Source organism: Colletotrichum phormii (assembly GCF_030913505.1).
Source record: "Colletotrichum phormii strain CBS 102054 chromosome Unknown BDP81scaffold_4, whole genome shotgun sequence".
NCBI lineage: Eukaryota > Fungi > Ascomycota > Sordariomycetes > Glomerellales > Glomerellaceae > Colletotrichum > Colletotrichum phormii.
This window is the reverse complement of record NW_026851446.1, coordinates 2,106,625-2,239,209: the sequence shown is the minus strand read 5'-3', so window position 1 is coordinate 2,239,209 and position 132,585 is coordinate 2,106,625. Positions and strand designations below refer to the sequence as shown.

At 53.2% G+C, this 132,585-nt stretch overlaps 32 protein-coding genes across 32 annotated transcripts in view; 15 read left to right on the top strand and 17 right to left on the bottom strand.

Moving 5' to 3' along the window:
* BDP81DRAFT_312136 (cytochrome P450) overlaps positions 1-1,690 on the top strand; it is a gene marked incomplete at both ends in the record, with an annotated part of 3,575 nt that extends 1,885 nt beyond the window's left edge. The window contains 2 exons of the mRNA XM_060583777.1: positions 1-907; positions 970-1,690. The exon at positions 1-907 is cut by the window's left edge and continues 685 nt beyond it. Of these exons, the coding sequence (XP_060449270.1) occupies positions 1-907; positions 970-1,690 (1,628 nt within the window). The remainder of the gene's footprint in view (positions 908-969) is intronic.
* A 501-nt stretch (positions 1,691-2,191) lies between these two features.
* BDP81DRAFT_404015 (uncharacterized protein) lies at positions 2,192-4,519 on the bottom strand (the record flags this gene model as incomplete). Its single annotated transcript, XM_060588898.1, has 3 exons — positions 4,388-4,519; positions 4,159-4,272; positions 2,192-3,998 (listed from the first exon to the last, which is right to left on the bottom strand). The coding sequence occupies exons 1-3, from the start codon at positions 4,492-4,494 to the stop codon at positions 2,192-2,194; spliced, it is 2,028 nt and encodes a 675-aa protein (XP_060449269.1). The 5' UTR covers positions 4,495-4,519.
* A 3,025-nt stretch (positions 4,520-7,544) lies between these two features.
* BDP81DRAFT_343019 (amino acid permease) lies at positions 7,545-10,135 on the bottom strand. The gene is made up of 4 exons (XM_060586049.1): positions 9,532-10,135; positions 8,999-9,454; positions 8,176-8,937; positions 7,545-8,119 (listed from the first exon to the last, which is right to left on the bottom strand). Exons 1-4 carry the CDS (start codon positions 9,871-9,873, stop codon positions 8,003-8,005), a joined length of 1,677 nt encoding a protein of 558 aa, XP_060449268.1. The 5' UTR covers positions 9,874-10,135; the 3' UTR covers positions 7,545-8,002.
* A 772-nt stretch (positions 10,136-10,907) lies between these two features.
* BDP81DRAFT_420486 (cytochrome P450) lies at positions 10,908-12,917 on the bottom strand. Its single transcript, XM_060589855.1, has 4 exons — positions 12,852-12,917; positions 12,211-12,744; positions 11,491-12,137; positions 10,908-11,406 (listed from the first exon to the last, which is right to left on the bottom strand). Exons 2-4 carry the CDS (start codon positions 12,706-12,708, stop codon positions 11,229-11,231), a joined length of 1,323 nt encoding a protein of 440 aa, XP_060449267.1. The 5' UTR covers positions 12,709-12,744; positions 12,852-12,917; the 3' UTR covers positions 10,908-11,228.
* A 1,049-nt stretch (positions 12,918-13,966) lies between these two features.
* BDP81DRAFT_458728 (uncharacterized protein) lies at positions 13,967-14,600 on the bottom strand (the record flags this gene model as incomplete). Its single annotated transcript, XM_060593450.1, has 2 exons — positions 13,967-14,168; positions 14,236-14,600. 2 exons carry the CDS (start codon positions 14,598-14,600, stop codon positions 13,967-13,969), a joined length of 567 nt encoding a protein of 188 aa, XP_060449266.1.
* Positions 14,601-15,649: 1,049 nt separating this feature from the next.
* Positions 15,650-16,481, bottom strand: BDP81DRAFT_420483 (uncharacterized protein). The gene has a single exon (XM_060589854.1). It carries the CDS (start codon positions 16,349-16,351, stop codon positions 15,713-15,715), a length of 639 nt encoding a protein of 212 aa, XP_060449265.1. The 5' UTR covers positions 16,352-16,481; the 3' UTR covers positions 15,650-15,712.
* Positions 16,482-23,910: 7,429 nt separating this feature from the next.
* BDP81DRAFT_420474 (uncharacterized protein) lies at positions 23,911-24,744 on the bottom strand. Its single transcript, XM_060589853.1, has 2 exons — positions 24,228-24,744; positions 23,911-24,075 (listed from the first exon to the last, which is right to left on the bottom strand). The coding sequence occupies exons 1-2, from the start codon at positions 24,711-24,713 to the stop codon at positions 24,007-24,009; spliced, it is 555 nt and encodes a 184-aa protein (XP_060449264.1). The 5' UTR covers positions 24,714-24,744; the 3' UTR covers positions 23,911-24,006.
* Positions 24,745-25,229: 485 nt separating this feature from the next.
* On the top strand, positions 25,230-26,214 carry BDP81DRAFT_458727 (phosphotransferase enzyme family protein; the record flags this gene model as incomplete). Its single annotated transcript, XM_060593449.1, has 2 exons — positions 25,230-25,740; positions 25,802-26,214. 2 exons carry the CDS (start codon positions 25,230-25,232, stop codon positions 26,212-26,214), a joined length of 924 nt encoding a protein of 307 aa, XP_060449263.1.
* A 3,664-nt stretch (positions 26,215-29,878) lies between these two features.
* BDP81DRAFT_311927 (uncharacterized protein) lies at positions 29,879-30,537 on the top strand (the record flags this gene model as incomplete). Its single annotated transcript, XM_060583764.1, has 2 exons — positions 29,879-29,938; positions 30,067-30,537. Coding segments are annotated over 2 exons (531 nt in total), but the record flags the coding sequence as incomplete, so codon positions are not given.
* Positions 30,538-37,946: 7,409 nt separating this feature from the next.
* On the bottom strand, positions 37,947-39,311 carry BDP81DRAFT_311305 (P-loop containing nucleoside triphosphate hydrolase protein; the record flags this gene model as incomplete). The annotated part of the gene is made up of 2 exons (XM_060583713.1): positions 37,947-39,028; positions 39,116-39,311. The coding sequence occupies 2 exons, from the start codon at positions 39,309-39,311 to the stop codon at positions 37,947-37,949; spliced, it is 1,278 nt and encodes a 425-aa protein (XP_060449261.1).
* Positions 39,312-40,590: 1,279 nt separating this feature from the next.
* BDP81DRAFT_420469 (uncharacterized protein) lies at positions 40,591-43,313 on the bottom strand. Its single transcript, XM_060589852.1, has 8 exons — positions 43,117-43,313; positions 42,436-43,037; positions 42,332-42,376; positions 41,893-42,254; positions 41,307-41,814; positions 41,080-41,209; positions 40,882-40,998; positions 40,591-40,817 (listed from the first exon to the last, which is right to left on the bottom strand). The coding sequence occupies exons 1-8, from the start codon at positions 43,223-43,225 to the stop codon at positions 40,732-40,734; spliced, it is 1,959 nt and encodes a 652-aa protein (XP_060449260.1). The 5' UTR covers positions 43,226-43,313; the 3' UTR covers positions 40,591-40,731.
* Positions 43,314-44,677: 1,364 nt separating this feature from the next.
* On the top strand, positions 44,678-45,578 carry BDP81DRAFT_391313 (uncharacterized protein; the record flags this gene model as incomplete). The annotated part of the gene is made up of 2 exons (XM_060587536.1): positions 44,678-45,071; positions 45,160-45,578. The coding sequence occupies 2 exons, from the start codon at positions 44,678-44,680 to the stop codon at positions 45,576-45,578; spliced, it is 813 nt and encodes a 270-aa protein (XP_060449259.1).
* A 239-nt stretch (positions 45,579-45,817) lies between these two features.
* BDP81DRAFT_166473 (uncharacterized protein) lies at positions 45,818-46,612 on the bottom strand. Its single transcript, XM_060582115.1, has one exon. It carries the CDS (start codon positions 46,539-46,541, stop codon positions 46,056-46,058), a length of 486 nt encoding a protein of 161 aa, XP_060449258.1. The 5' UTR covers positions 46,542-46,612; the 3' UTR covers positions 45,818-46,055.
* Positions 46,613-48,073: 1,461 nt separating this feature from the next.
* BDP81DRAFT_458726 (uncharacterized protein) lies at positions 48,074-49,329 on the top strand (the record flags this gene model as incomplete). Its single annotated transcript, XM_060593448.1, has 2 exons — positions 48,074-48,161; positions 48,278-49,329. 2 exons carry the CDS (start codon positions 48,074-48,076, stop codon positions 49,327-49,329), a joined length of 1,140 nt encoding a protein of 379 aa, XP_060449257.1.
* Positions 49,330-55,286: 5,957 nt separating this feature from the next.
* On the top strand, positions 55,287-55,727 carry BDP81DRAFT_166445 (uncharacterized protein). The gene has a single exon (XM_060582114.1). It carries the CDS (start codon positions 55,373-55,375, stop codon positions 55,670-55,672), a length of 300 nt encoding a protein of 99 aa, XP_060449256.1. The 5' UTR covers positions 55,287-55,372; the 3' UTR covers positions 55,673-55,727.
* Positions 55,728-55,783: 56 nt separating this feature from the next.
* On the bottom strand, positions 55,784-59,161 carry BDP81DRAFT_446908 (plasma-membrane proton-efflux P-type ATPase; the record flags this gene model as incomplete). Its single annotated transcript, XM_060592118.1, has 5 exons — positions 55,784-56,410; positions 56,466-58,187; positions 58,260-58,483; positions 58,573-58,868; positions 58,995-59,161. 5 exons carry the CDS (start codon positions 59,159-59,161, stop codon positions 55,784-55,786), a joined length of 3,036 nt encoding a protein of 1,011 aa, XP_060449255.1.
* A 13,605-nt stretch (positions 59,162-72,766) lies between these two features.
* BDP81DRAFT_342998 (RecF/RecN/SMC N terminal domain-containing protein) lies at positions 72,767-76,965 on the bottom strand. The gene is made up of 3 exons (XM_060586048.1): positions 76,770-76,965; positions 73,449-76,714; positions 72,767-73,391 (listed from the first exon to the last, which is right to left on the bottom strand). Exons 1-3 carry the CDS (start codon positions 76,805-76,807, stop codon positions 73,093-73,095), a joined length of 3,603 nt encoding a protein of 1,200 aa, XP_060449254.1. The 5' UTR covers positions 76,808-76,965; the 3' UTR covers positions 72,767-73,092.
* Positions 76,966-81,440: 4,475 nt separating this feature from the next.
* On the top strand, positions 81,441-87,381 carry BDP81DRAFT_446906 (SNF2 family domain-containing protein; the record flags this gene model as incomplete). Its single annotated transcript, XM_060592117.1, has 3 exons — positions 81,441-81,451; positions 81,530-81,547; positions 81,732-87,381. The coding sequence occupies 3 exons, from the start codon at positions 81,441-81,443 to the stop codon at positions 87,379-87,381; spliced, it is 5,679 nt and encodes a 1,892-aa protein (XP_060449253.1).
* A 481-nt stretch (positions 87,382-87,862) lies between these two features.
* BDP81DRAFT_420455 (Metallo-dependent phosphatase-like protein) lies at positions 87,863-88,950 on the top strand. The gene has a single exon (XM_060589851.1). It carries the CDS (start codon positions 87,992-87,994, stop codon positions 88,700-88,702), a length of 711 nt encoding a protein of 236 aa, XP_060449252.1. The 5' UTR covers positions 87,863-87,991; the 3' UTR covers positions 88,703-88,950.
* A 139-nt stretch (positions 88,951-89,089) lies between these two features.
* Positions 89,090-91,008, top strand: BDP81DRAFT_469367 (uncharacterized protein). Its single transcript, XM_060594522.1, has 3 exons — positions 89,090-89,227; positions 89,309-90,592; positions 90,660-91,008. Exons 1-3 carry the CDS (start codon positions 89,204-89,206, stop codon positions 90,783-90,785), a joined length of 1,434 nt encoding a protein of 477 aa, XP_060449251.1. The 5' UTR covers positions 89,090-89,203; the 3' UTR covers positions 90,786-91,008.
* Positions 91,009-95,375: 4,367 nt separating this feature from the next.
* On the top strand, positions 95,376-96,527 carry BDP81DRAFT_391305 (PLC-like phosphodiesterase; the record flags this gene model as incomplete). The annotated part of the gene is made up of 1 exon (XM_060587535.1): positions 95,376-96,527. One exon carries the CDS (start codon positions 95,376-95,378, stop codon positions 96,525-96,527), a length of 1,152 nt encoding a protein of 383 aa, XP_060449250.1.
* Positions 96,528-97,526: 999 nt separating this feature from the next.
* BDP81DRAFT_446903 (YkoF-like protein) lies at positions 97,527-98,185 on the top strand (the record flags this gene model as incomplete). The annotated part of the gene is made up of 3 exons (XM_060592116.1): positions 97,527-97,701; positions 97,905-98,007; positions 98,116-98,185. The coding sequence occupies 3 exons, from the start codon at positions 97,527-97,529 to the stop codon at positions 98,183-98,185; spliced, it is 348 nt and encodes a 115-aa protein (XP_060449249.1).
* A 324-nt stretch (positions 98,186-98,509) lies between these two features.
* Positions 98,510-100,006, bottom strand: BDP81DRAFT_391303 (uncharacterized protein; the record flags this gene model as incomplete). The annotated part of the gene is made up of 3 exons (XM_060587534.1): positions 98,510-98,882; positions 98,937-99,801; positions 99,934-100,006. The coding sequence occupies 3 exons, from the start codon at positions 100,004-100,006 to the stop codon at positions 98,510-98,512; spliced, it is 1,311 nt and encodes a 436-aa protein (XP_060449248.1).
* Positions 100,007-100,435: 429 nt separating this feature from the next.
* On the top strand, positions 100,436-102,296 carry BDP81DRAFT_368592 (uncharacterized protein). The gene is made up of 2 exons (XM_060586563.1): positions 100,436-101,410; positions 101,467-102,296. The coding sequence occupies exons 1-2, from the start codon at positions 100,454-100,456 to the stop codon at positions 102,133-102,135; spliced, it is 1,626 nt and encodes a 541-aa protein (XP_060449247.1). The 5' UTR covers positions 100,436-100,453; the 3' UTR covers positions 102,136-102,296.
* A 1,579-nt stretch (positions 102,297-103,875) lies between these two features.
* On the bottom strand, positions 103,876-104,364 carry BDP81DRAFT_296806 (uncharacterized protein; the record flags this gene model as incomplete). Its single annotated transcript, XM_060583103.1, has 1 exon — positions 103,876-104,364. A coding segment is annotated over one exon (489 nt), but the record flags the coding sequence as incomplete, so codon positions are not given.
* Positions 104,365-107,001: 2,637 nt separating this feature from the next.
* On the bottom strand, positions 107,002-109,120 carry BDP81DRAFT_342974 (uncharacterized protein). Its single transcript, XM_060586047.1, has 2 exons — positions 108,774-109,120; positions 107,002-108,678 (listed from the first exon to the last, which is right to left on the bottom strand). Exons 1-2 carry the CDS (start codon positions 108,924-108,926, stop codon positions 107,110-107,112), a joined length of 1,722 nt encoding a protein of 573 aa, XP_060449245.1. The 5' UTR covers positions 108,927-109,120; the 3' UTR covers positions 107,002-107,109.
* A 1,106-nt stretch (positions 109,121-110,226) lies between these two features.
* Positions 110,227-112,801, bottom strand: BDP81DRAFT_312589 (uncharacterized protein; the record flags this gene model as incomplete). Its single annotated transcript, XM_060583819.1, has 3 exons — positions 110,227-110,274; positions 110,330-111,700; positions 111,839-112,801. 3 exons carry the CDS (start codon positions 112,799-112,801, stop codon positions 110,227-110,229), a joined length of 2,382 nt encoding a protein of 793 aa, XP_060449244.1.
* Positions 112,802-117,811: 5,010 nt separating this feature from the next.
* On the bottom strand, positions 117,812-118,331 carry BDP81DRAFT_420435 (uncharacterized protein). Its single transcript, XM_060589850.1, has one exon. It carries the CDS (start codon positions 118,309-118,311, stop codon positions 117,829-117,831), a length of 483 nt encoding a protein of 160 aa, XP_060449243.1. The 5' UTR covers positions 118,312-118,331; the 3' UTR covers positions 117,812-117,828.
* A 2,670-nt stretch (positions 118,332-121,001) lies between these two features.
* Positions 121,002-121,693, top strand: BDP81DRAFT_166256 (uncharacterized protein). The gene has a single exon (XM_060582112.1). The coding sequence runs from the start codon at positions 121,156-121,158 to the stop codon at positions 121,621-121,623; it is 468 nt and encodes a 155-aa protein (XP_060449242.1). The 5' UTR covers positions 121,002-121,155; the 3' UTR covers positions 121,624-121,693.
* Positions 121,694-128,810: 7,117 nt separating this feature from the next.
* Positions 128,811-129,898, top strand: BDP81DRAFT_391298 (carbonic anhydrase; the record flags this gene model as incomplete). The annotated part of the gene is made up of 2 exons (XM_060587533.1): positions 128,811-129,297; positions 129,510-129,898. The coding sequence occupies 2 exons, from the start codon at positions 128,811-128,813 to the stop codon at positions 129,896-129,898; spliced, it is 876 nt and encodes a 291-aa protein (XP_060449241.1).
* Positions 129,899-130,351: 453 nt separating this feature from the next.
* On the top strand, positions 130,352-130,925 carry BDP81DRAFT_166229 (uncharacterized protein). The gene has a single exon (XM_060582111.1). The coding sequence runs from the start codon at positions 130,489-130,491 to the stop codon at positions 130,840-130,842; it is 354 nt and encodes a 117-aa protein (XP_060449240.1). The 5' UTR covers positions 130,352-130,488; the 3' UTR covers positions 130,843-130,925.
* A 488-nt stretch (positions 130,926-131,413) lies between these two features.
* BDP81DRAFT_420423 (uncharacterized protein) lies at positions 131,414-132,076 on the bottom strand. Its single transcript, XM_060589849.1, has one exon. It carries the CDS (start codon positions 131,976-131,978, stop codon positions 131,712-131,714), a length of 267 nt encoding a protein of 88 aa, XP_060449239.1. The 5' UTR covers positions 131,979-132,076; the 3' UTR covers positions 131,414-131,711.
* Between the last annotated feature and the right edge of the window lie 509 nt (positions 132,077-132,585).

The following is a 132,585-nucleotide window of genomic DNA, read 5'->3' as shown; positions in this document are numbered from 1 at the left end:
CCAAGGACCAGCCCGTGGTTATCATCACTGCCTCATACGAGGGCCAACCGCCGGACAACGCAGCCCACTTTGTCGCCTGGCTCGAGAGCCTAAAGGGCCAGGAGCTGCAAGATGTTCCGTATGCTATCTTTGGCTGTGGACACCACGACTGGGTGCAGACCTTCCACCGCATTCCGAAGCTGGTTGATAACACCTTGGAGGAACGTGGAGGCAGCAGACTTGTGCCCATGGGTCTCACTGACGCAGCCGAGCGAGACATGTTCTCCGACTTTGAAGTCTGGGAGGACGAGATCCTTTGGCCGGCTCTAGCGGATAAGTACGACGTGGCCGAGGCGCAGGATGGGGGCGGTCTGCAATCTGGTCTCGCCGTGCAAATATCCAACCCGCGGACGTCGACGCTGCGTTCTGATGTCCAGGAGGCCATCGTCTCCGAGGAGAAGACACTAACCTCGCCCGGCGAGCCGGAGAAGAGGCACATGGACATCCAGCTTCCATCAAACATGACGTATCGAGCTGGCGACTACCTCGCAGTGCTGCCTCTCAACCCGCGCAGCAACGTCGAGAGGGTGTTTCGGAGGTTCCAGCTGGCGTGGGATGCGTGCCTGACCATCTCTGGCGACAAGCGAACTGCCTTGCCGGTCAACCAGGCCATATCGGCACTGGATATCCTTAGCGCGTACGTGGAACTCGCGCAGCCGGCGACAAAGCGGAATATCCTGTCCCTGATGGAGGCGACGCGGGACGAGGACGCCATCAAGATGCTTGAGCAGCTCGCCGGGGATGAGTACCAGGAGGAAATTACGCAGAAACGCGTCACGGTGCTGGATCTCCTGGAGAGGTTCCCGTCCATCGCGCTGCCCATTGGTGCCTTTCTCGCCATGCTCCCGCCCATGCGCGTACGACAATAGTAAGTACTACTACTCTGGGGGTTTAAAGTATCTCTAGAATAAGTCGCTGACTCTCGCCTAGCTCAATCTCATCCTCCCCCCTCCGCAGCCCCTCCCAGGCAACCCTTACCTACTCCGTCCTCGACTCTCCCTCGCTATCAGGCCAAGGCCGCCACGTCGGCGTAGCAACAAGCTATCTCGCTGCCCTGAAAGCGGGCGACAAACTTCACGTCGCTGTGCGGCCCTCGCACGCCGCTTTTCACCTACCGCGCGACCCGGAAAAGACGCCGCTGATTATTGTGGCTGCTGGGTCCGGCATCGCGCCCTTCCGCGGTTTTATCCAGGAGCGTGCTGCGATGCTGGCTGCGGGACGAACGCTCGCGCCCGCGTTGTTGTTTTTCGGGTGTCGGAGACCGGGCGCGGATGATTTGTACCGCGATGAATTTGATGCGTGGGAGGAGATGGGTGCTGTCTCTGTTAGGAGGGCGTATTCTCGCGCTGGTGCTGAAGGGGAAAAGCAAGGCAAAGAGGAGAGTGGAGGGTGTCGGTACGTACAGGACAAGATGTACCACGATAAAAAGGATATATCGGAGCTGTGGGCTAGGGGAGCCAAGTTGTTTGTGTGCGGTACGAGGAATGTGGGAAAGGCTGTTGAGGAGGCTTGTGTGAGGGTGATTTTGGAGTCTGCGAAGGAGGACGGGGGTGAGGGGCTTCCTGAGTTGAGGGATCTGGATTATGAAGGGGCGAGGAAGTGGTTTGAGGGGATTCGGAATGAGAGGTATGCTACGGATGTGTTTGATTAAAGGGGTTCCTTAAACTAGTAGGGACAAGGGTTGGATGAGTTGGATTTGAGAAGATTTACGCTGCGTTCAGGATACCACTCCCCTCTGAGTGTTTGAAATCACATTTACGTGTTAGCATTGACAACTTGAACTGACGGGACATATCACGATCCTCAGGGAGCCAACAATCGCTGATGTCAACATTGCCTGATATTTCGCGATGATTCCATGTAGGGAAATAGGCCATTGGATACTAATAGTCATCAGGGATAACAGAATCTAATCTAGCCCGATGATTCAAATCACAATGGCCACCCAGAATCCCATGAATCTGAAGACGTTCGCGGTCTGCCAGATCCCTTCCAATTCCTTCTCAAGTCTGGGAACCGACACTCCAACAGGGATATGCCCGTGTCCAATGCCATGATGGAGAGACAACCAAGTTGTCTACCACTCACCCTCACGCCCTCACCAGGAAGAACTACAAGACCATCCTCTTCCCCTCGAGAATCAACCCAAAGTTCAATCAAACAGAAACCGCCTCACATTATCCTCCCCCAGATCCCACGTCCCCGTCAACGGGTTCTTATCCATCGCCTTGGCAATCAACGCCCCCTGCTCATCAACACACGCAGACCGATGCTGCAAACGCCACCACTGCTCCTCCGGCGTCCCCTCCCTCGAATTCGAAATCTCCAACATCTTATTCCGCATCATCAGCGCGTAAAAGAACCGGCTATCCCACAGCCCATCCCGCCGCGGGTTCTCCCGCAGCAGCCGAATCGCCTCGTTGCGCAGCTCGGGCACGCGGCACCGCGTCCCCGCGAGGAAGAGAGGCCACGTGGGACCCATGTCCATCGTGAAGATCTCGCCGGGTAAGGAAGAGCGCTTTTGGTAGGCCAGCAGGCCGGCGGACAGCTGGATGACCTCGCGGAAGCGCGGGGTGAGGCGGGCTACGCGCTCGTAGCTGCAGCCGAGCGGGGACTCGAGGCAGTTGGAGAGGGTGAGGTATTGGGCGCGGAGGTGCGCTGCTTGGCTGTAGGATCTCTCGTCTGTGGGGTTCAGCTTGCGGGCTGCGGTCCAGAGGGGCGCGAAGCCGGATTCCCAGCGTGCTAGGGCGTCTCTGAAGTCTTGCCAGTGCGAGGCGGTCTCTTTGGCGGCACTTGCGGCGGCAGACGAGGACGACGGCTTGTTGATGGCGGCGCCGGTCCGCGCTCGCTCGCTTTCTTCTAGTTGTCTTCGGATGCGCTCGTTGCATTCGGAGAGGAAGTCCTCGTCGAGTCCTAGCTGGGTGACGCGGCAGACAATGTCGGAGGAGTGTGTCACGTAGTGCTGTGTCACATCCCACCACCGACGAGCTTCCTGGAGACTGCCAAAGGTCGCGGGCATCTTGTGAATCGCGCACTTCCTCCCCGGACCACCCTGGCAGCACCACGACTCGGAGGAGTATGAGTCCTTCTTCTCTTCAACAGGAAGATCCCCACCCTCGACGAAGCGCCGTTCCCGCCGCCGGAGCACGCCGCAGGACCAAGACTGCTGGATAAGCCGCTGGAACACATGCAGCGCCTCCGTCTCGACGGCCTCGGCGCCAATGATACTCTGATCCCGACTCTTTTCCTCCTCGCATCGGCGCAGCAGCTCGTCCATCATCGTCTGCCCGCTGTTGATGAGGGCGAAAGCGGCCTTTCGATCGCCGTGGAGCACCTCGAAGCAGACAAAGAGCAGGCAGCAGACGATGGCGGCCCGGAGACTGCCGGTTTCTTCGCGGGTAGCTTTGCGGACCTCGCGGATCGCGCGGCCGTAGTAGGAGAGGGCGAGGGCGTAGTGCGGCCCGTTTGCGCCCAGCTGGGCGGGCGTGGTGGGCTTCAGGCTGTGCAGGAGGGCTTTGCCGATGCCGCCGACGGCCATGGCGGCGTACCGGACGGAGGCGTGCTGGTGGCTCATTTGCGGGATGGTCTCGGCCCATAGCTGCTCGTCGAAGAAGCCGCCGCCGAGGCGGTCGCGGCGGGAGAGCCAGTAGTCAAAGTACTGGCGTTCAAAGACATTTCCAAAGAGGTTCTCGGTGGGTTCGACTGGTAGGCTGATGTCGATCAAGTGAGATTGCGATCTGGGGCGGGTGTTGGCGACGAGCGGCTTCCTTTTGGATACGCGGACGACGGATGATGATGATGATGATGTTGTTGTTGTCTTGTTGGTGGTGTCTGCGTCGTCTGAGCCGGGAGTGGAGGCTGATGAGCCGTTGGAAGAATCGTATCCTTCACAGAATCCTTGCCATTTCATGCATCGCTGGCATGAGGGCGTCACTTCATCGCACTTTAGGTGTCGGCGCCTGGGACCACAATGCGTGAGAAGCTATTCCTGCTTTCTCTCTCTCTCTCTCTCTCTCTCACTCCGGGAAGGAATACTCACTTGCCTGTGACGATGTTCTGATTAGCTACCATGAAGACATTCAAGAGAAGCTCAAGAGATGAACAGTGGTGGAACCCGGCTTACAAGTAATGCATCCCGTCCGGACCTTGTTGGCACTCGCCCGAGTAGCCCGTGGTCTTTTCTGTAAAGCAAACGTGAGCATCCGCGGCCTGTCATTGTTGCCACCATTCCTACTACGAATCACATTGTCAGCGCGCCGCCGTCCTGTTGTTCTCTCTCTCTCCGTTTGCCACCAACCAGATCTGTGTGTTCGCTGCCATGCATGTCGGGATGGAGGTGGGATCATACTTGGGGGCCATTGCGTGTCCCGCGGGTTCGGTCCATGCCACACCAGGTGTCCGGGGCATCAAGAAGTTGATTTGGCTGCCGCCGTAGGTGCACGCAGAAGAAGTCATTGTTCGTTTTCGCTCCTATTTTAGAGAATAGAGAAGAGGAGATTTGAAAATCTTGGAAATTTGCTTCTAGTAGGGCGAATCTCCCGTCTTTAAGAGTGAAAACCATACTATTAACAAGAGCTTTCCAAGGGGAAAAGAAGAAGTTTGGGGGCCGGAAATGGCCCCCAACACATATTACAACAAGGTTGAATGAATATTGTCCCTCCTCCTATGTACCACAAGGACGCTACCTACCACCACCACCACCACCCCCCATTCCTTCGCGTCTTTCGATTTGATCAGCCTTCTCGGCGTCAGATTCCCAAAGAAGAGAAACGCCCGTTAAGGCGGCACGATCAGAGACGTTGGATTGGGTGTAACCGGCGCTGCTTCTGACGCCAGGGGGACTCAAAGGGACCACCAAGGGGGGGAGAAGGGGGGCACCGCAGCCGTGTAACTGGCACACGGGATACACCCGGGATCCCGTCCAGAAGCCAACTGCCAGCCTTACCCGCCGTGCCCCATCCATACATACCCACTTAGTCCGAGGTTCTAGTGACGTGCCTGTCCAACGTCCTTCCGAAGGAGTGCGAGGACTGGACCGGGGGAAGAGACACTGTATGCAAGTTGTCTATGTCTGCCTGGGGATGTGTGTGTCTCTGAGGTAGCCGTCGTGGACTCTTTCACTGGTTCGCCCGTCAGCATGGAGGTGTGCTGTATGTGTGTCAAGCCCACGACCACGCCCACACCCTCCCTCCCTGCGTCAAGCCAAAAGGTTTGATGCGAGTTTACCACGATCTTGGGTGTTCGATGGCGACCGTGAGGCCTCTGGGGATGTGGATGTGCCACGATGAATCACTCAGCCCTAAAGTACGGGCTCTATGATGTCCGCTGCGGGCGGTGCGTGTAGTGTCTCTTATGCAGAAGCCCAGGAGAAGCACCGCCGTTGCGAACCAATCTCAAGAGCGCATCATGACTCTCATCATCTTAGTGCCTACTACGCCTTCATTCTTCGTCACATCTAGGCAGCGTGGTTGTCGCGACTACCAATAGACGTTCCAAGAAGAAATGGATGAGTCGACATGACGGAGGCTCATGATACTTCCATCTGCCGTGTTGGTCATAGGTCATCAGCAATCAATTTACGGCCGAAGAACATTGGACAGAATCTCTCTTCTGATTCCAAAGAAAGAAGACCAATGTCATTTCATACGTCTCAGCCACTCATTACCTCTCCAGCGGGGCGTTTTTGGCGAAAACAACACCGACCCGGGGACCTGCCTGGTCTGCCACGCATTCGCGATCTTGGCGACGCTGTTCGCAGAGGCTTTGTGCAAAATCAGACCTGATGTACCCTGAGAATCTGGGATCTTGGCGACTGATCGACAGGCGACTATCGATTGAAGACAGATATCTCAACGGCTGCCAGTCGCTCGATGAGGATACTCTTCCAACCTCGCCTAGGTTATCGCACCCTCCAGTCTCCCACACATTATTCACCATCCCAATCAACAATGATCCAAGACCGCCGGATAGTAACTTGGCAAGAGGGAACGCAGCCTACATATGTGGGATCGGGTAACACATTCAACAATTCAATGCAAAGGCCTCCTTGGCCTCACTCACAAAGTTCCCAGAATCTCAAGACCAACATGGCGGGCCAGGGTAATCTGCGAAACAGCGACCCCTTGCAATGCCACCATGCGTGTAAGGTAAGTCAATCGCTACACCCACCACGACCACCACCAACACCACCCGAACGATAATAAGCTCTAGCAGGGGAGGGGGTTCAGATGTAGGGGAAAAGCAAATCAGCAACTGCGCAAAAGTGCGTTGTACCGGAACGGCCGAGACTCGTGCAGGAGGAGACCAAACCTATTTGAGCCAGCCGATCTGCCGTCCTACGGGCCTGCTTACGCCAAGCCCTTGACGTCCCCCAATTCCAACCAAAGAGTGAGTATCCGTAGACAGTACGCTTCTTGTGAGAAAAGGTCCATAGGGCGGCTGAGCTGTTCACTCTCAGAAAGTCTTTTTCGGTTGACTTTTGGATGTTCTCGTGTTGACGACATGGCTAAGAGCGAGTGAGTTGGGGGTTTTTTTTCTTGCAAGGCTTTGACACCATTCAAATTCACATGAGGTGACTTTCAGGCGTACCCGCGAACTTCACGACGGGAAAGAAGTTGACGCGTCAACATGCCCGGAACGGCGGGCACCATTGCCGCCATCCCTCACGCCTTGAGCCCCGAAGTCCCATTTCGTTGTTCCTTCGCTAATATCTCCTGGACCCTGGTGCGCCCCATGTCGCAAACACACCGTGGAATGCAAATGCATGGGCGGATTGCGGCGTAGTACAGCGGCGACTCCGTTATCGGTACGTGGACACGAAGAAACGCGGGGGATAAGGGCTGTGTGTGTACAGGTTACACGGATATGCGTCGTGTGTGTGTTTGTGTGTGGATGTGGATGTATGGTGTATGGTCTGACTACTAACCTTACCGATGTACGGCTGACAAGCCTCACTTCCCGGCTTACCAACACCGCGAAAGGTGGATACACTTACGTGCAGGGGGGCCCAACGAGCGCCCAAAGATGGAAGTTATTGAGCGAGACTGCACTTAGTCAAGCGGTATCAAAATTGGCAACGATCTTGGTCATGGCCGGAACCTGGGGTTCTGACCGTTCGAACCCAGCGGGGGTAGCGATAACAAGGGGGTGGGATCGACTGCTCGAGACCATGTAGTCGGGGTGGTCAGCTTATCGAAGTCTGGGAATCTTTCCCTTGACGTCGGTCAAAGCTCAGGCTGGCTCATTTTCATCACTTGAGCTCTGCTTTGCGTTTCTTGGATGGGCTGACCGGGGGCCAACTTTAGAATGACGTCCTTGCATCGGGCCCGACCTCCCGAGATGGCAACGATGTGAGCATCGCCTGATGAAGGGCGTTGGGTCCGTCGGGTAAACAACGCTCTTTTTCAAGATGCCGTAGTGCGACGGTGGTGACGAGTGCCGCTCGAGAGACCTCGCATAGGAAGTAACAGCACCTCGTGGTGATTTAACTGGAAGGTCTATGAGAGAACCCCAACTTGCGTGACCGCCTACCTCTCCCCGACTTGCTCTTCATGGCATCCCATGATAGTTCTCTTCACCATCTCCCAGATTCGGTGACCCAGGTCCGATGGTGGCCTCGTTCAGTTGCAGGTAGTCAACATGCTCGTGGAGGGAAACTCGGCGGAAGACTTACCCCTTGGTATTTGGATGATCGAATTAGGTTGAGTTTGATATGTTGCGATAAAAGATGCCGCCCCAGGTGGCCTTGATGACGGACTGGCAGGTCTACTCTGGGCGAAATAACATCGATTGGGTTATATGGCAAGACCAGTTTCACACACATTATGTCGAGCTCAATGACTGAGTCTTCAACGGAGATGTTTCCGTAGTTCCATTACTAAGACTAATGCTACACAATGTTCATCTTCATGCGCAAATGACAGCAATGATGATGAGGTACATCCGACTCCAACATCTGTGTTGATCACGAGAACCAGTCCTTGACCCTCTCGCCCACAGTCGTGGGCTTGGGCTTCTCGGGGGCCCACTCTGACTCGTGAAGGCGACCAGACCAGAGATCAATCTCATGAGCGCGAACGAACTAAAGGCAAGTCAGCAAGATATCCTCGGCCTTCTAGGGAAGAAAATAAAACATACCTTGGTCTTGTGAACAATCTTCCAGACGATGATGGGCACAATGAAGATGGGGATTCCGATATACGACGAGACAAAGTCCGAAGTCGACCAGTTACCCGCAAGGAAGACGGAGAATCCAGCAACAAAGACAATAATGGTCGAGCCAATGAAGCCGAACCAGGCCGCGAACGGCTGGAAGGGCGCCTTCCAGGGCAAAGTGTCACGGCTGACGCCCTGCACCTTCATGGCCTTGTGGAAGCGGATGTAGCAGAAGCAAAGCGTCGCCCACGCAATCAACCCAGCAACGGTACTCAGACTCAGCAACCAGTTAAACGCGGCCGCGGCACCTCCAGAGCCGAGACTAAGATACGCCAACGGCCCAAACAACCAAGAGGTAATGACAGCAACGTACGGCACGCCGTGCTTCGTCGTGCGGCCAAAGAACTGCGGCAGCTGGCGGTCCGTCGTCATGGCGACGATCATGCGGGAGCCGACCCAGCAGTACGAGTTACCGGCGCTCCAGGCGCTGACGAGGATGCAGGCGTTGACGATGGAGGGGAGGATGTTGATGCCGGCTTGGCGGATGGCGATGACCCAGGGGGAGGAGTTTGCGTTTCCGGAGCCGGAGACGAGGCCTTCTTCGCGGGGGTCGACGACGAGGGAGATGAGGAGGGCGCCGAGGACGTAGAAGAAGCCGATGCGCCATGTTACGCGGCGGGCGGCGTTGGGGATTGCTTTGTGGGGGTTGATCGATTCTGCGGCGCTGATGACGACTGTTTCAACCTGTTTTTGATGTCAGTTTTCTTCACGAATTCTTGGTTCTAGTGAAGCATGGAGAACATACACCAATGAAGGAGAAGGACGCGTTCACAAAGGCAGCGAGGAAGCCCAGGAAGTGGCCAGTCGAACCAGTGATGCCGTTGTAATCAACCCACGCGCCGGGGTTATTCCAGTACTTGAACCCAATGGCCTCGTGGTTGGGACCCCCACCGGCGGTGATGATAATGGAGGTGAAGACGAGGCCGATGAAGCAGAGGACCTTGATGGAGCCGCCCACGACCTCGGTCTCACCGTACCAGCGCACGCTGAGCAGGTTGCAGAAGAGGATGAGAATGAGGGATATCGTGATGACGACGGCGGGCGTTATGTCTGTCCAGTATGACACTAAGATCGCGGCTGCCGAGGCTTCTGCGCCGATGGAGATTGTGTAGCAGTAGCCGTAGGAGATTGCGAGTGAGAAGCCGACGGCCGGGTCGATGAAGCGGGTTGCCCAATGGGGGAATGAACCGGCGGTGGGAATCTATTTTGAAGAGTTAGTTTTCCTCTTGCCCATGATAACTGTAGGAAGTCTCCTGCAGCGGTTATTAAGTCACATACCAAAGTCGCAAGCTCTCCGATACTCTGCATCACACACCACAGAACGGCACCGACAATGATGTAGGCGAGCAGCAGACCGGCCGGGCCGGCCTTGGCATAGGCCGAGCCCGTTCCGATGAAGAGACCGGTTCCGATACCACTGCAGAAACCAATCATAGTGACCTGGTAGTTGCGCAGGCGGCGCTGGGTGCGGCCGTGGCCGCCGACATTGAGCTGAGGCTCGAGGATGGCGGCCTTGTCGTCGTGGTGTTCGTCGGCGCCGGACTTTTCAATGTCTCGAACCGCATCGTCATCGGCGGCGGGCCCGATGGACCGGGGCCGGGTGGAATCGTACGCCGTCATGGCTGTATATCCTGTTTCTCAAGGACAGTGACTGAAGCCGGTGTTTGTTCCGTTTGGGGGCTAGGTGCCTGTGTTGTTGGAACGAAAGTCGAGTGTGAACAGTCGAGGGGGCTATCCAAAAGGAAGGGAACACAGGGAGGGTCAGGGAGGGCGTGGAGGGGGCCCATATCGAGATTATATGAAATACCTACCGGCAGTCAATCCCATCTGCAAGATTTTCGCATCCCTAGGGCAAGACCGGAGGACTGGACACTAGACAATGGCATCATCGAGTTAGTCGCGGGGCGTTCCTGGGTAGCGTGGGGACATGAGGGGCGAGGATGATAGCTTGCAGCAGATCGTGAAGCTGGGCGCGTTCACCGAGCTTGGCCGCGCTTCACCTCGGTCTGCTTCGGTCTGGATGTAGACCTCTGCTACGGTGACTCGAGTACCTCCTGCAGTGAGAGTCTTGAAGGCATCTCAAATGTCTTCGGTTTGACACAACGCATCAAGAAGCACAGTCACGAAGCTTCACACGCTATCCAACCTCCGGTTTCGCAGAAAAAGCTGTGAGAAATGGAGCGATGGCGATTCCAGGTACGTAAGAACTTCTCCCAAGTTGGCCGAGGCGGGCGGGTCCGGGGTCGCGGAGGACGGGATGCTGTGGGTCCATCCCATTTGCGCCGGCGGGTACGGAGGTATAAAGCGCTGTAGCGCGGTGTGGGCGGATCCGACAGAGATTTGTGAGTGGCCAGAACGCGCCGGTTGCAATCTGGGAACAGGGAGGCGAACGCATGAGTCGTTCATCTGAAAATCTTCTAAAGATCTTCTGGAAGAATGGCAATAAAAAACTTGCGCCGAGCTAGTAATGTCCGTGACAAAAGGGCGGAAATGGGAGACTTGAAAGAAAGGGTCCATCCCCACGTGCTCCCAAAGGTCTTGGCCAAGACGGGATCTTGCCTCCAAGACCGGGAGAGGGACGAGGGGGTTCTTGATGATGTTACGGACTGGTAGCATCTTGATAGGGATCTGCGTCACACAGATCGATCTTAGTAGAGGTTCAAATGGATCAACATCTTGAAGATCTACCAAACGGTTCAAAACCTGTCAAACACCGCATCGCGGCAACTGATCGTGGCATGACATTCTGAAAACCTAATCGCCATGAGTCAAATCTCCCAAAATTCTGCCCATTGTCCAATGCCGATCTCAAATTGCGCGATCCGGAAACCCCGAGCCACGTTCTACGCAACTACAAGCCACCACCGATTTTTCTTTTTTGATCTTCAGCGGGTTATGGCAGAGTCACTTCGCACTTGTGCCCAACAGGGCTGATCATGAAGAAGTTCTCCATCTCCATCATCTCATCCGTCATATCAAGGCGCCATTCTCAACCCCCTGCACTCCCGAAAGAGCACGGCCACGGCCAATCTAAGTTCCATTCTGGCGAGCTCGACGCCGAGGCAGATTCGTGAGCCGGCGCCCCAGGGCGAAAAAAGGCGTTTCTGGTTTGGAGTGAGTTTGCTTTGGTCTCGGAATCGCGTCTCGTCAAAGCTTTTGTCTCGTCAGTTGGGTGCTTCTTTGCGATGACCTTCCCAGCGCACCACCACATCTGTAAAGCCAGTGAGAGAACCTTACCGTAGGGGATCCGGCCATACCTCCGGATCCCGATGAAGTGTATACGCTTGCGTCTCCACCGTGGCTCCGTCGGGTACAAAACATCCCCCGAGCGTAGCGCCGCCCGCTGGCACCGACCTCGACAGCTGGCCCGGAACGGCGCCGTACAGCCTCAACGTCTCATCAATCACAGCGTTGAGCAACGGAAGCTTTTCCAGCGCATTATCGTCGAAGTCAGGGCTCAATCCCGCGACCTCGTCTTCCAACTTTAGTCTGAGGTCAGGTCGCTTTACAACCGCCCAGACTAGATACGCCGGCGTGATTGACGTCGTGTCCGAGCCGCCGATAATCATGCTTCGACTTTCTCTCTGCACCATTTCCTCGGTGAGCTTCATGTTTGTGTCGGCGTTCTTTTCACCGTCGCCGGTGTTGTCCGCGTCGAGGGCGTCCAACAAGGTCGCGAATAGCGTCCTGCCGCGATCACTGTTCTGGCGTAGACTCTCCAGAGCTCGGTTACCGTAGCTGCCGAGGACAGCTTGTGCGTCGACGAGGTCTATCGACGATTTTAGGAATGGTATGTGGGAGCGGATGAAGTGCAGCCAGGGCAGCTCGTAGCGCATGATGTTTTGGACCGAGATAAGTTCCAGCATCTTCATATAGTCGTTTTTCTTTCGTCTTGTCGTCAGTACGCGTATGCTACACCGGAGCGTGTAGTGTAAGATGGAATTGAGAACGACCTACCTCGCCCAGTTCCAGCATATTAAAAGACTCCCCGAAGCACAAGTGAGCCACGACATCAGTCGCCATCATGGTGAACCACTTCAACACATCCGAGCACCCCCCTCCCTCCGCCTCTCCACGTATCTTACCCACAACCATCTCAACCTTTTCTCTAACGACGCCCTCCCATTCTTTCCTGAGCGAAGTTTTTGTGAAGACCCTGCCCAGTAGTTTCCTGCGAATAACATGTTTCCGAGGATCCCGCATCGCAAAGATGCTCGGCTCGCCCCCGTCAGGCGCGTTGGACTCCTCGTACCACGGCGCCTTGAGGAACCCACCCCCGATGCGATGGATTGCGGTGAAGCCTGCTGGGTCTGCGACGGCTACTTCGTGGGGAGAGATGCGGACCACGAATCCGTAAGAGGCGTGCAGCGCGTGGATGTAGTACATTCGCCGACCAGTGAGGACGTGGTATTTCAAGGGGAGATGGGTGAGGAGAGTGTGCCAGGGGCCTGGCATGTGTCGAAGAGTATTTGTATAAGCTGTGTGAATCGTCTGGAAGAATTGGTTACTGAATACCAATTGAATACAGAACAGCTTTCCATGCAACATAGCCACAAGACAGAGGCTTATCTCGACTATAGCTTGACGACAACACTTACATAGGTGTTGGTTCCACGGGGTCGTATACGACAAATAGTGGTAGCAATTATCACTCGTCTGTTGGTGATCCTATTGCTTGTTCTTCTTGTTTTTTTATCTTACATTGTAGGCAGGAGTCGGTCGAAGTAGGTAGTGACGGCCTGGGTGGTTGCCCCACCTTTATCCGGCCGCGATGACTAAGCCAGTTGTCCCACTTCGCCCAGGGCAGGTGCCAGCCAGCCCATGGTACCTGCCTATTACTCCTTATCAGCCTTTGCTGTTCCAACAATAGGTAACCAGAATCAGGATCAAACCTATGTCAGTATAAGCCAACCCAACTGGGCTCGTGAGGTCTGGGGATAGCATCATGGTAGTCTGTGCAGAGCTCTTCTTAGCCCTGCCCAAGTTTAGAGGAGGTAGATGGAGTTGAGGTGATGGCGGATCTTGGGTTCCCACGCCAATGTCATCCCAAAACCTAGCAGGAGACGAGGACGCGGTTGGGGGAATTTTAAAGGCGCCGCCTCTCAAGTTTTGACTTCTTTGAACATCGTTCTCGCTCGCCTTTCCGCCGAACTTTTGCCTCAAGAAAGGAGAAAGAACCAAGCAGGATTGGGTGAAGTACTCTTCCCCTCACTTTCTGATCTTGGTAAAAGTATGAAGCACGTAAGAAAGCGGGATATCATTCAAGGTTTCAACCTTGTCATCATCATCCAATCTGCTGTTGGGGCCTCAACATTTGAGTTGAAGGAACTAGTCTGGATACTTCAGTATCACTAATCACGTCATCTTCAAGCTATGCATCGAGAGATTGAAGATGGGCTGTCGACTACTTGGCCGTCAGCGCTAGATTCATTGTCTGCCTATCATGGCCCTCGTTAGGACTTTGGGTAGGTAAGTACGCGATCTGCAGGAGGGGTGAATGATTTTCTGCAATCGCATTCTAAAAGTCGAATGTCTCATCAGTGGACAATTATTCCGAAACTTTGGGGATATCTATTATCGATCGTAATGTTTATCCATGTCAAGTGGAAAGAGGCGCAGATGTGTTGTCCCACCAGGCTGTCATGGAGTCTGATCATTTTTTACTCCTAGAGAGCGAAATGAAGATCCGACTTTGTTCCTGTAGGAAAGCGCCTCAAATGCGGTTGGCCCCGTTGCCCTCTTCAAGATCTCGGGCTACGATCTCTGGCTCATCGCCGTCGCTAAGTGGCGTGTACTCGGACACGGTGGACGAGAAGTATCCCGTCTTGGTGACGCTGCGGCAGTGGGGGCAGTCACAGCTGCGGCTGACAAGAAAATGCATAGCCTGCGGCAGAACAATGTACAGATGAACGCCCCTAAGGAAGAGTGTTAGCCTTCAAAGTTGAAACGTCCACTCGACTCCGGATCAAGGAGGATACTTACAAGTCAAACATCATAAATACCGTGCAATATGTCCCCAACACAATGAGGGACTCTTCCCATCTCATACTATCCGTCAACAGAATCCAACTCGGGATCAGGAACGAGAGGTGGAAGACCGCGAGAAGGCAGTCAGCCCAAAATATGTTGGATTCGGAGAGGGCTTGTATCGGGGAGCCGATGGCGGCAACGGCATCGCGGTTCAAGACGAAGAGGCCGAGGACCGCGGAGGCGGCTAGTGGGAGGAGACCTAGGGCCGGGAAGGCTCGCTCGGATGCAATTCCGTGGGCGAGGAGGAGGATGAAGGCTGGCGGGAAGGCGATGATTTCGAGGCGTCGGAGGGTGACGGTTCTGGCTGCTGAAGACATTGTGGTTTGTGGTGATGAATGTGTTTGATTGCTTTTGGTTGATTTGGTTGCGTTATGAAAGGCGTTTGAAGATACTCAATCAACATGTGAAAGATGTCTTGAATCTTGAGGTTGGAAGCAAACTTATATGAAGACGAGCTCGTTAAGATGGTGCCTAAACCATGGCATCATCCAAAGTGACAGAGTGGAAGTACATGTCTTACATGCACGTACACAGCCAAGAGCAAAGCCACTAACAGCCAACAGTCTGAAATAGGTATTCCAGTGTACTCCTTAGTACGGTCACATGCCCAGAAGAGCGTCAAGCCACAGGGCTGGAAAACGTCCCGAAATCCTAAAAATGGGAAGATGGCATGCCTGGACTTACTGCCGATCTGCATGGGTTCGAATCCTTCTTAGGCACGCATCTGTACTCTGTACTTTGCGTAGTGCCAGTTGGCCACAACAAGCCAATTGAGGACGAGGTCGCTAGTGGGTAGCTCTCTTTTCCTGGGACACAGTTTGTGGCTGCGTGGAGATGTCAGGCAGACTTGAGAGCTGCGCCCGCCATTTGAAAGGGACTTTGGTGATGGTTTGGGGCTCGTGGGGCTACGCTAGTCCGGAGGTTTTGGCCAAGTAATAGCCACACGCATCCGTTTTGGACTCGATCGACAGGTGAGGAGAAGGCTATGTGATACTTGGTTGGATGACAACCCCAATGCATTGGCTTATTTCGAAGTGGCTCTTTCACATCGCGGCAACCGTGTTATTTTCTCTCTTACAGCCTCGGGAAGAGAACTTCATCGTGCGACAGCTCTCTGCAAGCTGCCGTGTAATTGGAGACATGGGCCAAGAATTTCAAAGTACATTGCAAGCAAATGCCTGCTGGCTGCGTGGATCACATTACATAAACCATAGGAAATAGATTGCTGCCTACTTATTTACTCAGGAGGCCTGAAATTTTGATTACAAGTATCCTTGCGATATTAAGAGAGGAACTTACAAGAGTAGTCACATTGATCCACGCGTTGCTAAAGGTCTGCCTTTAGCTGCATTCCTGAACCAAACTTGTCAAGAGACTCTCCAGAAACGCCCTTGAAATCAGTGAAGTGTCAGATCCAGTACGTAAACAATTACGCGAAGGTAAAGTCCTTATCAAGTTCCCTCTTCAACTCCTTGGATTCAGCGTCGACAGCATCCAAGTTTCTACCCAACCAAGCACAGTCCCAAAATGTGAAGAGTGCCCAAACCTTGATGATCGAGTGAGCGTAAGCAAAGAGAATCTGGCATGGTATCAAGGGGATATCGGAGGGGTGGCGGAGGATGTGCGGCCAGAGCTTGATGGTCTTGGTCCACAAGACCCAAAGCGCAAGCAGGCCCATTTCATTCGTGAAGAGCCCCCTGGTATGCCATGAAAGGTACAGAGACACAAACAGCGTTGCGTCCCAAAAAAGAGCAAAGTTGAAGAGAGCAGCTGCGTATACCGCGAAATAGGTGTATGGCATACGCCAGGTGTAGACGTCGCTTACCTGCCTCAACATGCACGGGTTGCTCCGGAACGTCGTCCTCGCCCAGCGGACCAGCTGGCCCCGGAACTTGACGGCATTCTCGTCACCCAGCGACGTCTCAACCACGCTGTCTTCGGTCTGCTGGAACTTGATTTTCCAGCCATGTTGGTACGCCTCGCGGGTGAGAAAGTTGTCGTCGTCGGGACCAAGACCCTTGCCGCCAAAAAGACCAAAGAAGAAACGCTCCCTGCAGAACCTGTCCATGAACCCCGGTGACTTAAGGAGCTTGGTCCGGTAGGCGGCGGTGCGACCAGAGACGACAAAGACGCCTCCGTCAATGGCATTGGAGGCACGCAGCTCCCAGTTGTGGCGGAGGAGATAGAAGCACCCGATTAGGTTCTGTTGGTTTGCGTGTACCACAGGTTAGTCACACAGGTATTCCTGGTATCGCGATCGGTAGCAATATCGTTGGGTTAATCTGGTGTTCTGTTGTTGTTCTTAAGGAGAGTATCTAAACGCGAAGGCTCGTGATATGGAAGGAGGGAGCTGAGGTGTGTCACGTGCCGAAGACACGTGACATAGCTCGGCTCCGTGTATACCTAGCGATTGCCGTTTGTTCCCACACTGGCAATCTTTTCTTTTGTGGAAGAAAAGGGTCTGTAGATATCTAGGCGACAATAAGACGTATTGATCGCGCACATGCGGTTCCTCCCAACCCCCATATCTCTAGCGCGTTCACTATGCTCTCTATCTTCCAGATACCCTCACCTTGCCTAGGTGCGTGTCACCCATCCCTCCATTTTGATCGTAATGGTATTTGTGGAAATAAGTCTCTCCAGGGCTTTGTTTGGCGACGCCTTGGTAAGTCCGTCTGCTGGATTATCACTGCCACGTATCCATCGTATCTCTGTAAGTTCTCGTCGCTCGTACGATTGCCGAAGCGCCATGATATCGACCATCAACCGCTTCTCCTGGGTGGTTCCGAGCTTGACAAGGCACTCGTATAGTGAGTATGAGTCGGTACATGCCACCGTGTGTATCTTTGGGTGGCCCAGTTTGTCCATGATCATCGCCAGTGTCGACGAGAGCGCGTATGCCATATCCACGCCCGCGACCATGCCGTAAACCTCGGAGGCAAGCACGCTGCGAGTCACACGCTTTGATTTGGTTGACGAGAAGTGGATAATGTTGGCGTCCAACGTAAAGTGGTCGTTGTCCAGGTCAGGGGTAGAGGTCTCGTTGCCTAATACAATAAGGAAGCCGAGTTGCGAAGTGAGGTCTTGGTTGTTGGCAAATGATCCATCAACAAAGACGAAGAGCTTGGACGTTGAGAGATCCAATGGGATAAAGGTGAGACCACGGTCAAGGGAATTCATCTGCCATTGTAGGCGCCGATTGAGATTCTCGATATCACCCTCGGTTGGGTCTTTGTGTTGAGCGGCTGCTGACATATCATAGCAGGCCTCTGGTTGGCAGATGGAGGCAATGTATGCTCCTCGAGCACGTTGTTGGACGTAGTCTTGCTGGGCCGTCGGCGACTTGCTGTCTATAAGTTGCAGCTTGCTGCCTTGTCCCTTTTGTCGAAGAACGAGGGATGTGCCTGTCATTGTGATGATGCCGCCATTAAAGATGAGGGGGTTATCATGAGTCAAGTGCTGCTTTGGTTTGGCAGTGAACTCTGCCTCCTGCAGCTCAGTATCCTCTCTAATGGAAAAGGGTTGAGTTGTGAGACCAATTGTGTCGTCAGTTTGCATTCCAATGAGAGCAAAGTCTGGATTAGTTGGCGATGAAAGGAGAAGACAAGGGTCGTATGTGGACGTATCCATCTGGAGAGCTTCTCTGTGGTGATGATGGTAGGTGGACCACCAATGGGTTCCTGCCTCTGCAATTCCATACAGGGGCTTTACAACCCTCATGATGGTGCCATTGGGGTATTGGTGGCGAATTTGCTGCGGCAAGTGCGCGTATATAGCGCGGTTAAGAGGTGAAGTCGATTGTACGTAGGCCTGAGTGATATCGCGGAGCCAGAGTACGTGGCGGTCGTTATGGAGCAAAGACGGCGCCAATGCGAGAATGAGACGCTGGCTAGCGCGTTGAATAGTGGGCGACTGTGTAAGTATCGTCAACTTTTCGTCGTCAGCGTAGCCCTGGACTACAAGTCGGGACTTCTCATAGGGCTGATCGGTGCCCTTGCCCTTGACTTCGTTGACCAGGCGCGATTTGAATATTCGGCTGGTATGTGCGATGGAATTGCGAGGTATGAATTCGAATACGCCGCGGCTGACCAGAGATTCGATCTCGGCTTTTGCCGAAGCTTCGAATGGCTCGCCGGGCGTAGTCAGCACGCCTTCCCTGCGTAGTTTGATCGCAAGGTCAAGGTCAGACTTCTCTTTAGCGGAGATAAAAGCAGTATCAGGGTCTTCATCGATATGGGCGTCGGTTTCTTGTAGAAAGGTACGTTCAGCAGATACGTAGTGCTTATAGGGGCGGCCGCGTTTACGCGGTAGCGGTAACGTAGTAGCTAGGAGTGACTTCCGTGGACCAATAGCTACGACGATGGTATCTTCTGTATGGTCTTCAGCGTTAGCGACATCGTCAGAGGGCTCTTCTCCAGGGGACGTATCGACGGGGGATTCGCCAGAGGGGTGGGGGGGACCAGTGGTGAGCTCAGCGACGGCGCCGGCGTCAGGTTCTGGCCCGTCGGTGACCTCCTCGTGATGGTATGGTTTAACCACTGTAGACCGGAAGGTCCGAGGTCCGTTGACATCAACCGTGAGGTCTTCGCCGTTGACAGTGAGCAGTGTGAACGGTCCAGTCCAGCCATCCCTTTCGCGCCAGACGCGGACTTGTGAGCCGATTGGAAGCGCCTTCTGCGCAGCCGTATCGGGGCCGTTGCGTGTCGCCAGTGCCTCGTTGACCTGCCTGGTCGCGTGGTATTTGCGAATAGCTTCGCTGGCCTTGCGCACTGCGGCAGCGCGTTGGACGATGTCTGGCGATGGGGGTGAGTCATCAGCCATACGCGGGTAAGCGCCAAGACAAGTAAGGTTGGGACAATGCCCTGGGGACCGGCTGTGTCATTGATTGCCTTGAATGCTGCCTGCAAAGCTACGTCCTTTGGTAGCAACGGACAGTCTTTTGTGATGACTTCGTACGCTCGTCGGAGTACTGCATGGTATCTTTCCACTTTGCCAATGCTGTGGTGTGACTCCACGGGTACGATTTTGATTTCAATTGACATTGCGCGAGCCTCGCGGCGGAACTCTGCGGACGTAAAGTTGCGCCCAGCGTCTGCCACAATCCAGTCGGGAGGTCCTTGGTAGACATCGATCCAGCAAAGGCGCAAGGCTTCCCATGTTGTTTTGGCAGAGATGTCCTTCAGCCATCGGCCGGCGTTGAAGGCGGTTGCAGAGTCAATAATGTGGAGCACTGGTTTGCTGTCAAGGTACACGATGTCGGCGATGATTTCGTAGTTGAAGGCACCGTTGTCATGGTCGCAGAGGGAGAATCTGAAGCGGTTGGGCGACTTCCCGTTCATTTGACATTGGTGGCAGTACTTGACTAGGTGCTCAAGAGCTGACATTTCCACGTCATGGCCGGCTTCATGGAGAACTTTGTAGAGTCGCAGAACAGATGGGTGACCAAAACGGCGGTGAAGGCGCCGCAGCTCGATGCCGGTCAGGTGACAATGGGCGATGGTCTGCTCGGCGGCAGAAGGGCCAAGTAGCATAAATGGATGCCCCCATTTGCGAACAACAGGTACGACGACGTTACCCTGGATGAGTTGGTTAGTAAGGTTATTGAAATGGACGAAAAGCCGGTCCATATCTCTCAAGCAGAGGAGAAAAGGGGTGTTGACGGGCACCACGTGGAAGTCGATGGGTCCGAATGGTGTAGGGACCATGATAGTACCACTCGAGGCGATGGGATCACCACTACCGAAGCGAATGTTTGCTTCACCGGCCCGTGATGGGTCAATTCGTACGCTTGGGTATATGCGACGAAGGGCCAAGACTTGGAGGTGACCAGCCGTGGAGTGGCCGGCTGCTCCAGTATCCGGCAAGATACCTTGAAAGATGTCAGAGGAGTATCGGTCGAGTGTGAATTGATGGGCTGCCTCTCTAGCAGGTTCGCAAGGGTCGGCTTTGATCAATTGGTGACGGAACGACTGGTTCGCAAGGAAATAAATAATGGTCTTTCCATTGAAGTCCGATTCGCCGAAGAATGTGGTACTGATGTGGAAGGTATCGTGGGTTGTGTGGTCTTCGTCAATAGTCGTGGTCTGGAGGTATTGACGAAGGTCCTCGTCTTCACTGTGATAAGGTTGATCATCATCGTCGTCAAAGGGCTCGTTGCCCTCATATTGCGTAAGGAAGCTGCTGTACGCAGCCAAGGAGTTGTCAGTTACGTATTGACTGTTCTCGAACTTGCCATATGCAACTTTTCGTTCCTCCTTTGTGTGCTTTGTCGACCAGCAACCGGGTTTCTTGCATATATAGCACTTGCGGTCAGAGGTGTATTTGCCTCGTGGAGGGCCGCTGCTGCCACGGCCGAATCTGTTGCTCCTGCCGTTGCCTTGGTAGGTACGGTCGACCCAATGCTGGTTATCGGTCTGGTTAGCAGCGTATTGTTGGTCGGGTCGTTGTTGGATCCTCAGTTCAGTGCTGATTGCAGCACGAAGCTGATGGACGACTCCTTCGAGCGTCAATGATGGGTTATACAAGCACAGCTTGCATTCGGGGACGTCTGCGCACGCGTTGAGAAGGGTAAGACGTAGAGCCTCGTCAGTATGGTACTCCCGGGGAAGGGCGTACTGAATTGTCGTCAGGCGGGTTATGAGGGCTTCCAACACTTGAAGCTTGGTCTTGCCTATGTTAGTTTGCTCCATGCGGTGAAAAGTGGTCGACTGCCACTCCATGAGGTAATTCTGGTGGCTTTCCTGCCCCTCGAAGTGCTGCCGGACCTTGTCGACCATGACAGTAAAGTCACGGGGGCCGTTGTTGCAAATTCGATGGAAGTAGAATGTTGCGGCCTTTCCGCGAAGCATCGTCGAGAAGGCAAGGCTAAGGTCGTGATGGGTCGATATACCCACTTTATCGCAGTTATCGCGGAAGATATTCAACTTCAGGTCAAATACATCGTACATTTCGCCGCTGAATTTCATGTCGTCAGTGGTTATCTTTGTGAGGTTAGCAAGTAGCTGTGGAAGCTGATTCTGGGCAGGGCGGGACGGGGGTTTCTCATGTAACCATTGCCGCTCCCGATGGAAGTCGTCGCTATGGGATTGCGGTTGGAAAGGGGTGCGCTGTGTGTGTTTCGGTTCTTTGGGAAGCTCGTGAGTCGGTAGGAAGCCGGTAATGGGCGGAAGGTCGTTCTGAAAGCCGGTTCGGCCTTGCTGGAAGCGAGGCTGTTGTGATGAAGATGGACGAGGTATCGTTTGGTGAAGCAGTGATTGACGGGGAGAAAGATGAGGTGACGAACAGCGGCTCTTGCTCTTTTCTGTAAGCTCTCTGATACGGTCGTTCCTGGCAAGTTGCTTCTGGACCATCTGTTGGAGTTGTAAATCCAGTTCAGGGTCGAATTCCGGCTCCTTCTTGATATGTTGTCTTTGCTGCTCTTCGCGCATCTGGCGGCGTTGTTCAGGAGTGATATATCCTCGCTGGATATCTTTGAGGAACTCGTCATTGTTGTCAACTAGCTTGTCGAAGTATGAGGACTTGGCTCTCAGGCTCTCGACTTCATCGTCGGTCCAGGGATGGAAGTGTTCTTCTTCCAGGATCCCCACGAGGTTGGGAGCAATCTTCTGGTCCCTGTGTCCCTTGCTGATGTAGACGCCGTGATGGAGAAGGTGATCGCGGAGGATTCCCAAAGGTCTGGTATCAACGGCGTTGAAGAGGGCTTCGTCCCAGTCCGCGAAGTCCTTCTGGAACGCCTCCCAGAGCTCATGGCCCAAGAGGCCATCGTGGAGCCAAGTGGCGATCTTGTAGGCCATGTAGGAGCATATTGTTTTGCTGTCGCGCTCGTCAAGGAGGAGGGAGTTTTCTTGGTCGTAGATGCCCCAGTTGGCGTCATCGATGAAGCGGTAGAATCCATCGGGGACTGGAAGAACATCTGGTGATGACGATAATGGTGGTCGTTGCGCCATCTTGGTTGCTTATACTTTGGCGATAGTAATGTAATATGAGGCTTGTTGGATTCGGAGATAAAAACAAATAGACGCGTACTTCGCGTCTCGAGGTAGTAGGTGAAAGGAATACCACGTTGGGCGAGGCCTCTTCCAAAGGCGCACTGGCGCGTAAGAAAGAGCTTTTTCGCGAGGCCAACGATGGCAGCGTTGAGGACGCCTTTTCCGACGGACCGCTGGGTCGGAAGGAAAAGTGAAGGTCTCGTGGGCCAAGGGGCCGACGATGCCTTGATTAGCACGTAAAGGACCTAGGGGTCGTAAACGTCTCTTCTGTAGGTAATGCAAATACCTGGCTAATCTGTGATTGAAAAAACCACTGATCAGTGTTGGTTTGCGTGTACCACAGGTTAGTCACACAGGTATTCCTGGTATCGCGATCGGTAGCAATATCGTTGGGTTAATCTGGTGTTCTTGTTGTTGTTATTGTTGTTGTTAAGGAGAGTATCTGATGATGATGATGATGATGTATTTAACGTCTGGTAACAAAAGGACGTGCCGGGCGCTATGCCGACATGGTCTATACTAATCTAAACTATATTACAGGCTACCGTCTTCACCTAACGTTCCTGTTCAATGACTCGGGCAAATTTCGGAAAAGAAATTGGTCTCCTCTATTTAAGGAGAGTATCTAAACGCGAAGGCTCGTGATATGGAAGGAGGGAGCTGAGGTGTGTCACGTGCCGAAGACACGTGACATAGCTCGGCTCCGTGTATACCTAGCGATTGCCGTTTGTTCCCACATTCTCATTAAGGTTACGATGCCTTCGAGTGAATCCGACGCTTCCGGGGCCTCCGGAACCTCCGGAGCTTCGGCCGGCTCGGTACGGAGCACTATTATTGTTGAAGTCCTTCCGGAAGACCTTGCTGTTGCTTGTGCCGACGACTGTACGCCGGAGCGGTGCGATAACAGCACTGTCCGGCCCAACGAACCTCCGGCTCTTGACCGGGGCCGGCCAGGATCCTTTTGCCCGTTCGACGTGCCGGCCCGGCCTCCGGAGATACAGCAGCTTCCGGATACTCCGCTTGATCTTTTCCTCCGGTATATACCCTCAGATCTTGTTGACCGGTGGGCTTCTTGGACGAATACCGGAGTACCGTCTGGAGAAGGCACCCAATTACCAAGCTCTCGGATGCATCATTGGAGGGATACTTCTACAGCTGAGATGTACCTCTTCTTAGGGATTCTTATTTATATAGGGTTACACCCTGAATATCAAATCTCAAGATATTGGTCAACTCAGCAGGAGAAAGAAAACCCAACTCATCCATTTACTCGCTTTATATCCCGGAACCGGTTCCAGATACTGCTCCGTCGGCTCCGTATCTTTGACCCTTCGGCCAACCAACAGAGCCAGCCCGGAGAAAGCCCGATGCCGGCCGTATACCGGAAGGTCAACGAGTGGTCGGTCTACATTCAGGAAACCTGAGACTTCTTCTTTACGGCCGGCTCCGATCTTACCGTTGATGAGGCTATGGTCCGGTTTACAGGCCGGTCTCTAGAGACAACAACAATACCAACAAAGCCGATCCCGACCGGCTTTAAGGTATGTGTTGGAATAGGCCTACATTAGGCAGCAGGAGGTTGCTGCCGCGGTCCGTTCCAGCCACGGTGGTCCGTGTGGCTCAGCCACACGAGGGTGGTATACCCCAGACTTCCTGCCGCCGCTGGCACCTGGTTAGACTTCCACTGAAGAACAACAAGAACAAGCAATATCACCACTACAGTCGGTGATCGTTGCTACCCACGATACTCGAGTATTTTCCTTTTCCACCTGTGAATCCAACAGATTTTCTTGCCTGTTTTGGTCTTGAAAGCCTGTTAGTGATGGTGCTAGGGGTAATATGATAGAGAGGTTTAGTTGCAACGAAACAACTTCGAGATGTCTGTGATGAAGCAGTCACAAGACAATCTATTGTAAATCGTTGTGATTATGAGAAGAGAGCAAGGAAAGCTCTTACCATGTCATCGACCGAATTTAGAGTCTTCCCAGGAGCCTTCGCTTTGTTTACACTGGCCTCAAAACCACAGACAGGCACGGTATCGATTTTGTGCCTTCCATGGTTGAGCATTGCCTTCTCATCAAAATGCTGTGCATTCACCCATTGTAGCGGAATCCTTGTCGTAGGATAGTTCCCGGTCGCGTCGAAGTCATGGCTTCGCTTAATTTCGAATTTAAAGCCGTTTCTTACGTCGCCAGTCGCGTGAATCAGAACACCGATGTCACGATTTCTGTGCGAGCACACAAAATACGCCCAGTGGTCTTTAAAGGGCGAACCGTTGTACACCAGCAATTCGACGAAAAAGGCTCCGGGAGGGCCTTTCGAGGCCACAGTTGGCGGCTTTGGGGCTGGAGGTGGAGTGGGGGCTTTCTTGACAACCGGTGGAGGCGGAGGAGGCGGCGGAGCGCCGCCGGTCTTGGAAGTAATGGAAAAAGAAGAAGGCATGACGATTGAGGGTAGAATTTCTTGAAGATTGCGGTATGTGTTTCTGCATTGCAATCAAATTCCAATCACTGATTCTTGATTCTTTCTTCATCTTTATATGCGTGCGTTTTGCTCTCCAAACTGCTTCCAAAGCCAGTGCTTGGTATTGCCTCAAAGCGCGCGCTAGATCATCGATCCAATAATTGAGCCTTAGGGCCGCAGGGCTTATCGTTTTTTTCCGGTAGTCGGCGGCTGCGTAACAAAGAACATCGACTTGCTGTTGCAAACGCTTACTTACTCATTGTGCCCATTAACGGTAGCGCTCACGGGCATATTCGGACCCATAATTCGATTCAGAGATTAGCTTGCTAGCCTGAACAAATAGAAATCGCGTGTCCACGCGACGCACTGACCAAATCAATTTCAGTGTATATATATGTGGGGCATGGTGGCCCACAAAGTTGTGTCGATGTACGCAAACTCACTTCACCAACTACAGACGTCCAACGCAGTCGCGGATATCCTTGACCACCACTTATGCCATCACATGCGATGTCGACTGTAGATACCTCTCCTCCAATCATCAGCTTCGATGGATTATCCGTCCCTGGTCAGATGAAAATCTTTCCTGAATCGAGCTTTTTCGGACAGAGACGCGCGCTTACGCTTCCTGCGCCAGCTGAGGTCAGAGCCCGCAACAAGGAGTCGGATGATATTCGTGCTACGAGCTTCGATCGCCCACCACCTGTCACATTCTCATCGCTGGGATTGCTTGTCAAGTACGGCAGCAACGTCACAATTCTTGAGGCTCAGACCCAGAAGATGGTGCACGAGCAACTGCAAGGCAAAGTCCCCGTGCCAGAGATCTTTGGCTGGACAGAGGATGGCGGGCAGAGGTTTATTTATATGTCCTTGATAGAGGGTGCGACTTTGCAAGAAAGATGGTGCGACATGAACGAGGACGAGAAGCGTGCCGTTTGTGAAGAACTCCAAGAAATGGTAAAGGCGCTGCGAGCCTTAGAGCAAGACAGTCACGATCGATTTATTGGTGAGTGGGTTATCTCGTTTCTACTTTACAAGCAATTCTAATATGACGTCTTATTCTTTAGGTAGCCTAGGCAAGCAACCACTAAACGAGATATTCCTGGCATCCCACCCAGATCTCAGAGGGCCGTTCGTAGGCTCAAATGCCGTTCAGCAGTTTCAAGATGCTTGCGGAATCGAGATTGATAGCGAAGCGCCAATTGTACTGACACACGATGATCTCGTCCCGCCCAACGTCGTCTTGTCGCTGGGGCTCAATCCGAAAGTGGCAGCTATCATTGATTGGGGCCAGGCGGGGTGGCTTCCCGCGTACTGGGAATATTGCAAGGCGAGACGGGTGAGGCTCAATCCGAAATTTTTCAGTGATGCTGCTCAAGAAGAGTGGCGTACAAAATATCTCCCAACAATTCTAGACCCGGTAGATGACGAGGCATACTACCATCCTTGGCTCTATTTCGTCCTATCGAAGGGCATCTAATTGATACTCTTCACTGGATGAGCATTCCCTCACAAACGCGAACACAGTTTTTGGGTAAAGTAGAACATAGTACATCGACCATTGTGGTTCAAGTAATATGGTGGTCTGACTTACCACCCTTGATTCCTGTAGTACCAATGAACCCATCGCTCATGGCAGATATGATGCCAGTGATGGTGATGAACGTGAACATTGAGGCCAAAAAGATGATGTACTAGTTGATGCCCCCATTAACAGTCTTAGACGCAGAAATCCCCCTCCATGCCCAATAACGAAAGTACCTTCGCACTCTTTCCGTACATGATCTCGGCGAACCACATGCTCTTCATGGCCTTGAAAAGTGAGGTGTGGCAGAGTAATCATGCGCACAAGCTTCTAACAATCATGGTAATCCCTTATCGCCCATCAGGACTATCCACCCAAGGCCCTGCATCAGCTGCATCACCTCAGGGATCGGTCTGTCATGATAATACCTGACAATAGTTTTTTTCAGAGAGGGAATAGCCTTCAACTGTGCGCCAACTTGCGATAAAGCCTGACGACAGGACTGTGAATCGCTAGGGGCTTCTCCAGCAAGACCGAAGGCATTTTCCTTGTGCACGTAAAATTCCAACGTCGTAAGATTGACACAGTAGTCTTGGAGAAGCTTCAAGGTGCGCGTCCCATCCTGTGTAAGCCCCAGCGCTTCGGACCGTCTCTCTACCGCCTCAAGTGTAGGAAAGCTGAGGGACAAATGGGATAGCAGATGCGCATGGGCTGACGTGGGCGAGACCAAAAAGGCTTGTAGGATCGAAGTTTCGCGTCGGGTTGTGGTATCGACTAGGTTGAAATGGTTCGAGCCGTAAAAAACCGTGTTAGTCTCTTGTTCATTGTTGTTGGTTTGCGTGTACCACAGGTTAGTCACACAGGTATTCCTGATATCGCGATCGGTAGCAATATCGTTGGGTTAATCTGGTGTTCTTGTTATTGTTGTTGTTGTTGTTGAGGAGAGTATCTAAACGCGAAGGCTCGTGATATGGAAGGAGGGAGCTGAGATGTGTCACGTGCCGAAGACACGTGACATACAAGTTGAGTCCGAAAACTTAGCCAATCATGCATGCATCACAGAGGGTTGGCGGTAATGGTCGCAGAACGGGTCGCTTACGTCTCACCCTCAATGGAGAGCTCAAAAAGTGCTTCTTGAAAGTTGGAACTTGGAAGCAGGTTGCGGGCGGGCTGGGTACTTGTGGTGGTGGGGTGTCTAGGTGTTCGATTAGTGCTGGCCGTCGGACGACGGAGCTGCTCAGACTAAAACGGTACCTAACCGTTTAAAATATGCATAATCCTTGTTCCGTATTCTGGGACATCCATCGTCACCCGGTGATGGTAACCTACACCAACTTCATGATGCTGAGTGTCCATAGATAAGCCCAATGAGGGCCGGATTAGTAGTTGGGTCGGTGACGACCAGCGAATACCTGGTGTTGTATGTTTGGCTACACCGCGCTACCTCCGCCAACGTATGGCCAAAGCAAGCATTGATTTCTTGTTAGGTTCTGCTAAGGGAGCCTCTCTTCTATGCGAATGGATAGAGGAGACCAATTTCTTTTCCGAAATTTGCCCGAGTCATTGAACAGGAACGTTAGGTGAAGACGGTAGCCTGTAACATAATTTAGATTAGCATAGACCATGTCGGCATAGCGCCCGGCACGTCCTTTTGTTACCAGACGTTAAATACATCATCATCATCATCATCATCATCATCATTTCAAGATACGGACCCCGTATGTTCAGAATACGGAACCCGTTGAGAAAACTTACGGACAAAGGATATGTTCAGAAACAGGACTTGTATATAGTATGAACTTGAGCCGGGCTCAAAGACAGACTTCCCATAGCTCTTCAGCAATTAACTTCGTATCAGGATTAACATCCTCTTTCAGCTATCACCTTGACAAGACTACGATTGATCACCGAAGCCTTACTGTCGGAACGGCAAGGCTGATAAGGAGCAATGGGCAGGTATCGTGGGCTGGCTGGCGCCTGCCCTAGGCGAAGTGGGACAACTGGCTTAGTCACCACGGCCGGTTAAGGTGGGGCAACCACCCAGGCCGTCACCACCTACTTCGACCGACCCCTGCCCACAATGTAAATAGGAACAAGAACAACAACAGCAATTATCACGGACATCGACGTGATTGTTGCCGAAGATACACCCTCATGAGGAAATGTATCACGCCTGTGATACCAACACTTACCTTACCTTACGATTGACAGATATAGCTTCTAGGAAGCTATCCACCCGCGATGTGTAATAATCATTGATTATTACATCTGGTTATTACATCACGAGAACGAACAACACTGTTACTGAGTATCGCAGCCTCAACTTCTGCAAACATACCCCTACGACTAGCTGGCCGTAACACAGAGTTCTAGTATATAATAAGTATACTTTAAGAACTTAATAATGCACTAACGTATAACTATATAGAATTAATATAGATAATATATAAGTGTTACGCCCGCCGCAACTTGTCACTGTGGGCGCGTAGCTATATATGCAGAACAAGGGACAATGATGACCGGAGTCATCATTATCGAAGCTTTTGCTTTGTGCCACAGTTGGTTGCCTTGTCCAGCTCGTAACAATAAGTTTATAATTAAGAAGTAGTTTAATAATAGGTTGGTAGCTTATAGGCTTTACTATACTATAAGAACGCTATAAGTGTTACGGCCAGCTAGTCGTAGGGGTAGTTTGCAGAAGTTGAGGCTGCGGAACTGGTAACAGTAATCGTAGTCGTGGAATAGTTTCAAGGAAACTATGTCTGTCAATCGTAAGGGTAGGTAAGGCTTCGGTGATCAATCGTAGTCTTGTCAAGGTAGTAGCTGAAAGCGGATGTTAATCCTGATACGAAGTTAATTGCTGAAGAGCTATGGAAAGTCTGTCCTAGAGCCCAGCTCGAGTCCATCCTTATATACAAGTCCGATCCTAACTGAACAGTGCTGTACAGTCCACTTTGTCTGGATATGTTGGATATGCCGAATATCCAACATATCCTTGACTCGGTTGGATATGTCGCATATCCAACATATCCTTATCCCTTATCATATCTCTTATCATCACGTGACTTGTACCATAGTTCTTCCGTTCCTGGGGTTTCCCCAATGTTCCGTCCCGTCCTGCATATATGATGCGCCGTAGCCGCTAGGCGTCAGCGGGGCACGCCCTGGTCTTCATGTTGGGTCGTAACAATAAGACTAATAGATTAAGAAGGTAGAAAGTTCGGGGGTGAAGCAGAAACGGGATGCGGTCTTAACCACGGATACAGTGCAGGGCACGCTAACATGGGTTCCCTATGTTCATTACGGCGTTTGAGTTGGTTTTGAAGGCTCAACGCGTGTTTCTTCTCCATTTTTGTAATATCCGGTATACAGATTACTTACTGCCATTTTCGGTCTGTCTCGCAATGCCCTGTTCTTGTCATCACCTATGTCTGTACTTCTGTGAGCCCCAGGCGTGTATCCCAAACCCTGTGAACGTTTTGTTGAATCAATACTTTCTCAAAACAAAATCCAATATCTTTGCTCCCCTCTATGCCTTTTCTCCGTTGATCTTGCAACTGAAAGCAAAATAGTTAAAGGCTTTCACATTGTTCAATGTCTCGACTGACGAGGAGACTAAATCACTATCACTAGGGAGGTGGTGAAGGCTGCAGCGGGGAACAGGGGGAATGGCGAGGAAGTGATGTTCAGCTGCTGGAGGGCTTCCTAAAGAAGTGATTGAACTACTTCTCGACCAACAGGGAGACCAGATCACCATGACCAAGGAGGTTATACATAAAGGCTGCAGCGAACCGGCAGAATTGCGAGAAAGTAACAGGATTACTTCTCGACCGACGAGGAGACGAGATCAGCATCATTGAACAGGTGGTTAAGGCTGCAGAATTGTGTGGTCAAACCCAAGTTCTGGACTTCTCATCTCAGAAGACCGTCCGCATTGAGGAGAAATGGCGTACCATCGCGCACGTTTACACCGCAGCAAAAGCAGGAGATGTTCAGGCTATCGAACAGCTGATTCAGGAAGGCGTCAAACCTTTGACGAACAGAACAAATGTCGATGTGAACTCCCGGTCAATCGCGGGTAGATCGCCTCTGTTCTGGCCAGTTAGCCGTGGCGATGAACTTATTGTGGTTACTCTAATGGATGCTGGTGCAGATCCGACCATCATGGATTGCAATGGGAACACGGCGATCACCATGGCAAGAAAGAATCGTCATGAGAGTATTGCTGAGATGCTGGAGGGATGGAATGATATGATAGGCACTTTGCCTTTGGCGTAGATCCATAGTCATAAGTGGCTTAGAATGGAGAGGTTGCTACCATGCGCCCATACGATCCTCAAAATCGTAAAGACAGACGATCTCCAGTTGACCAAGTACAACTTTCACCCGCGTTGGTGGCTGAAGCAGCCCTTTGACCTTCACGATGCCCTCCTCAATATCTGACTGTCGGATCGTCACTTCGCTCCGCGGACGCCCCCGGCGCTGAGAATCTTCAGACCAAGTCTTCGTCGCAAACGGTCAAACTTCGAGTACTCCTCCAATGAGTTATCGCGAGCTGAAGGTCAGACTTAAAGTGAGACTATTTTCAGCATTGTATCAATCCTAGCAAGACGAAGAGAGAGATATGATAATGGAGAAAGGGGTTATGATACAATACAACCAGACCTTAGCGACCACAACTGTTGGCTTCTTTGCTCTCTTACGATCCTGCTTCCCTATGATCGCCCAGTGCTGAATTAAAGCCTACTCGCTTCGACCCAACCTACTCGCCATCCATGTCCAATCCTTTCGTTTGTTTGTTTGTTTGTTTGTTTTGCTCTTTAACGCTATCGCCGAGCCTCAAGGGTCGGCACCTCCCTGGGGGTATATAGCGTACGGGGACCCGGCTGAGGCCGGGGCCCGTAGTTCGCTACGGTACATTCTGCGGGGAGGCCCCCGGTATACAGTTGGGGCCCCCCCGGGTATCCGGCCCGGAGCAGGGGTCCGGGAATTATTATATAGACAACTTTATGTCTCCCCGCCTCCGCTACCTTCGCCATCTGCCCCTATACTCCCCCATTTACCCGCCCACCCGCGGATCCTACCGCTACCTCCCCTTTATAGATAATGCCCGGTCGCCCGGGCAAAGGCGGCAAAGGCTGCCGGCTCGCGGAGCAGCGAGCTCCAGTAGATATCCGGGTCCCCGTTTGGGGGCGGCCCGGGGTCAGACTTCGGGCCGGCTACCGGCCACTTCTCTAGGACCCGTCTATTCCGCTGACAGAAGACCGGGTGGGACCTAGACGAGGTCCGGCCACAGCGGTACCGGTGGTCCCCTTCGTGTCCGAGCCGATCGTGATAGGCCTTGAAGTCCCCGTGCCCAGACCGGGCTGCTACTAGGTGGTGTAGGAGGCGTCGGGGGAGGTCTAGCTCAGCGGAGGGCCCGAGCCGGGCCCGTAACTGCGGGTCCGCATAGCCCCGGTTCTTGTTTGTCTCTAGTAAAGCCCACCAGGCGGCAAAGACCCTACCGGCCCTACGCCTCGCGATCCGCCGTACTCCCGCCTCCGTGGGCCTCGGGGTCGGAATAGGGAGGCTTAGCTCCGCCCCCCGTTTAGCTAGGAGATCCGCCCTTTTGTTACCGGCGATGCCTTTGTGTCCCGGTATCCATTCAAAACTAATCGGCCAGCGTCGGGCTGCCTCCCGGGCCTCTAGGAGGGCCTCCCGTGACGAGGTGGGCATTCGGCCGTATCCATTTAAGGCGTCAACTACCGATGCGTTATCAAGCCGGGTATGAATAGTGCCTCCTTGCGGTGCCACCCTCCAGGCCGCCCGGAGCCCGTGCCGTACTGTCACGAAACAGGAATGGTATCAGCACTTGTCAAGCATCTTGCCACGTGCTTTCTCACGTGGATATCACACTCTCTTAGTATATAGACTGCTCTCATGTGCTCATTCTAGATGGGTTACTTCAAGCCACTTTAACCCACTTCATATGCCCATTGCTGCGTGCCATAACTCGTGACACGTACCCCCTCGGCCTCGGCGTCGAAGACCTCTGCGATCCCTAACCTACCGGCCCCTTAGGCTAGGATCGTAGTGCTAGTACTAGTATATATAGCAAAGCTATATCTAATCTTCCCCTCTTTATCCCCGGACCCGTCCGTATATAGGACTACGTCGTCCGGCGGGAGGTCCTCTAGTCACTTAAGGAACTCCTCCTTGCGTGCCTTGTTCGGCTGCGGGGCGGGGCCCGGGGGGCCCGGCATAACGAGGTCCGGCCTATAGTACTTTGGAAGTAGATTCTAGGTCCGTTAAAGCCCTATTATAGGGCCCCAGGGGGCCGCCTATAGTCTCCCGACGAGCGGGTAGTACGGATCTAACTGGCCTAGGCGGGCCGTAAACATATACCGTTCCTTCTTAAGGGCCGCGTAGGCCGTTAAGATCCCGGTATCCCGGTATATTAGGTCTACCGGGGTCGTCCGCCATACTAGGAGAACAGCCCGTAGGCCTTCCCGGACTGCTCGATCGATTAGGTGTACGTGGCCCTTACGGCGGGTACTTATTATATAGCCCGGCCTCTAGCCAGGTCTAGAAAGGCCGGCGTACTATACTAAGGCCCCGTAGAAAGCCGCGGGTAGAACGTAAGTAAGGACGGCCTTCTATATTAGACGAGGGGGTAGTCCCCGGTAGACCGCCCCCAGTCCGCGGGGAAACCGGGCACATTTAAGCCCTACTGCTGCCCGGCGGGCAACATGCCCTCGGAACGAGAGAGTACGGTCGAAATAGATCCCTAGCCACCGTACCTCCGCCTATAGAGTAACTACGCGGTCGCCGGCCCGGATCGGAGGGTTATGCCTAGTGGCCCGGGCCCGCCGGGAGAAGTATATCGCCTCCGACTTCTTCGGGTCAAACTCGAGCTTATTTTCAGCCCCCCACCGGAGGAGGGACGTCACCCTGGCCCCTAGTTCTGCGGCCGTATCGGCCTCTATCTCCCTAGTCGCTACTAATACTACGTCGTCAGTATAGCCAAAGTCTTCCTCCCCGAGAGCCTCGGCAATATATAGGGCAAATAGAACCGGCGAGGCGGGTGATCCCTAGGGCAGCCCGCATACTAGCGGTGCCGGTACTAAGGTAGAGCCCTTAAACCGGACCTAGGCGGACCTCCCGACTATAAAGTGTCGGATTAGAGAGACTACCTACGGGGGCCACCCCTATTGCCGGAGCCGAACGGCGAAGCGGTTCGGAAGGACTGCGTTAAAGGCCCCCTTAACGTCTAGTATATAAAGTGCCGCTACCCGGCGGTTAAGGAGCGTTAACTCGATATCGTGGGCCGCGTAGGCCGCTAGGTCCGCCGCTCCGCGGCCCGGGAGGCCCCCAAAGTGTTAACTACGGATTACCCGGTGGGCTATCGCTATATAGGCCAGCCTCCGAGCTAAGGCTCGGTCGATCGCCTTACTAATATACGATAATAGAGATATTGGTCGGTAGTTTCTAGGCTCCGCTAGGTCCTTCTTATTCGGCTTCGGGATAAAGACTACCTCGGCAAGCCGGAAGGTTTTCGGGTAGTATCCTTATGTTAGGCAGGCCTTAATCAGGGCACGGACTGCCTCGCCGATATGAGGTCAGGCCGCACGAAGGAGGCCGACCGAGATACCGTCCGCCCCCGGGGTGGTGCTCCGAGTCAGCGTGAGCTGGAAGGCCTCGCCCGCCGGGACCGTTAGCACGGCTTCGGGACTCGAGAAGTCGTCCGAGTCGCTATACCGGTCTAAGATTTCCTTACGGAGTAGCCGTGCCTTATCCTCCGGCCCGTCAACTAGCCCCTCCGCAGTACGGAGGGGGGGCGACCGGAGCCCGGGCCCGGACTTGCGCCACCTCATGATTTTATAAAGGTCCGGAACCGTCTTAGCCCCCTCAATCTTCGTCCTCTAGAAGGCCTACTTAGCAGCCCGAACGGTAGTAAGAAAGTCCCGTCGGGCCTGTTCCACCTCGGGGCAGTATCGGCAGTCGTTATACTAGCACGCAAGGTGTTGTACCCGGGACCTTAGACGCCGGGCCTCCAGTATCCGGTCATGGGTCTCCTTACAGTTAGTGGTCCACCACCCTGCCCCTTTTGCCCTTCCCCGTTCAGTCGGCCCTACAGCCTTACCCACGGCCCGGAGGGCCGCCCCCAGGGTCTCCGTCAGAAGGACGGCGGCCTGCTCGATCGCTCCTGGCCCCGCGTCTGCTGTAACGGGCACCCGGGGCCTCAGGCGAACCGTATCAGCGAAGCGCCCCAGGAGGTCGTTCGGGACCCGGTATCCCCGAGGTGAGGGCTCAGGCAGAGCCGGTGGTGGGGCGACCGTAATGAGGATGGCCTCATGGTCGGCCCCGGGGTGTAGGTCGGGCCAGACCTGGGCGTAGGCCGTAGGGATATCTGAGAACGTAAGGTCCAGTACGTGCCCCTGGAGGTGTATCGGGACCCCGGGCTCTCCGATATAGTCGAGGCCATATAAGTGGGCCCAGTGCCCAATCGCCGGCCCGAGGCCGGTATTACCGCCTCCGGGTTCCCAGATTTCATTCCTCGCGTTAAAGTCCCCCCCGACTACTAAGTCGGGAGGGGGCCTATAGCCTAGAAGAGTAGTAGTAGTCTCGCCGGCCCCATCCCTGGGCCGGTATACGTTAGTTATATTAATACCTACCGTGATTAACCATAGGATATTACGGCTCGGGGCCGGCCGGCGCTGGATAGCCCGCCGGCCTTTACGGACGTATATTATGACCCGGGGTCGGGTCTCTATACTATCCCAGTAATCTACCGGGGTATATACTGTAAAATCGGGGTGGTTATTAATAAGAAGACGGCCCTCTCCGGTATCGTCCTACCCTACCTAGGGCTCCTGGACCATTACTACGTCGGCCCGATGCTCCGAGGCCCCTTAAAGTAGGGCCGTGTAGGCCGGGGAGCTCTTCCCTACTGTTGGTTCACGGGGTTGTATACGACAAATAGTGGTAGCAATTATCACTCGTCTGTTGGTGATCCTATTGCTTGTTCTTCTTTTTGTTGTTCTATCTTACATTGTAGGCAGGAGTCGGTCGAAGTAGGTAGTGACGGCCTGGGTGGTTGCCCCACCTTTATCCGGCCGTGATGACTAAGCCAGTTGTCCCACTTCGCCCAGGGCAGGTGCCAGCCAGCCCATGGTACCTTCCCATTACTCCTTATCAGCCTTTGCTGTTCCAACACCTACGTTGCACTGGACGATAGTAAGCGGTGCCCGCTAGTAGTGGGAGAATGACCTATAGCCCCGGCCCGGAAGTGCTGTTCTAGACCGACTCATTTACGCAGTCCTCGTCCTCGTATCCGGGGTAGTTACTACCACTGTAATAGTCAATATCGCGGCGACGCTCTCGTCCCTGAGTCCGAGGAAGGGAAGAGGCCAGTGGGCTATTCCCCCGGGGGGAAGCTGACCGCCCCCGTCTCCTCCTGGGGGCCAGCTGTTGGCCCGCATCGCGGGGCCCCCCGTCGGTCCTCGGAGAGGGGCCAGTGGGCCGCGCCTGTATCGCACTGACGATGATGGTGTCCCGGACGGAGACGGAGGGCGAGGGGCTGCGGGGGCCGCCGCGCCGGCCTTGCGAATACGCTGGAGCTCCCGTTTCGTCAGGGACCGACCGGGATTGCCGTCGACCTGCGGCCTGGCCGGGCACTCCAGCGCTTTCGCCGGGTATGGGCCCCAGGAGTTGGCGCATCGGGGGGCTTCTGGGCACTGTTCGAGGCCGCCCACCGACGAGCAGTCCGGGCTGCCGCAGTGGCCGCACCGGGACTTCCGCCTATGGAAGCGGCTATCGTGTTAGCCTTGGCAACCAGGGTGGTGGAGGGCCACGGCTGGCTTCCTTTGAGCGAGGAGGCGGGCCGGGCCGGATTGTCCAAAGAGCCGGAACCCCCCAAGGACCGGCTCTAGGAAGGATGAAATAACGCTTGCGGAGTCCGTAGCGGGGTTTAACCCGGCCTTTGTAATCCTCCAGTCCCGGAGGTCTCGTCCCGTCTTTTCTTTGACCTCCGCCCGGATCTGGGACTCCAAGGGAATGCGGGCCCCGGTTAGGTCTCTGAAACCGGCGGGGCAGTCAGGGACGAGGTAGCGAAACCATTTCTCGGCAGGTTCGATAGTATCGGCCCGGAGGCAGGCCCGGAGGTCCTCGCTCCGTTCTATGAGTACGTCGCGGGCCTCCTTATTCGCCAGGACCAGGGCCAGCCCGGTCTTAGTTAGGTAGACCTGGGGGCTACCACCTTCTGGTAGGCTAAGTTTCTGGAGGGGGGGGCCCTACTTCCCTGAGGGTCAGTCGCGTTTGGGGGCCGGGCCGGAAGGGAGGCCTCGCGCGGGGGAGCGGGCAGGGTGCTAAAGGGGCTGGGGGACCGAGGATCGGGTCTCCCTCCGGAGGGGGGGGCCGCGGCAGGCTCGGGGGCCATCGCGGGCTTGAGGATAATCGTGTTCTCGGTTGTTTGCGGCGTAGTTAGGGATGACGTGGGGGGACCCGCGGGGCACTAACAGTGGCTCCCGTGGGGTAGGTGTGTAGTAGGGAAGTTGCGTGACATTCCAAACAGCCATTCTCACCAAAAGTGCCTTTTGAGCTTTTAAGAAGCTATAGGTGTTATGAATATAAAGAATAATTTCTAATTTAAAGTTGCTAGAACAATGTACAGTAAATAGTGATAAAGGAAATAATGGTTAAAAAGGCTTTAGCTCTATAAACATGACTCACTTAGGGCAACTCGTAGATAGCTGGTGTAGTCTGGCTATTGATTTGATAGTTGCCTCCATTCATCATCCTAGATCCGAAATGCTGCGTTGCAAACTCCCCAAAAGAACTGTACACCACGTTGCCCGAGCCCTCATTAACAATGGACCCCTCCGTCGTAATGAGCGCAAAAGCGTTGGGATTGTCAATGTCCAAAGCAAGTTCCTATATATTTCCGTACCCCATCGTTCTTGGTCAGCCGATAGCCACGATATTCATCGATTTGATACTAGTGTTAAATAAGTACTGACCTTGACCCTGCAATTCTCTGTTTCCAACAATACGCTCTCGAGACCGCCGTAATTTCCGCGCAACTGGCAGTGGAGCTGGCCGTCTTCTCGCTCCAGGATGTACGACCCGTCAACACCCCACCATATTCGTCTAATATTTTGAGTGGAACTGCCTTCAGGTAGGATTGCGTTGGGGTGGCAGTGCATGGACTTTCTGCCGGCCACGTTGATGAAGTAACTTCCCTGTGGACCTAATGAGATTCCAGTCGGGCAGCTGGTGTTGCTATCCTTGCCGATGAAGCTGTATAGTTCCGGATACGTGTGTCGTAGAGATCCGTGGTCTGTTATGGAGGTTGGGTTCGGTTAGAAAAGGATTGCTTCCAAGATCCATTTTCCGGGAGGGGTAAGACAAAGATATTGTCTGAAGAGCACTCACAAAAGCATTTTCTAAATACCCGTCCTTGGTGGTAATGGGTGTAGTATGATGAATTCTCTCCAAGGATGATGTTTATCATTTGAATGCTCTTCGATTCTTGCAACCTCACCACACTGTTTCTTGTGGATGGTGGAAGATAACTTTCCTCATACTGTCAGCTGATTCCCGTCCACTAACGTTGATGAAAAGAGAAAGACAAAAGAACGTAAAAAGGGAAAAAAGGAAAAGGAAGTAGAAGAGAGAAGTAGTAAACAGAGATTCGAACTAGTGAGAACTCACGACTTGCTGTACAGAGGGCCAAGGAGGGAGCAATACTTGCCCCGTAGACTCATGCTGACGCGGATGTTTTTCTGGTCCCGGCTAGACCACCGCTGTCCCATTCCTTGCGAAGCGCCTGGGGAACCAACTCGGTGAAGGCTAAGGAAACTGGACCGGTTGCTGCTTTGACTATTGCGTTTGCTTGTGCTTGTAGACGTCGGGCCTTCAAGGTAGTAAGATTGCGCATCAAACCCCCCCGGGAAGTATTCCTCTTCGAGCCTCTTCTTCTTCTCTTCGTCCGGCTCCAGGTCATCCTTGTCGAAATTATCCCTTATCAGTGTCTCCATCGACTTTTTCATCTCGGCCTGTCTGTGATATAGAATTCCTTCACTCCTCTTTTTGGCAACACTGATCTGCTTCTCGAGATCTTCAAGCTCTTGAAGCATGTTGAGGCCTCTTTCTTCCCGTATTTGATGCATTTCCGCATGGTACTCCGCAATGCAGGTCTCGATTTCTGCTTCCTCTTGGTTCAACCTATTGCACACTTCTTGTCCGGCCGAGGTGTTTTCGAGAACCTTGTGCTGATGTACCATCTCACGTTGAATCGCTAGCTCCATTTGTGGTGGTGGTCCATTTGACTGTTCGTGGTCTTGCGGTAGGAAGATGTCGATCAGCTTTCGGGCGGATTCGACAGTGTCGTAGTGTCGCTCGAAACGGCTTCCTTTCTGCACCATGCATCCCCAGAAGTCTTTGTTTTCGACGAGTTCCTTTTCCCTTGACACGCTAACCTCGTCGTCGACTTTGTTCCACATGGTGGTAACAAGAACGACGCGATTGAGGTTGTCAGCCCCGCACAGCTGACGAAACAGAGTCACACTGCTCTTGGCGGAGCCTTGCATTCGCACATCGGTGATGCGATGCAAATAAAGAATTCCGTGAAGACGGATGTTGTTCTTGTAAGTTAAAGAAAGCCAAGCCACCAAGGACCGCAGGACGCTCTTGTCTGTCCTGTATGTGTCGTCGAAACCGGGAGTATCGATGAGATAGATGTTGCAAGTGGCCGAATAGGCGTACTGGTAGACTTTCACATCTTGGGTACCTAGACACAGGAGTACAGGACATCAGAATCTGTGTAATTACAAGAAAATCGGTGGTCAAGCTGTGGCTATTGGCTGCTTGAACTCACAGGAATCCAGTTTGTGTCCGACCTCGGGCTTGCTCTTGTCAGTGGTGAGGTGGGAAATGAAGGAGCTCTTCCCGACCCCAGTCACTCCAAAAACGGCGAGAAATATGTCTGTTTCCCTTGGCTCATGGCCATTGCGAACTGATGATAGATCCGTTTCGGTGGGCGGACTCGATTGCGAGAGGTTGTCGTCCTCCATTCTCGGATTGACCTCTTCCATAGTTGGTTTGACCATGTATACAGACAATGCAAGAAAGGCAGAAGGGTCTCTGCAAAAGCACGACGATAATGTAAAACCAGAGTATTGGTGTACTACTTGAGTTTATTATCGCTGTTATGTCGAGGTAAAAGAGGCGTATGTGTGTGCGTTTGATGCCGAATGATCCCTGGACAGAGCAAAGAGCGCGTGGCACTACTGAGGGTCTGCACGGAGGTTATCAAAGAGGATATGAATTTGCCAGGAAACATAACAACTAGTATTTCCGTGGCTTCTAGACCTAAATTGCAGAGAGCTATAGCATAGCCTAGTACTAAGAAAAGAGCCGCGGGACTCCAGCATTACAAAGTAACACCAGCTAACATCATTGCGAAGTGTACATACGTGTGATGTGAAAATGTCCAACGCCACCTACCTCTGCGCTAATATCCAGGCAAAGCACCCCCTGAAGACTCTGTCACGGCGGCAGGCATGTAGCAATGTGCAGCTCGGTGACAAGGTGGCTAAGGCACAGTCGCCTGCAGGCCGTTCGGCAGCCTTAGCTCTTAACTCGTATCTATGACAAGGAGGGTTCCTGAAATCAGGCTGACCAATCATAGTCAGCATACGGACAATGTATTTTAGTGTTGACAGGGTCGCGAGGCTCCATGTACGGGCCGAGACCTTGAAATGGAGGGTGGGCAACCGACATGCATGAGGGAGCCGATCTCCACCAGGCTTAGCCGGAGGCCAGGGAATGTACGGATAAGGATAGAAGTAGTTAGGTACATATGTCCATCTCTAAATCCAAGTCCGCTGCATTTGCTCCGTGACATCAATATCGAGAGAGCTGGATCCTCCAATGGTTGAATGCGTAAGATGGGCGCAGTACTCCGTAAATAGTGGTACATGCAGACAACGCAATCAAACAACTAAGCAGAACCTTATGGACCCGCCTGCACAAGAGTAATGAGAACTAAGGCTGCCACACATCAAGCCAGCCTTCTCCATGTCATATCAAGTGAGTATTTTCGTCTACGTTTTCGTTCGTCAGTTTTGTTACGAGCCTGAACGGTTCATCGCCCAAGGGCCAATACATCTGGGTGACAAGTATTTTTGGATCTTGAACATATGTCAGATTGCTCCCTAATCTCACACCCTATCGTTTTGTTTCCTTGACGGCACTTTAACCCAGAAAAGCTTTCAAAGCCGCGGTGCTAGACATTTTACCCCATGAATCAATGGACTGTCGGATGTTGGGCTTTGGGGCCGATGCAGCTGAGAGGACAGGTCATGATACTATTCACCTAGCCAGTAATAGCAACGATCTTACACGAGCGCGAAAGAGGCTATAAGTGCGCTACAAACGTCCATTCGCGTCATAAACTCCAAATTTGCCGATACTTGATCCATAAAGTAACCATCATCTGGACTCTCGCGCTCTGAAGTGACCGTAATCTCCGTTGTATTTCCCAACAAGTGTTCGCCTACCAGGCTCACTTGGTGACCCTGGATATCCTGGTTAGCCAATGGAAAAAATAAATGGAATATATCTGGGCAAGGAATGACCCACAACAGTTCACCATGAGAGATGCGACATTGAATATCAGTTCCACCTCACAGTAAAGTTTCTTCACTTTTGGATTGTAATCTAGTGGTTTGTCGAACTCGATCTTGCAGAGAAAGTCATCTGGTTATTATGACGCGTTGGTTAGCGTTGAATTCCTTCCATCATCGCACACCTCGGGATTTGGATATAGAGATGTCTTGCCATGACTGGGAAACCGCTGGCCTCTTGAGTCTTCCGAGACTATGAGCGTAATATGCGGCTTTTCATTATTCTCACGGAACTGTTCCAAGAAACAGGTATACCTGATAGGCTCCTCGACAATTTTTTCACCCTGAATCTCCGGTCAGTGTGTATAAGCAGAAGTGGGAGGTCAAAAGGGGGTCAGGAAATGAACCGCACCAAGCACTATTGAATCAATCTTCACTTGCCTTTTGGATTAACCACTTGACTTCTTCCTTGAATCGACTACCTCCTATTTTCTTCACATGGTTGGCTTGGTTGGCTATAAAATGCGTCGGATAAAACTTTTTGTACGGTTTGTACTCTAATATGCCGTAGTTGCCGTTGCACCTCTGCGTCCGAAAGATGGTGTAGAGCCTGTTCTTCAGCAGGCCTTTACATACACACAACTGCGGTTCCCCAATGATGCGCACTTCTGGCGCTGGGCCGATAGTGTCCTCTTGTTGAGAAAGGTATTCGGTGATTCTTTGCATGATATACTCGGATCGGCCGAGACCTCCGGACATCAGTATAACCGAAACGTCGTCTGTGGCATTGTTCGGTGACCTGGAGCCACCATGGTTATTGCCGCGATACCGCAACTCGTCTCGCGCTCGCTGGATCAGCTTCTTCAAGCCCGGCAACGTTTCAGGACGACCTTTCCGGATGACTTGTCGGTCTTGGATGACCGTGTCGAAGATCTTAGCTAGCTCGCTCCTGTGAGAATCGCTCTTAGTTAGTTCTTGGACCGGGGGGAGAAGAAATGATTGGAGGATGGCCAGCAGCATCACCAACCACTTGAATTTCATTGACGCATTGACTACCCCGTAGACTTGTGCGTGCTGAGGCATGTCGTTGGCACTAGATTCCGGTAGTGGTACCGTGAAGAATTGGTCGCTCCTGGCTTTGTCCAGATTCAACAACTCTTTGAAGTTTTGGAACTCAGACGAATCGCGCATCTTTCGAGCCATCTCTTTGAAGTTCCACTCTTTCTGTATATTCGCCTCTTCGTGAAGGCATGTCAGCTTTTTCACGGCCAGATCTTCAAACCCGCGATCGATATGGGTGGCGCCCAAGTCTTCTCCCATAGGGGCGCTTAACGGGTCCATCTCAAACTGTTTGCCTTGGGACTGTTCCATCTTAAGCAAGCAGAGATCCTAGATGATGAGGTCTGTCAGAAGAGACTTCAACAATCAACAAAGAATTTCCGGAGAAAAGGGGGTTAGCTGCTGACCGTGGTGCCACCACCGGCGTCGACTATCAAGATGGTTTTTCCGCTCTGCACATCCCCCTAATGTCGGCTCATTAGTTTTCATGGTATGATTTGGGATGACTTACCTTTATCAAATCTTCATGTGTGGCGAGAGCATACGCCGCGGCAGCCTCGGGTTCTGTCATTCCAATCTTGACAACGCGTCTCTCACCTTCAAACCTCGCTTCCTTGGCAACCATCTTTAGGCTGTCGGCAACCATGCCCAAGGTCTCATTGGGTCGGTTCCAGGTGGCCGGCACACTGAATATAAACTCGATTTGCGCATGGTTCCAGTCCAGTCCATTCCTCTGTAGCATAGGGGAGAGGACTGACTCTATGGACGCGTACAGTTCGGCAAGGAAGGTTCTGTAGAGAACATGGGTCTCGGTGTCATCAGAAGTCCTTGGCCAGAACGGTGGAGGGTCACGGTCCTTGGATGAGAGGTTGGCAGGGAAGTCCCTCTTGAACCACTCGTAGAACTTCAAGTCTGGGTTTCTTTTGTCTTCCTTGCGGGGGAAACCAACAAACTGAGGTGCATCCTGCATGATGTCGTGGCCCCTTTCGTAACCTAACAAGGTGGGGACATAGTTTGCCTCATCCTGCTCACCTCCCATGTTCTGCCAATTTTGAATCGCTTTGATGACGCCAAAAGTATCATCCTGTCTGATTGTGTAGGCCACCTTGGTGTCTGTTGATGTGGAACGACAATCCTATGATTTAGCACTGGCTTGTTGTGATAATGAGAAGGGGGATGTAATAAAACGCACAGCACATTCCGACATCTATGCCAACAATGACATCGGGAGGACGGTTCTCGTGTACACGCCGCGGCCAATAGAATCTTTCCATGATTTCCATGATTTGGTTTGGATCCATACCTCTGTTACACCCGTGAAGAATTCAAGAAAGCTGATAAAGACCAAGAAGCAGCGGACTAACAGACGGCTATCCGCCTTTGGAGGCTAGGATGTCTGCTTAGTGGTTTGATAGAGGCGCGTGCGTGATGAGAGCTCTCCCTTCAAAGAATTTCGGCAAAAAGATTGTTTAAAATACCTAGGGCCGGTAAAATCTCGCATCTCATAAGAGCCTAGGGGCTTGTACAAATGCGGCAGAATGAGGAAACGGTAGCATGACAGGGGGCATGCACACTGGGGATCAGAGGGTGCAACAGGAGTACACACGGGTACTCGATTGCCTATCGGGTCAATCAGTTTTACTGATAATGTCATGAGGTAACTTGGAGCCACAGCATTGTCGAGCTAAGGATTGACCACAGCAGATGAGTGAGGGGAGTTGAAGGGAACGGAAATGTTACTCAAGTTGGTGAGGCTACAACCGGAAGATGGTATCAGTGACAGGGGGACAGAGAAAAGAAGAAGTAAAGATAATGTTACTCCACACATGCAGGAAGGGGCAAGATGCAGGCCCCCCATCGAGCCTCGTGTCAGCTGCTTGGCCTGTATATGCATGTACCCTAGTAGCCGGGTGTCTTTTTTTTTTAAAAAAACATGTAAGGATGGTGAATGGCCAGCCTGATCATCATGGCTTTGCTTCGCTCATGAAAGGGGAGTCTTGGATTCCCCCGAGTCTCACGCTGTTCTGGCGTCCCGTATGTGTTCTTTCTTCTGCACATACCTTGATTTCCTCGTCGAAATCCTATCCTTACAACGAAACTTCGAGTTCAAAGGGACCAAGATGATTTCGGTAGAGTCATCGTGCGTCCTTTCTTTTACATTGTATGGTGCACCGTCTAGCACTTTTATTTCCACGGTAACAAATCCTACCGCTCCATTTAGTACGAAATGGGTTGTATCAAATGGCCAGTTAACATTGAGCGCATTTGCACCACCAACTTCCATACCGACGGCGACGACGGAAAGGACATTGTGCAACTTTCTTTTCAAATTGGATGATGCTCCATCAGTTAGCAATAATAATCACCCGATAGCTGTTCCATCCACCGGCGGCTCTGCCACTCCATTTACTACGAATTGGAATTCAATAGGTGGCTTCTTGGAATTGAACATCATACCACCACCGACTTCCACATTGAATTCTCCATCATCAACCGCCGCGTTGGCTACTACGTCAAACTCCACGTCGGCTCTTGTATCAAACTCTGCATCAATAACATCGTCCGGTGCTCCTACCGGAGGCCCCAACTGCACTTCTCCTGGCGACCCAGGACTAGCAACGGGCCCTGCGGTCGGTCTGGCTTTTGGTTGTCTCTTTGCCGGCGCCCTTCTTGCTCTGGCACTAGGCTTATTCTGCTTCAGACGACACGCGCGAGGACAGCCTAGCAGCCGTAGCCAAGGTGGCGGCGGCGTCATGCCCTTAGTACCATCGTCATTGAACAGCTTGACGCGTGTTCTAGAAAAGCTCCCAGCGCCCATCACGCATACCCAGTTCGAGCAAGAGGCTTTGCAGTGGAACCTCAGCATCAGAAACTACCTCGAAAACCACGCGGATCTCCTCATTGACCTGAGTAGGGCTCGCAGCCAAACCTTTCTCGCTGCCGAGCAGCTGAGCGTCCTGGCTGGACACGACGCGCCCTGGCATCGTCTGCTACGCGACGAAACAAGCCGGTACAATGCGTTGCGAATGCTGATCGCTCGTATCATCGCCAATAAAGTCAATCCCGAGACCGCTGCCGAGACAAGCCTGCTTCCAAAGGACGTCTTAACAACATACCAAGACATCGTGGCTGGGGGAAAGCAAAATCGTAAGTTTTGTGTTGCTGCATTTCAACCTCAAGCTTTTCCCCGTTTTTCTCAAGTATGGCTACTAAAGACTACTCGCTCTTGATCCAGCCAACGTGCCTCTTATGCAGAATATCTGGCGTGCCATGACAATGAACCTGGTATCTACAACGTACCAGACATCCACCGCTGCCTCATTAGCGACCGGCACCTTGTCTCGGTCCATCCAGGAGACAACAAAGACGATTCGCGACGCTCTTGATCCGCTGCTCTTGCGTCACTCTGAGCCCGAGGCAGCAAGTGAGGCCCACTCGCTGGTGGACGTCGTCGCCAAAGGCACCCTATTGGGGTTGCGCATGTTTGAGCAGAGCAACCCCACGAGGTTCTTTTGGCAGCCTAGTGGCGAGTTGCGTGATAGGTCCTCTGAGAAAACGTTGATTGTGTTTCCCGGAATTAAACAGCGGAGGATACAACCGGGGTCAAAAGATCCGGGGCACGAGTCTGTCATTGTTCAGCCCGTTCGTGCCTAATGCTTCTCTTGTCACTACTGTCTATGAAACAAGTCTCCATTCTGCCTTTCTAAGTCATTATTCAATACTGATTATTAGACGGGCCTAGTCTGTATTATTTAAGTATTTGTTGCATACCCATAAACCCATAAAAAGTAGAAGATAATCCCCATTTTCGTTTGTATTTCCCCCCCAACTTGTACAAATCATCGCTTTCTGTCTCCTATCTTCTCATCAAAATGCAATACAGAATTAGTCACTGATAAAAAGAAGAAGAAGGGAATCACAGAGCCTGCGTGATATGTTTATGAAGAGGAAAGAAAGAGAGACAGGGGACAACACATATTGAATCTGATCCACCGATTATGAATTAAAGGTAAATGTTCTGACCTCTCCCCAGAAAACCCGACTCTTCTCCATTTACCACGCCTTTTCATTTTCAATACAATATATAGAATTTATATCTCATTCCACCAGAAGTAAACTCGTCTGCAATTCTTACAGAGTCTGGGTGGGATCGAGCAACAAGGTCCCGCTCTTGAGCCCCAACATTTGCATAAAGCCCATAACACCAACGAGGCCGGCATGCGCGCCACTCAGCTCTCTCTCGAGACTAGCCATCTTTTTACTGTTTTTTATAACTTTTGTGATTTTTGGAGGCGCCTCGCCGTTGCCGCTGGCGGGCATTTTATGCTCGAGGTACGAGTTGAAGTCGAGCAGAGCCTGGGACGCGTCGCGCCGCACCTCTTGAATCCAGATTGTATGGTACTGGGAGCAGCTTTTGAGCTTCTCATCCACGTCCTCCTGCAGCCGGGAGACGTAGTTGAGGTCGCGGCGGACATTTCCAGAGAGGTTGACCAGAATCTTTGCTGGTATGAGCGTGCTTGCGCGCTGGCCGGATCTCTCCTGAGAAGAGACGGCCTGTGAGAATGTCTCGATAAAGGGGAATCGGCTGGGTACTGTTTGCATTGTGGCGGATGGCATTTTCTTAGCTGCAGATTGGGGAAGAGAGAGGCGAGAACTTGTTTGCAGGACAGGATAGCAAGGCAACACTAACAGTGGTCTCTTCAGGCCGTTGTCGAGTGGTCCAATTGTGTGACGTGACTGTATATAATAAACCACTCAGCAGGCGGATAGCTAGGGTGTGAATGTAAGTGTATGTCTCAGGCAGCGGTTGGTGGAAATACAGTCTATGCAAGCACTTTGCTAAATGTACTCATAAGTACCAAGGTCTTGAGTACTTGTTCTGCTTACCTACCTACCTATTTAAGAAACCATCAGCTTCAAGAATGCTAACCATGGCCAATGAGTCTTTGCGTTTTCAATGGTTTTCAAGGACCTAGCAAGGACAAGGCAACAACGGAGGTTGAGGGCACAACGGGGTCTCCGCCGTGCTTCTATCTTAATAACCCACCCCCCCACCACCCCATGCTCAGTTCGCAGTGTGTGTGCCAATAAAACCCAACCCAGCCACGCTACTAGTACTATTTCTGTATAATCGTCCGCCAGCTCCATCTGCCGTCCTGAAATGAGCTGTTAACTCTTGCTCAGCCTTGTAAAGACATCAGACTGTATCTCGATATATTAGTTCGTCTAGTAACTAGGTGCATGGGGCTGGCAAATGATGACAGCCCGAATAACCATAATGCAGTCAAGTGTAATTAGCGCCCGGAACCCACATTAGCCTTCAAGGTCCTTCGGATAAAGCACCACGTAGCCGTGTCGGCCTGTCTCATTGGCTTCGACCCATAAACAGGCGCGCGTGAGGGTTGTACAAGGCTCCAGGATGCAGCTGACCAGACCTACCCTCCAACTGATAAGCCTTGTCTCTAGCGTTCGTCAAAAGGGGTGGGTGCTTCAGGTGAGCTTTATACAGACAAGGCTCGGATGCACTCTGGGGAACTCCGTAGTCAGTCACACTCTTGTGGAATACCGTGCCGCATCTCATGCTGACCGTTAACCTCGATAGGGTGAAGAAAAAGTATGTGGCGCACACCTAAAGAGTGAATTCAAGGAGTAGAGATTGCTGAGCAGATGATATTGTCGTAGTCTTGTAACGATACTGGGTTCAAGAAAGATAGGTGGTGGGTCCTAATTTCGGCTTGTGTAAGCAGGCAGAGCAGTCAAGGACGGAAACGCAACCTGATGGGAACAACAGTTCGTAGACAGAAATACCAAGAGAGCCTGGATCAGGCTGGCTTGTGGATTGCATGTGTAAGGTCAGCAGGCTGTCGGAAGGAGGAAACCAATTGAGATTGAAACCGATATATTTACTGCTCAAGCACTTCCGGATTACACGTGGAGAGATGCATCATGCAGTACAGAGGAGTCAATAACACGGAGACACCATTTGACACCAAACATCGACATGAGTTTAACGCAAGCATTAGCAAGCAACGGCACTCCCGTCGGCTTTGAGGGGCCAGACGAAGATTGGTAAGATTTGCCCTCCCAGTGACTTACAAGTTACATTTTTCACCATTTATTAACTCGCTACCAGGCCCGTCATTGCAGTAATGGGCGTGACAGGGGCCGGGAAGAGCACCTTTATATCTGAACTTGTTAGCAATAACAAGGTCATGATAGGCCACACGCTCAAGTCTGGTACGTAGCGCAGGGCCATGTTGTTGTTTATTATTCTATTGTTTCTTTCTTGTGTTGGTTAGTTGACGTGCACACGCTGACTCGGGGCTATCGTGAGACAGAAACGAAGCTTACAGCCGCCTACCACTTCGATCATGAAATCTATGGTCGGATCGAGCTCCTCGACACGCCGGGTTTCGACGACACCTTTTCCGCCGACACGGATGTGCTGCGTGAGATTGCAGCCCGCATGTCCAAGATGTACAAGGACGGCAAGAAGCTGGCGGGCATCATATACCTGCATCGCATATCAGACAACCGCATGACGGGCTCGGCTCTCCGGAATCTACGCATGTTCAAGGAACTTTGCGGCGCGAACGCGTACAAACACGTTGTGCTGGCCACGAGCATGTGGTCCAAGGAGGACTTTGGTGTGGCTAAACGACGGGAGCACGAGTTGATTGGCGACGGTGGCTTCTGGGCCGAAATGGCCGCGAGGGGGAGCCCTGTTCGGCGATGGTATAACCGTGATTCGGTACTTGAGCTCATCGACCTGCTCATGACGGAGAAGCAAGCACACGGTCCTGCCACGCTGCAGATCCAGCGCGAGCTCGTCGATGAAGAGAAGCGTTTGGAGCGCACTGCGGCAGGTCAAGAAGTGGACCGCGAGCTGAATAAGATTCGCGACATGTTTGAAAAGCAACTGCAGAGTTTACGCAATGAGAACAGGATTGCCATGGACGAACAGGACGTCGAGTGGCAGACGGCCTTGCGCGAGCAAAGGAAAGAACTCGAGAATCAGCAGCGCCTCATCGAGGAAGGGCAAAAAGCCATGCAAGTCAGCCTCGCGCAGTTGCATGATGAGAACAGGGAAAAGTACCGTCGTGAGATTTCGCGGCTCAGGGACGAATTGGAAAGGGCAAAGCTGGCCGCGGAGAGAAAGGAGGCAGCGATTGAAGCAAACGCAAACAGGTATGATACACTACTAAAAGAGCTGGGCAGCAAGACAGAATCGGAACAAAATGACAAGGATCGGAAGGAGCTACGAGACACTGAAGAAGAAAAAAAGAAAATTCTGGGGGAACTTGAGGAGAACAAAAAGGAGCAGAGCAAGCTGACCGCATGGTTGCTGTTGCTCGGCCATATGATAACAACGGCTACAAGTATAGCAGTGCAACTTGTTGTTTAGTTTTCCAATCAGACACTTCCTGTACAAATAAGGAATCCACAGTTAGGTATTGATAATTGTTGAAGTGGCCATGACTGAAGTAGGCAAAACGGCAGTCCAAACCAGAACAAAGTAGGACAGTCTGGGCGCATTTTGGAAACACACCTGTGACGGATTTCTTAGTTTGTTTGTTTGTTTTATATTTAACGCCATAACGGCAAGGGCGCAGCCGCCCTTGCGGCAGACCTCCCGAAGGGTATGTGGCGTGGAGGATCGCAGGCTCCAGCTATATACTATACAGTACACGCCGTATGCTGACGTCCTCCAAGTCTTGCTCGTGGGCTACTATGTGTTCTGTCCATCCCTAGTTCCCACTGGTGCCCTAGTTCCGTTATAACCATCTGGTTTCCTTAATAGAGGTAGTTCGTCGTTTGGAGGATAGGTTATGGCCTATCCCCTAGTACCGCGAGTAGATCTTCTGGAAGAAGTCTGTCACGCAGAGGAAGGCCTGAAAGCCTTCAGAGTCAATGACCAGCCCCTTGAAGTAGCGATCGAGGGACCCTATAGGTCCTACGGGCTCCTGGCGGCTGTAGGGGTAGAGGGTGGGCCACTGTTACCTCCTCAGTAGGGTCTTTCGGCAGTAGACTAGATGGCCTGCCTCCTTGACCTCTCCACAGGAGCAGGTGAGCAGTGCTTCTGTATGGTTAAAGCGTTGGTGATACTGTTCAAAGTCCCCGTGGCCTGAACGCGCCGCGAGGAGGTGATGAAGGGCAGCCCTAGGGAGGCCAAGTTCAGGAGGGCAAGCAAGGGTAGCCTTGAGCCCTAGTTGGGTATAGCGGGGAGTTGCCTCTTGTTTCCACCATCGTCTATATTGGCGTCTTGGCCGCTCTTTAGCAAGCCACTTGATACCTGATAGAGTAGCTAGTTGGCCCCTAAGGACTGGTAGAGTTGTTCCCTCCTTAGCTAGGCTGTCTGCTTCTTCGTTTCCTTTAATACCTTGGTGCCCAGGAGACCAATGGGTTTGTATATCGTGTATCCTAGCTACCTCCTGGATCTCAAGGAAGGCCGCTTGTGAGGAGTCTGGGACCTTACCGCGAATCCCCTGGATAACGCTGGTATTGTCGATGCAGATGTGTATAGGCTGGCCTTGGGAGGTCTGAAGGGCCCGTCGGAGCCCAGCCCTCGCCCCCTCCGCCTCACCATCAAACACTTCTGCTAAGCCGAGACGGCCGCAGCCCTGGGCTATACGTTTATTGTTGCGGTAGATAACAAAGCCGAACCCTGTAGCCCCGTCAGGAGCTTTGGAGCCGTCTGAGTATACGACTGTATGCTGACCTGGCACAGTCTTGAGCCAGGCCTGGAAGATCCTAGCTGCTACTTTCTTCGTCTGTGTAACTATAGGGTCATAGGACCCTGGGAGGTATTGCGGCTGTAGGAGCGCTGGCCTTGGACACTTAGGTAAAAGGCCAGCTGTTCTTTGGAGAGTTCCTACAAGGTATGTGACAAAAACAGTGATGTGACTGTGACGGTACTCCAACTAACTTTTGATAGGATAACACGTTACTTTCAGGGATTGTCTACCTTCACCGAATATCAGATGTACGAATGTCGGGTTCCTCAATCAAAAACTTGCGAATGTTCCGCAAGCTTTGTGGGACCGAAAATCTGTCTAAAGTGTGTCTGTTGACCACAATGTGGGACAAAGTCGCCCCTGAATCTGGAGAAGCAAAAGAAAGAGAGCTGAAAAGTCCGGACGGCTTCTGGGGCCCTATGATTGCTGGTAGGTCCGTCATCAGACGACACGACGGAAGCGCAGACTCTGCCCGGGACGTAGTACGCAGTATGCTAGTTAGTATATAGCTAGAGCCTGCGACACTTCACGCCACATACCCTTCGGGAGGTCTGCCGCAAGGGCGGCTGCGCCCTTGCCGTCATGGCGTTAAATAGAACAACAACAACAACAGACTCCTCACAAGCGGCCTTCCTTGAGATCCAGGAGGTAGCTAGGATACACGATATACAAACCCATTGGTCTCCTGGGCACCAAGGTATTAAAGGAAACGAAGAAGCAGACAGCCTAGCTAAGGAGGGAACAACTCTACCAGTCCTTAGGGGCCAACTAGCTACTCTATCAGGTATCAAGTGGCTTGCTAAAGAGCGGCCAAGACGCCAATATAGACGATGGTGGAAACAAGAGGCAACTCCCCGCTATACCCAACTAGGGCTCAAGGCTACCCTTGCTTGCCCTCCTGAACTTGGCCTCCCTAGGGCTGCCCTTCATCACCTCCTCGCGGCACGGTCAGGCCACGGGGACTTTAAACAATATCACCAACGCTTTAACCACACAGAAGCACTACTCACCTGCTCCTGTGGATGGGTTAAGGAGGCAGGCCATCTAGTCTACTGCCGAAAGACCCTACTGAGGAGGTAACAGTGGCCCACCCTCTACCCCTACAGCCGCCAGGAGCCCGTAGGACCTATAGGGTCCCTCGATCGCTACTTCAAGGGGCTAATCACTGACTCTGAAGGCTTCCAGGCCTCCCTCTGCGTGACAGACTTCTTCCAGAAGATCTGCCCGCGGTACTAGGAGATAGGTCATAACCTATCCTCCAAACGACAGACTACCTCTAATAAGAAACCAGATGGTTATAACGGAACTAGGGCACCAGTGGGAACTAGGGATGGATAGAACACATAGTAGCTCACGAGCAAGATTTGGAGGACGTCAGGAGACGGCGTGTACTATATAGTATATAGCTGGAGCCTGCGACCCTCCACGCCACATACCCTTCGGGAGGTCTGCCGCAAGGGCGGCTGCGCCCTTGCCGCCATGGCGTTAAATAGAACAACAAAAAAAAAATTCCATTTTACAGCAATGGCTCGATACCAAACACACACCCGGGCCATGGGGGAATGAAGATGAAGCCAATTTTACGTGGGACTCTCGATTGTCACAACTCAGATCTTTTGCTCAGTACGAATCGAACAAAGAGGAGTCAGACGATCACAGGATCAAGATAGCGGTCATCGATAACGGTGCCGACCGGATTCGTTCTGATTTCAGCCATCTCATTGCGAAAGGTCAAAGTTATGTCTCTGCTGGTCAGTGGGAAGGCGACAGATCGCTGCCATGGTGGATGTTTTCTGATCCCCATGGCACGCAAATGGCGCATCTCATTTCCCAGATGAATTGCTACTGCCGAATTTACATTGCACGAGTAGGCCGAGGCCGCAATGACATACAGCCAGCTGATGCCGCCAAGGCTGTTGACTGGGCTGTGGAGAACGACGTCGATATCATCTCCATTAGTTGGACACTCAAGAAAGAGAATCAGACTCTTAGAGAAGCGATTGAGAAGGCAGCCTAGAAGGGCACATTGATATTTTGTTCCACCCCTGACGAAGGCCCTAACTCTGAGGCCTGGCCTGTGGGCTACAAGGAGAATGTTTTCAGTGTCAGCGCAACTGATCGTTACGGTCGCTTGACCCCTCAAGCACAGTCGGCTCAAATATTGATACCGGGCGAGAATGTTGAAGCTGTCGGTCCTTCGTACATGAATAATGTGCTTCCCACAGTATCTGGGTCGAGTGTGGCTACTGCACTATCCGCGGGTATTGCGTCGTTAGCCTTGCTTTTGTTGAAGACTTTCAACCCAAACACCCAAGAATTGACTTCGGACACCTCGGGAAAACATCAACTCCACAGCAAAGATTTGATGCAGAGAATTTTTCGCAAAATGGGGGGAGACGGAGAAGCGGTGCAGCTATCGAGGCTGTTCCCGCAGTCTACAACTTACGACGATGTACTACAGGCATTGGCGACCAATTGGCCCGAGGGGAACTGCACTCGACGCTAATCATGTACACGAACTCGAAGAGCAATGATACCTGGCTGGTCAGGTTGAAGCTATGATACGGAAATTTGAAAACCCGGCAACAACCTGATACGATGCTGTGGTAGGCGTGATCAAATGGCGGAGAAGGTGTTCCTAAGATAGTAACTAAGATAGAGAGAAAGGGAAGGGGAAAGAAAGGGTTGATAATCTAGGCGCAAACTGAAATGACAGCGATAGCGATAATAGATTTTCCAACCGCTACAAGGACGATCCTATGCCGTACATGATCAGCATGCTGACGCATAACCCGTAGCTTAATCTCAGTCTTGCGACCATTTCCGTTGAGCTGCGTCGGGATATGCTGGTAGCTTGATGGCACGGGGGAGAAGGCGCAGGCCAGAGCTTTGGCACCGCCAGAGGTCACAGCCTGAGGAGAAGCTGTTTGATCTCGGACTGGTATGGGCCACCGAGACCAAGACAAGTGTCAAGCAATTACGACATGTCGCGGGTGTTCTAGTCCCTAGATCAATGTGTCTATGCTCTCCATCTCGTATGTGTAAACGAGGGAAGAGATGTCCTCGCCGGCTGGACGTCCTAGACCACAGAATGACAATGCCGTCGGTTTGCGCGAAGGAACCGCATCTACGGCAAGGTGCATTGTAGAGAAGGCCTTGACTGCTCAGTTCAGTCTAACTGGCACTGTCATTCCTTGTGCGCCTATGTCTAACGACAAGTGGATGACCAAATCTTTTATGGCTGAAATCTGTCGCGGCCGAAAAGGTGCATAAAGCGTCCTCTCGTAGTAGACACAAGAACATCTAAAACCAGGTGCGCTGGTCGTCATCGAGCCGATTATTGATCCAAGGGTGGCAACCAGATATCAGTTGCAGCACAACGCAATAAGCAACCTAATCAAGCCGGAAATGGTGCAAATACCACAAGATGTATTTCTCTGATGATCAACTGAGCGTGATATGTTACTCACGGGACCTGCGACTGTAGAAGAACTCCACGCGGTCTCTACTTGTAAGGAACGCGACTTCTTCCAACAATCTTCAAAATATGCATGGACAGCAGTAGGCAGGCTTGCTTTGCAATTTGTCAAGCCAGTCACGACCGCAGCCGACCCTTGAGCAAAGACCAACTCAGGGGCTTAACAAAACGTCTCAAGACATGTCGTGCATATCGTCTCGTGAGATTGTAATCCAGCCGCATGATATCTTCGGAAGGACCAGCAGAAAATCCGGAGAACAGACTAGAGGGGGAAAAAGGCTTCTTCTCAGTCTTGACCAAACGTTGGTCCATCCGCCCACCCCTCGGACCTTGGGCGACCTCGCGTTATCGGTAGACCCGGATGGAAGTTGGGAAACGCAGGATTCAAGGGGTCGAGGAGTGTCTGACTTGAGCGATCGATCCGTGAATCAAAAAGCTGGGACATGGGAAAGGGAAAGAGAATCGTCTTCGTCATCCATCAGGAACATCCATCAGGACGTCGTACATGTGAGGTGAGCAGCGACTAACAAACCGCATAGAGGGTAAGAAGGGGGGAAGGGGTAAGCCCGACGTCTCAATGCCATCATGCCCAAACTCTCCTCCCGGGATTCCCGCTTCTCTCAAGGAATTCGCCTTTTCGCCTTTCTCGCGCCACCCACCTCTCCGTCCCGACTCGAGAAAAACGTTTGCCGGTGGACGGATCTTGGCCGCCCAGGGTGGGAACATGGACCACCTACCTCTTGGGGGGCACAAACACACGTGAGAAAGACCGGAAGTCGGAGAGGTGGATGGCGAGAAGAAGAGAGGAAAAGAGAAGGGACGCGGCTTACGCATGAAGCGGTCCGAGTGCCTTGGTGGTCAGAAACAGCCGTAGTTGCGGAAAAGGTTGAACTTTGACTTTGGGGCCCCAATGGGGTGTTGCTTTTCGGACAGGGCACCAGGGTTGACCAGGGGTCTTCTGTCTGTGTAGATCTGAGTTGTCCTTTTTTTTTCCTTTTTTTTTTTTCCGCCTTGTATTACAGATCGGGCCGAAGGATATTGTAAGACTCCCGAGGGAGCGATGTTCAGCTTTTGATAATGGCACGATTGGAATAAGCAGCATCAGGAGCAAGTCACTTTGATTTCAAAAGATGGAAAACATGTCACGATGGAAGGAACTTGCAAAGAGTTTGTTTAACTTGTTCAGATTTAATTGAATTAACCGACCGACCCTTGACCCGATCAACGCCACAACAATGAACATGATGGTCTTTTTGTTACATTATAGAAAACTGCTCGTGAAATGGGTCATTAGTGACAGTCGTGTTGATGTCGCCAAATATTACCAAGCGCGTCATCTAGAGGTTGGTGTGTCCCTCGCCTTTCCCTTTTTGGCTGGTCTTTCTCTTTCTCTTCCTCGCACCAAGAAGTTCATCGCCTTCTTCTTCTTCTTCTTTCTCTATAGTGGGTGGGGGGGGGGATATGGAAAAAATGAATTTCAGAAATGGATTTTTTGTTGTGAAACTCGATGCCTTTCAAAACACGCTTTGTTGTGACTGCTCTGCCGCGCGCGCGCTCCAAGTAACATGATGTCTAATTTTTGTGGTTGATTTTTTTGATTTCTTTCATGTTTTGGTCGAACTCTTCCTTCTTCGACTCAAGGACGCTTAGCCCTCCTCGACGACGGCGCGGTTGGCAATGTAGAAGCGCTCGCCCTTGTCGTCCTTCTCGTGCTCGAGGGCGACCTTGCTCAGCTGAGTGAGGACGTTCTCGATGAGGGTGTCGGTGACGCTGCGCTTCTTGCGACCCATGTCGTTGAGGACCCGGAGGTTGGTCAGGACGTAGTAGACCAGGGCCATGACGATGGTGACGGCGACCGAGTAGACGAAGACGACGCAGACGGTGACGAAGTCGGTGCGGCCGTTCTCGGACAGGAACTTGTTGAGCGAAGGAGGGGAGGCGGGCTCGCCACGGCCGCCGGAGAACCAGCCGAAGACGCAGAAGAGGATGGACAGGACGTCGACGGCGGCGATGGCACCGATCAGCTGGAAGGAGGGGAAGGTGTCGAAGCCACGGGTGACGAAGATGAGCCAGTTCTGGGTGAGAGAGATCTCGAGGAAGAGAATCTCCTGGACGGAACCGTAGTCGTGGATGACACCACCCTCGGTGATGTACATGGTACCGCGGAGAATCCAGGTGCCGGCGGCGAGGAGGGAGCCGAGAACGATGGAGATAATCCAGATCTTGGGCAATTGCCACTCGACGGGACGCTTCTCGAAGTGGGCGTTGTCGTACTATTGGGTGTGTTAGTGACTTGAAGTAGGTGTGACGAGTGAACGAGGTACTTACGGCAACGGCAATGGTAGCCAAATCAGCGAAGAGAGCGAGGAAGACAATCAAGTCGGCGCGGACGGTCTCGTTGATGATGATCATGGAGGTGACCAGGTAGATCTCCAAGTGCAAGCAAAGAGCGATACGGTACTGGATGTAGGCCTTCATGCGCTGGAAAATCTGGCGAGACAGCTTGATGGCGGAGACAATGGTGGAGAGACCGGGGGCAAGGAAGACGATATCGGCGGCGGCCTGGGCAGCCTCGGTGGCACCCTCGACGGCAATACCGCAGTCAGACTTCTTCAGGGAGGGAGCATCGTTGACACCGTCACCAGTCATGGCAGTCAAGTGACCACGCTGCTGAAGCATCTCGACGACCTGGTACTTGTGCTCGGGGAACACCTCGGCGAAACCGTCGGCACGCTCGCAAAGATCGTGGATGGAAGTGCCGGCCATGTCGGAGTGAAGAAGCTTATCGGAGTTGTAAACCTTGGTACCGAGCTGAAGCATGCGGCACGTCTCGACGGCAATGGCGTGGGCGTCACCAGTAAGCATCTTGACCTGGAGACCGAGAGCCTGGGCCTCGAGAATGGTCTGGCCGGTATCAGAACGAGGGGGGTCGAAGAGGGACAGCATGCCGAGCATCTCCCAGGGGCCATCCTCCTCCTTGACGGCGACAGCGAGGGAACGGAAACCACGGCGAGCGAACTCAGCCGCCTTCTCCTTGAAGAGGGCGGACTGCTCCTCGGTGCAGTCGGTGAGGGCGAGAACGGCCTTGGGGGCACCCTTGGCGCAAGTGTAGCGGACACCACGGTGGGTGGCAATGGTGGTGATGCGCTTGGAGACGGGGTCGAAGGGAGTGAACTTCTCGGTCTTCCAGCCGTCAGAGATGAGCTCCTTGGCCTTCGGGTAGCGCTTGAGGGTGAGGACGGTGATCTTGTCGATGGGGTCGAGGGCCTTGATGTTGTGGGAAGAGGCAAGGGCGGCGACGGCCATCATCCAGTTGATGTCGACTCCCTCCATGACGAAGGGCTCGCGGACGGACAGCTGGTTGGCAGTGAGGGTACCGGTCTTATCGGAGCAGAGAATGTCGACACCGGCAAGGGACTCAATGGCGGTAAGCTTCTGGACGATAGCCTTCTCCTCAGCAAGGTAGGCGGCACCGACGGCCAAGGTGGTGGTGGTAACGCAAGGCAGACCGATGGGCACACCAATGATGAGAAGAATCAGGGCGTAGTGGAGCAAGTTGACGGAAGTGCCCTCCTCAGAGACCTTGATGGAGCGGTAGAAACCACCAATCCAGGCAGCGAGGATGAAGATGATGACGAGGGCGAGAAGCGTAGTACCGATGGAGTTCATGATGGCCTTGAAGTGACCCTGGTCCTGGGCGCCCTGGACGAGGGAGGCGGTCTTTCCGACGAAAGAGGCCTGGGCGCCGTGGGTGACGATACAGAAAGCCTTGCCGCGCTTGCAGCCGGTGGTGTAGTAGCAAGTGTCGGTCATGAACTTGTCGACAGCGAGAGACTCACCAGTCATGGCAGACTGGTCAACGGCGACGATGGAGTGTCCGAGGGCGGGGTTGGCGTTCTCCTCATCACCCTCCTCGAACTTCTCGCGGCGGGGGGACATGACATCCTGAGCCTCGAGCTCAGCCTTGTAGGCGCTGTAGCCGGCGGGGTTCTCGTAGTCGCAGATAAGCTGGCAATCGGCGGGGACGACGTGGCCTTCCTCGACAATGATCTAGAGAGTCCGTGTGTAAGTAAGATTGGCTTCCTGGATCGCCGATGCGATGACGAAGATGAGACGACTTACGATATCACCGGGGACGAGTTCACGGGCGCGAATGTCTTCCTCCTTACCCTGGCGGACGACGCGGGCCTTCATGGCAATGTCACCCTTGAGGGAGGCGACGACATCAGCCGCCTGCTTCTCCTGGTACCAACCGACAGCGGCGTTGAGCAACAAAATGGCGACGATAAGACCGGCGTCAAGCCAGTCCTGCAGGGCAAAGGCGAGGATAGCGGCACACTCCATGACTGCATTGAGAATTAGCGTTTTGCCCGTGATGTTTCATGCAGTCCATGCCCCGACTGCAATGAGGTGAGGGTTGTTGGCTTGTGCTTACCGTAGAGAATGGGACCGCGGAAGAAACCGACGAACTTGAGGAACATGTTCTCCTTCTCGGTGGTGAGTTCGTTCCAGCCAGTGTACTTTCTGCGGCGGTCGACTTCCGTGGGGTCAAGACCTTGCCTCATGTCGGTCTTGAGCCAGTCGGCGGGAGTGACGAAGCCGCCGGCACCAGCGCCCTCGACGGCAGCCTTCTTCCAGAATTGCCATGCTGGAATCTTCTTGGCTGCGGCCTCCTCGGTCTCTTCCACCTCAGCGTTGGGGTCCCGGTATGTGTCGATGTACTTGATCAGACTGTGGTTGAGAGTGCGGTGTTAGTCGCCAGCGTTACATTGGAGAGAGAAATTTTGAGCCATTGGGACTTGGGAGAAGAGCCAATGGCGTGTAAGACTGGATTTGACGACGGTGGTGAAGACTTACGATCTGTACTCCTCGTTGGTACCACCTTCGCCAGCACCGCCTTCAACCCGGTTGTTCCTGGCGCGCTCCTGGATGAAGTTGCCGGTCTCGAGGTCCTGGTCGTCATCCTCGGTGTTGATGGGTTGAGGGTAGTGCTTGTTGCCTCCTTTTCCTATTAAGCCCGCCATTTTGTATGGTGCCATATAACAACGGAAAAGGAATACAGTCCAGCTGTAGGGGTAGGTAGAGGCGAGCGCAGGACAGGTATATATAGGAAGGTAGAGGATGAGGGAGGAGAGAGGAAGGAGGGGCAGAGCAGGGTGAGGAAGAAGGCTAAGCCAGAAGAGACATGAATCACGGTGGGAGAATGGGGCATATTATATTACATCTGTCAAACGGCGAGGCCGGACTGGTCGAAGAGGTTCCGCGGATGGGAACAAGAAGATGGGACCAAGGCAAGGCAAGGCAAGGTACGGCATGGGCCATGGCCCCCAGGGTGGAAGGGGAAAAAAAGGTAGACTGGCATTGTGCCATAGTCCCATACCTTACTCCGTACTTTCGTACGGAGTACCCTCGCGCGGCAATGGAGAGGCAAGAAACGAGACGAGAGGCAAGAGACCGCGGCGTCGGCGTGTGTGAGCTGTGTGGTAGGTGTGTGTGTGTGTGTGTGTGTGTGTGTGTGTGTGTGTGAACAAGGGACCGGCGTGTAGCTGCGTACCCCGTCTTGCTCGGATCAACGCCAAGAAGTTGCAAGCATCAAAACAGATGCGGGTGAGGGAAAAACCCACACACTGTGACCGGGCGAGCGACGTCGATGCTATTTCGAGCAAGGGTACCGTACAGAGTAGAGACGACGGGACATTTTTGCCGCTGGGCAAACGTCTGGCGCAAGGGAAAAAAAAAAACCCCCCAGGAGCAGAGGGAGTAGGAGCAGGAGCAGCAGTACAGTAAGAGCAAAGAGCAAAAACTGGACCGAGAAAGGCAAAGGGTTTGTCTGTCACTGCCAGTATGTACCACTGTGTACGAGGTACTCCGTACAGCTAACTGCCACTAGAAAGACACTGACAAGACAAGAGACGAGGACTTCGTGCCGAAGAACTGGGGAGCTACCACTAGGAGCTGGCTGGCAGGGCAATCCAGCCTACTACTCGGTACGGCGTTGGACGTGGGGACCTTTGGGACCCTCGTTCCTTTCCATTAGCTTTGCGGCTTGCGGCTGGCTTGCCTCGCTTTCTTTCTTTCTCTCTCTCTATCTCTCATTTCTGCGCTTGTGTGTGTGTGTGTGTGTGTGTGTGCCGTGCCGTGCTATGCTATCTCTCTCTCTCCGAGTCTCTTCCATGTCTCGTGCCTTTTTTTGGGCCAAGCCTCTTCTGTGTGGAAGAATATTGGCCAGCTTCTAGCGTAAATTTGGTCCCCCAGATGCCCCATTAGACGGGCCGACCTATCAAGACAGAGACAACTCGCTGTCTCATCTGCCAGGATGCGAGGATGGATATCTGACAACAAGGGGAAGCCAGCGTGAGTCGTGCGTTTCGAGGAAGAAACTCTCTAGTGACTTGCAGTTGTATGGGGGCAGAGGGTGAAGATGGGGGTCAAGTTCAAGTCTCTATGATACAAAAATAAAATGCCTCAGTAGTACTACCACGGCGTGTCCTGGGGGGGTGGTGGTTATGGCGGGATGGACTGGGCTGGCCGCTTGCTGGGCACGTCAATAAAAAAGATTTGAGGGAAAAAAAAAGACGAGGTCAAAAAGAAGAGGAGCTAATACACCGTACGCTACGTACTTGACACAGACATAATTCCGAGATTTCGTCGAGCTCTGCACCTCTCTGTTCTCGGGCAACCCCCCGCGCGCCGGCCGCCAAAAGTCGAGCTCCATTCTCATTCTCCAGAGTTCCGTCGGTTGTGAGGTAGTGTCCCATCTGTCTAGTCCACGTTGAGCGCGGACCCGGACACACCCCCCTGCTAAAGGACATGTTCCGTGGGTTGAAAGAACAAGAGACGTTTGACTATCTGGGACTGGGAGTCGGGACTGGGACCTGGGAGACTGGGAGTTGCAGACTGGAGTGACACAGTACAGTGAGCAGAGAGAAGAAGAGAGTCGGGAGTCGGGAGTCGGGACTTGGGGGTGAAGGAGGGGAGGATTTCTTTGCCCCTCCAATTGGACGACCGCACCCCCCCTTGAAGGGAAAGTTGACCCCTCCAGAGCCCCGGAGCTACGTACCGTGTGCGGTATCGCAATAAGTACTCTTTGTCCTCCACTCCCCATCTCTTTTCGTCCGGCCCCTTGTGGTCGCGACAGTTTCAGCTCTGCTCCGAAACCCACATCACGTGACTCGCCTCATCGCCGCCTCGTCCTAGGTACTCCGTACGCCGTACCTTGCCTTGTTATCGAAGAAATCCTGAACCCTCTGCTCTGTGCCTCTGAACCCTGGAAAGCCTTGGTCCACGCGCGATAAGCAACCCAGCACCAAATAGGTAGGTATCTTTGTACCTCTCCGAAGTCCCTCCATCAACCTTACCTTAGCTGGCTTGCTGGAGACTGGAGTCTCCGTACGGCGAACCCTTTCCGCTTGGCATCCACCCGCTTCTTCGCGTCCCGGCTCTGCAGTTTGCACTACTCGCAGACCGATGCTGCATTGTTGGACCTTTCTGCACATCTGCACCGGCACGGCACTGAGAGCCACTTTGCACAGCAGTCCAGTGCGGTGCGGTGCAGCGTAATGGGGGGGGGGGGGGGGGGGGGGGGTGGAAAAGTTCCTTGTTGGAGGAGCCGAGGCGGGAACGACGAAGGACCACTCGACCAGAGAGGTCTTGAAAGTTTGAGGCATTGGACGCCGCCATCACTTGCAACTCCAACTCCCCCAACTCCGTCTTGCTTCCGCCGTACAGTGCGGACGGGCACTTGGACGGGCAGCCAGGATAGAGCCTCTGCCAAGACTCGAATTGTCATGTCCACGTCTTGCCGTCGACTGCGGTGATGCAAGTTCTCTGGCTCTGCCTCTCGAGAGCCAGCGCCAAGAAATCCCCGGAATAGACCGCGGCGAAGGGTGTTTGGTTGCGTGTGAAGAGGGTGGCCCATTCACGATTCGTAGGGTTTTGAATAACACGAAAGTGACGGACGGCGGTCAAAGCCCTCAGTCTCTCTCTCTCTCTCTCTGCTGAGTCTGCTCTGAGCTCTCACTGTGACACTGCCTCTGCCCCTCCCCCAAGCATCGCCAAGTCTTTCCTTGGAAACACTGTCAAGCGATCTGCCTCGCGACGGGCCTTGAGTTGAGGCTATACGTGAACCATCCCATCCCAGAGTGTTGCGCGTTTGCCTTGCCTCTCTGTCTCTTACACTACACACCCGTTAGCGTATTTCTTTTTTTAAGCTCTTCACCGCTGGCACTGGCACTGGCACTGCAGACGAAATCTTTAACCCAAAATAAAATAAAATAAAACAAATCCAACCAACGAAATACTCCGGGGAGAAACCTGCCAAGCCTTTCTTCCCCCGGCCAAGCCCAAAACCAAACCTCGATCAAGAGTGCAACGGTATCGTAGTAGCGTATGGGTTTCCCGGAATAGCAGTATGAGTGGTTTCTACTTGCCACGGTACGGAGACATCAAGACAAGACAGTTTGACGCCATGTGTCGTGACTATCCAATTACGTACAGCACACACTTACACTGATTAATGTTGGGGCATATGGATATGGGGAAATGGGGAAGAAAACACCGCAATATTGGATGGGGGTGGGAAATGAATCGGCGACGTTCAAGCTGCAAAGTCACTTTGCGGGCCAAAGGAAAAAAAAAAAAAAAACGAGGCAGATTTTGTGCAGTGCGGGCAGCGCATACGATGCGGGATATTGGGGTCCCGTTCACGCGCCGTATGCATGTGCAGCAGCACTGCAGCTTGTGCGGTGTGCCCGCGGTGTATAATCCCTATGTCCTCATTTGCGCTTGAACCTGGCTTGGCCGACTTGACTGGCGTCCATCAAATGCCTCACCCACGGAAGTCAAGAACGCCACTTGGCTCGTTCTGGCCGGATCCTGGGGGAGGACCTGACTGGTCCTACTCTTGGCTTGGGTGCGTGGTGAAAGTGGAAGCGCCACGGATACGTCAACCTGCCTGGTTCTCGCATCTCGGCACGCAAGGCAGCGTGTAATACAGAGTAGTCAAGTGGTCTCGACAAAGATATGGCCAGCATGGCAGTCGGAGGCGAGATGATGATGGGTTATGGTTCCAGACGGAGCTGGATGGATGATTGCTGTTCAATGTGGCAAGTCGGCCGGCCCGTTGACCGGTCACTCCTGTCGACGAACCCCGTTCCAACGAAGTTTCCAACGACTCTCCTTCACGGATACCCAGCTGCGAATTACTCTCCGACCTCCGACGACTCGACGAGCGAGCGGAAGTGAGGACTCGACTAGTCAGTGGGAAACCGGGAAGACGCCATTGGACCAACGTGGCCAAAAGCGAGATTCGCGCGAACGAGACCCGTTGGATGATCCGTGTGCAATCTCTGGCGTAACACGCTGCAAAGAGTCGCGCTCCGCTGCCGCTGGGCCTTTGCTGCTTGTCTGGCACTGGTGGGAGGAGCCACAACGTCCTTAGCCAAGCCTGGAGCCCGCCTGGAGCGAGCCTGGAGGAGGAGGCGAGTCCTGACTTTTCCGACTCAGGGACATCGTGCATTGGTGTGTGCGGCATCGAAGGGAAACCGTTCGCGCAATGCATTGCTGGAGCCCATTTTCCTTGCCATGGATGGGGGCACCACTGGCTCAGTGGCATACTGGGTGGACACCGGTTCGGTTCCATGGAGATGCCTGCCACGATAGGAAAACACTAGCAGCAACGCTAGAATGAAAAGAAGAGGAGTTCCTGGGGCAGCAAGCTGACGAGGAGGGTCCCCTTGCTCCAATGACAAGGCCCCTGCAGAGCCCCAGGGAACCCACTCGATCCCCATCAATCCTCTCGATCGAACAGGGGTTCTGGAGCTTCAGTTGCCGTGGGGTTTCTCTCTTGACGTGCTGCGAGCTGCAGATACGCGGGCTGTGGCCGAGCCTATGCAAATTCACTTTTTGCTCGCTCTTTTTTCGTTGTGTTGCCTTCCCTCTCGTCCTTCCTTCTCGTGTCTCTTCTCTCTCCCCGTCGTTGCCAATTGGTGGCCAGTCCTCCCCGCCTGGGAACTCAATCTTCGTCCGACCTTTGCTTCTTCCTTTTCTCGATTGCGGCTGTGAAAAGTCCCATTGATGTGCTGGACCTGCATAGGAGAGGGTGGCCTGGAGAGTTTATGAGAATCGTCATTGCTGAGGTACGCGCCAAAGTATGATAGTGGTGACAGAAGACACCCAGCCATGGGGCTTGTTGGTGTGTCTGCTCAGAACTTGAGAACAGACAATTGGGGCCTACAACGGTAAGAAGAGACCAGCTTCAGCTTCAGCCAAGCCCCCCAACCAGAAGTTGCCAAGACATGGCGGGACTGGGCCCCGGAAGTCTGTCATCTCTGTCTGATTGTTCTAGCTGGACTCGCTCTCGGTGCCGTGTTCTTCTGCCTGTCCTTCCTTTTTTTGAGTCTTCTGCGATCGTCTTGTCGCTGGATAGAGCGATGCCATTGCGCTTGCCAGACGAACGTGGAAAATCCCATCCAACCTTCGGTGCTTTGGGACAAAAAGTCCCGCAGTCTCGGTGCAGCAGCCGTGTGGGCGGGAATTTTCGACACACGACAAACACGGCAATTTTGCGGAGCCCTTGCAGGCTAGCTAGCCCACCTTTGGCCTGCCAATGCATGTCAACGAATATCCGAGCCGTCATTGGCTGGGATCGATGAAGAAGAAGACGGCAGCGCTGGGTTGAATGGATCGGTGAATCAATGTTCTGCAACTGTGGGAACTGCGGAATTGTCCAGGGTGTGGGTACAATTCAGGTACGGATACCCATGCAATGTCGGCAATTCGACGTTTCTCCGTCCTGTCCTGGTCTCTCTTCTGTCTTTCAGTGTGGCTCTTTTCTGTCTCTGTGTCTTCCTGATTCGAAGGGTGAGGATGGGATGGGATGGGACGGAACGGGGATGCTGTTCCTTTCCTTCTTCGCCTTGCCGCGTCGCGGGAATCGTCGTCGTCGTGGTTGAGTTGAAACAGTCAACACTGTGGAAGATCAAACATCCAAGGAATCTGAAGGGACGAATTGGGACTCTGCAAGTGTGCGTCTGTGTGTTTTCTCAGTCTCTTTTCCAGGTTGCCTTGGACCTCCTTCGTGGTAACCGTAGCGTTGTGTGGCACAGGGATTGGTAGAAGCTTTGGTCAAGACCGACCCTCGCGTCGCACGACCAGGATGTATTCGGAAACAACCGCTTGGCATGCGATCCGTGATCTGTATTCAACTCGGGAGGAAGATAAGAGAACGACAAATTTTTTTTTTGGCGCTCGATTGCCTTGTCCTCTGACGAACGTGCCTCGTTGGCCCGGGCTTGGAAGTTGGGCCAAGATTAGTCGTTGGCGTGCCTGGATGAGGAATTTCCCCAAGTCGCTGGTAGACTTGTTTGCGTGTGACTATGTGTGTTGCGTCCATCGCTCACCCCGTCCAGTCTTCTCTCGGTTTGTTTTTTGGGGAAAGGAGATTTTCCCTATCTTTCTCTCGATGTCGCGGCTCGCTTGACAAAGTAATCTCATGGGCAGCCAAGCCTAACCCGGACTCTTCCATTTACTCATTGAGAAGCTGGGGTGGATGAGTGGTCAGTGTTCACTTTGTGGATGGATGGTGGATTTACCGCGGCTTCAGTTCTGACGAAAGAGAAGACGGGACCGAAATGGCATTGGCAACGGATTACGGGCCCCCCCCAACTTCGCAAGAAATCAAGGAAATCAGGCTGAAGGGAAATCAAAGGTTCAATGTTCGGGAAAGCTTGGTGCCTCTCGCTCTCTCTTCGTTTAAACCCGGTCCTGCATCTCGCGTCATTACCGAGATGCGAACTTTTGGGCCCTGGACACTTCCTGCCGTGTCTGCCTATCAAAGGGAGCATAGCGCCTCCCTTTGGTGCGTTGCTGCAGTGTTTTTGTGGGAAAAGAAAAAAAGGTTGGAAGGAAACAGTGGGGCCGAGACATGACCATCTCACTCTCCAATTGCGACTTGTGACTTGACCATTTGACCCAAGCCTCACTTGCCAAGATTACTCTAATGAAATAAAAAAGCTGGGGGAAATCGGAGTGACAGGCCGAATTTACGAAAGACAGGCAGAGGCAAGTAGGTACTCCGTACGACAGGCAGGGCACTGCGACAGACAGGCAGGCACTCGGCGACCATTGATGATGGAAAGTCAGACATCACAAATTACGCAACGCTCTCCTGCTCAATACCAACAAACATACAATGGGGCTTTCGGTTTCTCCCCAACCCCTACCCAGGTCTCAAGTTCCCAACCTCAAGGGCATTGACTTCAATGATTTGAACATTTCGTTGATTGAGGCTTAGCAATTAGACTCTATCCTCAAGTGACAGACCTCTTACGCTGTCGAGTCGTGAGCTTGGACCGTGACCGGTAAAATGGCCACTTGCATCGTCATAATCGAAGTCAATTGACCCGAGCCACCGATGGCGCCTATCAAGCGTCGGGTGGCTCTTCCGACTCTGGTTGTTCCCGTCGAGTTATCCGTCCACTAGTTGTGAGCCTTGCACTTTTAACAAGCCTGACAAGGTGCCCTGCCACCCTGCCCTGTCTTCGGATGGCTTGTGCGTGCGCCAATACGGAGTACTTCGTACAGGTATGCTCGAGGCCGTGGGATGCAAGATAAGAACCAACAACAAAACGATTTGTGCAACAAGGGGCCTCGTTCATTGAGTGGGGGTCCCTTGTACTTGACTTTCCGTCTCTTGTGCAGAACCACAGAACCACAGTAGGTATGCCGCTTTGTTGGTTCGAGTCGTCCGTACCTCAACCCTGGTCCCGCGCGGCCAACGAACAATGTAAGACAAAGAACGCTGTATCCCAGGTATGATTAAACATGGAAGGACAAGGAAAGGGGAGAAAAAAGTCAACGTCCGGCGAAGGCGACGGAGGTGGTGGCGGCGGGAAAGTACAACGACGACGTTCCTGCATTTGCTGATATCTTGATATGCAAATATTGGGAGTCGTCAAGGTTGAGAAATATGAACGGCACTCAGAACGGCAAGTGCCAAGTATCGTCAAGTACCCAACTGCCTCGCCTTGGTGCTTTGAGTGACTTCAAGGTTCCTGCCAATCCTTTTCCTCATTCAACTGCCTTCCACCTGCCTCCCTCACCTTGCTCACCTGCCGCGCCTGCCTCACCTGCGGTGATCTGCGTAAGCTGCGGCAGGTGGGCTGGGCTGGACTTGGCTGCGTGTCGGAGAAACTCCATCGCTTCCCAGCCTGCCATCAACATCCAACCACGACACCATCACAGACTTCAAAGCCACGGTCGAAACGCAAGCTCACATTCACAACGTCGTCAATGTCGAGTCGCACAGCCGATTGAGCCTCCTTTCTCTTGGCATTCCCTCTCTCTATTCCTTCCCCCGGTCTCGTCCAACCAAAACCCCTACACCACCAACGGCATATCACGACATAAACACACATGGCACACACCTATCGCACACCGCACACCGCACACCGCACGCACCGCACACTATCCGCACACTACACACAAGCACTACGCCACCAAACGCCAACACTGGCGGCGCACCACTGTCACTCTTCAACGGCGGATGTGCCCGTCGACATGATGCCCGCCCTAGTACAGCCGATATCTGTAGATCGGCCACTAGAGGCTTGTATCCCTACGATGATGTCTTGTCTTCTGTGCCCTTGACACTTGCCGGTGTCACTGTCACCCATCCACCATCGCGTACCCGCCCCCCCCCCCCCCCAGCCACTCTACACCCTTCCCTTGGCTTTGGGGGCGCAAGTCGCGGGAAACACTCAGGAATCGTCTGTGCCTGGCCTGGCCCTGCACCATGGACGACAGTGAGAGGAAACGTCGTGGGAGCCGTGGGAGCGTACCTTAGTGCCGTGTCAAAAATGTGTCGCGCTTGTTCGTCCGTCGTCCAAGATCGCCAAATGTTGCCGCAACCCTCCCACACCCCACGTTCCCTTCTCAAGGTTGAAGGCCCCTAAGAATACGACCTCAAAAGATACGGACTGAGATACGACTCTCGCCGAGGTCGATGCGACCGTCTCGTTTCTGTCAAGGTTGCATACACAAACAGTCAAGTACCTCCCCAAGGTACACGCGCGCAAAGTTGCAGCCGATGAGCGAACCCCAGAGTTCCTGCATGTCACGACCAGTCAAGGGTTCAACAAGTCTCCTAGCGTCCGCAAAACGCACAGTTCGCCTCATCGACGTGTGTGGTCGGGTCGGGTTGGTGCACGACGGGTACGGTACTACGTCTACACTGCGGCGGTAGGTGAATGTAACCCTCCACGTTGGAAACGCGGGCCCCTCGTCCAAACAGAACGGAGCCGCCTCTGCACCTGGGAATACGCCGTAGAGTTGTGGAGTACTCTAGGTATGTTAGGACGATACCACGGTGAGTTATTTGGCTCATACTGAAAGCTCTTCAGAAGGCGTTGATTTACCAGTGAGGCGTGCATAGCACAGCGAATGTGGCGGTCTGGGAGTTGGAAAAGGGCCGACGGCGTGGCGTCCTCGTCTCCCCCAAACAAACTCTTCTCTCAAGATAATGCTGCTGCAAGAAAGCAGCCGCACCAGTACCAATGCCAACGCCAACAGATGGGATGTCAAGCCTCGAGCCGAACCATACCAGACCAGACCATGTACCGAGTCCCTCAAGCTTCTATTTCCAACGTGGTATCCGTAAATGACAGGGCAGATGCAACCGCGGGAGTTCCGTCGTGTTGCATTATCCCATCTTGTCATCAGAAGAAGAAAAAAGTCAACGGCCATGACCAGCTACCAATCTTCACTTTGACTGAAACCAGGCGAACGACCTCGAACAAAAACAACCCCCAGAGCTCCATCAGTCTAGCCGTCAGCCGTCCTACGGTCCTACGGCGGCGGAGGCGCTTGCCATCCTCGTCCTCCGATCCTCGTCCTCGTTCTCAGCTTGAATCAGCCTTCGACTCCACTCCCAGCCACTAGAGACCCTGTTTTCTGCTCAAAACGAGTATCCAGTTTTATTCTTATTTTATACCCTTCGGTTCGTTTTGCAATGAGTCTCTTCGCGCTTCGCTGATTCGTGACATGGGGTTTCCCAGAAACGGCGCGTAGTCAAACAGGTTCCCATCAATTACCCAGTCCAAGTCTGAGTCTGACGGAGGAGAACCCAGGGGTCCCTCTCTGACGTCCCGTCGTTGTCGTAGTCGTCGTCGTCCTCGTCGTCGTCCTGTGGCACCCATCCGAGGAAAAGGCCCCCTTCCCTAAAATTGGGCATGGGCCGAATCGTTTTAGTGCAACAATAGGAACTCCATCCCATTCCTCCTCGGTTCCTTTACACTACGGATAGAGGCTAGTGGTTCCCTGTGGATATGGGGCTAATCGCACCGATGGATATCTCACTCTCATTCTCTTCGTGTCCTCGGTATCCATTCCTGGCATTCCATGCTTTCCCAGGTTGTCCTGGCCAATGACACGCCTCGGATCGGGTTATATCTCCTTGTCTTTTATGAACAAAAAGGATTAATACAAAGAAAATAAGGGCAAACCCGCCTGCCCCATCGTCCCCATCTCCGCACCTCGGGACCGCACCGGCGTGGTCGATTCGATGCAGTTTGCGCGAATGACGACGTTCGTGCTATACCCGGACGGCGGTCGGCGCGAATCGAGCGCCGGGCTGGCCAAGCCGCAGCGCAGAAATACCCGCTGCTAAACAAGAAGAGTCCGCGGATCTTGACCGCCTCATTATTTCGGAGAGATTGTGATTTGCCCACACGCACATCTCCGCGCGGGCGCGCACCATGGACGAGGCTTTCGCGACTCACGAGGGCAAGCTACCGTTCGCGAGGCTCCAGTTTCTCCTCCATCTCTTTGCTTCCCCATCGTCCTTCCCCAGTATTCCTCAACTCCGGTCCCATTTGTTTGGAGCACCGACGATGACAAGGCCATTCTCCGACCCGGGTTTCCAGGCACACCAGGCTTCCAGCAGGTTCTTGGTTCACTCAAAGTTCCTGCAATTCAACCAACCAAGGCCAACCCTTTGGTGGGCTCCCATGAGCTTGGTAGTGGGTGAGGCCGGTAGTGATCGGCCGTTTTCCATTCTGAACACGGCCCCCAATGGCCGACCACTTACCTGTCACGCCTGTTACCAAAGAGAAAACCATGCCCTGTATTTTCTCCAAACAGCAGAGAGGATACCCCAAGGGCAGGCCCCAAGAATGGAGTCCCTTTGCAGGTTGTGAACCAAGAAAACCACCGGTCAATTGGCCGTCCCCATGGGGGTGATTGATAGTTCAATCGGTGTAACTCGGTGATTTTTTGGGGTTATGCGATGTGCTCCCCATGATCATGCAGGCCCAGCCTCGATTTCCCTTTTTTCCCTTTGATTCGCGGATGTCACTCGTCAGGACGTCCCTCGACATTGTCTTGGCAAGACTGCAACTAATTCAGCGCAAGACTTTGCCAAGTCCTACTGTGGTCGTCCAAGTGCCGTAATAACTAGCGGCACGTATCAACTTTCGCCGTTTTGGAAACATGGCTCGTGCCTACTCTGGGCGTGTAGGTACAGCCGTACACAAAAGTCCTGCAGGGTCCGTTTTACCAGTTTTGGCATATGGTTGGATGGAGTTATACATAGTCATCCCGCCGCAGGAGAGATCAACAATGTGATTGACTAAGGTAAACGTAAGACAGGACAGACGCAGACAAAACTGCGCTACAGAGATGTGATGCTCACACGGGGGGGGATTTGAGGGAGGACCTACTAACGGTCTTTCTGCAACCACCTCAAACGACGTAGAGACGGCACACGTTCCTCGAGGCGTCGAGAGAGAGGAATCTGTAGCCTCTGTAGCCTGTGGCGCTCGTAGAATTCATGCCTACACTGTTTCTGCATGCTTGGCACGCTCGACACTTGGGGTTTGCCTGTCCCCGTAGAGGGAAGAAGTGATCGCCCATCAATCCCGTCGGGCGGGAAGAGAGTCAACAAGAAGAGACGTCTGAACTTCTCTCGAACTCTCTTTCCATTTTCGTCTCATCGTATCTTCCCCCCCAAAAAGTAACACACAAAAGTTCTCGACCAGTTGGTTTCTCCCCATCCAAAACACCTAGTGTACCTTTACAAACCCGCCAAGAGCACCCAAGAGTCCCCAAGAGTCCCCAAGGCGATTTACCGGCATTGAAGCTTTTCGATACTCACGAATTATCGGTCTTGGCCCCGGTTGAGGCTGGGGCAGATCGGCATTGGCGTTTCTTTTCCTCTGTCTCTCGGGCATTGATGGACTTTGTTCACCAACCAAGCCGGGTAACCGATTTCTTGTCTAGATCCCCAAAGAGAAGCCAAGAAGGTCTCTTGTGGCATAGACGGCCTTTCCCCCGTGTTTGTCCTTCTCCCATCGTAGTAGTTACACTTGGACGAGCCAAGAAGTTTCAAGCAATATGCCACTCTTGGCTTCAAAACAATGGTCAATCCCGCCTCCCCTACCCGCACGGGTAGATGTTCTATTCTCGATACGGCCAAATGTACCTCCTCTGGCTCGATTGGGAAAAATGATGATCCCGGATTACTTTTCCATGATGGCTCTTCCCACGGGGTGCCTTTCGTTTTGTCTGCCATCTGGACCGTGTCGTGTCAAAAAAGGCCGCGCCGCCGTCGCCGTTGCCGGCCCCAGGAAATGTCACCGTCGGGCACCTATCAAAAACTCCCCGCCATGCCAATGCCATGCCATCCAACCCCCAAGTTCCATCCCCCATCCCCCGACCCCCCGCGTAACTGGGGGAGTTTAAAAACGACGATGGGGGGAACCAGTTCCAAAACTTGCAAGTGCCGAAGGGAAGGGGGGGGCGTACTATGGGGTGAACACACATACATGTCACACTACATAGAAAAGAATATCCCGGTTGAAGATCACCCATTGAATGATACATCTCTCTCTTCACACACACGTAGATCAGAGCACCATCCCACAGGCATTCTGTACAAGAATAGTATTCTCTCCAACGGCGGCGCGGTGGCCGGCGGGTACGGTCCGTACGGGAGTATACGGATAGAATCGTCTTGACAAGGCTGACTAGGTAAGAAGAGCCAAGCAAAAAACCAACCAACCAACCAACCTCCTCCTCCTTCCCCTTCGGCTAAAGCCTCAAGGTATGCTTATAGGTCATATGCAGGACCGTAGATCCCCGGGGGGGTAAGCCGTAGAAAAAGGGCGGTGACCTGCTTTTCTTGGCGAAAGGAAAGAGAAAAAGCCAATCGTATTCGATGCCCCCCTCTCCGATTGGAATCTTCCATTTCTTCCCGAAAGAGTGCCCAGCCACAGAAGGTGACGTGGGACGGTTGACCAATGAGGCGGCATTTTACAGCCCTGTTGCCTCTTTAACAGAGTCGTAATGTAGAAAGCAAGGTTCCGGGAGATCTACCCCAAGCCGCATGTGCTTGTTGACAACTACGACCAACCAGTTGTGCCAGTGTGTGGTGAACCGCTTTGCTCATTCGTGGGCGATAACGATGTGAGGATGAGTTGTTCACCAGGCCGCGTAATGAGGGACGCGAAAGGGCCAAGGCTTGATGATGTTGATCATGAAGATGACGATAGTCGTCTTCATCGTTGTGGCAAGAAGTGGATTACACATCACAAAGGGCAGTGCCACACTTGGCAATGCAAGAGGCAAGTCTCTCTCCATGACGAGAATGAACAATTGTGATTGATGGTTTCGTAACAGAAGCTATGAATGGTGCCAAAATAAGAATCCCTAAACTCATTTCCCACCAGAACTTACTTACAGACAAGGCAAGAGGGGCGCTTCAAACCCACCCCCAAGCCACGCCGCCCCCGTGATATCAAACAGTCAACCGCCAACAAGTCGCCGCAACGCCATTGCCAAGAGACATCCCCCCTCTCGTCAACGGACGATGACGAGGGGAGCCCAATCTTCAAGCCACCCCAGACCGAAAATCATGAACATGGTTCCCAAACAACAACACACCAATCATCCCCTTTCCACTTTACTTTCCTGCCGCGACACCCTCGACGAAGCTCAGGGCCTCTTCGGTAGGTACACAGTCAATGGAACTCGTCTTGCTGTGGAAAGTCACACCGTAGCACTTGTCGGCGACGTGGACAATTTCGGGTCGGAAGGTGGTGCAGATGAACTGCGTTCCGGCCTCCTGGGAAATAGACTCCAAAAGACTGGCGACGGCGGTACGGTACTGGGCGTCGAGGTTGGCGTCGACCTCGTCAAAGATGACCATGGGACTGCTCTCTGTTTGTTGAAGGGCGAAGATGAGACACAACGCACACAAACCTGGGCGAGTTGTTAGCAAGACTGATACGAAAACATTGGGGATAGGACATGGCTTACTCTTCTGACCGCCACTGAGTTGCTGGATCCTCTGCTGCTCATCCAGAGTCTTTGAGTTGAAGGACACACTGATACCGACACCGGTGTAGTTCTCAACGCTGCGGTTCTGCTCCTCCTCAGACTCCTCGGGTTCGACGCGACGATCCGTCCGGCGCTGGATGACCAGACGTCCATGTCCAGCCGGGACGAGCTTCTCAAAGATGGTGGCGAACTCCTTGGACACTTGCTTGAAGGTACGCTCAATAGCCTCATCCTTGCGCTGATCGAGGTGGGCAACGAGCTCCTCGATAGACTCCTGCGAAGCATCCAGCTCTTTCCTTCGCTTCAGGAGCTGGTCCTGTTGCTGGGTGAAACTGTTGTACTGCTCAAACGCCTTCTTGTTGACGTGCTGGAACTTCTTGAGGGCATTGCGGACCTTCTTCAACCGTGAGTCGATTTGCCTGGGGTCCATCCTTTCGTACTTGTCAAAGGCCTCCTCGGGCAAAACTCCGAGATCTCTGATCGCCTTGGCGGCATCCGCAGCCTGCGCCGTGTAAACGGCCTTCTTGGACATACTCTTCTCGATCGAGCTGCGCTGCTTGGCTTCTCTCGCCGCAACGGTGCTGCGAATCTCTTCTTGCTCTGCCTTCTTGGCTTCGCGGCGGTCGAGCTTGCCGCCCTGCTCCTCGAGCTTCTCCTCAATCTCCTGCATCTTGGCTTCGATAGCGGCGGTCTCTCGTTGAAGCTTCTTGAGTTCCCTTTGCGCCTCCTTAAGGCTGCCAGATTCTCCGGAAGAAGTGTTGTTCTCAAAGGCCTGGCTGTTGAGTTGATCCAGACGCAGCTGAAGATTCTGGTTGATATCTGTCTCAAGGATCTGTTTCCGGCTTTCCGCTTCTCTCCGCTTCTTGCTGGCGTCGTTCCACTCCCTTTGAAGTCGCTGCACTTGCGCGTCCAGCTCGACAAGCTGCCTCTCCTCAGCATTGCTGAGCGACTTCTTGAAGTCGGACGCGAGTTCGGACTCGTTGGCGGCAAGACTCTCGGTGAAAATCTTCATGTCTCGCTCAACGGCATCGCGGTGCCTCATGGCGTCGTTGAGACGTCGCTTCTCGTGCTCGAGCTGTCCGTTCTTGTTGGCGAGTTCGTGTCTCAGAGGTTCGAAGCCGCTTTCCAATTGACGGAGCTTCTGCTCGGCCTTCTGAACTTCACCCATGGCACGAGTGATCTCCTGCTCCTTCTGTTCGATCTGGGTTCTAATCCGATCAGACTGCTGCAGGAGCCGCTCATACTCGTCTCTCCACTTGTTGACAGCCTGAACGCCTTCAAGTCTAGATCGCCTGGGGTCGATGTAACCACCAGTCATCGCACCCCTCTTGTTGGTGGTATCACCGTCCAGCGTAATGGCATCGACGCCGTGACTCCTCGCGTACTGACCTCCTATGCTCAGGTTGGGGCACACGACGACTTTGCCAAAAACTTGCTGGAAGGCCTTCTCGTACATTGAATCGTAGCGAATCTTGCTCAGAAGCGGCACGATTCCGTCTTGAGATCTGGGCATGTTGATGCTCCTCGGGTGAAGGCGGTTCAGCGGCATAAAGGTCAACCTACCTCCATAGTTAGACCGGAGGTGGTTGGTGAGGAATGTGGCCGTTTGATCGTTGTCGACAATGTAGTGGAACATGCTGTTGCCAGCGATTTGCTCGACAGGAAGGCGGTAGGTATCGCTGACCTCGAGGAGCTCCGCAATCGTGCCGTAGGCGCCGGGGATGTCTTGCTCATGCTTCAGGCGCCTAATCGTGGCAAGACCACGGGCAGTGTCGCCATCCATCATGGAGCTCAGCTCACGCTCGGCCCTGTCTCTCTCCTGCCGCGCATCTCGCAAGATGGTGTCGAGTTTCTCTTCCTCACGGCAGAGCAACTTCTTCTCGTCGTCGAGTTTGTCCAGCGTTTCCCTGGCCTTGCTGGCTTCCTCGAAGAGCTCGTTTCGAATCCCGCTCGAGCTTTGTAACTGCTCTCTCAAGCTGGCGACATCAATCTCGAGCTGCTTGATTGAGTTCTCGGTTCCAGTGACATCCTCGTCAGCGTCCATCTTGTTTGCCTTGTGACTCATGAGCCTCGAATGCAAATCGTCGATTTCCGCTCTCAAGTAGTTATCGCGCTCGGCCTTGTTCTTAAACTGGGAGCCGCGACTTTGCTTGGTGAATAGGCGATTGCGTGTGGCCTCAGCGGTGTCCAACTGCTGCTTCTTCTCGATCTCTTGGCTCCTTCGTCTGGTGTACTCCGGGATGACATTGTTCAGCTCTGCTTTCTTCGTCTGGAGCTCTTCAATGGTCGCCGCGAGATCGGCCTCATGTTGTTGCTGGGCTTGAACGGCCGCGGATTGACCGTCTGACAAGGTCTTGACCTTGAGCTCAGCCTTCGCCTTTGACTTTGCTGTTTCGCGGCGGTCCTCCTCGAGCTGCCGGCGCTCAACCTTGAGCAGGTCCATCTCTTTGGTCAGCTTGTGGATCTCGGACTCCAACTTGGTCAAGGTCTTTTCGGCATCCTTGAGCTCAGTTCGTATCGAGTCGGTGTTGTCCAAGCCGTTCTGTCGAATGTTCTCGATGCGCTCAAGCTGATCCTGAATTTGCTGCTGCTCTTGGTAGTACAAGGCGTACTCGAGGCATCTGCGTTCGCGATCCTTGTCCTGGAAACCACGGAGTTCCTCCTTTTCCTCTTCCAACTCAGCAAGACGCTCTTTGATGTAACCGAGAAGTTCGTCAATCTTTTCTCTCTTGTTGTTGGTCTCGTTCATGATCTTGAGCGACTCGGTTCGGCGCGCTTCGTAGACCTGGGTACCGGCGACCTCCTTCAGAAGGGTGAGTCGGTCAGACTCCTTCATGTTGGTCAGGGCCGTGACACGACCCTGGGGTACAATGTAGTAGGGATTCGACCTAGAAAAGCCGGCAGCCTCGAGTAGGTTGACAACATCGTTCTTGGTGACGACTTTGCGATCGACCGAGTATTCGTCCTTTTTTGTTCCGATAGTGCGACGCAGAATGACCTCCTTGCCTCCTGTCGGAAAGCGCTCATCGCTGTTGTCGAAGATAATCTCGACATATGCAGACATGACAGCCGATCCTGATCCTTCGTGCAATAGAGCCTGGCGCTCCTCGCGGGTCATCTGAGTGTAGGCGTCACTCAGGACGAAGCGCATCGCCGCAAAGAAGTTACTCTTGCCGGATCCATTGCGACCGACAATAACATTCGTACCGGGGGAGAAGGGTTCGATGACGGTCTGTTCCTTGTAGCTATCGTCAAGTCAGCGGGGTGTCACTCTCTGCGGTCTGGTCGCAAGGGGCACACCTCTTGAAGCCTTGAATAATGCATTGCTTGATGTACATGATGAGAGAGAGAGAGTCGCGGCCTCAAGGGCGGCGATTTTGCGCGGTTGAAGTCGCTGATGGAGTTCGCTGCGAGTCGCGCAGTATTTTCATCGGTATATTGACAAGTCGTGACAGTCGATTGTTGGTGGTGGGGATAGACGACGCGTCTAGGAATCGCGAGGTCCTCCTGCGTAGGAGGTCAGGGCGCGTCTAACCTGGGGTGCGGTCGCCCATTTGGCAGGCGGTGGGTGCCTGAGGACGAAGGGGCAAAGGAGGCATAATCGCACAGTTTGTTGTACGGTGTGCGACGGATTTAAGACTATTTTACACTGTACGCGACTTCCACTTAAAACCACCCTCTCTCAGCATGGTCAATATTTTGCACAACGATGAAACTATTCGGCAGTTTAACTATAAGTCAATATCGGCGACAAACTCTTCAGAAAATACAAAATGAATTGTTCTAGATGTCCAACTTTGACTATGGACTCTCTTCCCAGTCTATAGCAAAAGCTTCATGTTGGATGGCTGTCTTCGCGGGACGAACAGCCCAAGAAAGCTTCATTGTTCCGATGCTCATGACTCGAGGAATGTCAACCGTCTGTTATTTCTATAAGCTTATTGAAGGAATTGGCTGAGCTTCCGATAAATCAACGGCCGTTGAACCCATCCAAACGCTATCTACTCAGGGACGATGAAACTCGCCGATCTGTGGTTGGATCTCTGCAAGATCCATCCATTGCTTGATATACTTCAGAAAAGGGCGGTCCGACTCGGTCTCGCCAATTGCTCTCGAAGACTTCTTCCGCAACAAAGCATCTGCATCCGCGAACACAGAATAACTATGGGCGAATCTCCGGCAATGACAGGAGTTCGTCATGGACGGATACACTTGCCCGGACAGGCGCATTCTCTTCGAGACAGCACCTGTCAAGCATTAAATGTCGAGGCATAAGATGTCAACCCGTTTTTCCCTAGGGTCTTTCTTCTTTCAAATCCCTCGACCGTTCCGACACTTCCGCGCAGACCTTCAACTACCCGCAGGGCCTGCGCTTGTGTGCCTGAGCGCATGCAAAGCTGTCTGCGACTCTGTGGCTCTGTATCTACAGGAGGCCGGGGCAAAAAAGTTTTCCTAGTGTGCAGCGACCGGGAGACTCGATTATTGGTGTGCTTGAGGCTTGAGCAGCATTCATGACACCGGGCGATCAGCAAGTAGTTTGAGCTTCAACATGGATGGAGCTGGGTCCGTCCAATATGCACCCCAGTCAAGTCACCGGGAAGCTATGCGCACTGACCACATGGACGACACAGAGTACACGTACTCCCTCCAGCTTTTGACGGGATAGCCACGTTGCTGGATATTAAGGTGTCGGCGGGAGAGCAGGAACCAAGGCGATTCGCTGGTGCAGTCCGATTTTCAGAGGAAGAACAGAACGGAGAACGAGTTTGCTAGCCAGCAGACGAAAAGCCAGGAAGAAGAAGATGAGAGTCGCATTCATCGATGGCCGCGTTTTGGCTTGCTCGGTCAGTTGTCAGGGGTAGAAAAAAACCAGGAAATGGCAGTAAAGCCAAGAGCCAGGGTAGTCGAAAAGGCCGAGGCGGGTAAGACAGACACTCCAGCAGCTCGCCCTGGAACGGCCGGGGACGGACGGGACGAGCGGAGCACGACTGAGATGACATGAGGCCATCGCAATCCAAAAGTCCGTAATGCTTTGTTGTCGCTAGCAGTGCATTTGCTGTGTCTGTGGCTGCGATCTGTTCGTAGGTAGTCAGCTCGGCCAGCATTTGCAAAGGCGAAAAGGACGGACTGGTGGCGGAGACGAATCAGAGCAGCGTGCCGTTGGAACGCCAGATTCTCGGGACCCTGGGAGGGCTACGCCGAGATTCCCAAGCTTACCCCACGTCTTGTGGCAGCCGAAGCAGCTTGTTTCCCATTCTAGGCATCGGCCTAAACTGGCCGCAGCTGCACCAGCATGCCTGTGATGATCCTCGCGCTGGCGTTGGTCTGCTGCACTCGCAATCTGCCTGCCACCATCGCCATCGCCATCTATCCATGGTCCATCCATTCATCCATCCAAAACATTGAGCAGACAAGTCATCCAGTGATATGTTGCCGCAGCAGGTCCAGTCATCGGATTTCCTGGCGGCGCAAGGTCGTGAAAGGTTGCCTGGTGCCCAGTGCTGCTGATAGGGCGAGGCACAAGAGGTCGTCTTGTCTGTGTGTAGCGCAGGTCCGGTCTAGGCTCCAAGGGGCAGCCCGGCGTGCTCATCGCAGGGCCAGCTTGGAAGCCTTAGACCGATCTGTCTAGTTGGTTTAATCAGATGCGATGGATGACCAGAGTTTGGCGTGTTGCTGAAGAGCAGCCCATACCACGGCAACATGGCAATTTGGTGTTTCGGTTTGGGGAAAAAGCCACGCCCAGTCAGTCGGTGGCAAGGTGCAACGGTGGTGGCAGGTGTCCAAGAGAAACCGCTAAAGATCTGCCGTCAATTCTTGCAAGTCTTGGAAAGGGACAACACAAGACAAGGTAGGCCCGCCGGCCTTCTCACGCAAGGGAGAGAACTGAGAAAGTTGAATGGCGCATGCGAACGTGGAAGCTTGTGTGCCTGTTCACTGAGTGACTAACTCTCACTGTAATTTGATGATGCCATTGCAGAGGATGAGACGCCGTTCTGAAAAGTGCCGAGCGGAACGTTGCGCGTGGGGATGAATGCCAGTCTGTCAGAGACGGAGAGAAAACTCAAAAGGTGGAAGAGTTCCGCGGGTTCGCGACGCCATATGTATGTATGTGTATGGTGTGGTGTGGTCAGCGAGTCTGTTCCTGTCTCCTTGCGGATGCACTCTTCAGGGTTGGTTAGTCTTCAATGACGAGGTCGAGTAAAGTTTTTTTCCCCATCTGCCCCAGTCAGAGATGCGCCTGATGAAGACCGTAGATGGCGTCGCTGGCTCGTGGCGTTGAAATGCATATATTGGTTTGCAAAAGCCGCAATGCTTCGGTGACACCGCCGTCCGAGGTTTCTTGTAAAATTGTTCGGGGGTTCACGATGGAATGGAGGTCGTCGCGAGATGAGATCGTGACCCTCTAAGAGGTTAAGAGTGCTAGCCAGGGTGATAACAGACGTGGAATATCGAAAGGGAGAAGTAGACGAAAAGGGACGATGACATGGTAGAAAAAAAAAGGCGGCCGGAGAAGACGACGACGACGACAGGTTCCAGAGTGACAGAACAGGGTTTATTGTTTGCTGGGGAGTGGAGGTGGACTAGGTGACTAGATGACGCTAAGGAGATTAAGCGAGACGCCGTCGCTGCGTGAAGGAACGGCTGGCTTTCCTTCCTTTTTTTTCTCTCACGGGCCCACGGGTAATTATAAAAGTACTGCAGGCATACCTTTAAGACTGTCCGGGCCCCTCCACCCCAAAAATTCCCTTCCAGAGCGACGTCGAGGTGCTGCCCTTTTGACGCGACCCCTTCAATACTCGCATCTCATTGGCTCGTTTCTCTTAGGTTGGTCAGCACCACAGGCACCAACAGCAGCACCCAAGGCCCCAAACCACCTGGGCAAAAGCCTCTCACCACAAAAGTAAGTGTATTCGTTCCTTCTTATCCCGCCCCGTCCAGTCCCATTAGGTTGGATCTGGTATCCGTACCTCAGGCAGGCACCATCCCCCCATCCACAACCACGCGCGCCTTCACGCACTGCACTGCATTCCCGCCTCGCACCTGGCTGGCACTGCGTCTGCCTTTCCCCCAATCTCAATACTTGAAGGTGGCCCATGTCTACATATGCGCGTCTCTTCCTTCCCACTTTAAGGCGTCATCCCTCCCGTTTTTCGAGCCTCACCTCACCTTTTAATAGGCGCCTTTTTCTTCTTCTCACGACTTGACGCTTATTCCTTGCACCAGCAGCTTTTGCGACAACTCGGCGCACACACACCACAACTATTCACGACGCGCCTACGCATAACGCCTTGCACCGAGATTCTACGTGTTTACGCAACTTTTCTCGCATTCCGTCCATCATCTTGCACAACTTGCAACAAGCTCCGACTCGACGCGGCGATTTCACCTGCATCGTCCTACTTCTGATGCATGCATGGTAGTCGCATCCTTTGATTAAGACTCGGCTTGATCCGCAGTGGACAGGATCGCGATTTGCATCCGGCCCCATCGTCGTTACCCGCTTTCTCAATTTCGGTACGTATTACCTTCATCGAGTCCGCGTTTCCTTCATTTCCCCGTTATGCTCATATCCACCCCAAACCTTGCACCACTTTCTCTCAATCCCAACATGCCATTGGCCGTCTCGGTCCGGCGCGTCCTCTATCGCTCTACCTGCCCTTCACTTCACTATCGAGATCACCTCATCGTACCTTACATGTTACTCCACCAGCTGCCATGATTCAGTCTCGACCCCAGACTGCATCATCTCTGTTTGGGCACGGGAAGGTGGCATGTACCGCGTGTTTAAACTCCAGCATCCCTCTTCCCTACCTCCTGCCTCATCCATGCATTTCCAAGCATTTATGTTGTCATCTTTCCTTCACCAAACAGCTTCTGGACTCACCTCGTCCTTTTGGAACTCATGATTAACACCTCTCACAGAAGTTCAGTCTGATGATGAAACTCTCATCAAATACATCTTAATTCAAAATGGCGTCGAGGTAAGGTTCCTTCCTGGCAACCTTTGTGATCACTCAGATCCGATCAACTTTGAACTAGCACTAACCTTGCTTCAACAGACTTGACAGATTGGTCACGTGAGTATTACCACCTGACATCCCTTTTGATCTTGGCAACACAACACGACCCTCGTTGTTTGCCTCTTCTGAATCCGGCTCAGCTCAGCTCTGGGGATGCCCATGCTGGGCGAGCTTGATACTCAGTCGCAGCCGAGACTTTGTATCATTGCATGGTGAACCGATTACTAAGTGCTTCGCGCAGGATTCTCGAAACGGGCAGCACCCGTTTAATCCGTGACACCGCTGTCAACCAACTTGCCGACTGGCAAAAGCAGCATCCTGATGAGCTTTTCAACCTTTTATCCAGAGTTGTGCCTTACCTCCGGCATAAGGACTGGGAGACACGCTCTACAGCAGCCAAGGCGATAGGCAAGATCACCGAGAATGCACCCCTGTACGACCCTAATGAGGATGAGGACTTTGCACCAGTCACGAAGGATGAGCCAGAAGAGAATGGCCACGTGAAAAAGGAGGAGGAAAAGGACGTTGCTTCTTTCTCTTCCAGCGAGCTTCTCAGATTGGGGTCGCTTAACGTAGAGCACATCATCAAATTTGGTCGCCAACTTCTGAGAGGCGGCAATATCGAGTATGCTCTGGCATCATTGGACCCCCCGGCACGGCTAGCACACCAAAAGAAGACTCTCAATGGACGACTTGGCCTCTTGGGCAGGGTCTTTGACGATGCCGAGATGCCAGTCGTCGTCGAAAAGGAACATAGTCCTCTTACTCCGCAGGAGTCAGCAAATGGCCACAATGGCAACAAGGAGAGTGCCACTTCCCACGGTCAAAGCCAGCCAGCAGAAGAAGCAGGCCTGAGCTCTAGGCAACTCAACGTTCTCAAGAGGAAGCGCAAGAGAGAGTTGCAGAAGGCTGCTCAAGGGAAAGGGGGGTTTGGGGATTTGACCATGAGAAGGACGACGACAGCAGGGTCCGAAGGTTTCGACGAAACACCAGCAGCAGACGCCGACACAAAGCAGAAGAATGGGAAGGTCAATGACTACTTCAACTTGGACAGACCAGCAGACGTCGATGAGGAATCAAAGGTTGTCAGCGAGTTCAAGGGACAAGTGATACCGATCAAGTCCGAAATCGAGGTTGACGAGACAATGGAGGGCGCTGAGTGGCCCTACGACAGACTTTGCGATTTCCTCAAGGTCGATCTTTTTGACCCTTCCTGGGAGACTCGCCACGGGGCTGCGATGGGCATTCGGGAGTTGATCCGTGTGCATGGAGGTGGAGCTGGCAGAGTTCGTTCAAAGTCACGGGCTGAGAATGACCGCTTGAACCAGTCTTGGTTGGACGATCTGGCATGCAGACTTTGCTGCGTCCTAATGCTGGACAGATTCACCGACTACAGTTCCGATACCTCAGTCGCTCCGATCCGCGAAACCATCGGCCAATCTCTCGGATCGGTCCTTCGCCATATCCCGGCAGAATCTGTTCACGGCATCTACAAGATTCTCTATCAGATGGTCATGCAGGATGATCTCCAGCTCGATATGCTTCAGTGGTCTGTTTGCCACGGTGGCATGGTTGGACTGAGATACGTCGTTGCGGTTAGGAAGGACCTTTTGCTGGAGGACAGTGAGATGATCGATGGCGTTGTCCGCCTAGTCATGAAGGGTCTGGAGGAACATGACGATGATGTCAGAGCAGTGAGCGCCGCGACCTTGCTTCCCATGACCAAGGAGTTCGTCACATTACGACCTGGATCCATTGACAGCCTCATCAACATCATGTGGGGCAGTTTGGCCGATCTTGGTGACGACCTCAGTGCCAGCACTGGTAAGATCATGGATCTACTCGCCACGCTCTGCAGCTACCCCGAAGTTCTGCAGGCCATGGAGACGTCCGCCGCGCAAGATGAGGAGCGTTCATTCACCTTGCTGGTGCCGCGCCTATACCCCTTCCTACGACACACCATCACTTCCGTCCGCTTAGCGGTGCTGAAGGCTTTGATGACATTCGCGAATCTGGGAGCTGAGAACTCCCGAGGCTGGCTCAACGGAAGAATTCTACGACTGATCTTCCAGAACGTCTTGGTTGAGAGGGACAGAGAAACACTGGCGATGTCTTTGGACGTTTGGACAGCACTGGTTCGCTCACTTGCACAGACGCCCGAGATTCTTGCCGACGAGTTCGCTGCGCACGTCGAGCCTCTGATGAGACTTACACTACAACCGATTGGTGTGTCCCGGCATCCCTTACCCATGCCCGCCCACCTATTCCAAAAGCCATCGGGCGGCACGTATGCACCTGTCGCCGTCACACCTGCCCGGAAGGCCTCTTCCCCCGACGGGCCCGAGAGAGCAAACAAGCGTCGTCGCAAATCTGCTAAGACGGATGACGTTCCAGTAACCTCTCATACCCACGACGTTGACGGGCACATGATCCAGGGAGATGTGGACCTCGTCGGCATGGATACTCTGATTCGATCGAGAGTATCAGCCGCCAAAGCCATGGGCCTGATCATGTCTTTCATTCCTATTGCTAGCCTTGCCGAGTACGACCAGCTACTTCTCGCCGGTATCTCCGACCGGGCTTCATCCACACAGCTCTCAGCATGTATGGTCATTGATGAGTATGCTACCAACGGCCCAGCCGAAGGAGCACAGAGATACGCAGCGCCTCTACAGAAGATCATTGAGACTGAACGTCCTACTCACTACGGCGACCTCGTCAGCTTCATGCATCGGGTGCGGTCCCAGTGTCAACAACTTCTCAACATGTTCCGCGATCACGGCAAAGTGTCTAGTGGCCGGCTTCCGACACTGGCTGTTCTTGTTCAGGGTGACGAGCAAGCAGGTCCAGGTGCCTTCTCCATTGTCGTTGCAGACAAGGTCGTTGGAGAGGATTTCGACAAGCTCAAGAAGGCCATGTCTCCAGGACAGCGTCTGGTTGCTAGCCAGATGCTCAGCGAGGCCAGGGAAGTGGCCATTTCTGCGATTACTGACGCCAAGGCCGCCAAGGACTCACGGGATGTTCGCATCAAAGCAGGTGCAGCTTGCGCCTTGGTTGCGATCAAGGCCCTGCCCAAGAAGCCCAGCCCACTGATCAAGGGCATCATGGACAGCATCAAGACAGAAGAAAACCAGGTGCTCCAGAGCCGGGCGTCGGCGACCATTGCAAGACTTGTGCAAGTGTTCAACGAGATGGGTCGTCGCGGACCAGCCGACAAGGTTGTTTCCAACCTGATCAAGTTCTCCTGTGTGGAGGTCGCCGAGACTCCAGAGTTTCCTGTCCACGCAACCAAGACGGATTGCGTGCTTTCAATGCAGAAAGAAGAAGATCGAGTCGATCATGCGGACGCTGCCAAGTGGGCAAAAGAAGTCAAGGCTGCTCGCATCACTCGTCGCGGCGCTAAAGAGGCGCTGGAGATTCTTTCCAAGACTTACGGCGCCGAGCTGCTCACGGCCGTACCTACTATCAGGGTATTCATGGAGGACCCTCTTGTCAAGGCATTCTCTGGCGCATTGCCGGCTGAGGCCAAGGACCCCGAGAATACCTTTGGCCAAGAAATCGTTGACGCCTTGTCCCTGATTCGGACGCTCATGCCAACTCTTGACAAGGCCATGCATCCATTTATCATGGAGAAGGTGCCGTTGGTAATCAAGGCCCTCCATTCCGAGCTCTCCGTCTTCCGCTACATGGCAGCGAAATGCATGGCTACAATTTGTAGCGTTATCACTGTCGAGGGTATGACAGCTCTTGTCGAAAACGTCTTGCCATCCATCAGCAACCCTATCGACCTCAACTTCCGTCAAGGTGCGATCGAAGCCATTTACCACTTGATTGCCGTGATGGGTGATGCCATTCTTCCCTACGTCATCTTCCTCATTGTCCCCGTTTTGGGCCGCATGAGCGACTCAGATAACGAGATTCGCCTAATTGCGACAACCTCTTTTGCAACATTGGTCAAGCTCGTGCCCCTGGAGGCAGGCATTCCAGACCCCCCAGGTCTGTCTGAAGAGCTACTCAAGGGTAGAGATCGCGAACGAACCTTCATTTCCCAACTGCTGGATCCCAAGAAAGTGGAATCGTTCCAGATCCCTGTCGCTATCAAGGCTGAACTTCGTTCTTACCAGCAAGATGGTGTCAATTGGCTTCACTTCCTCAACAAGTACCACTTGCACGGCATTCTTTGCGACGACATGGGTCTCGGAAAGACCTTACAAACCATTTGCATGGTTGCCAGCGACCATCACCAGCGCGCCGAAGAATTTGCGAAGACGGGTGCACCCGACGTGCGCCGTCTTCCATCTCTGGTTGTCTGCCCTCCTACGTTGTCCGGCCATTGGCAGCAAGAGATCAAGACTTACGCGCCCTTCCTGAGCGTCACTGCTTATGTTGGCCCGCCAGCCGAGAGAAAGAGTATGAAGGACAACCTGGACAAGACCGATATCGTCGTTACCAGCTACGATGTTTGCCGAAACGACGCCGACGTTCTTGCAAAATACAATTGGAACTACGTCATCTTGGACGAGGGACATTTGATCAAGAACCCGAAGGCCAAGATCACTATTTCCGTCAAGAAGCTGGCCAGCAACCATCGGCTAATTCTGACCGGAACACCCATCCAAAACAATGTGTTGGAGCTCTGGTCCTTGTTCGACTTCTTGATGCCCGGCTTCCTTGGTGCGGAGAAGGTGTTCCTGGACCGGTTTGCAAAGCCCATTGCCGCAAGTCGCTTCAGCAAGGCGTCTTCTAAAGAACAAGAAGCAGGTGCTCTCGCCATCGAGGCTCTCCACAAGCAAGTCCTGCCATTCCTTTTGCGACGTCTCAAGGAGGAGGTACTGGATGATCTGCCACCCAAGATCTTGCAGAACTACTACTGCGACTTGAGCGACCTCCAGAAGAAGCTATTCGATGACTTTACCAGAAAGCAAGGCAAGAAGCTGCAAGAAGAGGCCGGCCGCGAAGACAAGGACGCCAAGTCGCACATTTTCCAGGCCCTGCAGTACATGCGAAAGCTCTGCAACTCTCCAGCCATGGTCATGAAGCCCGGACACGGCATGTACGAAGAGACCCAACGCATCCTTAGCAAGCAAGGCACCAGTCTCGAGGATCCGGTTCATGCACCCAAATTGACCGCTTTGCGAGACCTACTGGTCGACTGCGGCATTGGTGTGGAAGAAGCTGAGTCGAACGATCCTCTGTATCAGCCAATCAAGCCTCATCGCGCCCTCATCTTCTGCCAAATGAAGGAGATGCTGGACATGGTTCAGAATACGGTTCTCAAGACTATGCTGCCAGGCGTCACTCACCTTCGTCTAGATGGTGGGGTCGAAGCCAACAAGCGACAGGACATCGTCAATAAATTCAATAGCGACCCGTCGTACGATGTCTTGCTTCTGACTACCAGTGTCGGAGGTTTGGGACTCAACTTGACGGGTGCCGATACGGTCATCTTCGTCGAACACGACTGGAATCCGCAGAAGGATATGCAGGCCATGGATCGAGCTCATCGGATTGGTCAGAAGAAGGTTGTCAACGTATACCGCTTGGTGACCAGAGGCACTCTGGAAGAGAAGATTCTGAGCTTGCAACGCTTCAAGATCGATGTAGCTTCAACCGTGGTCAATCAACAGAACGCCGGCTTGGCCACGATGGATACAGACCAAATTCTGGATCTCTTCAATCTCGGGGACACAGGTCCCAGTCTCATATCAGACAAGCCGCAAAACACGATGGAGGGTAGAGAGGAAGATATGGTGGATATCGAAACGGGAGACGTCGTCACGGGCAAGCAACCGGGCAAGAAGGCTTGGCTTGACGATTTGGGTGATCTTTGGGACAATCGCCAGTATGAGGAGAGTTTCGATCTGGATGGTTTCTTGAAGACCATGCAGTAATAATACCCCCGACCACGGTCGTATCAGTAGGATGTTGGAGGGAGGCCGTTGAGAGCCTTGTGTATGGAGTTTAGCCTGGCATCTGGTTTAGACAAGAGCGACTTGGATGCCTTTTCGATAGGGAGGCTTGAGACCTCTCACGCATTAGTGTACTCATAACGAAACGTGTGCGCGGAAAACACCTGTACCATATGATACTAGCAATTTACGACTCAAACGACGCAGGTTGGGTGAAAGAAAACAGCTGAGCGTTTAAATCACTTTGGCCATTCATTGCCCTACTTTTCACTGCATCTGAACCCGTCTCGTGTGGTGATTGACACTACTGATCTATACGTGTGACTTCTCTGTTCAACATTCTTTATTATCATGAAGGCCCCAAAGACTGCAATAAAACCAGTCAACTTTGTTCCTTCAAAGGTCAACAATGAAAACATTCTGATTAGATAATACACAGTACACTAGCAATCGTGATTTGAGAGGTTTGTGATAGGCTACTCTGGCCTCCACATCAACAGTTTGATTGTGGCTAAGCAGCAGAACGGATTAACACAAGTGCCATTACAAGACCTTCCTCACACCTCTTCGCCCAAAAGAAGCCGCTGGGCTCATGGCCGCAAAGAGGGCATCGACGGGCCTTGTGCAATTCCTCTCAGATCTGCATCTCGAAGCTAGCAGAGACTACTCAATATTTGACTTTCCCGCCACGGCACCTTATCTCCTACTCTCTGGCGATGTGGGTAGTCTATCCGACTACGACAGTTACCTCGGGTTCATCTGCCATCAGACGGATCGGTACGAGAGTGTCTTACTTGTACTAGGCAACCACGAGTTTCACGGTCTCACGTACGACAAAACACTCGCAGAGGTAGCAAAGCTTGAAGCAGAGCCATCGCTGGAGGGGAGGCTACATATACTCCACCAACGTAGATTCGATATCCCTGGTTCCGATGTCAGCATCCTGGGATGCACATTGTGGACGATGGTCCCGGAGGAGGCGAGGGCTGCGGTCGTGGGTAGAGTCAAGGATTTCCAGCACATCAAGGGGTGGAGCATTGAAGTACACTGCGCAGCTCACAGAGCGGACTTGGCTTGGTTGAAGACAGAGTTGCAGGAAGCGGTGGCGCGTGGGAGAAAGGTTGTTATTGCGACTCACCATGGGCCTTTGTTGGAGGGGACTTCGGAGCCGAGGTTTACGGGTAGCCCGTGGTCTTCGGCTTTTGCGACGGATGCGTTGGAGGAACTTGAGTTCAGTCGGGTACGTTGCTGGGTGTTTGGCGCATACGCATTTGTCTACGGATATGGTGGTGAAGGGTGTTAGGATTGTGAGCAATCAGAGGGGATATATTGGGTTTGGGAGAGTTGTGAAGGAGGGGTTTGATCCTACAAAGACTTTGTCTTTTCAGTAGCCACCTTGCAAACTACTGCTCAGAAACTGAGAAAGAGAATCTGCGTAACACTAGTTACTTATCAGCTTGCAACTTGGGAGAGTTGATTCACTATGTACGGTAATTTCAGCCGGGCTGTGTGACAAGTGAAGACAAAGAGTCAAAGTGAAAGGTGAGAGGGATGTCGTTGCTGATCTCATAGCTGAGCTCAGCTACCGGGATAGCAATACAGCGGCGGGGTAATGCCCCCGCACCTGTGATGCACAAGTGGCACCGTACTGGCTCTGCACCAAGCTCCTGCCAACCAGCAGCCATTGTCAATCAAAATCCAGAACATTCCACTCAACAACATCGCTTTCAAAGTCAACAATCGAAGCCCACATCAACTGGAGGCAATCACCCATCTGCATCATATTGTTGAAGCACCCGTTAAGATGCCCGTCGACTACAGCAAATGGGTGCGTTTCATATCCTCCATTCCCTCCCCATCCACGGTCCTAGGGACGCCGACCGCAGTGGCTAACATGTAAATACGTCAGGACGCGCTGGAGCTCAGCGACGACTCGGACGTCGAGGTCCATCCCAACGTCGATAAGCGCTCCTTCATTCGAGCGAAGCAGAACCAAATCCACCAGGAGCGACTGCAGCGCAAGCACCAGATCGAGACGCTCAAGTACGAGCGCATCATCAACGATGGCCTGATGAAGCGCATCTCCAACCTCTTGGACGCCCTCAAGTCCCATGCCTCCGAGGCCGAGACCCGCAACCCAGGTGAGGTCGCCTTCCAGGCCGTCATGGAATCCGCCGGCAAGCCCGAAGACGACCAGCCGCCTCCGCGCCCCGAGGGAATCCACGCCGACTCGGAGCCGCTGCCTAGCTTCTCCAAGATGATGGCCGTGCTGCTGGACCAGGTCAACAAGGAACTGGACGAGAAGAAGCCCGAGAACCGCTACAAGGCTATGCTCGAGGGTGTCGAGGGCCACCTGACGAAGGTGCAGAATCTGCAAAAGGAGCTGTTTGCCAAGCTGGCCGAGCTGGAGAAGGAGGAGGGACGCAAGATCACGAGCGAGGGCATCCACACCGGCTTCGACAGCTCGCACGTCAACAAGTCCAAGGACACGGAGAAGAAGGAGGAGCAGCGCAAGCCGGAGCTCCTGAACCCCAATTTTGACATGACACAGTCCCTTCCGGCCAAGTCGACCCAATCGTACGACGACGATGAGGAGATTGAGGCATCGCCCGCCGCCAAGAAGTTTGCGCAGATCAAGGCCGAAGATTACACATCCAGCGCGCAGTACCTTTCCAAGAACCCGCAGATCCTGACGGAGCGGGAGACGGACGGCCTTCTTGTCCTCGCCTTTGACGCCGCTCTCGAGAGCAAGGACGACTTTTGCCGGCAGTGCGTACACCAGGCGCTGCTGTTGCAGTACTGCAGAGCGCTGGGCAAGGACGGCGTGGGCATGTTCTTCAAGCGCATCACGACCAAGGGCCACCAGGCGCAGGAGGTGTTCTTCAAGGACGTGCAGGACACTTACGGCAAGATCAGAAACCGGGCGCGGGAGATTGTCAGGGAGCGCGCCAGCGAGCCCGAGGGCGTGGAGCAGATCCAGCTGCACGCGGTGGAGCCCGGCACGGAGATCAAGATTACGATCCCGCCCAAGGACAGCGAGGACCCCGCCGTGAAGGAGGGTCGGGATATTTTTGAGACATTCAGCGCGGATTTCCGGAAGGCTCTGGAGAGTGGCAGTCTGGATGAGGTCAACAAGGTGTTGGGCAAGATGAAGGTCGAAGAGGCTGAGGATATCGTCGGCAAGCTTGGAGACGTGAGTAGTCCCTTCTTCTGTGCAGATGTCTGATGAGCCGGTTCACTAACAACATCATGACCTACAGGCCGGCATCTTGAGTCTGGAGGAGCAGATTATCGACGCCACGACGGAAGAGGGCCAGAAGGCGCTCAAGGACATGGAGGCGGCGCAGGCCGGTTCCGAGTCCGGATTCGCGCCGGACCCTGAATAAATGAGGGGGAAAGGAAGCATTCGTACGTCGACTAGAGCCGGAACATGGGGCAGGGTCAGAGCACATTGCGCAGACTCCGCAAGAGAAGAAGTGTTGGCTGGCGCAAAGGCATTATGATGAACAAACTCATGAACACGGGAGGATGGTCTGTCTGGTCCAGTAGTCACTGAGTAAGCAGATTAGAAAGATTCAGAGACATAATACATCAACATTCTGAGCATTGAACACAACTTGAGCATTGCATGAACTGCGGCTGCGCCCTTGTCCGGGGGACACGCGTGACGGAGGAGGTCTTGACAATGGCATTAACGGCATTGGCGAATTTCGTCCACGGTTCGGGTCCAACAAATGGGCTGAGACGAACGACATGCTGATGTGCTGCGGCGGCGGACGTGGTTTTTGCGCTCGGCGTGGCTTAGGTTGACAGCATTTTTTTCGGGTGACGGTCCCTCCCCCACTATCCTTACCGTACCGATGGTATTGGGTTCTTGGGAGGTAAGAGAGAGGGAGAAAATGTGACGAACACAGAGTCCGCGCGGAGGCAAAGGAAACGGCTTGTGCGCACGACAAGCAAGTTTCCTATCCTGCGCCTGGACCTTTCTGGACCTGGAGAGTAGAAAGAGCTAGGTAGGTATCCGTAGACATGTTCGGGTAGAGCTACCGAGCAAGACAGACGTGGCTTTTTTGCCATCCCTTTTCCCGGGATCGGATTGACAGATGTCAAAACGTTCTTGTCTCGGAGTTTGCTTTGATCGTGCCCCCGCCTAATACTAATAACAGTTCTCTAGGTCGTTTTTGACGATGTTGGTGGTGTTTCACAGAGATCAAAGACGGCTGCACATCGTCACGTGGGTATTTATCCTACATACCTAAACGCCTTCTGTACTCTGCACGTGGTACATGCGAATAGTCTGGACTTCCTCTCCCGACTGCGCAAAGACGTAAGTGATCGGCACATTGGGACGAGGCAGAGAGAAAATAAGCATGTCTTGGTCAAGCTATTGCTTAACCTACCATGTCGTCAGGTCCCGAAGAGGGAGGGTTGAGGCTGAGCAAGAAGAGAAGAAGTGACATGAGAGACATGAGAGATGTGCAACTGCGCAGAGTTCAAAAATAGCAACGGGAGGCGATCTTAGGCTGGGTAGCCCTGTGGAGACCCCTTTTTGACGGGAATACTGCGGTCTATTCTGCTCGCCGGGCATGTATCCGTACTTCTGTCTACGTACATTCGCTGCCTTGGACAGTTGTACAGTTGGGTGGGCTTTGTCAGCGATCCGTTGTCTGCTGTGGCCAAGCGAGGATGCTCCTCAAAGATGTTGCTTTTGGCGAACGAAAGCTGATGATGATTATGGTGACGAGCTGCTCTTCCTGTCCGGTGGAGAGTCTGTTGTTTACGGAGTACTTGGTTGGTTTCCTGTTCCTATTTCTTGTCCACTGTAAAGTCTCCATCAAAATGGCATCTTTTCTTTGGATGGCAGAGGTACGTCTAGCTAGTGGCGACCCTAGAAACTGGGACAAAATTCCCGTGGCTTGGGAAGTTCTTTTCTTGGAACAGTGCTGGGGAACCCGCCGGCAGATGGGAACGGGGGGGGGGGAGGTCTGGACCAGTCGAACTGCTTCGCTGGGCGCGGGTGGGAAGCCACACCTTTTTTCTTGCGGTGGCGGCGCTGGACTTGAAGTGTAGATCTCTAGTGTCCAAGCCACTCGCTTTTCCTCTCGCACCTGGCACCCAATCAGTGTGTCAGTGTGGGTGTTGTTGTCGTGTGTGATCAACAGCAACGAAAAAGTTGGAGGTGGGCTCTTCTTGTCGAGATTCTCCAATTTTTGTATGAGCCAGCCTTGGGAAATCAACAATTACTCGGCTGGCCGGCTGGACAACCATTTGGGTTGGTGGGTGGTCGTAGTTCGGTTGTCGGAACGGCATGTGCGTATGTACAATCGGTTGACATGCCAAAGTCGGTGAAGTGATATGAAAATGCGAGGCGACGGGGGAATAAAGAAAAAAGAAAAAAGAAAATGCAGAGTCAGCCGCAGTCAATAAGCAGGCACCACGAGTCAGCCTCTAGACAGCCTCTCTCAACAACACTGTTTACGAATAATGCGATTTTCTGGCCGAGGTAAGGATACGTTGGTGGTTGCGAGGTTAACCATCTGCAGTTGTGCCAGAGAGATCTGCACACCGCATGAATCATACTGGAGCCCGCGCGTTGCAGGTTTCCCAAGTCAGAAATGGCCGTGGCAGGAGAGTTTGCAAGTTGTATAGGTATTCTCTCGTTTACATCACTCGATTGGCGATGAAGATGAAAATAAAAAGAGGTTGACTTGGCTACCGACCTCATTTAGTATCCAGTTTATCTGGAGAGTTCGGATGTATCTGTACGGAGTGCATCTTGCATGTTCTCCATCAAAAGGTTTCCTCACTATTCCAACGTTCATGTAACCCGCTGCCAGAGATACGTCATTGGGCCCCAGAGAAACATTTCCATCTTCCATCCTCACACACGGATCGTCCTCGGGCGGTACAACGGCGCCGAAAGCGAAAAAAGGAGGGGAAAAAAAAAAGGACGGGAAGTCTGTCCTGGACCAGGGGGGGAGTTTGTCTCTTGGCCCAAGCAGGAAAAAAAGTATCAAGCAATTAAGCGGTAAGCAAGTGTAAAAGCACGGGACAAGATCGTTTGTGCGATTGGGCAGAAGATTTCGGGTTGCGACTGCGACTGCGACTGCGCAGGACACTCTGTCGCGCAATGCATTCCCATGCTATTGAGCGTGGTGATGGCGTGCCGTGGAGGGAACAACGCGGCTCCATGAGCGCAGATAGGTGTGGGAGGTAAGGGAGACCCCCCGACACTCGACTCAGGGGGCACCCTACCCAAGGTTTGGACTTTGGAGGGTGATACGTCGAGCGACACCATTGCGACTGTCCATTCTGACATTCTGTTTTCTCCTTCGGCTTGGGACTTGTCTCACGTCCGTGGAGTAGGTAGGCTCCAACTTCTATATTGTACTATGAAAGACGCTAGTTGAATGGGCGGGAACCAGCAAAGTGGGAAAGGTGACACGCACACACTGACACACTACCTCTTGACTTTAGTATAAGTGAAGAGGGTCGCTGATGGTACACGCTGCCTTATTTCCTAGCTCCGTCTCGGGCTTACTACGCAACAGCTAAAGCACCTAAAGCACTCTGGATGGAGGCCGCGCCCATTCCTTTGTACAGAGTACAGTCCAGAGAGACTCAAACTCACAGAGTCCGACCTGGATCTGCATGTAACGGGCATTGCTGGGGAGGGAAAGGCGCGAGACAGCTCTTCTCTTATTGGCGACGGCAGGAGAGGAGGGGGAGGGGGGATGAGGGTAAAACATCACGCATCACCCCCTTTGAGTCTTTTCTTGCTGCACTGCACGTCTTTGCTGACGGACTTGGGCCTGATGCACAATTCGGAGAGGGAGGCTGTGTAAGTCTGAGAGGTGAGATGTACGTGTACATTTGGCGGTGCAAACAAGTTATCCGTGGCAGCTATCTGGGATTAGTACTTCGAGACGACCCAGGCAAGCATACTGAAAGTGAATTAAAAAAGAATAAAAAAATTTACAGTGGCTAAGTGTTGGATTCTTCTCGGTGGTTTCCGTCGTTCTTCTCTTGCAATTTTCTCGTATGTATTCCATACAAGGGGGAGAAAAAAGAGTGACTGAAAAAAGAGTACGAGTACAACCGTGGCTGCGCCATGCCGCCATGTAGCCCGCCCGTGTACACGCCCGGAGCCCCACCGGGAAACGGGGGACGGACTGGGGGCCGCGCAACCAACAGGGACCAAGTCTCTCTGGCTCTGCTGTCATAGTCCGTTACTCTGGTGCACCTCCCTTCTTCAGCTTCGGCGCACTCTTGTCTGATATTTCTCCAGCCCCATTGGGGCTACGTAAGTACCCATGCCATAGGTATCCGTACCTAGTGTACTGCGCAGGATGTATGGGTACGGAGTATGGATATGGGTATCCGAATGGGGGATGAGGAAACATCCCAAGTGTTCCCCTTCGACCCTCCTTGGCCTGGCCTGGCCTTGCGAGGATCCTCCCTTCATGTGTCCAACATATTAAGAACTGGGGATCCGGCACCAACCTTTCCTTTGGCCTCCACGCTTACTACTAATACACCAGTCACACTACGAATACGCTACCTCTTGCCTCGCCTTACATCAGACTCGAGGATTTTGCCTGTCCTGGATCTACCTTTAACCTACCTTGTCCGGTAACATCCCGTCTCGCGTTGCCCTGCTCACTTCAACCTCCTCGCTACTTCAGTCTCCGCCTTTTCGACTGCCTCTCGTCATCTCTCTCTCTCTCTCTCTCTCTCTCTCTCTTTTCCTCTGCCTCATCTCCGACCTCGCGGGTTTTCCTGCTTTCTTGCACCTTGAGTCAGCCTCCTCAAAGCTGCAGAGCAAGATCCTCAAGCCGACGATCACTTCTTTCGACGTTTACTTAGTCGACCAGCTTCCGCTTTCGTCGATTTCCGCATCCGAGGTTTTTTGGGTTCAGTCTTACACGGACAACACCAACAAATTATACACACTCACACACAAACACATCAACAACATGGTCTTCTCACTCCGCAAGGCCTTCGCGGCCCTCCTCGTCACGACCGCAACAGTCTACGCCCTCCCCTCAGACTCCTCCTCGTCAACAGAATCGACGGTAAACACAACCACCCTCGCCGCCACCTCCTCAAACTCGACAGTCTGCAACAACTCCCCGTCCCTTTGCAGCCGCAAGTACAACAACATCACCCACATGGGCGCCCACGACAGCGCCTTCCTCCGCGACGCCAGCACTTCAAACTCCATCGCCGGTAACCAGTACTACAACGCCACCGTCGCCCTCAACTCGGGTCTGCGCCTGCTCCAGGCCCAGGTCCACCTCGTCAACGGCACCTCGGGCAGCGTCCTCCAGCTCTGCCACACCACCTGCAGCCTCCTCGACGCCGGCACCCTCGAGAACTGGCTCTCCGCCGTCAAGGACTGGATGGACAAGCACACCGACGACGTCGTGACCATCCTCCTCGTCAACTCGGACAACCAGGCCGCCTCGGCCTTTGGCAAGGTCTTTGAGTCCTCGGGCATCTCCAAGTACGGCTACAAGCCCTCCACCTCCTCCGCGACCTCGAGCTGGCCCACCCTCCAGACCATGATCGACGCAGACACCCGCCTCGTCACGTTCGTCGCCTCCATCACCGCCGACACGGGCTACCCTTACCTCCTCCCCGAGTTCGCCTACGTCTTCGAGACGGCCTACGAAGTCACCTCCGCCGGCTTCAACTGCACAATCGACCGGCCCTCAACCTACTCCACCGCCGCCGCCGCCGTCACGGCAAACATGCTGCCCCTCATGAACCACTTCCGGTACCAGACCCTCGCCACCGACATCCTCATCCCGGACGTCAGCGACATCGACACGACCAACTCGGCCTCCACCAGCACGGCGGGCAACCTCGGCCTCCACGCGCAGACGTGCAAGAGCCAGTGGGGCACCAAGCCCGTCTTCGTCCTCGTCGACTTCTTCAACAAGGGCCCTGCCATTGACGCCGCAGATAACCTCAACGGCCTCTCTTCCTCCGACATCTCGGGCCGCAGCAGCAGTAACAGCGCCACTGCGAGCTCGAGCAGCGGCAAGTCTGCCGGCAGAGCGCCCGGTGGTATGGAGACCGGCGCGCTCGTCGCGTTCCTCGCCGCCGCCGTGTTCTTGTTTTAAGGGGTCGTCTCTGTTTCTGATTGTCAGGGTCCGAGCCAAAGGAAGATGTGACACTTTTCATGCGACAATCTCATGAAAAGAGTGTCTGTGTGTGTGTACACGCTCAAAGGGACATATCTCGGATGAACACTAAGATTCCCCCTCTTGTTTTCCTTTTTTCTCTCTTTTTTACTTCTTTTTTTTTTTTTTCCAACAAAAAGATGCATAGCGACGGCGTTCTATTATGAGCCGAGATCATCGGCAGAAACGACTCTTTTCTTGCCTTTTTTTCCAATTTTTTTTTTTCCACAGCTTTGTTCATGTATGACCCCGGGGAAAACGGGACCCCCGCGAGTTTTGTTTGGAAGAGAGCCCTTTTGGGATTGAGGGCAACACCACTGCAGTTGATCAGGATTGGATCAATGAAGTAGATAGATAGATACCAAGCATTGAGTAAAATCGTGCCCAGATCAATACGAAAAATCAACTTGATGAAACAAACTACAAGTGCCCTGATTATTGATGAGTGAAGTTGAATTAGTTGAGTGAAGAAGTGAGGATAAGACAAAACTCATTAGGAAGGTAGCAAGCACCCCTCCTCCTCTACGGTTAGGAACGGACCACCCCCACCCCTCATTGCATCATTGGGAAAGGTACTCTGCACGGCGACGGCATCTCAAAGTCAACGACATATCAAATTTCCTTGTATTTGCTATAATTTCTTCCTCAAGATCCTTCAGGAGACCTAAAGTAGCGTGTCCGTCCCATTTCTCAACCTCAGCAAACTTTGCGTAAAGTCAAGCCCTCGCATCCCCTCCAGGAACCAACCTCATAGCTACAACACTCAACACGCCACCACCCCGTGGACCTCAGTACCTGAACCCAAAGTCGCGCAAATCCAACCCCACCACATACCACTCATTCAATCACTCAGACCCAACATCACCAAACCTTCCTTCACTCACATACATCCACCAAGCTCTCAGACAACAAGCTCACTAGCACCCACCACAAGCGAAAATGTCCACCGAAGACTACTCCAACATCCCCACCCCCGAAGCCGCCTACGCAGACTTCTGCCTCATCCCCGTCGGCACAGGCAGCGTCTCCGTCGCCAACGAGGTCGCGCAGGTCCAGCGCCTGCTGAAAGCGAGCGGGCTCAAGTATACCATGCATTCGGCCGGGACTACCGTTGGTATGTCTCTCTTCTGATTCATCTCACCACCGCCGCTCTCCCTCTACTTCCCCTCGGCTCCTATGTCTCCAAGCCTAGAACCGTCATATTGTGCGAGACCGTGGAAGCCTAGGAGATTCATAACACCCCTGTGTCGGGACTGGATCCAGCTACACCAAAAGCCAAATAGAACGCTGCTAACACACGTGCGTCCCAATCTTCAGAGGGAAGCTGGGACGACGTCTTCCACGTCATCGGACAAGCGCACTCTCTCGTCCACCAGAGCGGCGTCGTGCGGATCCAGTCTTCGATGCGCGTCGGCTCGAGGTTTGTCTATCTAAAATGAAATTTCCCATCACAACGAAGCAAAGCAGCAAGTTGTGTTTGCGCGGACAATATTTGAGTGGCTGATGATGGTTATTCCTCTTTGCACAGGACGGACAAGAAGCAGTCTGCCGCCGACAAGGTGGCGCGGGTGGAGGGCATCCTGGCGCAAGACCAGTAAACGTTCAAGGCCAAGCTGTGGTGTGGTATGAGACGGGTCACGGTGAATACATACAACAAAGGTTGATAGCTTATTAGGTTATGATTTGACACAAAGATATACTATTTGATTTCCCCGTAGCCGCCGCCGCCGCCTTTCATGATGGTACATGTATACATCTCAGCCTTCGTAGATTGTAATATTGACACCGCCGACCCCTTCCTTGGATCCCTAGACCGCCCTCGGCCTATTTTCCTCCAGGTTTTCAAAAAAAAAAAAAAACCTTTGATGAAGGGTAGCAACTTTTCAAGAGCTTCCACTTTGGGAAAGCATTCAAACACTGCTTTAACCGCGCATGGTCTGCTTCTTCATGCTCTTCTTGAGGTCGCGCTCACGCTCCCTCTCGAGGTACTTCTTCTGAGCTTTGGCGTCCAGGGCGCTGAGCTCGGCGTCGCGCTTGGCCTTCTTCTGCTTCTCGCGTTCAAGGGTGCGCTCCTCGGCCTTCTCAGCCTCGGCAGCCTTCTTGAGCTGGGCGATGGTCTCCTCGCGCACGCTGCGGACCTTGCGCAGGACCTCGGGGCGGAAGTGCGCGCCAGAGACGAGGGCGTCGGGGATGCGGACAAAGTATTCGAACAGGGGCAACAGAGATTCGTAGTTGTTGCTCGAGGGGATGCGGTAGCGGAGGAAGATGCGCTTGCGGGGGGTGGTCTCCTCGATGCTATTACGCTGTTAGTATTGTACATAAAAACGACAAGTCGCAGTTGAGACTTACGTGCTGGGGCGCTCAATGGGCTGGTCAGAGACGATGAGGTAATCAAACGCGTCGCCGGCAGCCTCAACGGCCTTGATGAGCTCAGGGGTCAACAGCTGCTCGGTGATCTCGGCGCTCTCGCTCATGACGGTAACCCAATTGGGAAGCTTGCCATTGTCCTTGGTGAAGGTGATGGAGACATCGTAGCGATCGTCGCGAACCTGCTTCATGCGCTCCTTGGAGACGATGGCCCAGACAAAGTTATCGTACGTGCTCTTGTTCTCCTTGCTGCGCAGCTCGTGGGTGCCGGGGATCGCGGGGACGGTGAGGCTCTCCTTGCCGTCAAAGGGGTAGATGACAGCCTCGACAGAGTCGTGGGGCGCCTCAACAGTATCCATGAAGAAGCTGGTGACGGCCTCGATGATGCTGAGGAACGGGTTGAAGCGCTTGGTCAGCGTCAACTTGACGTCCATGAAGGCGACATTTTGGCGACCGGTTCCGTAGCTAGCAAACTCGAAGAGAGACTTCTCGCGCAGCAAACCCGTAGGGTCCTTGGGGTCGGTATCGGTCGTGGAACGCGGGGAGAAGCCGACGGAGGCGAACTCAGACTTGAGCACCGGCGCGTGAGCCGTGGCCCAAGACTTGGCCTTCTTGCGGTTGAGGCGCGAGCCAATGATGTGCAGGAGGAAGACGACGACGCTGACGGCGAGGATGGCACCCTCGAGCTTGAACTCGCTGAGGGAGTGGCGCTCGTGGATGTTGTACCACTTCGTGAAGGGACGTCCCGTGGCCTCGGGCGCGCCGCCGAGCGTCGTGCCGCCAGGGGCAGCCGTGAAGGCGCTGGGAACGGGTGACGGGTCAGCAGCACCGGCGAAGTCTGCAAAGTCTATACGCGAGAGATGATTGCGTCAGTCTAATGAGGTTGTGGATTTTGTGGGTGCTGAGGGGAAACTGGAAGCTTTGACAGCACGGGGGTTGGTTTAGGGGGCAGGGGAATTGAGTCTCGAGAGGAGCATACCGGAATCACCGCTAGGAATTGGGGATGCGGAAGGCTTGGAGCCTCCGAAGAGACCGTTGAGGATGGCGGCCATGGTTACGGTCGGGGGAGGGATGGCTGGCTGGCTGCGGTGGTGTCGAGATCCAAGACTGCAGACAGTGAAGCTGCGAGCTTGTGAGGAGGTATCGCCAACCAGAAGGCGAAATTAGGCCAGTCGTCAACCTGTCGTCAGCCAGTCACGTCGCTTTTCTGGAAGCTGGGGCACAGTGACGTTTCTCCACCTTTTCATCTGAATGCGGTCGACCGTCGTAGAACCCAGGCCAGTGGGTCTCAGTGTCTCGTGCTCGGCCCGGGGGGTCCTTTAGCGGCTGCGGGCTAACGCATCTTCCGGGCAAGCTCTGGTTGTCTGGACGACGCGCCCAGAATGTCAATAGATGCCAACGTCAGTCAGTCATGGCGACATCATGCAATAAAGCGTCACAGGCGATAGCACTCAACTCAACAAACCAACCCTGTATGGACTCCCAAAGAAGAAGACAAAATGGTGCGAACAACTGCAGCTCGTACTTACGGCAAGACCTCAACAAAGGCAAAAGCAAGGCGACTGTTTGCTGAACTTCCACAAACCCCGATTCGGAAATCCAATGCGACGGTCACGGTAGACCCCGAGGATGATTCCATCATCAAGATTACCGAGGAACTGGACGCTCTTGGGATTAACCTAGATTCCTACTCCTCGGAAGATGAGCTATCAAAAGACTTCAGCGAAGTTGTTGTAGCATCTCCGCCAACACCACAAAAACCGGAAACTTCACCACGGGCGGTGAAACAAACCCCAAGGACCGCGAAAACCACGAGAAGGATAGCCAAAGGATCGCTTCCTACACCCGTATCAAAGGCTGAAACGCCCAAGATCAAAGCCCCCGAAGTGCCAGTAGGGCCTCAGCCCGACTATCGCATTCTTACCTGGGAGGATGTTTGCCCACCCGGAGACACAATCGAGAAGATTGCTGAGGCTTCTTACGCAGAAGTATACCGCGTACGAAATGAGCGTGGCACGAGCATCATCAAATGCATCCGTCTCGAGTCGCCTATCAAGGCGCAAACCAAGGCTCAGGAGCGTTCTGGACTCGTTGACGAAGAGCCGCACTCAGAAGACGATATGCGTGGTGAACTAAGCATATCCGAGTGGCTCGCCGACATTCCCGGTTTCGTCATTTACAAGGAGCGCTACCTTGTGAAAGGAAAGGCCCCAAAGTGCTTGCTTGAAACACATCAAGGCTTTCATCGAAAGATGAAGCGCAAGGACCCGGACAGGCTGCAGTATTACCCGAGCCCGAGTCGCTATCTTGATGAGACCACTTTCCTGGTGGTGGAGCTGGGTGATGCAGGAACTGCACTCGAGGACTTCGAGCTTACGGACTCCAGTCAGCTGTGGGATATCTTCTTCCATGTAGCCATTGCACTGGCTAGGGCGGAAGATTTAGCTTGCTTTGAGGTATGTTGGCACGCCATTGAAGCGACTGGCAGGACAGCGTGAGCTAACAGGATCAGCACCGCGATCTGCACGAGGGCAACCTTTGCATACGGAGGTCAGAAGACCCACAAACGCGGGATCCGAAGAGAGCAGGGCCGTACTTTGGCTACTCTGGCCTCGACATTACGATTCTTGACTATGGTCTCTCTCGTGCCGAGGATCTCGAATTAGAGGAATCTGAGCCTATTGCACTCGACCTCGAGAAGGACCTCGGCATCTTCACCAGCACCCACGCTGCACAATGCAAGGTCTACCGCCAAATGCGATCTTTTCTCATACGCGGCGAGCGTGGGCATCTGCCACCATCGGCCCACAAATCACCTTATTGCAAGGGAGTGGATGGCAAACCCCTATCGTGGGACGTATTTGTACCGTATACCAACGTATTGTGGCTGGCATACCTCTACCAGTACATGATCAAGGGGTTCCAGGGCGACAAGAAGGATCTGGCAGCATTCAAGAAGGTCACGAAAGAGCTGTGGAAATACCTCGATCCAGATGCCAAGGCTGGAACGCCGGCATTTGGGACTTCTGCCGAGGTTGTGAGGTTCGCGGTTGAAGCCGGCTGGATAGACGAGTTACAATTGATGGGGGATGTCGAAGAAGATAGGGAGGAGAGCATCATCCTTTCCAGAGAAGAGGTGCAGGAGCTGGGTCTGCGAAGATCACCGAGAAAGCTGCGGTGACATTGAAGAATGTCGAGTACGAGCTTGGTTTGAATTTACGGCGCATTGCATACCAAGGGGCATCAGGGGCCGGGGCATTAGAAACGGGCAACAGGCGAAACGGCGGGTGTAAGGTGCATGCATATATGATTGCAAATACCCAATTGATATTGTTCGACAAAGCCAATCAGTGATGCAAAGCGAATGCAGATATACTCAAAGATCATCCCAGCGTTGGTGTTCCTGCGTGTAAGGCCATCATCCTCCAAACCCAAAGAAGTTCTGCAGTTGAACAGCCCTGCCTGCACATTCCTGACAAGACCATGATGCGATGGACGTCTAGTAAGATAGTCCACCAGAACCAATCCCCACCCCGCTGCCTCTAGCTAACACTTGCTCTTCCCTTCTCTCCGCCGTTTCTCTTCCCACTTTCTCAATGTCTAGTGCCCTCCCCATCACGCCCGTATTCTCGTGAGGATACGACTAAGAAAAGGCTTCTTGGGATGACCGTGTTCTTCCGTGAGGACCTCTTGGGGACTATCGCTGCCTTCATGAGAAGATTGTACTTCCAGGTCCGCGACAATCGCAAGCTTGTTTCCTCGCAGCTCGACTTGCAAAAAAAAAAATTTGAAGTCTTCTTGAGAACACCTGCCGGCTGCAGACCATCGCTCAAGACTTCACGGCAATCATTACTGAGGACGACAAGAGTTGCCAGAGCCGAGTCCTTGACGTCTGCCGGTATATAGACATCTTTCGGTCCTCGTTCTCGAAACTTCGCGCTCTGGGCGGTAATGACGATAACAAGGAATAGTGTCGCTGCAGCAATCTCGACGGCGAGGAAGGATATCCATCCCCAACTTACATGAACAAATGAAACCTCCTTGAGAGGAGTTCCCGCGATAACGACCGCACCATTTCTCTTATCTAGGTGATGGGCGGTTCGTAGCCTGTCAAACTTGGTCAGTGAATTCGAAGGGAAACAGGAAAGGAACTTACGCAGATGAAACGCCGGTAGCAACGTCTCGAAGGAAGTTGTCAAAAGTAGGTCTCTCGCCGCGTGGAGTTGAACATAGCCTGGCTGGAGTAGAGCATTTTAATGGGCCAGGACCGAGCAAAGTCACTAACCCAGAATTCTCCAGGTGACTCGTTGGACGGAACTCGTAATTATGCGTCTCCTCTCATCCAATGGGATGTGCCCGATGCAATATCCCACATGGATGCGTACGAGGCGCTGAACTTCCTTGTTCCGGAATTCGGTGTGATTTGCGCAACTAAGTCGCCCGGGTCTTCCATCGGCTCGCACATTTCAACTCCACTCAAAAATGGTCTACACTTGGGCCCCAAGACCATACCTTTGCTTGGATCATCTATTTGCGATAGAGTGTCGGTAATACTGGTCTCTTCCACGCCCGTGCTAACTTTTGTGCCGAACGTCTAAATGCAAATATGGAACATGACTTCGCGTGCCTCGTATTCGAAGCTTCTAAACGAGTTGAGCACGTTGGTAGCGTCATCTGTGCCATTCGTGACGAAGCTAGTCCTGTTGGGTGATTGCGGAGAGGTGTAGATGAAGAAGAATGAGGCTATTTTGGTGTTGAGAAGGCTTGTGTTGCTTGAGAAGCCGAAGGTATCGGCCTCTTCCAAACGACCGCCTGTTACCGCCACTGTCTCCTGATGCACTAAATAGTATTTGTCTGAGAGGCTCACGTTCCATGTGTATTGACTTTCCGAGCTGCCCGGAATCATGTCCGACATCGGGCCATCTGATAGCTTGATCCGTAGCTTTGAAGTTATGTTGACAGTATCCACACAAACACCGAGTGATTGATAGGGACTGAAATTGCAATTTCCCGTAGAGCATGTAGCTTTATGTGGAGGCGCAGGCACTTCGAAACTCCCAGAGTCCGGCATCGTAGCCTTGAGCGACGCAATTTCCACCAGACTTGCCATATCTGCACTGTCTCCGCTGATTTTGTCGATGGTGAGTACCGTAGCTTCCTCCCCGTAGGCGGTGGAATTTCGCAGAGGGTAACTGATAGCTAATTGAGTTACTGGAGAGGAAAGAATGCTAACAATCATCAAGATGGCACCGATAGTGACTGTGTGCTTGAACCGCAACCGGGATAGCAACTTCATGGAACCCCATGCGCCCCTACTTGCCTGGTCGAGTAAGCAAAAGTCGTACAGGGGCTTTGGTTTTAAGAACCAGGTAAACTTTGATTGACTCAAAGCCGTGGACACTGGTATCATGAAGGCTCCTTTGGCCAATGTTGTGAAGAAGGCGAGAAATGTGTTGAGTGTGATCTTGAAACGCCAATTTGGCAGTGTATGATCATCATAAGAGGCAAGAACAATGATGGTGGCTGAAGGTTTTCATGAAAGGTGTTAGTCAAGGATCTGCCCGGGTGAGAACTCGAGTTGGATTCTTGGAATCCAGACACGCTTGCTTACCGATAAATGAAGCAATGCTGGCCATAATACAGAGTATCTCTTTCCACCAGACCTTCCAGAATGGGGCATGCACTCTCAGTGACGTAGAGAGCTGGGATCCGCTTTTTGAGCCAGCGCCCCCGGTTGAGGATTGCTCTGAGGAAACGGGCTGCTCCTGACTGAGAATCAAGGTGTCGTTGATTGCGGGCTCTTGGAATGTGAGAGAAGCCGGTATGTTCTCATCTCTGGGGTCTTGCTCGATCTCACGACTGCCTGTCGGTGAAAGAGAGAGGCTGGTGCATTATTGAGGCTGGGCATCGGCAGACATGGTTAAAGGGGATGACAAGGCGTTTGCTAGATGGGAATTGCTCTCATTGTGATGAAATATTTGCGCTGACATGTTCTCGCTGGATTCATCAGGGCCGGGAGGTTGGTTCTGGAGAGCCTCAACAACTTCGTCCAGATGAGAGTCTCGTTGACTTGCCGGTTGCGATACTTCTGCAGTCTGGCCCGACATGGCTGGAGAGGAATGATAAGAGAAGCTGATTAGTAGCTTGCATAAATCGGAAAGAAATGAACGCAACCGGGAGCGGACGAGTTCCATATATGCGTCGATGCAGTGAATGAGGCTTATACGGGTTTATTGGAGCTTATAAGTCTAAGTCTGCCTGTTTCACGCAAAGGTTGGACTACGGCTCACAACAACGAACAAGTGGAACTGAACATCGACTTTTTTCCCGGCTATGTGCAACTCGAGACGGGTAACATCCGCAGGCAACTTTTCCCAACGCCAGGCGGCGAGGGTTGTAGAACGAGCCGAATTCCTGTAAATAGCCAAGCCGTAGCAGCGTTCAAGAGCAACTTACGGCAGTAACAAAGTAACCCCCAATAACAAACAAAATCTACGCCACACCGCTGATTTATCACGGGCAGATTGAAATTCTTCATGATTACGGCGGTGAGCCTTATGCGGCACATGGCTGTACGCTGCCTGCTGGCCAGACACAAGTGGAACTGCACATTGCCTCCGAGTGTAGGAAACACATTGCGTGGTTACGACTTCCGTGCAGCTTCACAAGGCTACGATTATTACGGTAGCATTCGGGGACCTGTAGTTATGTTTGAATAGTGTCGTTGCAAAGGAAAGACACTTACATCATAGGGGACATAGACAATTCGACGGTAGCTTGAGTTGGTACTTCAATGAATGTTGACGGGTGTAAGTCCTTGCATCCGAATCATTTCACCTTTTTTCTCGATCCAATGTAAACACTACAGATAGTAGATGATATCATTATCTGACGGCTGAAACTCGTATGTATATACCACGTTATCGTGAGATCTCGAGGTGAGTTCTCGAAATCGGTTGAGCTGTATACCAACTGAATAGCCAACCGCCAGGAAGAGAAGAAGAAGGAAACTGACGCCCCGTAACCTTTAGTCCAGCACTAATCTACAAGGCCATCGCTCAGCCAGGCCTTCCACAGCTCAAAGCTCTTTACAGGCTCACTGACCGACACTTCCACCCGCGTGGCCAGGCCATTCAAAGCGGAGCGCGAATTCGTGGCTAGGCGTAGGTAGTTAAATTAGAACAGAAGGAGCGAAAGCTTTTGAATTTCTCCGATGACCTTGATCGGGAGACGTTCGTTGCCATAAAGTAGTCTATCAACATTCTCGTAGCACTTAGTAGACTGGGTAAAGGTCTCTTCCCCTCCGTAAATGCACAGCGCGCGACCAAATAAGCACCACGACTAGGGAACCCTCTCAGCTTTCATATGCAGTCATTCAAAGGTCACGTATAACCATCACTTAGCATCGTCTACGCCCCCGAGACCAGCTTCCAGGATTTATACCGTATAGTATGTTTGCAGGTGCAGTAAGGTAGATGTACGGGCAGCGGGTATTCGCTTGACGCTTTTGCAGAGCTAGGAGCTCTTGAACGTCCCACGTAACTTGGCGCAAAACTCCTACTTTCAAATGTTCGTGGTCACGGATACCTGTTGGCGCTATGTGCTGGACACAGAACTACCACCGAAGATGGCCTGGGTCTTCCGCACTCTGAAGGGCCACAAAGCAGCGTATTTGAAGGAGGTGGCGGAAGCCCTCCAATCTAGCATTTCTCGATAGACCAAAAACATTTGGTGAGGGTAAAGACAACACGCTACCGCATACACGACTACGAACTCCAGAGATTCGAGACAGATGTAAGTCTGGCGAGATGCATCAGCGAGACACTCGTAGCCCAGAGCTTACACGAAGCCCACGACAAACGAGGACACTTTGGCGCGCTGATTACGACGCATTGCCTCCGAGGATGAGTGTTCTGGCCCAAGAGGACACAAGATGTCGACCTCTATATCAAGTCATGCACAGCGGCCTCTCCCACCTGCGGGTTACGGGAGTAATAGGGGTTAGTTCTTTGCACAACGCATCACGATATTTTGCTTCAGTCTAGAATCTGACAGAACGAGGCTTCCATTGTAACGGACATATCATTCTCGGTAGAGAGGGGTATATTATTCTAATCATCTATTTTTCGATTATCCTTGACCAACTCGCCGCCCCTCAACCGGCAAGCAACTTATCATCAGTCTCAAGAATCTTTTCCTGAACACTCTGATCCTCCTTCACCCCATTCTTCTTCACCTCCTCCTTCACCTCCCCACCTCCAGCAGCCTTCAACTTGGCCTTATCCTTCTTACTCAACGACACCGCCCCCTTCGCCATAGCCTCCTTGGGCAAAGGCCGAATAATCGGCTGCACAACCCACCAAGGCCTCTTACACCTCCTCACCGCACCCCTCGAACTCTCCCCATCCTCCTCCTCCTCCTCCACAACCTCCTTCTCCTCAGCCTCGGGTCCAAGAACCTCATCACCCACAAACATCTCCGCGCCCCTCGCCTCATACTCAATCAACCCCTCCGCGACCTTACGCTCCACTATACCCAAAATCCTCTCATACGCCTCCAAATCCCCGGCCCGGCTCTTCGCCAGCAGATCCCGCACATCGGTATGCTTCGACACGAAGTGCCGCAGCAGGTGAAACATGTGCGGCTGCATCGCCGAGTAATTCGCGCTCAGCGCCCGGCTCTTGGCAGATTTAGGCCCGTTCGTCACGTCCCGCCTCCTCTTCTTCCGCTCCGGCTCGTCCTGCTCCGCCTCCGCCTTGTCCATCTCCTCCATCCACGCCGTGTCGTCACCCACGACAAACAGAGAACGCCGCGAGGGCGGATCCTGGCCCGCGGCGTACTTGTGCAGGATATCCATGTACCGCCTCATCACGGCGTCGACGCGGTACCCGCCCTTCCCGTCCTTGCCGCGCCAGTACTCCCTCGTTTCGGCACCGGCTTCCGGCGGCCGGCTGAAGATGGCCGGGTCACTCAGATTCCCCTCGGCGCTCATAACGCCATCCGCGCCAGTAGCATCCAACGCGCGCTGCAAATCGTCGTGCTGCAGAATATTGCCATTCGCAAACAGCACAGTCTCAGCCGGCAACTGGCCCCTCAACCACCGAATCGTCTCCCAATCCGCCAACCCCGTCAAATGCCCCTTTTGCTCCCTCAGCCGGCCGTGGACCGTAAGAATCGACGCGCCCGCCGCGAGCACGTTGCGCGCATACGCCAGCGTCGCCGCTCTTGTATCGAGGATGCGGATTTTCGCCGTCACGGGGATGGGCAGGTTCTTGTGCAGGGTGCTGATGAGCCTGAAGATGAGGTCCTGGTCCTCCTGCAAGAAGGCGCCGTATTTTCCCTTCTTGGCGATGCCTTGCGGGCAGCCCAGGTTCAGGTCCACGGCGTCGCAGTAGGGGGCGACCTTGAGCGCTGCGCCGAGGAGGGCGTCGGGGTCGTTTGCGCAGAATTGCACAAAGAGAGGTCTGTCGATGGCGGGGTTACCGTCGAGCCAGGGCTTGGTCGTCGGAGGAGGAGGAGTCGGGGTCGTGGCAGTCGCCGTCGGGGTCGTGGCAGTCGCCGTCGCAGTCGCATTGTTCGAGTCCTCAGGTCTAACCGCCTGGAAATGGCACTGGCGGTAGTTTTCCGTGTCCTTGTACAGTCGCGCATGGAACATGGGCGTGTAGGCCACCAAATTCTTCTGCTCGGACGCCGGGATGAACGACCGACTCAGCATTCGCCATGCCTATAGGAGCCAGTCAGGCACGGTTAGCAATCCAGCTCCCAGACAACGCCTCTTTACCTCACGAGCTTTGAAAAAAGGGGAAAACAAAAACCTACAAATTCAGATTGATCCACCATAGGGGCGAGGATATACTTTGGACTTCCAATACTCTCATAGAATGCCCGGCCGTGCAGCTTCGGTCTGGCCGCAGCCGCTGCTGATGCGCCAGCCTCAAGCCCCGCGGTCGGGGCCTCTGTCGTTGTCGCCATTCTTCTCGTCGAGGTCAAGAATCGGGCGAACCGGGTTGTCTGAGACGTCCGGAGCCTCCAGAGCCTGAAAACCCCCTCCAGGATTTTGACTGTTGTTCAAATAAATTTTTTTAAAAAATTCCAACTACCAAGCGACCGAGTTTGGCATCGCACGTTTGACTGAATCCTGTTTTGACGTCTGCTGTGACTCCCTAACCAAGGTAGCTTGTGATGGCAGAAATTTTTGAGTAAGCCTTGCATACTAACAGAGTGCGAGGCTAAGAACCCCGAATGGGAAACTCTCCCTGATTGGGTGGGGTCATGGGCCCAGTCTTTCCCCCACGCACCGCATGGAACCTTAGGTGCTGCGACAGAAGGGGAACTGTCACCTACAGCAAATGACGTCGTCCCGCCGATCAAGGAGAAACGTTCTGCGGAGACAAAGTACCTCAAGGTAGGTAGGTACCTGACACTGCAGTTTCTCAAGACTCGACTGGGCTCATCTGGTTCTAGCACTGAGACGGTGTGTCAGACCATTCATGACACACGCAACCCAACAAAGGATTGCTTGCGTAAGGCCAGGGCTCTTCACATGCAAACTTTTCACAACGCGCGTTCTAGTCCGCTCTAAACTATTCAATTCGCTGGAGCGGTCGATACCAGCATCGAGACCTCGCTGAGACTAAGCTGTTCTTTTGGAAGAAAAAAAAGCCACACTCTATTCTGCCTCCTCATGACCCGACGAACTTTGAAGGCGACGTAACTCGAAGAGAACCGACAGGTAACGAAAAGTCCTTTAAGCCCTTACAAAACAAATATCGAAACACTAAACCTCGACCGAGTGCCAAGTGTGTGTTTGTGTGTGATGCCATCTTTTCAGAAATCCGCATCTGGTTCGTTAGAGGACTTGGGCCCCATCTGATAAAGTGTAAGAGGTCACCGCTATTATCGCCATCATGTCCTCGAGCTCCGTGTGATTGCTGCTCAAATGCAAACAGGCCGTCGGCCTGTAGTCTGCACTGACTGGCCTACTGCAAGGCTGTCCCGTCCGGCCGCCGTCTTCGTATACCTCCCGCCCATTGTGACAATAGTAAAAAAAAAAAAAAAAAAGGAATTAATCGACAAAGGGCGGCCGGGCAAGGCTTCTCAGTCAGGCAAGAAAAATGCTGTCGAGTGACGATTGTAAACGCCCTGACACCGTACGATGCTGTTCCTGAACGCCGTCGAATGGTAAATGTAGTTCAAATACATGATCAATGGGTTGCTGCCCATCATCAAGAAGCAAAAGTGGGAAGATTCCGTCTTGCAGGCGTAGCCTTCGTTAGAAGAAGTGCGTGTAAATCTTGGAGTTTTCGTGAACTTCCATTTCCTGTTGTGAACAGTTAGCGATGAATCCATCTAATGTGCCCAAGATCAATACGTACCATCTTGAATGTGTTGAGCTCCTCCTTGATCTGCTGGGCTAGCATCGGCGTCAGGCGATTGCAGGTAGCAATTTCGCCCCTGCGGTCATACTCGCCGCTGGGCCAAGTGTCGTGGAAGACAATCCTCGGCGAGAAAGTTGCGTTTCTCTTGGCAGAACCCGAGGGCGTTCCCGGGGCACTCTTGGTGTCCTGGCGAAGCCTCAAGGCAGTCATGAAGTAGTCTTCGTTGCCGATGGCGACGGAACCCGAACGCTTGTGGCCCTGAGCCTCGTCATTTGGCGTGCTGGGTGCGGTTGAGATGGGAGAATCGGCGACATTCGGGATCGCGGGCAACTCGAAGTTGGAGCGCGGGTCGCGAGCAGGGCTGCCTGATCGGTTGTGCTTCAAGATGCCTTTCCTGACAGCGGCAAGCGCCTCGGCACGCTCCTTATCACCATCGACAATGCTCTTTCGCCTCGCGCTATCGGCACCTGAACTTCCAGCACGTTCCGAAACCATGCTAGGGGTATTCGAAATATCCAACGAGTTGCGTTCCAGATGAGGAAAGCCAGTGCCACCGCCGTTCTGTGCATGAGGATCAGCGTTGACGTTGACTCTCTCGGCTTCAACCGTGACCATCGACACGGCAGCCTGGCTGGCTTCTGGGGCCAGCGCATCTGCTGCCGGAACGCCAATGACGGACTTTGGCCGGAAGAGACCGACGAGGTTACGAGTGCTCTTCTTCATGCCACGACCCATCTTACGGATCATGATCGAAGCAGACGATGCGGTGGACGAAATGGAAAGGTTATCCGTCGAGCTGGAAAATAGCCTTCCGCCATAGATGTTGTTCCCGATGCCCCCTTCCTCCTGCTTCTTCGCGATGGCGGCCTGTTCTGCATCGTAAATCTCGGCCGCCGTCGGCTCCTTGTGCAATCTGGTCGCATCGGATACACTATTTTCGTCGATAGTAGGTTCGGGACCGGCGGCCTTTGTGAAATCGGCCGCGCTACCGAATGAAAAGGCTCTGCGCAATCGCGATGTCTTGCTCTTGGATTTTGTACTTTTCTGGTTAATCGCAGCCAAATGCTGGGCTGCGGGGCTGCTAGCGTTGTTGCTGTTGGTCGCAGTCGTGCTCTGAGACAAGACCTGTTGCGGAGTATTGCCCAGAGAGGAAGGTGGTTTTTGGGGACCCGAGTCGGTCGCCATGGTCACCGGCTTGGAGAGAGGAGAGGGAGTAGACTGCCTCTTGGCCGCATCTGACGATGAGCTTCGTGGAGGAATGTTTACGAGTTTGGGATAATCTTGCTTCGATGAGCCATCATCCAAGTGTGAAGGAGTTGAAGAGGAAGAGGGGTTGCCCGTGGGGGTGGGTACGCTGCGGTTGGCAGACTGGTGGAAATAACCTTGTTAGCGATGGAACACTTTGAGGATGGCTGGGCCAGTGCGTGATTGGGCAATCGAATGAAGGGATGAGGCGGAGACAGAGCGCCTCCAGCGACACCGCAAAAACCGGGAGTGACAACTTACCGAAGATGGTCTGGAATGGCTGCTGCGGCTCGACGCAAGACTTTCAGCGCTGCCATTGCGGACATGCATGTTGTTGTCGGCGGGAGGTGCAAGACTGGAGACGATGCGAAGTGTCTTTTCGCTGTTTTTGGGAGTTGGCACGCGGTCGGAACGGGAGGAATCTTCCGGGTGAGAGAATTCCTGTGGGGTTAACGGCTTGGGATAATCGGCAGAATCAAGCGAGTGCATGCTGCGCCGCCTGAGTCGCTTGCCGTCTTCCGCACTTTGTTGTTGACTTAATTGCATGTCATCAACCGCACCATAATAACTGTTTGGTCTGCTCTGGAAAGACGGGTTTCGACCTCGCACTGACGCGCTCTTTTGCTCATCATTGTACAAATGACTAACAGTCGCCATGCCTGAGCCTGACGGGGCGCTAGTTTGGCGAGGTTGTTGTTGTTGTTGCTGGAGAGCCGGGCGCCGGTACCTATCAGGCGTCGTCTTAGTCCCAGAGGTCTGAGCGAATGTCATTTGCTGTGTCGTGTTGCCTGCCAAATACGCCGACTGGGGCCTCGGGGCCTGTGAATTTGTGCGAGCAGCAGGAATGCCCGAATCGTCCCTCGAACCCCCTTTGCTAGTTCCCATGCCGTGATTGTAGCCAACGTTGGATACTGAAGAGCTTCCAACGTGACGCGCGCCTTGCGCCGGTACCGCAGGTGAAGATGCCGTGCGATATCCGTTGCCATATTGTTGCCACTGATTATTGGTGTTCAAGCTCGGGGTGCTGGTGAAAGCGTAGGGCTGGATTGGGGCGTTGCTGCCGCGATACCCGGCGGAACCCGAGAAGTTCCTCTGCGACTGTTGAGCAGCCATGTATTGCTGGTTCGCCTGGGCTTGTGTCGGGACCATGTTGCCTGAAGGTCTCGACTGGAGAGTGGTAACAGTGGTGGTCTGCTGGGGGTACGTTTGAACCAGCGCGGCCATGTTCCAAGCAGCCGTCGAGAACAGAAAGTGGCGAACAAGCAGTCCTTCGCCGGTCCTTGTGGTCGGGCAAGTTGCTCGGAATCAAAGTACGGCTTGATTGTCGTACTACAAGGGCGAGCTCGGACAATAACCAAGGCGAGCAATTTGCTGGGCAGATGTGCAGAATACTGAACGAGGCAGACAGATTAGCAAGGCTCTTTCCATTCGAGTTTGGCGACAGCAATACGGCCTCAGCAGGGCCAGCGGACGGCTCACTTCCTTCCAACGTATGACACGACAAGAAAACGGCCGCGAGCAACGATCAGAGTAGAAATACAGATCTAACAAACCTTTTTTTCTTTTTTATACGAAGGTAGGAAATGGAATGATGGTTATTCTGTCAAACGACCGACTTCTTTCTCGACAGAACGGAAGTTGTGGTTGGAATCAGATAGCGATTGTGGAAACGAAGGTCGCCTGCGGCCAGGGGTTACAGCGAGAGTCTCGTTGTACTGAGAATAAAGAAGGATGGTTGATGCTTCGCTTCTACCGCGAAGAGAATGTTGGAGAGCACTCGTTACGGGCGATGGAGGAATCGACCAAAGGGAGGCAAGATCAAGTGTCACCGAGACAACTCGATTCAAAGCTAGCAGTCGACCGAGAACATGGAGATGTAAAGCACTCGTATCGGCTCGAAGTTGTAGCGAGGCAATCGTCGGGAACGGGATGAGGTGGTGACGAGTCAGCCACGCAAACCTGAAGCTCGTCTTGTATTCGGGGTTTGAGATGGAGGATGTTTCGAGATTTCGGGTCACAAAAAGAAGAAGTTGCAGTCGTTAGGCGTGGAGAGGGTGCGGTTTGTGTTTGTGTTTGTGTATTTTTTTCGGTTGCTTTCTTTTGTTCCTTGGTCTTTGGAAAGACAAATGGGCGACACGTAGAAAGGAAAGAAGGCGGCAGTAACGGACGATGCAAAGTGCGATTCGGGGGGCAACGAGGAGACGGGGGAAGAGAAGATGGATCCAAGTCGGGAAGGGGACCCTGAGAGTCAGGCAGCCTCTTGGAAGTTCCGTGAATTGTTTTTGGCGAGAGAAAAGGGGGTACGTTGGTGATGTGGGTTGGGATTTAGGGGAAAGACGGTGGAATTGGGGGCAGAGAGGCGGCGGAGGGGGGGAAGAATAGAAGGAAGAAGGGGGACAGAAAGGGAAGAGAATAGATGGGATATTTTTTTTTTGAGGGGATACAGAGAGAGCAAGTCGGATGTGGTGAGAGGGAATTCCCGGGAGGAGAGGAGGAGAAGGAGGTTTCTCTCAGGCAAATGGCGGCTCGGGGTGGGAAGGGAAGGCGTACACAGGAAGGTACTTCGTAAGGGTCGAAATGGAGATTGCCAAATGGGAAGGTTTTTGGTATCGTACCGATGGACCATGATGCTGCATTGGTCTGCTGGAGCCAGGCGGAGACCATACGCAGTACCTAGGAAATGGATCGTGAAAGTACCTGTATCACCCGTTCATACGCGCAAAGATACATGTGCTTTGCTTGTAAATGCACAATCCACCACGGCCTTGATCCTAGGCAGGTCCCCTACCCTTGATCCCATGTACCCTGTGTTTTCCTGCGGCAGACTGGGTGCCCCGGTCCAACGCCATCGTATCTGACTGGTCCAGTTTAGTTGCTCCTGCAAGTGCGGTCCAATGTACGAATACTTTCCTCACCTATTCATCCGTACGTTGAGCAACATTTCAGCGTATCTGCTCGTTGCCTGCCTTTCTATCCCGTACCTTATAGCTCGATCTTTAGCATTCTGTCTGGCTTGGTCTATAGAGTACACTTATTTGATACGCCTGCAGACTATGAGTAGTCAACGGGGAATTCATCAGTTGTACTTGCTTTTGCACTCTCTTAGGTGAGATATCACAGGGCAGACCATCAACGTATCGGTGGAATACCTGATGAGAGGTTCAGGAGAGAGCCCCTTCCATGTATCAATGTATTTTGCAAAGCCCTGTGTGAGACTGGTCCGTCCCCCTTGTTATTCTTCTCCTTCTCTATCAAGCCCGCACACAGGGCGGATCCCCCAAATCCTCCCCAAGAATAACCCAAAGAGGAAAGGCCAGGACGCGTCCTCTTGGTCTAATGGAAAGGACGTGAGAGACGTCCCTTTTGCTTGGAGAATTTTGGCAATCTGTCATTGGGCGGATGAACGAAAAGCGGCGAATCACGACCACGCTACCCCTTGCTCCTGAGCGACTGGAAATGCCCGCCGCGCTCAGAGTGCCACGAGTGCCTCCTTCCTGTGTGTGTCCTGTGTCCCGAATGAGGAAGCGAAGGGATTCGGGAAACAACAAAAAACACAACCACAACATTCTAGCACTTACCGTGCCGGTGCACCAATCCCACGCCCGTGCCTAGGTATTCACTGCTACTACCTAAAGGCAGGTACTCCGTACGCATACCTACCTTCCAACACTTACGTAGGTACTCGGGTAGCCTTAGCCTGCCCCTTGCGCTTGAGTATCGCTAGAGAGCAAAAGCAAGAGCGCTGCAGATACAACCACCTCACACACAAACACACACGAATATACACAACAAATAACAGCACGCTCAACATGACCATCTCTACTTCTGCGCATGCAGAGAACACCACCGTTACCTGCAACCGCCATTCCCATGCGGCACCGGGCATAGGTCCGGGCACTGTCAGATGAGAAAGATGGGATGCTTGAGCTCAATCCAAAGGCCCAAGACCCAAAGGCGCAACACCGCCTCGGAGACATGTTCAACGCGCAACGTCCATCCATCCATCGCGCGTCAAACAACGTCCAAGGAGGCGGAAACGAAACGCCCAGCTCTCGAAGCCCTCCCCCTCAACCTTCACACTCCAAAGCCCGCCCGTGCTAGGTTATCTGACCTCACACTGCCGAGTCTTCACAGTAGCCGTACGCCTCCTCAGCCTCCCTTGCCAGAGGACCCTTAGGCTTAGTACACGACATCATTGTATGGATGTACAAGCTACCCAAAGTGCCCAAGTGCTGAAATTCAGCGAGGAGCCAGTTCTTCGGGATCGAGGCACACACACACACACACACACACACACACACACACACACACAAACCCATACCTAGCTAGGCTCCAGACTCTTACACGATGGGACGAAATGCAGATTCTTCGGCTCGGCCAATGTTATCAACCCACCAGCAGATCCAACCAAGGGACACATGTATACTAGACACTTCCGTACTCTACTGGACCGTCTGGATTCACCAGCTGGAGATTCTACCTAGCTCGTCGATGCATCTCTCGGCGGACTAGATGACAGACCGCCACGGCGGTACAACAACATGCCTCATCAACACTGCCGGCCAATCACCATTTGGTTCGCCTCAATCTTGTCTCTGGAGCTGTCTCTCCCCCTTCTGCAGCGCAGTCTGCGGCGCGGGTGCAGTCGTCAGTCACCGGTTACGTGTGATAATCGGCGGATACGAGGGGCAGAAGGGAACGCTTCTCCGTATTCAACTTACAAAGTACCCCACCACGGTGGCTTTGCCTTGCTAGAGGTGGTGAGGTAATGCTACCTGCATATCGGAAGGGATGGCGTCCCCTGTTTTCGACAGGGGAAAAAATTGCAGGGCCACTTCACCAGCCTGCTCTGTCCACTCTCCGCCTCCCACCCCACGACAAAGAGACAAGGCAAATTCGTACGAATTATGCGGGAATCTGGGAGACTGGAGCTCACTGGAGTTATTGCCGCCGCCGCACTTCATCCGGTACGCCTGGGCGTCCGGGTGGTCACCGACAGGGAGAAGTGAGATGGGGAGGAAGAAGCCGTTCGTGATGGACTCCGCAGCTTGGCGGCGACATCAGCAGCACCATGCCAGCAAACCCGGAAGATGCGATTTATATCCGAACCTCAAAGCCATGCAGAAAGAAGGCAGATATGCCGTGTGAATTTGTCTTACCCACAGTCTGCAGGAGATACACTCTCGGGGCCACTCAGGCAATCGACCGTTGACTTCACATACACACGCACTATCTGTAGTCACAACAGTATTACCGCACACGCAAGTAGTGAGGACGACGCTCAGTAGTTTGCACCCCGACCTGCCTGATTGATTCATTCGACCGGCCGCTCTTGACAGCATTGATGACGTTGGCTAGAGTCCAGCCTCCGATCTGATCTGATCTCTGGGCTTGTTGATATTGCAATGCTCATGACCTCACTTGAGCTTCCCTTCTTTACTCCTTCATTCTTCCATGCCTACTCGTTTTCCTTCTCTTCCTTTGACTTTGAGCCTTAGCTCGCTTTCACACACTATATTTAGTCCACGGCGAGAGATCAGTCAGGGGTCCACAAGACAAGTCTTCGGCCAACGACCAACGGGTCGCCAGTGGCACATAAGAGGCGGGCAATGGAGAGACATTCGAGGTATGTTGTACGTGGGATGCACGAACACTTACATGCAAAGGGGCGACGCTATGCGCGGCCCACTTCGTACATGTACTTCTCGTACCGCAAGTGGCGGCGACAGCTACACACAATACCGTCGACCGCGACGACAAGCAGGACAAGCACGACACGCACACACGAGATTCTCACAGGCTACAGACGGGTTCTTGTTAGCAACGACAACGGGGGTGAGGTGGAAACGACGCTAACAGGCTAACAGACTAGCATGCTTGCTAACGGGCCATGATCGCTTTTCGCGGCGATGCGGCGGCGGCGTTGCGGCCCCTACAACTTTCCGGCGCCCCTGCCGATGAGATATGATGTGCTCGTATGCTAGCAATCTAGCAGGTGGCTTGAAGATGCGAGACGAGATCAACTTCGTACGGATCCAGATGCAGAATATCAGATGCAACTCATTCGGCACAAGTGCGAGTATGAAGCAGGCCAAAGTACGCATACAGATACTGCTTCTGTGCGGCTCCCAGTACTCCGTATCCTTTGGGATACAAAGAGCTGGCTTGAATTGCGGTGAGACGATGCAGGCCTCTGGCTGGGGAACGCCAACGGACAGCTCCAGCTAAATTTCCGTACTCCGCGTCGTAGGCTATTCGTACGGATAGAAGCTCATGCTTTGGAAATGAGGGGAAGGTTTCCCGTCAGCAACCATCGAAACAAGCCAGGACCCGCCAGCATAACGAACAAGGAGACGCCCCGTCGCAAGCAATTTGCTTGTCACTGCGAATACTCTTTCTATGCAACGCACAAACTCCAGATGCTTGACGGCCACTTCAGCCCTGTGGTGGTGCTGGCTATTTAAGTGTATTCTAGAACAAATGGGGCCTCTGGAGGGAAGCATGAAGTTGTTGTATCCGTACAGAGAGTGTGCGGATACACCGAGCACAACTATCTTCTGCAGCTCATGTTGCTTTTCCATTCCATCTACGCATTGATCCCGAGATTTGCCATGCTCAATCAGGGAGCGCTTAATAACCATGGATGATGCGCGCCCATGCCCGTGGTCCTGGGCTGTTTTGCTGGGCTTTTGCAATGTGCAAAGATCGAACAAGCCTGTTCGCAGATGATGCATCCAAGCACCCGCGCGCGAGGTCATCGCTCAATTTCTCGATGCTGAAGTAAGCACACAAGGTCAAGGTTGGTCGACCGTATGATCAGATCATGTCCAACTGGAGGTCCTTGAGCGGCATTGAACAAGATTGCAGGACAACGGCAAGGATGGAGTGTGGATGAGAAGTTGAGTAAACAACCAGCGTTCAGGTTTACAAGTCCAGTCAGTATGCCGGACGGATATCTACCATGCCTTTCCTAGGTCGCGCCGCCACACTTGCTTCTCATCCACCTCTCTTATTGCTGGCGCTGATTGGCATCAGGATTGCTGCGAGCATCTGTACCTAGCAGGTTGGCACTAAGCTTCACCCAGGGCAAAGACAATTACCGAGAAGCTTCGCAGGCGATGACCCTGAACGAGAACGTCTGAAAGGGAGGCCGTCGGAGCCAACGGCTCGCACCTACTGCAGGCGCGAGGCAAAGCCCAGGCCAAGTGACGGATGATTGATCATGGGTGATTTGATCATCTCGACGGAAACGAGCCGCTGGCTATCTGCTTGAAACGACAGTCCCAAACGCCGATGCTTCAACGCTCGCGGTATGTGATTTCGATGTTGACAGGTGCCTCCTTGCCAGCAGAATTAACTTGGGCATGGAGACGCTTGCGTCAACCACCACCTTAGCTTGGAGGAAAGGGATTCTCTCTGTCTGATGCAGAGACGGCACAACAGGGTTCAGACATGCATGGCTCTTGCAGTTGTCTCGCTCGTCCGGTCTTGGATTCTTTGGCGGCCCAAAGGCTCAGGCCGCCCGTAAAGTTTTCCATCATCATCGACAGACTTTCGGCAGCCTCCAGCAATATCTTTCTCCAAGAGTCCAGGACTACCTTCATCAGGAATTGAGGTGTTGCTTTCAGCTCGTCTGTCGGGAGCAAAGCCTCCGCGGGAATTATGAAAGATTTCCGACTACACCCTAGTCCCTGTCCCCGACATCTCATGGGCAGACTTCCTGGACTTCCTGGATCCCCGTCGCCAAATCTTTTCTCCTTTCGCCAGACCTGAACCTTCTCTCTGCTGTTGGACCCGATCACGACGCTACGTCGAAGCTGCGCACCGGCATAGAAACAAGCTCACCTGCATCCTGCACTGACAGAAACCCCATCCGCAATGCGAGTCTATCTCAATTCACAGGCCCTTGGGCTGTTTGAAGGGCCGTCAATCAGTTCGAGGGGTCGTTCGACTCGTTCCAACAACCATCTTGATGCGCACATTCATTATCAAAGCCACAAGGGTACGGAATACTCGCCGTCCTCTCCCGCGAGTATGACCCGATCTGGCAGGACATCACCGAACGGAGCCGCCGCCTCCTCTCGGGACCTCAGTACTCGATGACGCGGGCATATCGGTCTTCGGCAGCGTATCGGGCCAGTCACGCCGGGCCACATCTAGAGAGACGGCATTGCCCAGCAAATGCAGGGTCGCAAGCCTGCGTGGGTAAGCTCAAGCCTCGAATATGCCAACCTCCGATCTGATGCTTGTCAAGAGACTTTGTTACACCGAGTACCAGTGGCGGCGAAAAACATGGCATCCGTCTTGCGCTGCTTGTTGAGCCGTGTCTCGGCACTCAATCTTGTCCAGCCGGAGGACCATGGAGGGCTCTCACCATCCGTCCGCTCAATGTCGTGCCGAAGCAGAGTGCAATGAGCTTCCACGGACCACATGCCCCACCCTTCTCTCTCTCGTCAATCGGGTGTCTAGGCTCGTGATGCCCTTCTAACAACTTCCCTGCGTCTAGGGCCGAGGTTTTCTCGAATTGTTCGGTTGGGGGGGGGGGGGGGGGCGCGCGCTCAACGTCTGGACTAGCCCATGCGGGTATCGAGCCCACGGGTCTTTTCTTTTGTCGGCTGTTTCAATCTCACCTGGACCCCAAGCTTTCAGCCCAGCACGATTTGCAAGATTGATGAGCGGCCCATCCGTCGAAGGGCTGATACGGTGGTATCTTATTCGACCGTCGCGCGCCCACCGCGTCCGTTCCACCCGCCACCGGCAATGACAACAAGCACAGAGGCGCGACGGGCTGCATGAGAATACTTCCTTTTTCCTCATCTCGGTCAACTGGGATGGCTTCAATCCATCATTTCTTCTGATGCAGTGCGGGGGAGCAATGACGAGCCATTATTGGTTCAGCCCGGATCCCGTCCACTGCAACGCTGCAGCTTCACATGCGCTTGTCCTGCTGCGTGCTCTCAGGCCTTGCGGGGAATCGGCCACACCAACGCGCGCGACCCTTTTTTAAAAGCAGCAGGGCGATTCAGAGGAAATGTGCTCTCGAGATTCAAACAGTCTCGCGGCACGGACCCGTCAAGCCTGTGTCAATTCGTGCGATTGTGTGTGTCCCTGGATCGCTGGATCTGGAAGATGGATCTGGCAGCACAATGCAATACGATGTGCTATCAACGCAAGCACGGCAAGCTCTTCCCAACAGTCAGTGTCAGTGTGTGAGAGCAGGGCAATCCATCTCGCTGCTCAGTCTTCTATCTGGATCAACCTTGTATTAGACTGCAGGAGGAATAACGACTCGACGCCTCCTCCAAGGTCAAATCCATGATTTCTGCGGATGTCCTGGCAGCATCGCTGAAGATCAGAAGCACTCTGTGGAGATTGTCCTATCATGATCTTCTTGGCCCCGGACCGACTTGGTAGTGATCGCTTCGGGGTTGGAGAGCAGCCATCAACAGCGTTCTGGGGGGTTTGCTGCTTGGCTGCCAGTTGTGACCCTGCCAACACACTGCACACGCACACACGCAACAAGCAAGCAGTGGGATGTTCAGGGTCTGATCAATGAAAGTCGCCATGGCGCATTCTCGATGGCCTATACTACAATTACTGTTATGCAGAACAGCCCGGAGATTCCAAGTTTGCACCCTTGTTTCGCAATTGTCTGCAAAGATAAAATCGCAGACGGTCTCTCAGAACACAGCAAAAGCCTATGCCTCAGAAATCTCGAACATGGGGTGTTTGGCCAACGTTTTCCCCATGGCGGGAAGTGGAAATTATCGAGACTTTTCGCCGATTGCCTCACCACTTGCGCGGCCCCCCCCCGTTCTCGCCCACAGACTGGCGCAAGCAAGCCACGAACGACAGTGCCAGATCAGGAGGCCCGCTCTCGGCCATGGAGCGAAACAAGTGGCTGTCGACAGCCGAAGGAGTCAAGGACTGAGGGACTCACTTGCACAGCATCTTCTGTCGCCCCACGATCAAGAGTTGCGGGTTCCTGGCGTCGTGTTCTAGTCGGCAGCGCGACTATCCACAACGCCATCGCCCGTATAGTCTAGCGGCAGGATGACGGGCGACGATCATTTTACCAGAGACAGTCCGTCTCTATTTTCTCGTCCGTTCTGGCGGGCCCCGTGCGACAACAGCGACGGATCGCAGAGCCAATTCATCGTGAAAAAGGCAACGCAAGTGCTTCGATCAAGTTCTAGCTGCAGCAGACGGCGCACCACGAGCGCTGCAAGCGATGCAGACGATGCAGGTCAAAAGGCAATGGCGCGAAGCACTCCCGATGAGGCCACACTGGCCGGCCCATCGGTGATATCTTGCAGGACCCATTCTCCTCCACCCCGTGGGTACGATCCCAAGGCCCCGAAGGGGCTTGCGAATGGCGTGGCCAAGACCGGGCATGACCCCGAGTTTGTCCACTGAAGTCTGACGGGGACGCCCCATCCTAGGTGATGGATCACGGATCAGTTGCGGTGAGATGAACGGAACCAAACCTCCATCCCCGCACTCATCAATTCCATGCCTCTCATCTAATTAGTGTATCCTGCCGAGGCCGGGAGGCCAAGACGTCTTCTGCGAGCGATTAGCGAGGCTCAGTAACTAATTGTGTGCTGGTTTAAGCCACAGTCATCGGAGAAATGATCAAAGGTGATGCCAATTAAAGCATTTCAATAAATCGTCAGGCCCAGGTCAGCCGGCCGCGCGCTCCAGCCACTGCAATGACTTGGCCCCCAATAGCACAGCATCTCGAGGCGGCCGGTTTCCTCAAAGGGACCAAGAAGACAGGTATCCCAGTCCAATGGCCCGCCGTTCTAGGCAATTGGACTTCACCGAACCTACTGGATATGGCTCATGTTCAGTTCCAAGTTGGAAGTCCTCACCTTTACCCTTGTGGACGGAAGCCATTCCTGGACATATGGAGCCTTAAGATATCCATTATTCCCCGCTTATGGCCGTCAACTGACCATTCGTGAGCGAAACGACACCATGGCTATACCGACCGCTTCCACTACCGAGGCGACCTTCCTGGCCAAGTTACCAAACGAGACTCGACGAAGGCATTCACTTCGCAGCGTTGCTATGCAGATGGAGCATCGCCGCCCGTCCTCCTCTTGAAGTTTGTATCCGTAGCCGTACCCACACCCCTGTTTTCGGGGCCTCCATGTTCACTCCGGCCACCATCACTGTTCCGAGCCAAGCCGGGTAGTGGCTGTCATACTCCAGACGGCCGCGAAAGACGGGCCCCTTCGGTCCACTCCCGTACGCGGTCACCTGCAGTGGTGTAGCACGCCGTGCAACAGTATCAACAATGCCAAGGGCTTTTCCCATATAAACGAGCGGAGTGGCCGGTTGTTCAACGTCGGGTCCGGCGCGGGACCTGCTGCGGGAGACTGACACACGCTTCCCTCTCAGCCAGCCCTCTCCGGGATTGTTCCACGGAAGCAACGGTACTATGGCTAGTTCCCGCTGAACTCTTTCTTACTTGCGGTGAAGAGAGAGGGAGGACAAGTGCCACCGCCCGACCCAATGGGCGGGATGCGGCGTCGCACATGGCTTGCGGGACGCTGTGCGATGGATGAGGAAAAGTTTCCCCCTTTCGCCCCCTCCAACCCCCCTGGCTTGCCGATGTTGTGCGAGATTCCACGCGATCTTTCCCGGGCGTTGGGATGTTTGGTCCGGGTCCCCGAGGGACATCGCGTCGTCTGATGGGCGGGCACGCGAGTGGGTTGCACGAGTGTCGGCCATCTGGCTTCCGAGATATCTCCACCATCGGGCCCGAGGCCGTGGTGTGTCTCCGGTCCAATTGGGGTAGGCGGGCCGGTGGTGTGTAGTCTCCGGCGGCTGGTACAGATGGTATTAGTTTGACCTTGGTAGGTACGACATTTACCTCGTGTTAGCGAGGCATCGAGTGCGTAGACGTTTGGAGACTTCAGAGTCACTCAGTCTGCCTTGCCATATCGACCATGGCACAGTCGGATTCTTGACCACCTGCTAGTCTCCTTCATTCGTCCGAAATCACGATTGAACGAATTTCAAAAGTTTTGTTCAAGAAAAAGCGGTGTATATGCTGTACAACACCATGACATGGCCAGTAGAACGCTCAAGTCACGACTGGCTCCGAGACGTCTGCTCCCTATCACAACCTCCCCTTTACCATGGCACCAGAACATTGAAGTCTCCGGGAAGAACCTGCATTCTCTCGTGAACCGAATCGATGGAGCCCGTGTCGTCTGCCTAGTATATGGAAGAGACGCTGCAAGTTTACTCTTCATCTTTAGGGAGCCACAGCGTTAGTTTGAGTTCATGGGGTTTGATTTGCTGCCTTTTTCCTTCGCCCAAGGACACGCACATCTGACGTACGTATGTGTCCAAAGCTGGCAAGGCGCATGAAAGGGGAGTAAACTCGAAAAAGAGGAAGGAGGGGATTGTCATGGGTAGAGGGAAGGGGGAAGGGGGAGGGGGGGGGGGGATGTCGAACAAGAGTTCTGGCGGTGGCGCTTCAGTGCGGCTCTTTCCCGCAACGCTAGATATCCTCGTGATTCTCTCTATGTAGGCGAGTTATAGTGATTCTCTTGTTTGTAACTTCCTAAAAACCGACTGGTGGTAGACGAAGGGATTGGAGCCCCTTCAATATGCTTCTTGTTGCCAGTATAGAGGTGTTGGAGGTGAGCAGTGAATATTCGATGTCTTGGAGTGAAGGCCAGCCCAATGCCATGTGAGCGTGTTTCCTCATATTCTGATGTGAATACGGGTTCCAACTAACCGGTATGCTTCTCTATCACGTAGCGTGCTTGGTGCGCGAAGACGGGCCTCATGAGGCAGGTGCCGTCCGGACGGATACCTCAGGATGCCATTCCATCTGATCATTGACCCGCCCACCTGAATAGACAACAAGCCTTCATATACCCCTCCAATTCAGTTTCTGTCACCAGCACAGCAGGCGCCCTCTAGGTCGGGGGTCAGGTCAAACTGTGGCGTGGATGGTGGAGTGGTTAATGGTCAACAACTTTCGCTAACCAGCCTACTCGACGACAGGCTACGAGTTCGAGTTCGATTTTCCCAGCATGTGCGCCAAGAGATGTAGCCCCTAGTTCAGCACCGGGTGGGCGAACTCTTTTGCTTTTTTGGATCTTTAACGAACGCTTGGGTAAATATGTAAGCGATGTTGATCTGTATTGGGCTGCTTGCAGGTTCAATGCTTCTTTTCAACGGCCCCGAACTTACTAGACCAACAAATTAGAAAGATAGAAGGAGTTCGGGGTGGCTGGGTATAGTGACAGTACCGTGTTGCTGGATTATGTGTACATCGTTGCGTGAGGTTTCACCTTGAAAGGTTGGATCCCACCCCCCAAAAGCTGGTAAAGTCGGAAGGAGCGAGACCCTCGCAGAAGAATTTGAGCTTCGAACATGGGACCTAGAACCTCGAGACTTCTTACAAGTGGTGCCGGGGGCCATTTCCATTACTGAGTACCTCGATGACATTGAATACGAGGGCAAATTAGGGCAAACTTTTGCCATCGTTTTCGAGTAACTGGGTTTTCGGTTTGCCGTGCTTCGTTTCCCAAAGTGTTTTTTCTTTCTTTCACACGGGGGAGTTTCGAGATGGATATTATCAGATCTCGGCAGGACGATTGTTTACTGCTACTGCGCGTGGAACATAACAGCGGGAATGATTTGAAGGCATGAGACGACAACAAGAAGCTTTTGTTACTACTTTCTGGGCCTCAAGCTGGATTCCGGGACAGGAATTAGTGAACACACGGACCTATCCTAGCAGACTTTGCATCCCGTTGTCAGGTTGTAATATGACCGCGGATCAGTGGCCGATCCTGCTTAATGGTCGATTGCGGGAAAGTTTGTGGATTGCGGGTAGGTGGGTGGCCGATGGGACAAGTTTGCTTGGCCCATCTTGTGATACCTGTCTATTAGGATACAGGCTCAGAATGATTTGGAGTGGCTATGTGCTTTGAAGTAGCTTTGACTGGAGAAAGATGAATCTTTAGGATGTTAGTATTTCACTCACGAGGTGTGTGTCAGGCGATGCTAGGTTCAATAGACTGACGATGAAATCCGGTAGTCAAGGGGACGGTGTATCTCATCGAGCCCGGCGCCTGTTGTAGGTCGCGCTCTTGGGCGTGCGAGAGTCTTGAACTGGCATGTTGGTCGTCGATCTATGTCTTGTTCGGTCCGTTATCAACCGTGGAGGGACGAGAGGACTCGACCTCCCGGCCGAAGATCATCTCAATGACTCAACGGGTGTCTCTATTGAGAGCACAAAGCTATACACGCTGTTTTCAATTTCAAGTAGACCTAATCAGAATACTTAAGAGTATGCACCTTCAAGCTTGCTTAACTATCACCTCTAGACTGAACCATGCCATGAACGAGCGGCGGTGGAAGGTTCGGCAATTGGAGATGTGCTAGAAGCCTCTTAAGAGCAATTGTTCTGTCTTTCTAGCGGAGGGTCGACATCAAGCCGCGGTATACACTGAAGTGTGATGTATATGAACCGGGATACTGTAGTAGTATAAGAAGCCATATCCAATGTTGCAAGTAGGATCTTGAATGCAGTCCGGGCAAGTGATTCGATAAGTGGGGAGAGGATCTCTCGGAAGCAGCTCAGTTTGTCCATGTAAGCCTCGAAGCGTCGCAAGTCCTCGGTTGGAAGGCCAGAGGTCTGGACAGATGACAGCCTAGTCTGCGCACATCTGCCTCTTGAAAAGTGTACTCCTCAGAGTGTGGTAGGATAGCTGTTTGTTGACAACTCCAACTCAGCCTAATTTCATCAGCAACGGAATGACGATGGAATTGAAAGACGCAACATGCACTCTGGAGCAAGGCTTGCATCAAGAAGTATATCACAACTCTCATCGTCGTTTATGACCATGCTTATCCGTCCATGGCTGGGATCTTGGCAAGGATAGCTCTGTAATGACATCGACGCCAAGAGAGCAGGCAGAGGAGAGGGGAAATTCATCCCGTTGAACCTCGAGACTTGATCTCTGTGGAGCTCTCATCCAATTATCGAAGAGGCAAAACAAAGTCGAGAGGTAAATACGACGTTTATTGCCCAGCGGGATTGATTGAAGGGAAGCGATCTTCATCTTCAATCCCCACCAGCGTCGGCCATGTTCCGATCGACGTTGGATTAACCTCGAAAGTCTAAAAGACCAGACCAAGTCACCAAGAATGCGAACGTGCCAACCAAATGGCAAAACCCCAAACCCCCTCGTGGAACTAGAAGCCAACCGGGGGGGAAGAAATGTCTCACCGGGGGATCGTAACGTACAGTGACGATCATCGAACGGTTTTTTTGTACCGACTAACTTATAATGGACATCACCCCCCAGCTTTCCCCAGGACTGCCAGCCCGCTTCTCTCCCCGCCCCGGATTGATGATGCGGCGCTCGAGAATTTCCCGGTCGCGTCGGCTATTGGGAGGGCGTTCAGCGCCGTGAAATCTGAGAGAAAGCTACAGCGCAGTAAACACGCATGCGTGGTCTGGACCTTTTTGCCGAGATCGACATAGAGGACCCTAGGCCGATAATGACTGAGGTCTCACAGCATTGGACAAGAACAAACGTAATGTCGATTGCCGCTGTCTCTGTCATGGCGGAGGAGCTGCCACAACCAGGTCATGCATGTCCCGGTATCCAGTGTCACCCAGTACATGAATCGCTCGTTGCACGAGAGACACAAGCACAAACAGAATTACCCGACGATGTCGAGAATTTGGCGGCTGACTGATCCGTGGCTTGTGAACTTGTCACAAGCTCACAACATCTGTACTTTGGGGATAAGCGCCATAAATCCCCGACCAAATGGTGGAGGCTGATGCCGAAGTGTGATTTATCATACTGGATCGCGCTTATGGAAATCTTGGACTAAGAGTTGAATTGTAGATGGCATCGCAGTGGCGGTACACGCTTTATTACGTGAGGCTCCATCTCTATGGCAGGACTTAACGGTTTTTGAGAACCCGGAGCGAAGGAACCTTAGATCCTCCTTGTGACCTCCCACCTCTTTGGTCTCTCGACTGCTTCGCGGCAAACCTTGATTTCGAAGCAATTTGGCGCAGGCTTCCAAGTGACCGCGGTTGACGCTTTAGAGGTGAGCACTATTGACAGGAATGGGCGTGAGATTTCGGCTGTGCCATATTCTCCGTCCGGCTTAGGGCTCCCTCCGCCACGGTCAGCAACACTGAGATTTTAAACTGCCGCGGCTATGCCTTGTACCCTTTTTGCTTACTATGTACCCTGTCTTGTTTCTTTCTTTCCAAGCCCAGGTAGTCGACGGAAGTTTTACAACATCAAGTGCTTTCGAATGGGAAGAAAGGCTCTTGACGTTAAGCGGCACGAAAATAACACGAAGCGAGAGACTTACAACAACCGAGCCTGGGCGGCTCTTGATTGTCAACCACTTTTTTTTTTTTTTTTTTTTGCCAATGAAAACCCATGTTCGTTTTCATTTGATGTCTTGGAAGTTGAGAATCCGTCAGTCGCCGCATTTCTCCGCCATGCAGGTGTCCTGAGTATGTACCCAAAATTTCCGCTGGTTGTCGTGGCTCCTCTTTGTCGCCTTGCCTCCTCATCCGCATCCCGCGGATTTCTTTTCAAGCATGCGCGCGTATTATTGTCTTGGCGCCTTTCAGTGAACCTGGATCGGGTGGGCTTTTAGAGGATCTTCATCTGACGGGGCCTCAGAATCTGACTCTCTTTTCCTACTCTCGCCAACCCTTACACACACCCACACACCCCAGTCAGACGGGCGTGGGGACTTCTTTCTTCCCTCTTTGGCGGAGTCGCGGAGTAGACTGGACTGGCCATTGCTTGACCCAAGGAACCAAGCACCACCAAGGAATCAAGCTATGCAGGCCAAAGTACCGCGTGGAGGCGAACTCCTTGGCCGCAGTAAGTGTGCTGTTTGTCATGCCCAATCTCGTGAGATGGAGGCGTCTGTTTGGGGTGTGCCTCCTGCTCTCCGATGCTGGGTCCTATCTTTGCCCCGGACTGGAGCGGGCACCTCTTGAGGCATCTGTCAAGATCTGTCTCCCGGAAGACCGAAAGGTAGGATAAAGAGGTCCTCCGTCCCCCTTCTTCCCGGGGCTTGCTATTCACCACCCTTGAGCCCTTTCCCTTTCTCTCCCTGCCTCTCCGGGGAAAACTTTAATACTGCTTATATTTTAAGAGTCCATATTCAACCCTGCCCTGGTTCCGACTTACGCCAACACACCAAAATCATGAAGTCCTCCCTCCTCCTCCCCTTCGTGACCCTGGCCTCGGCCATCTGCCACCACCGCACATCGCTCTACCGCCGGAGCCACGGCGGCATCGCGGCCCGCGGCGAGGACGGCTTGGTCGAGGTCGCAAAGTTTGGCTACGACGACCTCACGGGTCCCCTCAACTGGCACGGCCACAACAACCAGTCGTCCAAATGCGCCACGGGTGCGTGGCAGAGCCCCATCAACCTCAACGACACCTCGGCGACGCTCGTTCCCGGCACGAGCTTGAAGTTTGACGTGCCTGACCTGCCCCACGGCGCTGCGTTTGAGAATCTGGGCAGCACGCTCGAGGTCGTGGCAGAGAACGGCACGCTGATGATGCGTGGGCGCACATTTCACCTGAGGCAGTTCCATTTCCATACGCCTAGCGAGCATAGGGTTGATAGCGAGTACTTCCCCATGGAGGTACATTTTGTCTTTGAGGCCGATGAGCAGCAGTTGAAGAGTAAGTCTTCCCCTCTCCTCCTTCTAAGTCTCCCATTCTCCTCGTTCTCGTCAAAAACTACGACCCAAGAAAACCCACTCGTACAAACTTGCTTTTACGGTTTCTTGTTTACTGTTCAGCGATGGGACCTTGTGGATCGCAAGGGTAAAGACCAGAAACCAGACAGAACGACAGACTAACTGGTACCTCCCCCGTCCCCCCACCCCCCATAGACTCCACAGGGCCCAGCAACTCCGTCGTGGGGTTCCTCATCGAAGTCGACAACCGCGCGTCCTCGCCCTTGCTAGCCAACGTCTTTGCCCACCTCGACGAGGTCGAGGAGCCGGGCTTGCACGCCGAGACGAACAGCCTGAACTTTGGCGAGCTGAAGCGCCACCTGGAGCAATCAGACGTCTACCAGTACGACGGGTCTCTCACGACGCCGCCGTGCACCGAGGGCATCGCGTGGAATGTCGTGGCGGAGCCGTTGAGGATCGACGACGTCACGTACCGCGCCGCCAAGAAGGTGTTGAAGTTCAACTCGCGGTATACGCAGAACGTGCCTGGCCAGAGGAACTTGTTGGAGAACTCGAGGGTTATGCTTAATGCCGTGTCACCGTGAGGAATAAAGACGGGGAACAGGCAGTATGAGCCGATTCTGTGTACGCTAGAGGCTTGGAGCAACCTGATTTTTTGGATCAGAGGGGTAGACGAGATTTAGAGATGTGGAGGAAGCAACAAGATTTGGGGTGCGTGTGGGTTGTTTCGTTTAGTCCTGTATACTTGGGGCTGGGTGGTTCATGATGTGGATCTCACGGAGACGGAACTTTTGGCTCGATTGGCGTTTATGAGGGGTGCTTTTACGTATGGACTTGCATATATAGTACAGATGTGGGAAACCATATGGGAGGGAGGTTGGTGAGCATACACATTGTGCATATGAGCGGTCATACAGATAGTGTATGTACTTCGTAGATGCGTACGGATACAGCGTACGCATACAGATATCACAAAATACAATCAAAGCATGACAGGATTTACGTTTCTCGGCGTGGACGAAGCACAGGGTTCAGAAAGATAAGGGCAATGATCATAAAAGTTCAATGTAAAACGTTGTATTCTACTCTGTAAAATTCGACTCCATGGTATCATTCCATAAACGCCTTTCGAGCACCGGTGATTATATCCACGGAATCCGCGCACACATGAGTCATGTTCTTAGAAACTCTGGCAGTAAAACTGTGCCGAATACTCGTCTTCCCTTTTCCGATGACATCTATTCCTTCGCGAAACCCCGGATTTGCGGCCATGGCTTTGTCCGCCTTTCTCCGTCAAATGACGAAGCAAGACAAACGAAAACGTTGGCGGGACGTCGTTCTTGGCTCAAGTAAGAAGCAAATCGTATCCGCATGCATGATGCAGGCCATGATAGAAAAAAGCAATGAACGACATGGACGGACGTTGACCGGAGCGATGTCACGCTCCTGGGCCCGTCTGGTTTTCGTCTTGGTTCCTTTCTCCGCAATACGGCGGCGGCGTAAAGCACCCCAACCCCGGGCAAGTTGATAACTTGACGGGGCATTCGCAAGGGGATGTAGAAATGGAAGGCTGCTATTGCGCGAGTATCCGTAAAGAGATGAGAGGTCCAATTGCGAAGCGACGGAAGAAGTTGACGACGCCATCGTGTGATTGGTGACCTGTTTTGAGGACCCCCGGTTCGATTCAACGGTTTTCACTTGGCACAATTCAAGCTGTTTCTGCTACTCGTTGGCGCGAACTTTGCCAAGACACCGGAATGGAGATGTGAGAGGTTTGGCCAAAGGAATTGGGTACGCGGACTATGATACCCATGTGGAGTGGAGATGGAATGGACCATTGACTCCAAGTCTTGTCTTGCGTGACGTGACCGCGGAGGCCAGTGTGGACTGTGTGGGAGGTCGGGGCGCAACGATGAATGCAACTTTCCCAATGGGTCTCCTGTCTTGGCTCTTGGCATGGCATGCACGAGTCAGCTATTCTTCCCCCTTTCCCCCTCATCTCAGCCTGCTGCATCTATCTTTCACTCTGCGGACTTTTGTTCTTGCAATAGGCAATGGAGCACACAGAAAGAGGGAAGACATGGATGGCAGGGTGGGGGGGGGGGGGGATGAGGACTGGGGATCGGAGGCCGAATTTTGCGGTTTCCCGCTTGGCGTCTGAAGCCGCGTGCCGGTTCCTTGAGCCTTGTGGGGCCCCACCGGTCTCGCCGATTCCTTGACGGGGCTCTCGCGGTCCGATCGCGTACGGCGACGGCGAAGGGACGGCGGTTTGCTGCCGACCAGGTCGTCGTGTTGTTTTTTTGGTATCGGTGTTTTAATCTCGATTTCTGGAAGCGCCTCTGATGGGTGTTTTGGGCTTCCCTCTCGAAATATCAGACACTTCAACCTAACGACAACCTAGTCCTTCTTGAAGACGCTGCGGGCCATGTCCGTGAGGGAACGGCCGCCGAACAGGAACTGCGAGCTGTGGCGCCCGCAGTGGGTGTAGACATTGACGGTCTGGGAGTGGGAGGACTTGCGCTTCGAGGGGCGCGGGCAGTCTGTAGAGACTGCCCTTCTGTGGGTGAAGGTGTCCGAGTCTGCGGAGATGGAGCTTGCGTCTGAGCCGGCGCGGCTGCTCTTGGAACGAGGAGCGTCGAAGTTGGGGGTGTTGAGGGAAGACATGATGTAAGAGATTGGTGTCTTTTGATGATTCTGTTTGTTTGTTTGTCTGTCTGGAAATAGATGTCTTCAATGGTTGGATGGTTCAGTTGAAGATTGGATGATGAATTGATTGTACAATACAATGACAGACTCGTCTAGACCGCGGGGGCACCCGTCCTTAAATGCTTGAAGGGTTCGTCATTGCTGGATACGGCTACACGGCGGTATTTTCTTGGCTTCCTGCTGACGACCGCTTGGTCGGCATGGATTCACGACGCCTGGTCTAAGAATGCTGTGCCCCGAGTGGCCGCTTGCCGACTTGGCCGGGTTGCCGGTCGATAGCAGACCCACACAAGGACCGGTCTGCTGGACACGGTTTACCCCATTGATGTGACGCCGCGACCGAATGCGAGCCGCCGAGTGGGAGAGGTGGAGCTTGGCCTCGTTAGGCAACAGCTAATGCAGGTGCGCTCCCTTGTGTTCGTTCGCCATGACATGCTTCCGCATTCGTAGCGTATCCGTACGACGCTAATGGCTGTCTTTACGCGAGGATCTGCAAACTGGGCTGATCGTTTCGCGACGGCCTCAAAACTGGCGTGCTGACACAAGGGATAGGCTTAACTGTAAA

Bases quoted from the DNA above. Each gene is read 5' to 3' on its own strand.
- BDP81DRAFT_343019 (XM_060586049.1), bottom strand. From the start codon at position 9,873: ATGACGGCGTACGATTCCACCCGGCCCCGGTCCATCGGGCCCGCCGCC. The intron at 9,455-9,531 runs GTATGTGACTTA...TCTTCAAAATAG, and splicing joins TCGGAGAGCTTGCGACTTTG to ATTCCCACCGCCGGTTCATT. The intron at 8,120-8,175 runs GTATGTTTTATT...ACTTGCCTTTAG, and splicing joins AGATTGTTCACAAGACCAAG to TTCGTTCGCGCTCATGAGAT.
- BDP81DRAFT_420486 (XM_060589855.1), bottom strand. From the start codon at position 12,708: ATGCCAGGCCCCTGGCACACTCTCCTCACCCATCTCCCCTTGAAATAC. The intron at 12,138-12,210 runs GTAGGTCGTTCT...ACAAGACGAAAG, and splicing joins ATATGCTGGAACTGGGCGAG to AAAAACGACTATATGAAGAT. The intron at 11,407-11,490 runs GTAAGGTTCTCT...ACGAGACAAAAG, and splicing joins GTATGGCCGGATCCCCTACG to CTTTGACGAGACGCGATTCC.
- BDP81DRAFT_420483 (XM_060589854.1), bottom strand. From the start codon at position 16,351: ATGGACAGGTTCTGCAGGGAGCGTTTCTTCTTTGGTCTTTTTGGCGGC.
- BDP81DRAFT_420474 (XM_060589853.1), bottom strand. From the start codon at position 24,713: ATGCCTTCTTCTTTTTCCATTACTTCCAAGACCGGCGGCGCTCCGCCG. The intron at 24,076-24,227 runs GTAAGAGCTTTC...CAGGCTTTCAAG, and splicing joins TAAATTCGGTCGATGACATG to ACCAAAACAGGCAAGAAAAT.
- BDP81DRAFT_420469 (XM_060589852.1), bottom strand. From the start codon at position 43,225: ATGGATCCAAACCAAATCATGGAAATCATGGAAAGATTCTATTGGCCG. The intron at 42,377-42,435 runs GTAAGTCATCCC...GGGGATGTGCAG, and splicing joins CACATGAAGATTTGATAAAG to AGCGGAAAAACCATCTTGAT. The intron at 40,999-41,079 runs GCAAGACATCTC...CATAATAACCAG, and splicing joins CCAGCGGTTTCCCAGTCATG to ATGACTTTCTCTGCAAGATC.
- BDP81DRAFT_166473 (XM_060582115.1), bottom strand. From the start codon at position 46,541: ATGCCATCCGCCACAATGCAAACAGTACCCAGCCGATTCCCCTTTATC.
- BDP81DRAFT_166445 (XM_060582114.1), top strand. From the start codon at position 55,373: ATGAACATGATGGTCTTTTTGTTACATTATAGAAAACTGCTCGTGAAA.
- BDP81DRAFT_342998 (XM_060586048.1), bottom strand. From the start codon at position 76,807: ATGTACATCAAGCAATGCATTATTCAAGGCTTCAAGAG. The intron at 76,715-76,769 runs GTGTGCCCCTTG...ACTTGACGATAG, and splicing joins ATTATTCAAGGCTTCAAGAG to CTACAAGGAACAGACCGTCA. The intron at 73,392-73,448 runs GTAAGCCATGTC...CAACTCGCCCAG, and splicing joins ACTCAGTGGCGGTCAGAAGA to GTTTGTGTGCGTTGTGTCTC.
- BDP81DRAFT_420455 (XM_060589851.1), top strand. From the start codon at position 87,992: ATGGCCGCAAAGAGGGCATCGACGGGCCTTGTGCAATTCCTCTCAGAT.
- BDP81DRAFT_469367 (XM_060594522.1), top strand. From the start codon at position 89,204: ATGCCCGTCGACTACAGCAAATGG. The intron at 89,228-89,308 runs GTGCGTTTCATA...TAAATACGTCAG, and splicing joins CCGTCGACTACAGCAAATGG to GACGCGCTGGAGCTCAGCGA. The intron at 90,593-90,659 runs GTGAGTAGTCCC...CATGACCTACAG, and splicing joins TCGTCGGCAAGCTTGGAGAC to GCCGGCATCTTGAGTCTGGA.
- BDP81DRAFT_368592 (XM_060586563.1), top strand. From the start codon at position 100,454: ATGGTGCGAACAACTGCAGCTCGTACTTACGGCAAGACCTCAACAAAG. The intron at 101,411-101,466 runs GTATGTTGGCAC...TAACAGGATCAG, and splicing joins AAGATTTAGCTTGCTTTGAG to CACCGCGATCTGCACGAGGG.
- BDP81DRAFT_342974 (XM_060586047.1), bottom strand. From the start codon at position 108,926: ATGGCGACAACGACAGAGGCCCCGACCGCGGGGCTTGAGGCTGGCGCA. The intron at 108,679-108,773 runs GTAGGTTTTTGT...TGGCTCCTATAG, and splicing joins TGGTGGATCAATCTGAATTT to GCATGGCGAATGCTGAGTCG.
- BDP81DRAFT_420435 (XM_060589850.1), bottom strand. From the start codon at position 118,311: ATGCATCATCTGCGAACAGGCTTGTTCGATCTTTGCACATTGCAAAAG.
- BDP81DRAFT_166256 (XM_060582112.1), top strand. From the start codon at position 121,156: ATGGCCTATACTACAATTACTGTTATGCAGAACAGCCCGGAGATTCCA.
- BDP81DRAFT_166229 (XM_060582111.1), top strand. From the start codon at position 130,489: ATGTTCTTAGAAACTCTGGCAGTAAAACTGTGCCGAATACTCGTCTTC.
- BDP81DRAFT_420423 (XM_060589849.1), bottom strand. From the start codon at position 131,978: ATGTCTTCCCTCAACACCCCCAACTTCGACGCTCCTCGTTCCAAGAGC.